General features: G+C 37.3%; 1 protein-coding gene across 1 annotated transcript; it reads right to left on the bottom strand.

Moving 5' to 3' along the window:
- Positions 1-86,160: 86,160 nt before the first annotated feature.
- Positions 86,161-139,345, bottom strand: LOC117407461 (kelch-like protein 1). The gene is made up of 11 exons (XM_034012525.3): positions 138,190-139,345; positions 125,433-125,615; positions 123,423-123,559; positions 117,802-117,998; positions 112,262-112,471; positions 102,840-103,026; positions 96,495-96,719; positions 90,016-90,178; positions 89,404-89,616; positions 88,925-89,096; positions 86,161-88,595 (listed from the first exon to the last, which is right to left on the bottom strand). Exons 1-11 carry the CDS (start codon positions 138,588-138,590, stop codon positions 88,536-88,538), a joined length of 2,148 nt encoding a protein of 715 aa, XP_033868416.1. The 5' UTR covers positions 138,591-139,345; the 3' UTR covers positions 86,161-88,535.
- Positions 139,346-144,179: the final 4,834 nt, after the last annotated feature.

The following is a 144,179-nucleotide window of genomic DNA, read 5'->3' as shown; positions in this document are numbered from 1 at the left end:
GCAATGATTGGTATATATTTGTGTGGTGCCCGCCTTTCTGCATATTCTAGGTAACATTGTTGCTAGGTAATAAACTCCCATTGGCTCTAGCCTATAGCATACACCGCGATAATTAAACGGGTTTTGTTCTCCTTTGTTAGGGTGAAGATAAAAGGCAGGCGGATTTGCTGGAAGTTTTGACAAGTACTTCTCTAGTGATGCTACTGGACACAAGCGATTTCCGGGCTCTTGAAACATGAATCCGCGGTGACATTCTTTGTTCCGTTTGTAGGGATTTTTGTGATTTTTTTGTACTTTCGTTAAAGGTCATGGTGGCATACTTAACACCATTTTCATCTGTTTTTATAACATAATAATCTGCTAGTAATTGTCTGTTTCCTTCTTTTCCCTTGCATCCAAAATGTAACTGGACATCAAACCAAACTTTATTCACAAGACCAACAGCAGTGTCAGGGTTCAGGGCTTCACAATGTTTGATTATTTTAAAATCTCTTTCAGTTTTCAGTTATTGCATGATGATGTTGTGTTTTATCCTGGCCTTCTCGTCGAAGTTTTTTTAATTGTACCCACAAACACGTTGTTTGAACTTGTGAATCCTGTGTCGCTTATTAGACACCAGAATAAACTTAACGGGGGGGGGGGGGGGGGGGGATTTTAAAGTCTGTTCCATATTGCTCGCCTTTACAGTTTCGCACTGTGCTATAAAAATCTCGAAGGATATTATTTAGCTCTTCTTTTGTTAGTTGTGTGAATTCAATAAGTATTTTTTTTCAGACAGCCAGTCATTAAAGCATTTAACAACCAACTGGTTTGTTTGGTGGTATTCATTTCAGGAGACTTGCAAATATGAGCCGATGCAGCTTCTGTTTCTACCCATTTACTGATTGTCATCAGTGCAAACAGCTCAGTGGTATATTCCATTACTGCCAGGTATTTTGACAGGTGTTTTTTTTTTTTTTTAATTACCTTTATTTCAATAGGCGCAGTGATACAATAGTGCCACGGGTGTAGCCCTTTGCGGTCCTATGTCTGACATTGCAATTATTCCTATCCGGTCCAATGTCGGACCATGTCCGACATCATCAAAAAAACGCAAAAAACACAATTAGACACACACGATCACAGGTCCAAAGTGAGTGCTCTCAGTGCTTGTGGTGAAGTACAATATATTACGTGCTATTGGTGAAAAACAAGTGCTGTGGTGATCCGGCTTTGTGCTGGCCCCTGGCGACAGCTCCAGATTTGTTTAGCCATCTAGTGCTATTTAACAAAACAAACACAGACAGTTACTAAACAGAAAATACCAACAAAACACTCACAAACTCTCTATTTCAGTTTGGGGATATCTCCCGGTCCTTCCAGTCTCCTCGTAACACTGAAACCCAAGCGAAGGAAAAGATTTACAATTCTCCAGCCCCTTTTATGCGTTTATGCATGACCCTTTGGTAAACGATTACAGCTGACTCTATTGCTTGCAGCTGCTACCTCGTTTACCTTCCAGGTCAATACGTTCCCGCATCGGAGTCTCGTCTTTTTCCAGGCTGATTGACCTCCCGACCCAGAGAATAAACAGTCAGACCAACCTGTCCAAAGCCTTTCCCTTTTGCTACTTAGTGCCCTCACAGGTCGAGAGGGAGAACTCATTATATTTCCATCACAATTGCTCATTGAAGTGTATTGTTACTCAACCAACAATAGAGCTTTTTATGATTTTGGCAGTACTACACTTCTCCATATAATTACACTTTTTCTGTCATTTAGGTGCAGTAGTGATTGCGGGACACATAAAGCTATTGTATTTTTGACAGCATGATTACCGTAGTTATTACTGTCTTTCTAAAGCAGTCATAGCCAAGGCATAAAATGCATTTTATTAACTCGGATTTGCTTTGCAAACTTGTTCACTGTCTCCCCTTTGGTTGTGCTGAAGAACTTTTGATTTTTCTGTTTTTACTTAAAATCTGCACTTTTTTCAAACAAAACTATATCCTATATATAGATAGATGTGCTTTTTCCCTGTAACTTCATTTGCTGGAGAACAATCTTCAATGGTGGACCAGAGTGCAGTAATAAAAAGTGAGGAAGTGAGGCTAGACCATAGAAGTGATTTGCTGATAAAGCTAATAAAAGCTATATAAATACCATGGTTACCTGTACTTTACTGATAATGTTGATAATAACAATAAAATATATAGCAAATAGTAATACAGCAGATCTGATATTGCATGCAAGCAATTAAGAACAGTTTACCTTTATACTGTATATAGTAGATAGCCAGCTACTGAACCAATTACTTTTAGAAGAGGCCAGGTGGTAATCAGCATATTAGGAAATTGCTTCCATACTATAATTTCAATAGATGTTACATGGCAATTACTTCTGTAACATCAGCATTTAACAGCAGTGATAACTGTCTTTGCCATTTGGCGATGTGCCAAGTTGACTCTCTATAATTTGCATCCAATGAGAATGAGAAGGCAGATTCTTCTACACTCCACAGATCTCTCTTGCTTTAGCAATAATAATAATAACAAAAGATTATCTGATAACATTGTTCTCCATATGGGGGTTGCTAAGCATGCAACGATTCAAAATAATCTGGTAATAATTGCTCTACTGCAAATTAATTATTCCAATATTACATGCATAAGTCATGCCAGTTTTCCTCACGACGTGTTTGCCGTAATTTTCAGGAAACGCGTTGCTATGCAGTTCTGATTTAGGGAAAAAAATTGGCCGTACCAATGCAGATTACTCAATTCATAGTCATTTAGGGGATATTTAAATGCATGTGTCTGCTTACTAAGTAGGAAAAGAACGACTCTGAATATGCGTTGCCATGAAGATAAAAACAGTTCACAAGAGAAATGAGTCCACATGTTGTTGCGCACATTCTGAATTACGCCACACATTAGCTACTTGTTTGTCTAATTACCTTTCAAACACACACACACACACACACACACAAAAATGATATAAAACATAATTTCTACTAAGTACAAGTTTTACTACTTAGAATTTATATTTGTGTGTGTGTGTGTTTTGCGCAACATCTAAAAGTTAAATTTCAGTAACACTAGAACCGCCTTTTACAATACATGTTTTTATTTTGAATATAACCTACAATATTCTATTTCTTATATATATATATATATATATATATATATATATATATATATATATATATATACAGACGTGCTCAAATTTGTTGGTACCCTTACAGCTCATTCAAATAATGCTTAATTCCTCCTGAAAAGTGATGAAATTAAAAGCTATTTTATCATGTATACTTGCATGCCTTTGGTATGTCATAGAATAAAGCAAAGAAGCTGTGAAAAGAGATGAATTATTGCTTATTCTAAAAGACATTCTAAAATGGCCTGGACACATTTGTTGGTACCCCTTAGAAAAGATAATAAATAATTGGATTATAGTGATATTTCAAACTCATTCGTTTCTTTAATTAGTATAACACATGTCTCCAATCTTGTAATCAGTCATTCAGCCTATTTAAATGGAGAAAAGTAGTCACTGTGCTGTTTGGTATCATTGTGTGCACCACACTGAACATGGACCAGAGAAAGCAAAGGAGAGAGTTGTCTGAGGAGATCAGAAAGAAAATAATAGACAAGCATGGTAAAGGTAAAGGCTACAAGACCATCTCCAAGCAGCTTGATGTTCCTGTGACAACAGTTGCAAAATATTATTAAGAAGTTTAAGGTCCATGGAACTGTAGCAAACCTCCTTGGGCGCGGCCGCAAGAGGAAAATCGACCCCAGATTGAACAGAAAGATGGTAGAAAAGATGCAAATGGTAGAAAAAGAACCAAGGATAACTGCCAAAGAGATACAAGCTGAACTACAAGGTGAAGGTACGTCAGTTTCTGATCGCACCATCCGTCGCTTTTTGAGCAAAAGTGGGCTCCATGGAAGAAGACCCAGGAGGACTCCACTTTTGAAAGAAAAACATAAAAAAGCCAGACTGGAATTTGCTAAAATGCATATTGACAAGCCAAAATCCTTCTGGGAGAATGTCCTTTGGACAGATGAGTCAAAACTGGAGCTTTTTGGCAAGTCACATCAGCTCTATGTTCACAGACGAAAAAATGAAGCTTTCAAAGAAAAGAACACCATACCTAAAGTGAAACATGGAGGAGGCTCAGTTATGTTTTGGGGCTGCTTTGCTGCACCTGGCACAGGGTGCCTTGAATCTGTGCAGGGCACAATGAAATCTCAAGACTATCAAGGCATTCTGGAGCGAAACATACTGCCCAGTGTCAGAAAGCTCTGTCTCAGTCGCAGGTCATGGGTCCTCCAACAGGATAATGACCCAAAACACACAGCTAAAAGCACCCAAGAATGGATAAGAACAAAACATTGGACTATTCTGAAGTGGCCTTCTATGAGTCCTGATCTGAATCCTATCGAACATCTATGGAAAGAGCGGAAACTTGCAGTCTGGAGAAGGCACCCATCAAACCTGAGACAACTGGAGCAGTTTGCTCAGGAAGAGTGGGCCAAACTACCTGTTAACAGGTGCAGAAGTCTCATTGAGAGCTACAGAAAACATTTGATTGCAGTGATTGCCTCTAAAGGTTGTGCAACAAAATATTAGGTTAGCGGTCCCATCATTTTTGTCCATGCCATTTTCATTTGTTTTATTATTTACAATATTATGTTGAATAAAAAATCAAAAGCAAAGTCTGATTTCCATTAAATATGGAATAAACAATGGTGGATGCCAATTACTTTTGTCAGTTTCAAGTTATTTCAGAGAAAATTGTGCATTCTTCGTTTTTTGTGGAGGGGTACCAACAAATTTGAGCACGTCTGTATATATACAAGCCTGTTGTTATCTCTACTGGACCTACCAGTCATCAGTTCCTTCGTTTTGTACAAGAAATGCATCGGGAAAATATCAGAAGGAGAGATTTCATCTTGAAGTTAGCCACAGCGTTTCAGCAGAAACATTTCAATCAAAAAACTGCAAAGCTGCAGGCTGCAGCAGCTCAACCTGGATTCTGTGCTGCGAGTGACACACACGCAAGAGAAATCATATGTTTCATTTTGGATTAAAAACTACTTTCAGTTTTGTATGTACATAAACCTGTTTACACACTAGTTTCTTTTGAAATGTTTATGTTATTATAGTTTTTTCATTTTTTGAAGTAGTGCTTGAAGTAGTGCATAAAACCCTTTTATGTTTAATTGTTCATTTAAATACGGCATTTCGGCTGTGCAGATGTTTAATATGATGTGCTTGAATAAAACTTTTGAGTTGTGTCCGATAGTTATTCTTTCATTTTAATATTGACGATGTTTAAAATGTATCGTGATAATGACTGCCGTTGGCGGTTGTAGGTATGAGTATAACCACGGTACCTAGTGCTGTATCTCTGTCTAAATTACAGTCCGACTCTGTGACCTTTGCAACGCTATTGGACAGGCGGCTGATTTTGCTTGGTTGGAAGCAGGCTGACGCATATGCTCACTGGGCCAGGGATCTTATCTGTTTCCTTAAATTGAAGAATATTCTGTTTACACTTAGGGGATCCACTGAGACGTTTTATAAGGCCTAGCAACCCTTCCTAATCGATCAACTTAATCTTCCATCACTTCCATAAACCTCATAAGCTACATAAAGCTCATTAATTAATTACTAAGCACTGTGTTTTTTTTTCTTTCTTTCTAGAGAACCCTTTTGCTTTATATGTTAACCTATAGGTGAGGTTCAGGGGGCGGAGCTAGGCACCAACAACCTATCATCTGCTGTCATCAATTAAACCTACCTTATTTAAACATTAGTCACCTCTACCTCGCTGTCTTGTGTTTTTTCGTTTTTGGCTTAAACCTAAGCGATTTCAAGACCTATCTACATTTGCGTACCTCAATAATGGAGTACTTACAGCAGTTGTCATCGGATTCTGAGGATTCCCAGGATTTTCTGTCATTAACAGATCATTCTCCTTCAGCTTCAATCCAGGGTCCATCCAGTCTCCGTTTTTTCTCCCCTTCTGCTATTTCAGTTACATCTGATCAGGCTCCTGATCAGGCTCTCGACCAGGTTCCAGTACAAATGTTGCCTACCGTTCCTGCCACCCAAACATCGAATCTGCGGCGATCCAAGCGTCTTCGGCCTCAGGACGCCCCTCCAGGCAGTCTATTCCGGATCTAACCACCCCCACAACTAGCACCGCTAACCAGCAGCCAGCCATTGAAATCCAATACTCGCAAATATTAAACAAGATAAAATCATTTATGCAGCCTTTTTCCGATACTCTATCTTCGGTCAGTTCTCAACTGCCGGATTTAGAAAAAAGGGTGTCTGTTATGGAACAGGGAAAACAATCTACAGCGCAGTCATTAATTTCAGCATCAAATGCTGCAGCGCCGCCTACAGCTTTTTCCGGTCCAGCCCTAATTTCAGCCAGCGAAGCAGATCCTCCAATATACAACCTTGCTACTGCATCTACATACGGATCCTCCTCTCCAACTGCAGCGAGACGTCACACTATATCTCCACAAATCAGACGTGTTATTCTCAAAGGTAAGGACATTAATCTTGTTTCACTATTAATGACGACTTCAGAATTCTTGGACCATAGAGTAGTCGATTGTGGAGAATTGGCGGTAACTCTAAAATCCAGAGATCCCAGACTGCTTAAAAATCTTACATTAGGGGAGTGTGTCCTTGCTTTCTCCATATTCAGAGATGTGTTATGCTTGGTATATCCTAACCGCAGAGCTGAATTGGAATCTTACGAATATTACATCATGGAGCTGTCTGTCAGATACGGGGGGACTATGTTTTATGAGTATCATAAAGTATTCTCTGCAAAAGCAGCAGCGATATTGGCAGCAGATAATCACATCATCAATTGGGCAAAACCTGATCCAGATCTATTTAATAGAATTTTTGGTGGTTTAAGGGCTAATGCATGTAGGGTCTGCGCTTCAACAGCTCATTCAACAGCCCTCTGCCCTAAAGCTGCAATTGCATCAACTTCTAAAGCACCCGGTTTCGCCGCTAATTCATACAGATCTTCAGTAACTAATCCTATACATTCTTCAGCTCCCCTCGATCAATCTACAAGGAAAGACAAATACGGGCGCAGTATCAGATTTTCAGGAGGAAGACAAATCTGCAACAATTTCAATACTGGCTTTTGTTCGAATAGGCAATGCAATTTTATCCACATGTGCAGCAATTGCGGTGACGCTCACGCTAATACAATCTGCCCTTTAAAACGCAAGTGACTTTCCCCGATGCTCACCGTCTTTACTCCTATAAACATCCTGGCGTTATCAAGTAAATTACAGAATCATCCCGACAGTAACTTAATTAATTACCTGATCGACGGATTAAAAAATGGTTTTTCAACCGGTCTTACTCAAATTCCTTCTTCCTCGTTCCAAAGCAAAAATCTTTATTCAGCGACTCAAGATCCACAATCAGTGCAGTCTCTCATCGAAAAAGAAATTAAGAAAGGATTTATAGTCTGTCCATTTTTAGCTCCTCCTTTTCCAATATATAGAATTAATCCTATCGGCATTGCCACGAGGAAAATGTCAGGAAAAAAGCGTCTCATTATTGATTTATCAGCACCACGGGGGTCAAGCACCAGCAGCATTAACTGCCTGAGTCTAAACTTAACCATATTCGTTTGCTCATTCAGGATTTTCAGATCAGTAAAACAATAAAAAAATGGGCACTGCTTTCATTGCTGGGTTACTTTAATTTTGCAATACTTATCATTCCACAGGGGAGGACATTTATATCTCGGCTGCTAGCACTGGCATCAACAGCAAAAAATCTGGACTCCTATTTAAATATCTCTTCAGAAGCTAGGAAAGATATTAAAATGTGGTCTGCGCTTATTCAGCACTGGAACAGTCTCTCTATGTTTTATGATGATTTCGTTTCAGCTCCTCACGATATGGCTTTATTTACTGATGCCTCATCTCTGGGATTCGGAGGTCTATTTAATAATCAATGGTTTTGCAGTACATGGCCTGAGGAAATCGAGAACATATCTCCTCATCTAAAATCCACAGCTCTGCTAGAGATATACCTAATAGTAGCAGCTGCCCAGCTATGGGGTCATCTCTGGTCTAAGAAATCAATACTATTTTACTGTGATAATTCAACTACAGTGCATATTATAAATAAAGGACGTTCCTCCTCTGCTGTTATAATGCAATTGCTGCGGCGGCTAGTATGGATTTCAGTCTCTAATAACTTCCTAATACAAACTCGCCACCTACCGGGCATTTTTAATAATGCAGCTGATGCTCTTTCCCGTTTACAGATTTCCAAATTCCACAGTTTGCTGCCCTCAGCTCTGCAATATCCAGCAGCAACGCCACAGTTCAATCAGCTGATTTTCAACTAAATCCAACTATTAATAAACTTCTTAATTCAGCTCAAGATTACATGGCATCAGCACTTGCCCCATCTACCAGATCCTCGTACTCTACAGGTTAGGCATGTTATGTAACTTTTTGTTTACAAAGCAGGATTAATCCTACTCCATTCAACCAGGACTGGATCATGGCGTTCATAGTGCATGCAAAGGACTCTCTACATCTGGCACCAGCTACAATCAGACTATATTTGTCAGGAATTCAGCATCAATTTCGCTTGATGTCCATCAATTCCCCAACTCTATTATCAATTCCAGCGGTTCGTCTCCTTTTACGAGGAATTTCCAAGTGCTCTCCGGCTCCTTCTTCTGCTCGCCTGCCTATTTCTATAGACATTCTCAGTAAATTGATTTCAATTCTCCGCCACAGCTGTTTTTCTCCATTTGATGATTTAACTATGGAAGTGTCACAAAGACGGCCAGAGTGGGTGGCGTCAGACCAGAAAAGGAATACACAGAGACGGTGGTTGTGATGATGAGCCGAGTGCAATGGCTGCACTCAGCGTTTATTAACAAATAAAAGGGTTGAAAACAGCACAAAACACGGGACACGGCACTATACGCCAAAGTAAAAAGACAAACAAAACGCACTAAACACAAACGGTGCTCGGAGACAAACAAACACGGTGAGTACACACACTTATCTTCACTTTTACGATCTTTAACTTAACTCTCCTCTCTCTCTCTCTCCCGTTCTCCTCTTCCGAACACCTAACCACGACTGAGTGAAACTGTGCATCTATATATACTGTTGTGCTGGGATTCAATTACTAATTAATTACTCACTTGAATCCCAGCACGTGAATTCATTACGTGCAACCCCGTGCCACACATTATACACATTTTATCTGCACGTGAAGTGATGTGCCATCCTCGTGCCTAAATATAATTATACACTTTAAACACACGTGAAACACAGACCCGTTTATATCCCGTGTACCAATCTATACACCAACATTAACACACACACAACATACAACACAGATCACACAAATGCACACAGGGGCGGGGCACTTTGCCACATATACCCCCCCTTGTGCGCAGCACACATGGCCTCAACGGCCACCTCCCCCCTTAAAAACCCAGCAGTCCAGAACAAAGTCTCGGGCTGGGAAGGGAGGCTTCAGTGGGCCCTTGGCTGGCAATGCTGTCAGCACCCCTGCCGGTAGTGGCACGGCTGACAGCCTGTTGGTCCCATCCTGCAGCGAAAAAGCTGCGGGGGCAGGTGGTCCCCCGACCTCCCCCTTCTTCGTAGCCGGCAGCTCCCTCCTGTGGGGCTCCGGCCACAAGAACTCCTGCAGCGAAACTGCTGCTGGGGAAAGTGGTCTCCAGACCTCATCCCCCTTCTTCGTGGCCGGCAGCTCCCCTTTCTGGGGCTCCGGCCACCGTACTCCCTGCGGAGGTACGGGCAGCAGAGGCAGCTCCAGCTCCTCTGCTCCGGGCGGTGGCGGAGGCAGAGGCAGCTCCAGCTCCTCTGCTCCTGGCGGTGGTGGAGGCAGAGGCAGCTCCAGCTCCTCTGCTCCTGGAGGTGGTGGAGGCAGAGGCAGCTCCAGCTCCTCTGCTCCTGGCGGTGGTGGAGGCAGAGGCAGCTCCAGCTCCTCTGCTCCTGGAGGTGGTGGAGGCAGAGGCAGCTCCTGCTCCTCTGCTCCTGGAGGTGGTGGAGGCAGAGGCAGCTCCTGCTCCTCTGCTCCTGGAGGTGGTGGAGGCAGAGGCAGCTCCTGCTCCTCTGCTCCTGGAAGTGGTGGAGGCAGAGGCAGCTCCTGCTCCTCTGCTCCTGGAAGTGGTGGAGGCAGAGGCAGCTCCTGCTCCTCTGCTCCTGGCGGTGGTGGAGGCAGAGGCAGCTCCTGCTCCTCTGCTCCTAGTGGAGGAAGCGGTGGAGGTGGCGGAGGCAGAGGCAGCTCCTGCTCCTCTGCTCCTGGTGGTGGTGGAGGCAGAGGCAGCTCCTGCTCCTCTGCTCCTAGTGGAGGAAGCGGTGGAGGTGGCGGAGGCAGAGGCAGCTCCTCTGCTCCTGGCGGCGCTGGCTCCCTCCGCTGTGGCGGCTGGGCTGGTGCGCGCCGTGCTGCCTTCAGCAGCATGAATAGAGGCTGCTGGGGGACACCAGCCTCCTGCCCCTCTCCCCCCCAAAAATTTCCAGGGGGTTGGGCCTGTAACTCCTCCCCTTCCGGCCCTTGGGGCTGAACCAGCAGGCATTTTCCCTCTGCTGGTGGCTTGGGTCCCAGGGCTGTGGAAGCCCCGACTTGCCTCCCTTTGGGCTGTGGACGCACCGACTCCTCCCTTTTGGGCTGTGGACGCACCGACTCCTCCCTTTTGGGCTGTGGACACACCGACTCCTCCCTTTTGGGCTGTGGACGCACCGACTCCTCCCTTTTGGGCTGTGGACGCACCGACTCCCCCCTCTTGGGCTGTGGACGTTCGGGCTCCCCCCACTCAGGCGTAGGACGTTCGGGCTCCTCCCACTCAGGCGTAGGACGTTCGGGCTCCTCCCACTCAGGCGTAGGACGTTCGGGCTCCTCCCACTCAGGCGTAGGATGTTCGGGCTCCTTCCACTCAGGCGTAGGACGTTCAGGCTCCTCCCATTTGGGCTGTGGGCGCTCAGGCTCCTCCCGCTTGGTCTGTGGACCCTCAGGCTCCTCCCCTTTGGGCTGTGGACGCTCAGGCTCCTCCCATTTGGGCTGTGGACGCTCAGGCTCCTCCCGCTTGGGCTGTGGAGGCAAAACCAGCAGGCATTCACCCTCTGCTGGTGGAGATGGGGACAGCAGGTACTCACCCTCTGCTGGTGGAGATGGGGACAGCAGGTACTCCTCTGCTGGTGGTCCTGCTACCTGGGCTGCTGTTCCATTTATGGTTGCCTCCAGGTAGCTGAGGACAAACTCCACACCTTCCTCCAAGGTGTTTGGGGTGTGTTCCTCCTGATATGCCTCCCATCTCTCACAGTCCATCATCCACAGAGCCCGGACGACCATGGGCAGAGACTGGGCCTCCAGCCCAGCATTCTCCAGGAACCAGCCCCGCAGTTTGATGGCGTCTTCTGCCATTGCCTCTTTTTTTTTTTTTTTTTTTTTTTTTTTCTCTAAACAAAACCCCTCCTGGTCTGACGCTTGGAGGCGCGGTTATCCCACGATGACACCACGTGTCACAAAGACGGCCAGAGTGGGTGGCGTCAGACCAGAAAAGGAATACACAGAGACGGTGGTTGTGATGATGAGCCGAGTGCAATGGCTGCACTCAGCGTTTATTAACAAATAAAAGGGTTGAAAACAGCACAAAACACGGGACACGGCACTATACGCCAAAGTAAAAAGACAAACAAAACGCACTAAACACAAACGGTGCTCGGAGACAAACAAACACGGTGAGTACACACACTTATCTTCACTTTTACGATCTTTAACTTAACTCTCCTCTCTCTCTCTCTCCCGTTCTCCTCTTCCGAACACCTAACCACGACTGAGTGAAACTGTGCATCTATATATACTGTTGTGCTGGGATTCAATTACTAATTAATTACTCACTTGAATCCCAGCACGTGAATTCATTACGTGCAACCCCGTGCCACACATTATACACATTTTATCTGCACGTGAAGTGATGTGCCATCCTCGTGCCTAAATATAATTATACACTTTAAACACACGTGAAACACAGACCCGTTTATATCCCGTGTACCAATCTATACACCAACATTAACACACACACAACATACAACACAGATCACACAAATGCACACAGGGGCGGGGCACTTTGCCACAGGAAGTCATATGTCTAGCTGCATTTTTTGGATTTTTGAGATGTTCTGAATATACAGTTCCTTCTATTGCCAGCTTTCCTACCCTAGGTATCCGCTGCAGTGACCTCAAGCTCATCCCAGATTCTCATTTCATCTTATTTATTCGCATTTCAAAAACAGATCAACTGCGGCAAGGACAATGTATTCAGCTTTCTAAGATCAACTCTCCTCTGTGTCCCTTCACTTCCATGTTGAAGTACATTGCAGAACGCAAAGCCATTTCATCCTCAGACCCTTTGTTTATCAATTCAAGCCGGTCCATTGTATCAAGGCATTGGTTTTCAACACACCTTTCCACTGTGGTATCCAGAGCAGGTCTTCCTTCGCAATTCTGCACTCCTCATTCTTTTAGAATAGGGGCAGCCACTTCAGCCGCAAAAGCCAACATTAACCAGCATTTAATTAAAAATATGGGGCGCTGGACTTCATCAGCAGTTGAAAGTTATATTCGTTCTTCATCATCTGAAATATCCTCCACACATCAGTCCATTGCTAGTATGTCCGGAGTGGGGACGACCTTTCTGCCTGAGCCACCAAAGATTTCCCCCTAAGAAATAAAATTAAAGAAAGGGTTTTTTTTTCTTTCCACTGTGCAGAGGGTCTTCACATAGTCATTAGGGTACAGTCTACTAACCCCTTTGTCACGTTAAGTGTTTGTTTTCTTTCGTCTAAATGTTTTCTCTTTTTCTTCTTTCTTATGCATTGGCGGTTCTCTCTTTTTCTTCATGTTGCGTCAGCGGGGAGCCGGGGGTCCATTTTTGGGGGGTTAGTGATTCCACTTTCTCCAACCCTTTGTTAAGCTCCGCTTCATTTACCTCATAGAGGAGGGTTCTCCAACAGTCAGAGGGGACCCCTGGCAAAACCCTTCCATCTGCATGTATGTTTCTTTTGGGATTCGTCTTTCAGGTCTGATGCCTCTATGTGAGGGTCCCCAAGCGGTGGCATCCCTCGTGTTTGTCGGGTCTCCTCAAAGACGGTGGCCCCTCTCCTGTTTGTCGGGTCTCCTCAGCGACGGAACCCCCCTTCTATTATGTTGGGCTTTGAAGAGGTGGAACACCACGCATTATATGTTTTAACAAATACTAACTTTATGTTTTCTTTCCGGTTCGCGAGCCTCTTCATATGTCGGGTAACCTCAGAGACGGAGCCCCTCTTGGTATGTCGGGTCACCTCAAAGACAGTGGCCCCCCTCCTGTTTGTCGGGTCTCCTCAGCGACGGAACCCCCCTACTGTATATGTTGGGTCAGGAAGAGCCGGAACCTCTTTTGTGTTATCAATACTAATTCATGTTTTCTTTCCGGTTCGCGAGCCTCTTCGTATGTCGGGTAACCTCAGAGACGGTGCCCCTCTCGTATGTCGGGTCACCTCAAAGACGGTGGCCCCCCTCCTGTTTATTGTGTCTATCGATCAAGTAAATGTTGGGCCTGGAAGAGGCGGAGCCCCTCTCTCCATGTGTATATGTTTACTAACTCTGTCAATAAACACTATCAGGTGGCATAGCTCCGCCCCGTGAAGTATTGTTTGATTTGTATTGAAAAACAATAAACAGAGTTCAATAAAATAAATGAATACTGTATATCCCCAGAGGGCTGATCTGGTGTCAGTTTTCCCCTTGTTGCCTAGCAGCAAACACACTTGCTTGCAGTCCCAAATGTTGCAGGTTTGCATCCTGCTGCCTTTTACAAGTGTTTAATATATATATATATATATATATATATATATATATATATATATATTTATATATATATATATATACAGTGGCTCTCAAAAGTATTCACCCCCCTTGGACTTTTCCACATTGTATTGTGTTACAACATGGAATCAAAATGGATTTAATTAGGCGTTTTTGCCACTGATCAACACAAAAAAGTCCATAATGTCAAAGTGAACAATAAAATCTACAAATTGTTCTAAATTAATTACAAATACAAAACAGAAAATAATTGATTGCATAAGTATTCACCCCCTTGAGTCAATATTTGGTAGAGGCACCTTTGGCAGCAATTACAGCCATGAGTCTATTTGGATAAGCCTCTACCAGCTTTGCACATCTGGACACTGCAATTTTTGCCCATTCTTCTTGGCAAAATTGCTCAAGCTCCGTCAAGTTGGACGGGGACCTTTGGTGAACAGCAATTTTCAACTCTTTCCACATATTCTCAATTGGGTTGAGGTCCGAGCTTTGACCTTTTTGTTTTTAAGCCACTCCAGTGTGGCTTTGGCTGTATGTTTGGGGTCATTGTCCTGCTGGAAGGTGAATCTTCTTCCAAGTCCCAGGTCTTTTGCAGACTTCAGCAGGTTTTCCTCTGTACTTTGCTGCATCCATTTTGCCCTCTATCTTCACGAGCTTTCCAGGCCCTGACGCAGAGAAGCATCCCCATAGCATGATGCTGCCACCACCATGCTTCACGGTAGGGATGGTGTTCTCAGGATGATGTTCGGTGTTAGGCTTGCGCCAAACATAGCGCTTAGCGTTGAGGCCAAAAAGCTCTATTTTGGTCTCATCAGACCATAGAATCTTCTTCCACTTGGTCTCAGAGTCTCCCACATGCCTTCTGGCAAACTCTAGCCGAGATCTGATGTGAGTTTTTTTCAACAATGGCTTTCTTTTTGCCACTCTCCCATAAAGACCAGTTTTGTGAAGCACCTGGGCTATTGTTGCCGTATGCACAGTGTCTCCCAGCTCAGCCGTGGAAGACTGTAACTCCTGTAGAGTTGCCATAGGCCTCTAACTGACCTCCCTGACTAGTGCCCTTCTCACCCAGATACTCAGTTTTTGAGGACAGCCTGTTCTAGACAGATTCTAGACAGATTCACATCTCTCCATTTCTTAATAATGGACTTTACTGTGCTCCGGGGGATATTCAATGCCTTGGAAATGTTTTTATATCCTACCCCTGATTGGTGCTTTTGAAGAACCTTATTCCAGATTTGCTTTGAATGGTCCTTTGTCTTCATGATGTAGTTTTTGTTAGGAAATGTACTAACCAACTGTGGGACCTCCCAGAGACAGGTGTATTTAACCTGAAATCATGTGAAACACCTCAATTGCACACAGGTGGACTCCATTCAACCAATTATATGACTTCTAAAGACAATTGGTTGCACCAGAGCTTATTTAGGTGTGTCATATCAATTATTTTCTGTATAATTAATTTAGAACAATTTGTAGATTTTATTTTTCACTTTGACATTATGGACTTTTTTGTGTTGATCAGTGGCAAAAACTCCTAATTAAATCAATTTTGATTCCATGTTGTAACACAATAAAATGTGGAAAAGTCCAAGGGGGTGAATACTTTTGAGAGCCACTGTACATGATTTCAGTTCTTTGAACTTATATTTGGGGACACTTAAAACATTTTTAGCATTATATAGTGAGGCACCTTGGCTGGGTAGCTCCAAATCATTAAATGAAATGTATGTATATATATATATATATATATATATATATATATATTTCAAAATTACAATCTCTGAACAGGGAAATTAATGGTAAATGTGTGAACAGAAAAGTAATTTGACTTTACAAAGAAGAATTTAAGTGGCCTGAGCAAAAGAACAGCAAATGCCAATATCTTTCAATATCATTTGCTTCTCAGCTTCAAAGTCAAGGTAGAGGTTTAATAAATTATTGTCCAGCTTTTAGTTCACTTGGCTCAAAAAATTACTTGTGTGGCTCATGAGAATGAAGTTATCCCAATGCAGGCATATAAACCAAATTGCCATGTAGAAAATTATTCAAAAAAGTTCATGGACCCTATTGCTCTTTTAGATTGCACACATTTCATCTATAGAAATGAAATAATACTGGAATTCATTTATATAAAAGATGACCTTATTGCTCTGGGTATTATTAACTACACCAAATTCAAGAAAATCATAAAGTCTGCCATTATTTTGATGTCATTCTGTGCCCAAGATGGTTCATGGTGATAAAAACAAGCTGCAGCAGTTCTGACTTAGGCCATTTTTACCTGCCAAGCCAAGTAAAAGAAGTAGATTAGCAGTTTATAGTGATTTAACAAAGAGCATAGAACTCTGTATGACCGATCATAGCTATAAATGCAATTAGACTGTCTGAAAACATCAATGTTTTTTTTTTTTTTTCTGCTGGGGAGAAATCACATTAAGACATGTTAAAATGATTTAAAAAAAAAAGCATTATAGCAGCAACAACTGCATAGCATCTTAATAATGAAATTCTCAGAAACTGAATTGTAACAAAAAATAATGTTAAGAAATGTAAAGTAGTGCATATTGGGTGCAAATCAGGATACAAGAACAAAATGAACAAGATTGAAATATACACCGTATCAGCCTCTATGTATTGGGGGAAAAACAATTCTATATATTTACCCACATATTGTTTTAGTTCTATTTCTGTCATTTTAACTTAATTGCTTACATCCCAACGACTTCAAAACCTTTTTATCAAGGGGGAAACTAAAATAAGACAATTACATTATGAGACTGCTTTCAAAAACAATTTTGAATAGAGACCCCCAACTGAAAACTGAGCAAACTGCTAATCACAAACAAGAAAGGAAATCCGTCTGCAGTGAAAGTCATATTTTGCAGATGCAAACAGAGAACGACAGCAATATAACACCCTGTACTTTATCACAAATTTTACCCCCACCATAACAATGGAAACGGTAAACTGTGGGATTATTAACGTTTTTTATCATTTATAACCATGTCTGAAGGTCATGAAACATCTGTTCTAATTTAAAATATATTCATTACAAAAAATGTTGTTAAAAATAGTTTAACCTTGAATCCACAAAAGTCTGGAAATGTAGTTTTAGTAAAACTAAATTGATGTACCGTTGTACTAAAATAACTGTACATTAAAACGCCCAAAGGATCTTATTTATGATGAATCACAACTGATGGGATTGTGACACATAATTCATTGTATGTACTGTTAACAGATTTTCACAAACATGTGTGTATGTGCTGTATTTTATTGTTACTCTCTAATAAGGGCATTTGTATTTTACAATCTGATTGGATAGACATCTTAAAAAACAGGCTACCATTTATATATTGTATATTTTTATATACTTCAACCACTAGTAAATATTTGTTAGTATAACTTTTTTTTTTAATCAGTTGGTATTTAATTTAATAAAACATAACATTCAGTGACGGTTAACGGTTGTACCATTATTTTATTTATAACAGAAATTGACCACTTCAATACAAAATAATTCCAGAGACTGGAGTTGAGCTGACATAAACTGCAGCTATAAAATAAATTTCCTGACACTGGTAATTAGGGTTGGTGGAAGATGATGCATAGCCACGTTTAGCATGTTCTGATGACCGCTGATATTACTGAGAAAAAAACAAATCAAACACCAACTGTTCATTATAAAGTTCAGCCCGTGCATAAGAACACTGAACAAGAACCTGGTGGATAGATTGCTGTAGCACAATGAAATGTTCCAGTACCTTTCCCCTGCTTAGGCAGCGTACCAATCATGTACCAAAAAACTATACACATGTTTTTTTTTCTATTTCCATTTAACAGTGGGTGCTTCTTTATGTGATTACTCTGTTTCCAAAGAAACAAGTAGCTTTGGGAGAAAGATGTCTGAAGGCAAATCAGTTGGTATGACCCTGAAAAACTCACAGCAGTATGAAAAATGGTAGTGTAATTAGATGCTAAATTAGTCCACCTGGGCCAATTAGCCCAGCAAAGCCACAAGGGCTCAGAAATGCTATGTCAACAGAAATAAAATCAGTAAGGAGAAAAAGGTTGAACTGAAGCTCTTAAAAGAAATGAGAACTGAACAAGCACTGATTACACGAGAGGCTTAAATCAGAGAGATTTTATTAGACCTGCTAGTGAAGACTAAACCTTTAAACTACCCCCCCCCCCCCCCCAAAAAAAAAGGCTCCTAATCTAATACTTCCTTTTGAATATGTTTTTTTTGTTGTTTTTGTTTTTTTTAGAAAACTTTGATTCACATAGTTCAGTGATTTATGGAAGTTTGCAGGGCTGGCATTTCTAGGACATTGTGTGATTTTATCAAGAAGGCCACACTTTATTTTAAAGGGAACTGTTTTGTTTATTAACTGTTCACAAATAGAGTGATTTAAACAAGGTATGCTTTCAGTACTTTTGCAGAATTATAAAGAGCGTTGTGTGACTACTGATTTTCCTAGCAGTGTGGTGCCTGTGTTAACATTTTGAACGCAGTCCTGGAATTAGTGATATATTCTCTTTCTATCAAGTAGCAACAACATGCACCAAACAAATTTAGTGGATCCACTTTTTTTTTTTTTTTTTACTCAAGACTCCATTCAATTTCCCCAGAGCGAGCTGCAATCATCTGCAGCAGCAAGCAAAACAAACCCCTACATATGTCATAGGCTGTGTGGTCCAGTGGTTAAAGAAGAGGGCTTGTAACCAGGAGGTCCCTGGTTCAAATCCCACCTCAGCCACACTAACTCATTGTGTGACCCTAAGCAAGTCACTTAATCTCCTTGTGCTCCGTCTTTCAGGTGAGACGTAGTTGTAAGTGACTCTGCACCTGATGCATAGTTCACACACCCTAGTCTCTGTAAGTCGCCTTGGATAAAGGCGTCTCCTAAATAAACAAATAATAATAATGTAAACAGCAATAAAGTTGCTGTTTCAATTGTAATAGTGCACACTTATTTGAGTAAATACATGTTTTTAATCAGTAGGCTCTAACCATTAAAATATTTGCTTTGGTTTTGTAAAATACCTACTGTACATATGTAGACTAACATTTTTAATATTGATACATTGACAAAACGAATTTAATCAATAACTAGAACGCATCTAATAAACAATTTGCACATGTGTATTACAAAGAAACAGTATTAATTACTATAGGAAATGGAGTGTCATTCTCCTCCACTGTCAAGGTGGTGATATTTAACGTATAAGTTACATTTTTTCTTAGCCTTGCGGGAGGCAGATCTCTCAGATAATGAAACTGAAATCTGTTTTGCTAAACTCCTTTTAAGTGGCATTTCGGTTCAGTGCTCATTTCAACTAAAAATGATGTGACAGGTCATCACCACGCTTGCTTGTATTTTTTTTTTGTAATTCATGTTGTTGTTTTAGGTCGGCGCCTCCGACTTACCCTTCCCACCCACCAATTCAGTCCCTGTGCCCTAGGAGGCGCTACAGCTTTGCATATTCCAGCAGGACGTACCATGAGCAGTAGGGGCTGCAAAGTATTACTACTAATTTAATGGGTAGAAGAAATGACTCTTCGGGAATGGCTAGTTCAGTAATTTTGTGAGACCAGGGGGTAGCGACTGACCAAAATAAGTAAAGGTTAGCATTTGGTTATATGGCTATTTAGCTTCAGCTGCAGCTGTCTGAGTTTAATGAACCCCTAAGGGAAGTGACCGTAAAACATACTGTTGAAAAATGTGCATAAAGTTTATATATGACTGAAACTGTAGTTTAGATAAATAGAGGGTTTGGGTTATTTTAGTTTTTGTCATAGGATGTACCCGTAATTTCGTCTTATGTTATTGTCTGTACTGTGTTTAGTTTATTTAGTTGCACTCTGTTACCCTTGGGGGGGGGGGGGGGGGGGGGGGTTGCTGTGTAACTAATTACCTTTGTTTTGTGTTTCTCTGCATCCTGTACTGGTATAGCTAATTCCAATATTCTTATCTCTAAATTAAGAGATTATCTCAAAATGATCATCTGGCTTGCCATATTACAAAATTTGCGCTGTGCACATTGTGGTTTATTGGGTTCCTAGATTATTTGATTGTTGTGATTTGTTTTGCTATTCTTAGATATGCGTTAGAATTGACTGTTTATTATTTGTATCCTGGTATTGTATCACAGGGATTTTTAACTATCAATAATAACAAAAGCATACACCTTAAACAAGTAACAAACATTATAAAAAGAGAAAGTGATTGAATTTCCTTACAATTCTTGCAGTGCCAAAGAGTGCTGTCTTCTGAAGGTCACTAACTGTACCATCTTGCACTCCCAGTGTGTTCTTGAGCTGCTCATTCGTGTTCTCAGGGATCGCTCCAAGTGCACCAATACTCACTGGGACTGTTTTATGGTTTTCCATAACTGTTCAACTTCACAGTAGAGCTCTTGATACTTTGCTGTTTCCTCTTGATGTTTCTGCCTGTTGAAATGGCAATTCAATCAGCAGAATCGTTTTTGTCTTCTTTTCTGCAACAATGATGCCTGGTCTGTTTGCCTGCATTGTGACAATCCACATATTATTATTATTTTGTTTTCATATTGTTTTGTTGTTTTTTTTTTTTCATTTGTATAATTAGTATTTTCTCTTCTGCTGTTTTGACAGTTCGCTTTTATAATGTTTGACCTTAACTATCCAGGACAACACACGACTGCACTGGTGAAATGACTGTATTTCTTGAAGCTGCTGCTGATTATTTGTAGTAATTAGCTGCTTATACAAATAATATCCTACTTCAGCCTCCATCGCAGCTGCTCCCCAGCCTTCCTCAGTATCATTTGAAACTCTGCCCAGACCAACCACATCATCAGCTGGTACTCAGTCCTCTAGTTTCAAAATTCACAATAAACAGACACGTGCAGTTTATTTTTAATAAGTGAACAATAAATTTAATTAAACTTGAGACTATATTACACTGGCAGGGCAGCAGTGTGGAGTAGTGGTTAGGGCTCTGGACTCTTGACCAGAGGGTTGTGGGTTCAATCCCCAGTGGGGGACACTGCTGTTGTACCCTTGAGCAAGGTACTTTACCTAGATTGCTCCAGTAAAAACCCAACTGTATAAATGGGTAATTGTATGTAAAAATAATGTGACATCTGTATAATGTGATATCTTGTAACAATTGTAAGTCGCCCTGGCTAAGGGCGTCTGCTAAGAAATAAATAATAACTGTGGGTGTATACACAATACATTTTCTGGTTTTGTTTTAATTTAAAATGTATTTTAATTATTTTTCTTCCTCCAAATGACAGCTAGCCTTGTTATAAGCAGCATTATCCACTTCGTGTGGTTAAAGGCCCTTGGCTTACACCTCGGGCCTTTTCACCACCCCAGGCGTGGTATATATCATGCACAGCCCATCGTGGTTTATACCTTACATACATAGATAAACACATATACATACATTATATATATATACATATATATTCACACACACACACACACTATATATATATATATATATATATATATATATATATATATATATATACACACATACACATACATACACCACACACACACTATATATATATATATATATATATATATATATATATATATATATATATACACACACACATACATACACCACACACACACTATATATATAGTAAAAGAACTGCTACCACTCAGGTTCTTTGCCCCTTTAAAAACAGACCCAGGACACAGGAAATGGAGGTTTAATGCACTTCTGTGCTTTTTTAATAATAATCACCAAAACAAAATAAACAAAACAAACACCTTGCTCTTTCTTGAGCACTAACTAAACACAACATGGGAACCTAACTATAAAACAGGACAGCTAAGCTGTTTACCTGTAACACAAAAACAAATGATTCAAACAAGACCAGACTGGTTTACACTACCTTTTCTTGGCATTCTCTTGTGCACACTAACAAGCAGGCTCTCCACACAGCAGCCCAACACAGACTAGCTGCTTTCCTTTTATACCCTGCACCTGGCTCTAATTTACAATAATCACCAGGTGCAGGGGATAATCACTAATAAAACAATTAACAAAACAATTAAATTCAACTCATGTGCATTTGCACATGGTTTTCATGCAGGGAGGATATTAACCACCTCCCTGCTATCTTACTATATATATATATATATATATATATATATATATATATATATATATATATATACACACACACACACACACAAGCAGTTGTCATCATTCAAAGAAAACCAATGCAAACTATCACTAATCAGTTCTTTTGTGAACTTCAGTATTTCATCAAGAGAAATTTAGCATGGAAATATGATCCATACAAAATACAATGTCATAGTATTTTCTTAACTCCAGTCTGGCATTAGTGGAGACACAATCATTGAAGTAAGATGATGGATAACAAACTTGTTCTGAAAAGCAAAACTGATTAGAGCCAATCACAAGCTTAATCTCTCGTTCGTTGCTGCTGCTGCTTGATTAACTGGCATTTTCAATCCAGCTCTTTCCAATCTGCCACATAGGTGCTGCTGTAGAAGCATGCAGTGAAAATTTCATGACTCGCTGCACTGTGACAGGACCATCTGCAGAGACAACATGGTTCAGAAGCACAGAGGAGGAATGCCCACATCACACCTGGGACCTTGGGATGAACAGTTCCCAGCAGTTTTGGGGGGTGGGGGGTGGGGGGGGTTTATGAAATGATTGTGTACATATTAAAGGGTGAACTTTCAACCACACAACAACGTTATTGTCTAGTATAAGACAGAGTGCCAGTTATTCATGGCACAGTACCAGAAGTCAATAGGGGTCAGAATGCAGGTAAGATAAATACGATCTGAATGAGACTTCACCTCTAAGATGTAACTGCTGTATTATGTAAAGGAAATTGCCATATCCAATGTGTTCTGCTCGCTCATTGATACTGGTCAAATTAACCCAGAGTACATTGTTTCTGTTCATTTTTATTTATTTATTTTTTACAAATTCCCAATATGTCAGCTCAACAGTGCCAGATTGCCCTCGACACTTCAATTTACTTTTATCTTGTCAGTCACAGCACACAAGGAACAGAAGGCTGACCTGAATATGCAGTACATGCATTCACCGAAATAGAAAAAATCTCATATACCTCTTTATTCATAATAAAAATAATCATTACATATTCTATATATGGTTCTTATTAATTATCAAAAACATACTTTTCTTCCTTTCTTTAAAATACTAACATTGTGTTGTTTAAAGATAAATCATGTGCAACACTTCTTTAATTACACTCACTGAGGGTATGTAATATTTTCATACATTATTATTATTATTATTTATTTCTTAGCAGACGCCCTTATCCAGGGCGACTTACAATCGCAAGCAAATACAAATACATTCAAGTGTTACAATACAAGTCATACAATAAGAGCAAGAAATACAATAATTTTTTCAAGTGTGACAAACCACAATTCAATAATACAGCAGATAATAGTGAAAGTTACATCAGGATATGATTAAACAGTGAAAGTTACATCAGGATATGATTAAACAGTGATAGTTACATCAGGATATGATTAAGTACAAAATACTACAGGTTAAACACTTGGCAGATTACAATATTCTGAAGTACAGGATTAAATGCAGTAAAATAGGGGGCAGATAAGAGCAAAATAAAGCATATTTAAATGAAGGGTGATAGTGTCCCAGGATACAACAGAGGAGTTCTACAGGTGCTGTTTGAAGAGGTGAGTCTTAAGGAGGCGCCGGAATGTGGTCGGACTGGGCAGTCCTGACATCTGTAGGAAGGTCGTTCCACCACTGCGGAGCAAGGGTGGAGAAGGAGCGGGCTCGGGAGGCAGGGGAGCGTAGCGGAGGCAGAGCCAGTCTTCTAGTGCAGGCGGAGCGGAGAGGTCGAGTGGGGGTGTAGGGAGAGATGAGGGTCTGGAGGTAGCTGGGTGCAGTCTGGTCAAGGCATCTGTAGGCTGCATGGGGTGACACAAGACTACATTAGTTTATTCTAGTTATGCACCTCAGGTACATACAAAAATAAAACTTGTAATAGCCTATAGAACTGATTCAAATGAAGCTCAGTTTACAGATCTTTTAGTTGGATGAATCTTGGCAACCTGTGGAGAAACGTATCATACATACATCTATCGATCTATCTATCACATAGACCCCAGTAAGTAACCATGGAACACTTCATCAAAACACTGATGAGTTTGGGAATATGGCCCGATTCCACCAAAATCTGTGTGCTTTTATTTTCTATTATTATCTTGGCTTTGAACACTGATGGTATCAGTGTTTTTTCCAAGTAGCAAACAAATCAAGAGAGAAAATGGAGACTAGCAGTTTAGCAGGGCTTAGTCCTGTTGCCTGTCCTTTTCCCCATGATTTGCTGCCAACTCTGCAGAATGGTTTGTGCATAACTTCACAGGTGACCTTGGCATTTCCGTTATACCAGCTGTAGTCCTACTTGACTCCTGCCTCTTAATTGTACATGGTGACAGGAAACACCTGCTGTTCACAAGTGTTCCATGATCCATGACCACCAAGCATAATGGCGAATAATACATTTTACATTTCATGCAATTATCTCTTCAAAACAGTAAGAGGAACAAACTGTTTGACATCAGAAACAATACGGTGATTTTCACACTACTGTATAACATCTACATTATTCTGTATAACATCTCCCTCCTTACTCTTTTCTGTCCCCTCTGATCTCACCTCCCTCTCTGTCACTACCTTTGAATTTCATGCAGTCCAACTAACCTCTCCCTGTCAACTCCTGCTCATTGTTTTGTACCGCCCCCCTGGGCCTCTCACTCACTTTCTGGATGAACTCGACTATCTACTCTCCTCCCTCCCCTCTCTGTCTACCCCGACTGTCCTGTTGGGTGACTTCAACATCCATCTCTCCAACCCCAGCCACTCTGCTGGATTCCTCCCTCTCCTTCACTCCTTCGACTTCTGTCTCTCTCCGTCCCCTCCTACCCACAAAGCTGTGGGTAGGAGCTGTTGATCAAGGGGTTTACTAATTGGCTTCAAGACCCACAATACGCTGATTCAAGAGTCGCTATACACTGGGAAAGATATCTCTGTGCATGGAACTACAGCCTATAGGGACATATTTACCAAGATGTTTATAGTAATGCAATTAGCACCATCTTTATCAAGATTTTTACAACAATTTAATTAGCACCATGTTTTGTAAAAGTTAAATAATACTGGTAATGATAAAAAAAAAAGTTTTTATTATTATTTATTTCTTAGCTGACGCCCTTATCCAGGGCGACTTACAATTGTTACAAGATATCACATTATTTTTACATACAATTACCCATTTATACAGTTGGGTTTTTACTGGAGCAATCTAGGTAAAGTACCTTGCTCAAGGGTACAGCAGCAGTGTCCCCACCAGGGATTAAACCCACGACCCTCCGGTCAAGAGTCCAGAGCCCTAACCACTACTCCACACTGCTGCCTCTTAAATAAATCACTAACAATGTATGTATATGTTCCTTAAATTTAACTTCCAGGTTGTTGATTACTTGTTTTAAGAACATAAGAACATAAGAAAGTTTACAAACGAGAGGAGGCCATTCAGCCCATCTTGCTCGTTTGGTTGTTAGTAGCTTATTGATCCCAGAATCTCATCAAGCAGCTTCTTGAAGGATCCCAGGGTGTCAGCTTCAACAACATTACTGGGGAGTTGGTTCCATACTCTCACAATTCTCTGTGTAAAAAAGTGCCTCCTATTTTCTGTTCTGAATGCCCCTTTATCTAATCTCCATTTGTGACCCCTGGTCCTTGTTTCTTTTTTTCAGGTCAAAAAAGTCCCCTGGGTCGACATTGTCTATACCTTTTAGGATTTTGAATGCTTGAATCAGATCGCCACGTAGTCGTCTTTGTTCAAGACTGAATAGATTCAGTTCTTTTAGCCTGTCTGCATACGACATGCCTTTTAAACCCGGGATAATTCTGGTCGCTTTGCATCTAGAGCAGCAATATCCTTATTGTAACGAGGTGACCAGAACTGAACACAATATTCTAGGTGAGGTCTTACTAATGCATTATAAAGTTTTAACATTACTTCCCTTAATTTAAATTCAACACTTCTCACAATATAGCCGAGCATCTTGTTGGCCTTTTTTATAGCTTCCCCACATTGTCTAGAGGAAGACATTTCTGAGTCAACATAAACTCCTAGGTCTTTTTCATAGATCCCTTCTTCAATTTCAGTATCTCCCATATGATATTTATAATGCACATTTTTATTGCCTGCATGCAATACTTTACACTTTTCTCTATTAAATGTCATTTGCCATGTGTCTGCCCAGTTCTGAATGCTGTCTAGATCATTTTGAATGACCTTTGCTGCTGCAACAGTGTTTGCCACTCCTCCTATTTTTGTTATCATATAGTTAATTTTCCATTTTAGATCTTATTATAGTTTCCATAAGTTTACGTATAATAGAAGTCAGGCTTATTGGTCTGTAGTTACCTGGTTCGGTTTTGTCTCCCTTTTTGTGGATTGGTATTACGTTTGCAATTTTCCAGTCTGTCGGTACAACCCCTGTGTCAAGAGACTGTTGCATGATCTTGGTTAGCGGTTTGTAAATAACTTCTTTCATTTCTTTGAGTACTATTGGGAGGATTTCATCTGGCCCAGGGGATTTGTTTATTTTAAGAGCTCCTAGTCCCTTTAACGCTTCTGCCTCTGTTATGCTAAAGTTATTTAAAACTGGATAGGAACAGGTCGACATGTGGGGCATGTTGTCCGTATCCTCCTTTGTAAAAACCTTGACCTTCATAAATTTGTCCCATAGTGTGCTTTTTGTCTATTTCAATGGGTTGTCAAGAAAAGTATTTGGTTGCTATGGTTTTTTATTTTTAAAACATTTTTTTTTTTTTTTTAAATAAGTTAAATCATATGGGTATTTTGAGAAATAGCTGCCTCACAATTATGCAGCATCTCAAATTAGTTAGAAGCCTAATGCAATCAGCAATATACAGTACAGCCTATTATTATTATTTATTTCTTAGCAGACGCCCTTATCCAGGGCGACTTACAACTGTTACAAGATATCACATTATTTTAACATACAATTACATTATTTTTTACACATTATTTTACATACAATTACCCATTTATACAGTTGGGTTTTTCTACTGGAGCAATCTAGGTAAAGTACCTTGCTCAAGGGTACAGCAGCAGTATTTTCCATGCACCTGCGATTGAACCCACGACCCTCCGGTCAAGAATCCAGAGCCCTAACCACTACTCCACACTGCTGCTATTACTACCCTTCCTCAAATCAGAAGCTTCCACAAACATTGTTATGTATATGAGTGATTATATAATTACTTAAATACATTAACATAAAAACATATCATTTTTTTAACAACATATCACTGAATTCTGCTGGTGATTCCAATGCATGGTTTCACATGGAGACAATACAATCCAAGGTTTCAATTCCTTAAGGCAAGTAAATTAATTGTGAAAATTGTCATTTATGTAAAATGTTTCATATAGTAACAAAAATGTAATATGTACGTACAACAGTTTCAAGCTAATTTACTGTAGAATATATAATGCTGTCCTATCATAAATTATACTAAAATTAGCCCAGCAGTGTCCTATTATCTTCCTCTGCTGGAATTTTTTTTAATATATCGGGGTGACCTTCTTTCATTATTGTTCCCCTATGCCTATTTAATATTCCTCTTTCACATTTCTGTTTTAATTGTTATCCGTATACTTCCTTACATAGTCATATGGTTCCAGATGTATGTATTCAGTTTACCATCTGTTGAACATTTGTATTCAATTTCTATTGGCAACCTCCAAGATGTTCAACCAGTTGTTTTGAAACTACATTGCTTAAACTAGATGTTTGTTCAAGTTAATTTAACGATGGATGAATAAATGTATTTTTTAAGTAATGCTTTGTGCATACATGTATTGTATGCTTTGTATGGGTGTGCAAAAACATGTTACTTGTACTCGGAATTGTCTTTAAGAAGTATTTAAATCGTCAGGTATTCAATAAATCCATTCATTAACGTGTTGATTTCACAACAAGAAAAGCGGTCCTCCCTCACGTTTACCACTGAGTACCAATCAATGGCAATTAAGTTCCGCAGTGAGTGTTTTAAAAGCTGATTGGACGAATATTTTCCTCTCATCAGCTTGGTACGGCAGTACACATGTCAGCACCCTGGAAGAGAGGAAATGGATTTATTGAATACCTGCGATATATACTTCTTAAAGATAATTCTGAGTAACACGTTTTTGCACACCTCTAATGCTTTATTATACAAATATGTATTTTATGTGTCAATAATGTTTCCAGAATATATCAAAATGAGTCATGTAAGAATACATTACACGAGTATCAAACCTAATATATAAAATACCATTACACATATTTAACAATAACTTGATTCTGTGTGCTTGGGAACACCAAAGTAGGGAGCAAAAAAACATTACTGAATATGTTAAATTATATAAACTTTAAGGACTGTTTTAAGAAAATAACTTTTAAACCCAGTTTTGCTAATTAAGTCAAGATTGCCACTGATAATACCTTTTTTTGTAATTGTTTTAGACAGGGTTTATAAGTTTAGTCAATTTAGTCAAAGAACTGTTTGAAGCTCTTTAAAAACAATTGAAGTCCTATATTCCTTAACAAAGGAATAATTTCTCTGAAGTATCCCTTTCATGCTAACTGATGCAGATGAGATTTAGCTTTAAAATGACACTAAAGTATTAGAAAGCATGTGGCTTCTCTATTTGCAATACCATCCTTTAGGACCCCGAAATATAGAACATAAAAAATATATTATTTCATACAGGTTTATTTCTCTCTTGGATTATATCATTTGTACCATGATACATTTAGAGTTCTATTTAGCATGGCAGTAAAAGGGTTAAGGTTCTGTACTTCTACATTGATCAGTGAACACACCTAAGGTGCAATTTGCAGCTGTCTTTGCTGGTGATTTAAAAACACACAGTACTGAATTTTCTAGTTGAATGAAAGCCAGGTTAGTCATTTCTAAAATATGACTAAGCACATTGCTTTTCAGAAAGAGTGTCATTATGCATATGCATTTTGTCCTATTTGCATATAGCATATCTATGCATTCAGTAGCATTTTGTAACAAAGATACTTGGATGGCTGTAGTTGGCAAATATACAAGTTAGTATTGGCGTTACAGACAGGAGATTTTTTTTTTTTTATATCAACCATTTGATTTTCAGCCTAAACATTTGACGCTTTATTTTTCTAATTAAAGAGTATTTTACATGTTTAATAAGTACAGCCATGTCTCTGGTGTTTTACGATGTATGCTGATTAACTTTTTAAATGCCCCAGAGATGTATGAAGTAGCCCAGTTATTATGGAATACAAAAGTATTGTGGGTTTTTAAAATCAATGTATAGTAAAGATGTACCAGGCTAGTATGTTATGCAAGTATGCTAGCCTAGCCAGCACTATAGGTACTGAATTTGCACTGAGCTTGTGTGGCGGAGTGTCCCGCCCCTATTTATTATTATTTGTATTTTTGTTTGCGGCGCGGGTAAAAGCGCCGCGTCTTTTATTGTTATATTTAAAAACCTCGTGAGGATGCATGGCTGATCAGCTACTGATTATTTAACTAGCTGACAGTCATGCATCCTTACCAAACGCGTGCAGACTCTGGCCGGGGGATAATAAGATAATTACCAACTAGTTAAATCCCTCGGCCAGAGTATATAAACCAGCAGCACTCTGCACTCGGGGTGTGGAGTGTTCGAGAGTGGAGAACGAGGGAGAAGTGGAGCTCCCGCTGCCGCCTCCATGGCCAGGGGCTCCCCTCCCGAGTTCACCTCCCGAGGGTCCGCTGCCGCTGCAGTCGCCTGGGGTCGCCAGGGATCCTGCTTCGCCTGGGGTCACTACACTGTGGTCAGAGCCCCACGGAGGGGAACTGCTGGCCGTGAAGAGGAGGGGGGAGGTCAGGAGACCAGCTCCCCCAGCCGCACTTTCGCGGCAGGAGTTTGGGTGGTCAGAGCCCCACGGAGGGGAACTGCTGGCCATGAAGAGGAAGGGGAAGGTCAGGAGACCAGCTCCCCCAGCCGCACTTTCGCGGCCGGAGATCATGTGGTCAGAGCCCCACGGAGGGGAACTGCTGGCCGTGAAGAGGAGGGGGGAGGTCAGGAGACCAGCTCCCCCAGCCGCACTTTCGCGGCAGGAAATACTGTGGCTGGAGCCCCATGAAGGGCAGCTGCCAGCCATGAAGAAGGGGGGGGAGGTCAGGAGACCAGCTTCCCCCGCAGCAATTTCGCTGCAGGAGAAAGGGTGGCCGGCCATGAAGAAGGGGGGGCAGGTCTGGAGACCACCCCCAAAATTTTTTTGGCCAGAGGAGCCGGCCAGTGCGCGGGCCATTGGAACGCTACGGCTGTTTGGGTGGGAGGAGGACATCCCACCGTGGCCGCCACCTTTGGTCCGCTGCTGCCCCTGTTCCTGCGCCGGGACTGCTAACCGGGACTTTGGGGACTAAGGGGGGAGGTGGCCGAAAAGGCCATGTGTGCTGCGCACAAGGGGGGGCATGTGTGGCGGAGTGTCCCGCCCCTATTTATTATTATTTGTATTTTTGTTTGCGGCGCGGGTAAAAGCGCCGCGTCTTTTATTGTTATATTTAAAAACCTCGTGAGGATGCATGGCTGATCAGCTACTGATTATTTAACTAGCTGACAGTCATGCATCCTTACCAAACGCGTGCAGACTCTGGCCGGGGGATAATAAGATAATTACCAACTAGTTAAATCCCTCGGCCAGAGTATATAAACCAGCAGCACTCTGCACTCGGGGTGTGGAGTGTTCGAGAGTGGAGAACGGGAGAGAGAGAGAGAGAGAGGAAGAAAACAATTGCTAAAACGTGCTGGAGTATCCAGCACGAAACTTACTTGTTTGTTTATTCGTTCGGCCCTCGTGCCCTTTTGTTTGGTGTTTTGTTAAATCTTTTGTTTTTGTTTTGTCTATTAAATACGCTGAGTGCACCAGCACTCAGCTTCAACCGCCCATCCACTGTTTTGGTTTGAGTTACTTCCTGGTCCGTGACGTCATCCACATCACCACTGCGAGCCAGACTGCCACAGCTTGTTTATCAAATTTAGAAATAAACTACTGTTTAACAATATGAAATAAACCCATTATTATCCTCAGAGGAAAATAGAAAACACATTTAAAATGCTTAACGCAAATCTCCAGAACAGCTAAAACTTGTTTATTCTTGCTTTTATACATTGTTGGTTTACCACAAATGATTCATTTTCATCTTTTGATCTTTTGCTAAGGATTTTACAGTATTTATAGTGTGTATCACCTGCTATCTGTACTGTAATCCTTTTAACTGATAAAAGCACAAAATAATTCCGTCACATGTTTGTATTTATATAATTCCTGCAAATTATACATCTGGGAAAGCGAGTCAATAAACAAGCCCAGATAAATAGTCCAGGCAAACCATTTTTGAGTAATCAGTGCAGTCTCACTATGTAACAGGGGGCAGTGTTACGTGTATGTGTCATCACTGAATAATAATGAAGTCACTGGTCCTGCTGAGTCAAGTTAGGATAGGCACCAAACAGTTGGCTGCCAGGATGCACAGGCAGAACCGCCACTGGAAGAGCTGCTGAAGGAGCAACAGAGACGTGGGTGAAAAGCCAGAGGGGGAGGAGCTGGAGCCCTGAAACAGCCTGAGTAGGAGCTGCTGTCCGACAGCCTGAGGAGGAGGAACTGCCGTCTCCGAAAGCGAGGAAGGAGAGAAGCAACGGGTTTCCATGGCAGAGGAGTCAAGGAGACCAGCTCCACCACAGCCCGACCACAACCCCTGCACTCTAACCCGGCGCCTATGGGTCAGCTCCCTCGGCCCATGCTTCCAGACACCCCACATTCGTGCCTGGACCTCCCATCACCTGCTGACCCCCCAAACAGAAGAGGAACCAGCTGAAGAAAATCGAATGTACCGGTGGTACCATTCTGAGGGGGGAGGTATGTGACAGGGGAGAACCCTGTATCTGGTTCTTGCACGGATGTGTGTTCATGGGACGTGTAACAAGAGACACGTTGCTAGGCAACCAATTGAGCAGGTAGGCTCGCCCGACGCTGGGTTGATCGGGAGGTCCGGATTGACTGGGGGGCGTGCCCCCCAAATCTGTGCACCTGTATGGCGTGTCAACACCCAGTGCTCTGTGTCTGACTTATTACACTATGTAACACAATTTTTGTTCTTGGGTAGTAAGTGTTATTTCCTAATTGCTTATGCCTCAAAAGTATAGAAAATGGCTATTATTCCCCACAAACTTTGCTTTTGTGACCAGGACAGTGATATTTTGAAATTTACCTATTTCCAATGAGAAAACGGGCGAATTTGTGTCTTTTCGTTCACATAAAGTCAGAAAAAACAACATATGAATCCAAATTAACATGTATTTATACTAAAGTAATACAAAAATGACTACAAAAGATTTAGAAGTGAGTAGTTTTTCGAGATTTACGATTATACTGTAAATCACTTTCACGAATCAGCCCCCAAATGTAGTCTCCCATCATGTTCTCGTTATACTGTCCTTGGTAGCGGCGTTCAAAGTCCAGTATATCCTTGTGGAAGTGCTTGCCTTGCTCCTCCGAGTACGCTCCCATGTTCTCCTTGAATTTATCAAGATGAGCATCAAGGATATGGACTTTGAGGGACATCCTACAGCCCATTGTGCCGTAGTTCTTCACCAGAGTCTCAACCAGCTCCATATAGTTTTCGGCCTTGTGATTGCCCAGGAAGCCCCGAACCACTGCGACAAAGCTGTTCCAAGCCACTTTCTCCTTACTAGTGAGCTTCTTGGGGAATTCATTGCACTCCAGGATCTTCTTCATCTGTGGTCTGACGAAGACATCGGCTTTGACCTTTGCCTCAGACAGCTTAGGGAAGAAGTCTTGAAGGTACTTGAAGGCTGCCGACTCCTTATCTAGAGCTCTGACAAATTGTTTCATAAGGCCCAATTTGATGTGCAGTAGTAGCATCAGCACCTTCCGGGGGTCCACCAGTGGCTCCCACTTGACGTTGTTCCTCCCCACAGAGAACTCGGTCCGCTGTGGCCAGTCCCGCCTGTGGTAGTGCGCCTTGGTGTCCCTGCTGTCCCAAAGGCAAAGATAGCAGGGAAACTTGGTAAAACCGCCTTGGAGACCCATCAGGAATGCCACCATTTTGAAGTCTCCTATGACCTTGATGCCATCTCAGAAAAATGCAGATATGTATCCACTTAGGCAGCTGGAACTAAACTGAACTGCTGGGCTTAAGGCCCCTGTATTTATACTACTATTTATATTACTGGAAAGTTCTAGAAAGTTCTAGAAGTTACTCCAAGTTTACTCAGCACTGAATCTATCTGGAATGTTCTGGAAAATAGGTAAATTTCAAAATATCACTGTCCTGGTCACAAAAGCAAAGTTTGTGGGGAATAATAGCCATTTTCTATACTTTTGAGGCATAAGCAATTAGGAAATAACACTTGCTACCCAGGAACCAAAAAAAAAAAAAAGAAATTGTTACACGGTGTTATTATTCAGTGACAACCCACACATGTAACACTTCCCCCTGTTACACCCTAATATTGTAGCGCACCTGATACTGGTGGCTTTCACCCAGGTCCACCACAGGCGCGGGACAGAGACTGTGTTGATTGGCTCTCGAGGCCGCCCAAACTATTCCCTTGTTGGATAGACTGGGGGATCGAGGGCTGTGCTGGCTGCCTGTGAGCCGCAGGGGTGTTGTTCATGCATCTCTTTCTTTCCTTTTTTTGTGTGTTAAATAAAATAGCTGTTTCCAGCCTCCTCCTTCACCTACTGTACGCTCAGAAGCTGCTTGCTACAGTATCTTTATAGCATTCCAGTCCATAGATACATAAATACCATATTTCTTCACACCAACATGTTCTTTCAATATACAGGGAAACATATATTGTTATTTTATTAGTTACAAAATTGTGAAATAGTGAAGCTAGTGAATCAATAAAATAACTTTACACATTTAAAAATACAACAGAGCCTATCATATCTGATCCAGTAAGATATTATCCCCTCTATTAACAGGTGGACCTCTGGCACATGTCATTTACACATGCTGCTACCAACTGAACGGCACAGATGGAAACTTGTCAATGCAGATTTTATTTTGGCTCTAATCCGTAAATTTAGCTCTTAGCAGGGCAAAAAACACGAATTTAGTTATTCAATTTCACTTTTTACATGCTGTCACTTCACATAAAACAAACTGAGCAGTTTAACCATGTTCACTAATTTCTAATGTAACTGCAATGTAGTATAATGACTCCCTCTAAAATACTGTATTATCACATATCTGATGCACCCCTGGAATCAATTATATCAGATATGACAGGTTCTACTGTAGCGTAGATTACTGTGTACTGTACTTATATATATATATATATATATATATATATATATATATATATATATATATATATATATATAAAAATGTAAAAAAATCCACACAATTGACATTCACAGAATTGACATTCAATGGATAATGTGCAGGCAGACTGTTGCACAAACTTGATTCAACATGACAGGTAGAAAAAAATGACAGATTTGTTTGTTTCTGTCACCATCATCTCTCATAAGGCCTACTCTGATAGACATAATTGGTTAAGTGTCACAGTACATCACTTTTCATTTTAGTGTGACATTTCATTAAATTCAATAAACTAACCTTAATTGGTAATTCAGAGTGCACTGCTGGGCATATTTAACTATAGTTTCCTTTAATCAGATCAGCTGATGTGCATGTGCATATCTATTTTTTATATTTGATTGAATTATATTAATACGACAAACCAACAATGGTTTATATAGGCCCACTGCTTTTCTTTTCGCTTTGGAGCGGGGATGAGACAGCTCGGTAAGCTACACAGTGGTAATTGTTGTAGCTTGGCTCTTTCTGCTGCTTCAGAGAACCTTGTCTTTGTACACACTGGTGCCTAGCATGAATAAACATATGAGAAGTAAAAACACAGTACAACCCACAATGTGTCAACCAACACTGACTTATCCAGATATCCCCAAAAACGACCCCCCCCCATGGCCTGTAAGCACTGTCCACTATACCATGTCCCTTTATAACTGGCTAAATGACTGTCGGTTTGTCATATTTCAATCTTAGAGGTGGAATCAATCTAACTTTTTTTGCACCTCAACATGGAGAAAGATAGTTTGTAATGCATAAAAGAATGTTTTTTTTTCACTTTCAATCCCTACTTTCCTACACGAAAATGCCAGTTTGGAATACAGAGCCCTACTTTTCACAAAGATAATGAATGTCTTTTTTCCATTTCTTGTGCTGTTAAGTTGGGTTCTCAAGTCATACAATATACTGTAGAAATATTTGCTTGGTTAATATACTGTGATTTTGTACTTTTATTAATATACTGTATTACCAATTGATATTCAGATTACATAATAATGTATGTGAATATTGAGGTTGTAAATGTAATAATTAATACATTACTATATTTAAGCAATAAAACCAAGTGTGCAGCAGCACTAGCTTTCGAGGCGATTGCAACGTCATAGCTACACAGGTGGGCGCTGAGCGAAAGCTTGCTTGTTGACATCGAGAAGGAGAGCTTCGCTCCATGGAGAGAACTACTACATGAAACCCTTCCACTCCAAGACGGTGCTTGTGAAGGCATTCCCCATTTGAGGCCATCTGATGAGGTTTGTACCCTACCGTCAGGGCCTGTGTTGTAATTAAATCTGCACGTCTGTGCGGTGTGTCAACACCCACTGCTCAGTGTCTGCCTTATTATTATTCAGTGACGACCCACGTAGGTAACATCTCCCTGTTACACCCTGTTTGTTTGTTTCGTACATCATTTTATTAGTTGCAAATGAATGCAAACATTGTCCTCAATATTCCTTGAGTAATGCGGTTTGTTCAAAATTCCATATGTGGTCTGGTAGCTTTCAGGCTTCAATATCCCAGTTAGAAAGTGTTTAGTTTATTCAGTGTACCACAATGTCCAATTGAAATGTATAGTAAATAATTGAAATACTGTGTGCCAATAAGTTTCATATTGAGTTAAACCTTTTAGGGTCTGGCCAATGTTAAATATCCCACCAGCCCTGCTGACCATATTAGGAAAATGCAAGTGTTTCGGAATGTTGATGCTGCGCTGAAGACATTTAACTATTTAACTGTGTTTTGTATGGAAGCCTAGTGTGTGCACATTAATTTCATGTATGACATGTACCTGTAACCTTTATAGTTAAAGAGTTATGGCTATAAATCTAACAGTAAAAAAAAAACAGGCACCATCTAGTGGTATCCTGAAATATAGCACCACTTAAATGTTACCAAATTAATTCAGTATTGTCGTACAGTATTATCTTCTAGTGGGTTGGAAAACCTACGTGTCTGTGTTATTAATTAATACCTGGACCAATTTTCTTTTTCCGCGTGACTATAAACCAATGGTATTCGCTCGATTTGTCGGTTATTAATTATATTTTCCTCTTAGGTCAACGCCTAACAACACAATGTTCTCCTTAGAAGTAACATGTCCTTGTTTAAACTTTACATACTTGGTACCGTATATTGGTACACACTTTAGATTAGTGCTGGGACAAATATCCAAACAAATATTTTTTTACATGTATTCGGACACAAAAATCTGATTCACTCGAAATGACAAAAATACATTGCACTTATTTACCACCGCACCAGAAGTTGCGCGACAGTTTAAAAATGGCAAATGAAAAACAGCGCAGTGTGACGCGAGATTAATTTATATAAAAAAATAATAATTAAAAAAACACAGCAGCTCTTGATATTTAAAGGTTTTAGACAGCAAAAAATAAACACACCAAATTATGCGCTAGCACACCCATAGCGATCTCTAGGCTATCTGGGTAAAAATCTCATGGGACAAAGAAAAAAGTAAGCATGTCATTCTGAAATGCCTCGCTAAACAGGGCCCAACTTGCTCGAAATGTTGTGTAGTGATTTTTATATAGATTTTATATAGTATATATTTATTGTTGTGACTTTGTTATGTGGAATGTAATAAACGTGAACCAAAACGGTGAGTTCAACCCCCCCCCCACCCACCCCTTCACTTTACAATGCCATTTCCACGTTTGTTATTTGAAGTGCTTAAAGTTAAATTTCAGTTTTCGTTTGCTTGTTCAGCTACAAAAAGGCACAAATAAACCTCATGTTATTACTTTATGAAAACGTGTCTATGGCCACTGTTTACTGTGAAGAAACGGCAATGGCAAGGAATGAAAAAAAGTTAAAAACAAATAAAATGCGGTGTCAACTTTATGTACTATTTATTTTGGGAATAAACAAAACAACGTTTAACTTGAACTGCTATTTAGCATCCTTTGTTTTGTAGTTAATTCACTGGGATAAAGTAAGGCCTACACAACGTATTATTCTTCACCCCTGGGATATTTAATTTTTACTTTAACATGTAAAATAAAGGCACGCACACCACGCCCCTCTGCTATGCTGTCTCTGCCTGCGTTTTGAGCAATATAATGGCTTTTGTTACTTTTTGAAAATGAACGAATATCAGAACGAATATTCAAACATGAAAATCCTGTGTTCGTCCCAGCAATACTTTACACCTAGTTCCTTCAGTATCGTTAGTGAGGTTTTTTTGTCCAGACCTGGTTCTTTAAAAGCATCTAAACTTTTAATAACATCATTGTCTTATTTTTGCAATCAATTATAGTTGGTTCATGTGAATGTTTCCTTCATTTATGTTAAATCTCTTGTCCGGAAAGGTACTGTACAACTTTTTTTATTTTATTCCATGTCTAAGCTATAAGATATAAGGAACAAATATATTTCATTACATTTGTTTAATATTGTGTCTGATCTTTTTTTTTTTTTTTAACATAATTGGTTAAAACTGTGTGCACTCCATTTTTGTCTTTAAGAAATTATAAATGTCAATGATTAAGGTTTTTGAACACACTTTCCCGTTACCGTTACTAGCCTTTAACACCATTCGACTGCCTGCTGCTGTTGCAAACATTATAAAATATATTTATTATATATTGTTTCTGCATCCTAAATAAAATACACTAATTTTCAAGAGTGCTTCCTCTGCCTGCAGCGTATGCCTCTCTTGAGGGGTGTTTAGAGATGGAAAGAGAATTCTAATGTTTAAATATTTATACAAACTATTCAAAAGTAACTGCTTCCTCAGCTTTTCATGCCAAATATGTTCTGTCAGTACTGGACCCCTGTCATCTCCAAAAACCCTTTTAAAACAAACCGAAGCCAAATGTCAGGATCAATCCTTGCATTACTGGATAATCTTCTGGAAAGTATCATAACACACAGATACCTTTTACTGGAATCCATATACTTAGGGGTGTCATTCATAGTGGAGGATAAAGTCATAATGTAACACTATTCAATTATTAACGATTAAATAGCTTGAAATTACATTGCCTTATTTATTTTTTTAACACTGTTTGAGACCATTATGTATTACAATTACTCAAATGTTTTTTTTTATATTTACTTTTTTGCCTGCAATACAAACGGAAACAAGATTTAAATCGGCTTTTCATTAAATGACATTTTACTTTTACTGGTCTAGTCTGGATTACATATTTCTATGGTGAATAAGAAAATAACAACTAGAGCTGAAGAGCAGCTCCTAAACACAGGTCTAAGCACCTTAACACAGAATACACAGAATACTAAACAAAGCTTGAAGAGATTTACTTTTTTAGTAGCATGTGGCATGTTAAAGGCTAACATTTCAACAGACTTTGTGCCAGGGGTCTGTGATCTAATCTAGGTGGAAAAGCAAGAGTCTTTAAAATAATTTTTAAAGCTATATGTAAGGTATAACCCCTGACAGGCTGTGCGGTTCCCATGATATATACCATGCCTGGGGTGGTGATAAGCAGTGTGGCAGTGTTCAATGGCAGTGTTCAATTTAACATCTATAAATAGTTTTTTTTATTATTATTATTTGTTTATTTAGCAAACGCCTTTATCCAAGGCAACTTACAGAGACTAGGGTGTGTGAACTATGCATCAGCTGCAGAGTCACTTACAATTACGTCTCACCCGAAAGACAGAGCACAAGGAGGTTAAGTGACTTGCTCGGGGTCACACAATGAGTCAGTAGCTGAAGTGGGATTTGAACCGGGGACCTCCTGGTTACAAGCCCTTTTCTTTAACCACTGGACCACACAGCCTCCTAATAGTTCTTGTTTCAGTCAGATCTTCCTTCTACCATCTTCGAAACATCTCCAAAGTCTGTCCCTACCTTTCCCTCCCAGATGCGGAGATACTTTGTCATGCATTTGTCTCCTCTCGACTCGACTACTGCAACTCTCTATAAGATGGTCTCCCGACACCTGTAGCACTGCTACTGATAATTTAATAAGATTATTTCTGGCACTTTTAGTTGCTGGGTATTGTAAGGAAGAATTACACTTTTATAGGAGACTAATTTAACATTGCCCACAGCAGTTGAAATACATGACTCACTTTGACAAGGTGAACGGTCCCCCTTTTTATATTACAGTGGTTTGCGGTTGCAGTGCTGCAGGTTAAATTTGAATGCACAGTATGTGGCAAAGTGATGACTTCTACACAATTAAACAAGTTAACACAAACAGGAGAGAGGACACACCTCTCCTCTGCAAATGTAATCTTAAGAAACAATAGGGTATGACTGTAGAAGATCAGGGAGGCTATTCACAAAGGCTTGTCCGATGGTCTAATGTGCAGGTATCACCATTTATTTTGAGAAAGTCTGTTAGACTACTTTAGTTTGCACCTGTGCTGAAACTTATCTCCTTTGTTTTGTAAGATTCCTACTTGCCTGGTAAAGGCTCAGCTGTTCTACTATATTAAGTCAAAGTTGTCCACGAGCACAGAAGTGAAACAGCAAGTGCACACATTCTCAATTCTCAAATCATTGTGCGACTTTTAAATAAAAAGACGAAATCAAGTGAACAAACCATACTGATAACAAACTGTAAACAAGCAGGATGCTACCTTTAATATATGATTTAAAGGAGGGTAACGACTGAATTGTGGCAGCAGCATTCAATCAAATATCTCATCAATAAACATAAATAAATTAAACATGAAAGGCAACTCCAAATTGATTGATTTTGATTGGGGAAGATGGATGGCTGTGGAAAACCTTTACGTAGTCTCACACAAACCTTGCCACAAAACATTCCAATCTTCTGTAAGAATAAAATCATGCAAAGCAATCTCTTGCACCTTACATTTTGATTGTCAGATATAACTATGAATTGGATCTTTTAAATGATTTAAACCTCCAATCAATAAATGACGTTCATGTTGGTTTTACCTTGGAATGGGTTAGCTCGTCTTTTATTTAATAGTAGAAAGAAAAGATTGGAAAACTGTCAGAGTTTTGCTTTATCTTTGTCATCCCAGGAGTAATTTGAGAGCATTGTTTTACAGTAATCAATTAAAAGTCTCCACATAGACTCAATTTAACCCTTTTGCTCCAGCAAACATTCGACCTGTTTGAGGTCTGACTGACATAACATGACTTTCGGCTTGTGTGTCAGGACAAATATCCACCGAAAGTATATGTATTATACCTTTCTAAACAGCTGAGATTCTGAAGATTATCAAGAGAATAACATTTTCACTCTATGATGAAATCTATCCTATGATTACCTAGTTTCAAATGTAAAAAATAAGTTTATTTTTTGCTGTCTAAAACTTTTAAATAGAGGCTCAAGAGCTGCTGTGTTGATCCTGTGTTTATATATATATATATATATATATATATATATATATATATATATATATATATATATATATATATATATATATAAATCTTGCATATCACACAGAGCTCTTTTTCATTTGCCACGTTTGAAACTGTAGGGCAACTTTTGGCGAGGCAGTAAATAAGTGCAAGGCATTTTTGTAATTTCTAGTGAATGCAAACATCTGAATTTTGTATCCCAATACAATATTAAAAAATATTTGTTCGGATATTTTTCCCAGTACTATAATTGAGTGGTTTAAGCTATTGTTTTATGTGATTTTTGGAACAAGGGAGGCTAGAGGAAGTTTTTGATTGGCTATCCCATTTCAACATTCACACTTCCCTGAAGTGAAGGTCTTAATGCTTATCATGCTAAGTGTGGTCTTAGTCTGGTTCCGAATGAGTTACCTTGATCAAGGAAAACTCTTGTAGTTTTGATCTAATCATTTAGATTACTTAGTGTTTAAGTCTGATCATTATCTGGTTTGCCAAACGATCTTCCTTTGAAGCAAACGTGACAAGGCTTACTGCTTACACCATGCTGCTTAGAGCATGAATAAATTACCTTGACTAAGGAACCTTGTTGGAAAACTATGCAGAGTGTCTCTGAATTTGCAGTCTTAAAGTAATTACTAGTCAGTATGACTTGCAATTACTTCTCATACACATTGGGGGTACACACACTTGCTGACACATTTTATTTATTTTAGTTTGAGTTTTTTTAATATATCTGAGTTTAAGGTGGTTTTGAATCAGTTCAGAAGCTGTTCAGTTCTAGTCATAGTCATGTATTACATAGGCTACATCACCAAAGTCTCTTTCTCTTAGTGCCAGTAGCATCTAGTAAACATCAATGACTAAAAGATCATCAAACTGGAACAGCTGTGACAGTCCCTCGATTGTTGACAGAAAATCTAGCATCAAATGCAGGGTCCTCACAAAGTTTACACTGTGTAGATGCTTTATGTAGATTTGGCAGTATCGACTCCTGTGGGACTTGTTGTTCGGTACTCTACGTGATCTGTCACTACAGATACATTCTTCTAAACTGCTGTCAGGGCCCTTTCTTTGCAAGCAAGCCACCTCACTTGTTTTACTCCTGAGGAATTAGCCAGTTTCAAACATCTATAAACTGCCAAGGCTATAGTAAAAGTTGTAAATCCCTTTGATTGTGTCGCTTAAAAGGTTTTCAGGTAAGGGACACCCTTCACAGCTTCACAAACTCCTAGCTCGCAGTTACGATCAATGCACTGAACTCCAGTTGACTGTGGCACTTTGGCACAGATCCTGGTATTCACATCTTATTTGAAAGGTGAGTTTACGGCTGCTCTGTCAAAATTGATACAAACTAGTTTTGGGCCTGGTTGTTCGGTTGAACCCATGTTTTCTAAGGTCAAATTAACAAAATTCTTCAGTTGCCTCTTCAATTGTCTGTAGTACACGCTCTTACTGTGAATGTTGCAAAGCCTCTGAGAATTACACTCTTGATCTCTAGTTTCAAGGACTTGGATAAACGAAGAGTAAAGTCTCTGCACCATTTTTTCTTGGACTTCACATAGACATTTTATAGTGGTGATTTTCTTTGGTAATAGGCAGTGTTCATGAGCAGTTTCATTCTTGTATGTTGCTCAACTGGCAGTCGTAACAATAATCTGCAGGTTTGAAGCAACACTTGTAGACTCATGCAGATTCTTGTTTATGTTCTTATCAGATCTGGTAGAAACAAGAAACGTTACACAATAACTTAAAGTCATAACTTATCTTTTTCGTAATACAAGATCCATGTCCAACAACCTTTCCAATTAGACTGGTACTTACAAAAAGTGTACATTTTCTCCTGATCATATGTTTTATTATGGTTACCAAGGGCTTTGTTGCCACTATCGTTATGTTCTTATGAAAAACGCAAAGCACAAGAACAAAAAAAAGTTTACAAACGAGAGGAGGCCATTCAGCCCATCTTGCTTGTTTGGTTGTTAGTAGTTTATTGATCCCAGAATCTCATCAAGCAGCTTCTTGAAGGATCCCAGGGTGTCAGCTTCAACAACATTACTGGGGAGTTGGTTCCAGACCCTCACAATTCTGTGTAAAAAAGTGCCTCCTATTTTCTGTTCTGAATGCCCCTTTATCTAATCTCCATTTGTGACCCCTGGTCCTTGTTTCTTTTTTCAGGTCGAAAAAGTCTCCTGGGTTGATGTTGTAAATACCATGTAGAATTCTGAATGCTTGAATCAGATCACCGCGTAGTCTTCTTTGTTCAAGACTGAATAGATTCAGATTTTCCCTAGTTACCAACATTTCTCTCACCATCTGCTTCTCTGTCCTTTTCTCTCGTGTTTTTGCTTTTTTTTATTTTTGAGAACCTTTAACCAACTTCGGATGTCCATTTTCAAAGGCAGTAGTTTTCTGATTAGTGTGGATTATTACAAGGTCTGCAGTCGTCTCAATAATGTAAATAGTGCGCAAATGCAAAAGAAAAACTATGGCTTCTCATGTTCAGTGATCTCATATGTGTCAAAATGTATCACAACACGCAAACTATAAATTAACACATTGTGTCTGATTGTGCCTTGGTTTAGCTTGTAAAAACCTTAGCATGAGGAACCTTGGGGTCACTGAAATATCACATCATTTCTATTTCCCAATATTGCTTACTTAAATTTAGATCACTACCTTTATTGACGAATACTAGAACTCTGCCAGAAAAAAAAGAATAGTAATCACAATGAAAAATGTAAAGATATTGCTTAATCTAAACAGAAATCACAGTACACTGTACAAGGATTTATATTATTACTAAACAAGCAAATTAACATTTTCTTTGTTTACATATGTAAGCTAAACACAACAAGAGAGAATGTGTTTTGAATTCGTTTCACGTTACACTAAACATTTGGCAGAACATACAAAACGGGTTTTTAAAAGTTTAAGTTCACTGTATGTATCATGAAGCCATAATGTATGACCCAAATACATCATATAATATATTGGACAGCTGAGTGCTACCCACACAATTAGCCTGCAAGTTTACCAATGAAATGCCATTTATGGTAAGTAAATGCTGTTTTTACTCTTTATGGATCTGTGGAATTATTAGACTAGGTAATATAAACATGACTTTTTGGCAAGGACAATTTGTGGTGAAAGCCTTATTCAGAAGAGAGTGATCTTTAACTCTGTGGATGGGTTGGAAAACAATAGTGAGTACATACTTTTACTAAATAATAATAATGTATGCATTTCCCAAACTGCCAGCAAGTTAACTGTGACAACAAACAATATGCTTTGTGCTAATAATAGATGAACTCGGGACTAGCATATTTTTGAAAAAACGGTATTGCAACATGGCAATGTTAGTTTATGACAAAGAATTCCAGCAAAGCAAATTGCAGCTGTACTGTTCTTAAGATGCATTTCCTGGATGAGTAAGTCTATTTTATTATTTATAAAGGGATATTAGAGGAAAGCATGAGAAGACACACAAGAGAGCTATAACTTCACAAGCTTTCTGTTCTCTGAAGAAAGTTGTATGAATTGTGGTTTTACAGTTATAGTATACTACTGGCATTTTCCAGCCAGTCAACTTTTTAAGTGACATTTGTATTGGCAAGCTTCTAATCCAATCAAACAGCATATAACAAAAAATACTATTATTGATTTTTTTAGTGATGAAGTATTAAAAAAGGGAAAATGGTTATTGATAACATTCACCTCCCAATAGACCACAGCACTGAGATATATAGTCAATTTTGACTCCAGTGGTAACTGTAGCTTTCGAAGAATTATATGCTTTGTAACCAGAAATTAATAGTGTAATTTATTAGGGTGAGCTTGGAAAGCTCCACTTCTTGAGACAACAGGCACTTATGCTTGGAGACAAGATCATGGATTTGTAATAAAGACCATGCAGAATAATTATTTACTTTTTAATTTTAACAGAGAGCCTGTTTCACTGTGTGACAAGGTCAAATATGGAATTTATTGTAAAACAGTTTAAAGCACTTTCATGACACATCTTTGAGTATTTTCCTTCTAGTATTTTCAGCTCTGCTGGTTAAATAAAAAGCACCTGGTACTTCCATTTTTCAGGAAACACAAAAAGATACAATGTCAAAAATACATAGCTGAAAGGACTGTTTCACAATAAGTAGGCTTCCATTTAGATGTACTGTAGTTGGTTTTGTTGGTACAGTACTATATTTAACAGTAGTATTTTAATGCAGAACGATATGATTCTGAAAATATCACTTGCCAAAAGAGACGACTGTGGACACGTGGACTGTACTACGTGACATACTTTTAAATCCAGTACTTATTGTAACAGTATGTAAAATTCCCCATTAACTACCCAACATCAAAATGAAGTCAAAATGTTACCCATGCACAGAACTGCGTAAAATGCAATTGCAATTTAGCAAAAGAGGAAGAAAAAAAAAACACACACAACACGGTTTCCAGAATTAAAACAGTATCAAAAATTGCAGAATACAATGTTCGATAAGGCCCTAATGTCACAGTTCATTTCCAAATGAAAATGCACAAATGCAAGTAAAGACCACAGATTTAAAAAAAATGCATTTTGAAACTGCAGGAAGCACAAACAGAGTGTCTCTACAGACATGAGGCTCCAGCCTTGTAGCTCCAGCCCTGTAGTCGTGCATGCGTAGCTCCTAACGACATCATCCATCATCCAAATAAATTGTAATATTGAAGACATGGGCTTTGTATCAGAAAACTGGTGACTGAGTCATTGATTTGTTTCTTAATTCAAGGACGGTAAAACGTGACTGACGTGCATCTGAGTGATGTATATCCAAGTGCTGAGTGCAGTATAAAATGTAATATCTATTCAAATAATACCCCCCCCCCCATATATATATATATATGTGTGTGTGTGTATATATATATATATATATATATATATATATATATATATATATATATATATATATATATATATATATATATATATAATGTCAAAGATGGTCAGTCAAACACTGTTTTATTTTGCTTTGTTTTCCATTTTGTTGGTTTAGAGCAGCAGAATGCATTAATGTAGCCGCAGAGCATCAAGTAGTTTTGAGCAGATCAGAACATATCCGTGAACACTCAATAATATGAATTCATTGTTTTTGTAAAATGACTCAATTGTGGATAACTTATTATCAAATAGCATTTAACAAAATATGTTTTTTCAATATCACAACCAAATTTGCAGCATTTAAGTTGAGAGAATTATTTAAAAAGGCTAATGAAACAAATGAAGTGCCAAATTGTAGCATATGTTACCCAGCAGGATCACAGAGTCCTATTCTTCTCATGTGAGGAGTATTTTCAAATCATAAGCTAATATTTAACTTGCCTTATATGAAATATTTGTTTTTAATTATAACAAATATATTTGCATTATTATCTGCTTAGCTGTATATCATGTTTGATGCAAAATATACATCATGGTTTTTGGTGTGCTTTTGTATACAGCAAGTCAAGATATCAGCTTTTTCAGAGAATATAATTTCCATATAAAAAAGGAATTTGAGTAACATTGTCAGTTTTAAAGATTTAAGTATTAAGACTTTATATCAATAAATAATAAGACTTTATATTCATTACAGTTCTATTGACGGTTTACAATATGAAACCCTGTTTTTTAAACATTAAAGTTTAATGACCAATCTCTCCACTTTACGTCCAGGATCTTGAGAGTGGACATCAGCGAGCTACCAGCCTTTGGAGGACAAAGGTATACTCACAACCAGGGAGCCAAAAGCAGCTTTAGAGAATTCAATATTGGAGCGACAGAACCTATAACCAATTGGATTGCAAACATCATAAAATAATAAGGGACAGGGGGAAAAAACTATATTAAAATGACATTTAATTACTCTTTCAGCAATAAATCCTGACCCAGAGAACATCACTAGGTATTTAGATTCATTTGAAAGGTAATTGCTTTCCCATCAACTTAATCGTCATTTTTCAGACCCATATAGCAAACAAATCAGTATTTACTTTCCTGGCAAAAATACTTCAACCACCAGTTTGTATTTAGTGTGCACAGTTTAATTTCCCCAAATGTTGTATTTATCATCTGCAATGCTCAAATTAAAAACATGGGACATGTGGGGCTTATTGCATTCACATGCTACATAAACAGATATTCAGTATTTCTTATATTCTTCAAAATCTTCAGAAAGGGGAAATTACGCCAATTTCGCTTATTTGTGAGTTAAAAAAAGAGACAATTTGTTAGAACAAGATGAGTACTAAACTAGCCATTATTAAATCAGAGCCACCTTTGTCTGATACTTTCATCAGGACATAGGAAGGATATATTACTATTTCATTTACAGAGATTTGTTTGTAAATTTAACACAGGAATGTATTTAAAACACATGAGAGTATGATCACCTAGACACAGACAGTCACAGCATTATCAGACCAGCAGAAATATATATTAGTGTATATGCATTTGTAATATTTCAACATGATCACATGACCATTGTGACAGGGAGCGCTACAGGCTGCCTCACTGCCTAAAGGGCTGGACAACCATGTGAAAATCCCAGGAATGTGGGGGTCTAAATTGGCTGCCCAGCCCCTAAAGGTGTCTGTTCATTTCAAGTAGAGCTGTTGAACCAGGAGGACGCCGGAGGTGCTGTCCGTAAAATAGAAGAGTGCTGAAATTGCTGTGGAGCTGTCCAGGTGCTGAAGACTGTTGCCAGTTTCCACAGCAAGAAAGACAACGCGAAAAACATCCAGTAAACTGGAAGGACAAGAAGAACAGGGAAGAGTCTCTCTTGAATGTTGAACTTTGATTTATTTTATTTTCATTTGTGGACATTATAATTGTGCAGCACTTCTGACTGTTGGTTTTGAAAAAGAAAAACAATAAATCTCCAGTTGTTATTGCATATTCACCTTGGTCGACTTGGTTACTCCCACACCACACTGTGACAACCATCTTGTCAGAATTGTCTTACTGTATGGCTAGAGGATAATCCCCTCAAAGCACACATGGGTCAACAGCAAATAAGACTTCAGGTCCCTTAGATATTCAACATTGTTATCATTTTTACAACAAAATGAAATAGAATCATATGAAATTAAAATGATAATCTATTTTCTTGCATTTCTACTCTTTAAAATCTCAGTCTCTTCAGCCACAGCTTGTGTTGGATCTTAATAACAAAGGGACCATGTATGGAAAACACAAAACTTAGGTTTAGATTTTCAAGAATGTGGTAAACAAGTGAAACACATTACGGTAATTGCAGACTGCAGTGTGTAATGTAATGCAGTGTGTAGTTTTGTTCAGGTCGACTCACATCATTGACTTTCTGCATGACCTTCTTGGTTTTTAAGCAGTGAGAAATGAAGAATTTAGACTAATAATGCCCCCCCCCCCTGTTGTGGGTTATTGCTTACATGAAAAAATATTAGTATTACAAAAGTCAGGAAATTAATTACAAAAAAAAAAAAAAACGTTGTTAAAAATATGTATGGTTTAAGCTTGAAGTAAAAAAAAAAGTCTGGATATTGCTTACAAAAAATGGCAATTAAATTAACTTCAATGGTGTAACTTGAAGCCACAAAAGTCAGGAAATACCAACCATAACTCAGCTGCATCCAGATTTAGTCTTTTACAATAGAATCTGAGATGTGATGGACAGGTAGCATTTAGGCTCTTGAAGTTCATTGGACACTGGCGTTGAATATAAGTCTCTGAAAATAAAGAATTATTGGCACTCTAAAACAGACATGTAGCATTATAGGGGAAGTGGATTATACATCAAAAGGATGAAAGAAAGACAGATCTCTGATCATTTGTGGTAAATCCATGACAGGCTATAAGATTTGTTTATTAAAAATCTCAGTCAGAAGATGCAGATTTTCTTTTTTTCTGATAACAGATAGGCATAGTGTGGAAATATTACATGCAAATAACAATTATTATGGAAATATATGTTTGGTTTATCCACTGAATACAAACACATACAGCCCCTACTCCCCTGCCCCTGCCCCCACCCAAACACACACAGAAACACTATACCTTATTAATGATTGCTGTAACATAAAGGGCATATTCTAAAATCTCAAGGAAATATTCTTAGGAACAGATGATTAGAATTTGCCATGTGGATACAGTCATACTTTCAACCGTCTACCATATGCCCTTGAAGCCATGTAGCAGTAATCTAATTATCCCATCTTTAACCTTTTCCACTTCCACTGAAGTTAGTTGTTGTATGGATGTGTAAAGTCCCCCAAGGGATCTTGCAAATAGAATTTGAGCAAATCTGGTCACAGCTTGCCAAGTCACAACACATAGCACTGTTAATTTAATAAGAGTGTACGTTTTAAGCACAATTAACTGATTAAGTATTGTACAGCATTGTGCACAAACATATGCTAGACTCCTTTCTGTTGCACCTGTTACAACTCATTTAAAACAATGGACAAATGCTTAACAGACATCTACAGCATAAACTGATCTGGGACCTAATGCAGCCATAGGTAAGGCAGTGCAAGACCACCCAGGCTGCAGTTTGTAGCACATTTACTACGGTGGCTCATTAAGAACAGGGGAAACAAATCTGTTAAGTCAATGTGTCAAGATAAATGATCTCAGGATCTTGACATTTCAACCCGTTTTGTAGGGATCACATATACCGTATAGCCTGGTTTTGACATTTTTAAACCGCTATGTCGAAATTCACAAGATCATTTCTTTTTTTCCCCCCAGGACCTCAATGAGCCCCATACTTTAAGTCTCAATACAGAATACAAAAGCACAGTAGTACGTTAGCACTGTAACAATAATTCTTTCCTTGCTTCATGTGCTTTGCTTTTCTCCTGCTTAATGTGTTCTTCTGTTCTAGTTGACTACATATAAGTATGCAATAAGGCCTAACAGGGTGTCTGTATACGTCGAATATATGGACGCCTCTGGGCATTGTGCGGCAAGAGACAAAGTCTTTATTGCATTTATGATCCAGGTTAAAAAAAAAAAGCAGAAGTCATGTTTAGGGCAAAAAATGATTTGTTTATTAAATATCCTTACGCTAATAAAGTAGTCCCATTTATAACTTTGAAATACACACCAAGTTAAGCTGAGTAAATTAATTTAATTGATGCATACATGAGTACTTTATTTTTATACTGTGTACATTGCCATTGACAGGATACTCCAGGGGGCGGAGTTGAGACAGCACAGAGTTATTTTTTTGTTCCTCTCAGTGCACATGGTTTGAGCAGAACAGATGGCAGGGATAAGAATAAAATTAACGACATCTCGGATGTCAGTCATTTTTCACTGCTGTGCACTATATGGGGAAGACATTCACTTCTATAAAGACACTTTGGCTAATTTAGCCTATGAAACTATCTACAAAAAGATTCCATCCCTGGTTTAATGATACAACATGTATATGTGCAAACTAGAATGCAAATGTAGAACTACTGGAGTTCAGGTACATTATCTAACTTGGAAAGATAATCTTTCAAAATACAGGGCTGCGTTTTCTCTAGCTAGATCGGTCTATTCTGATCGTATCGACATAAATAATAATAACCCAAGATTTCTCTTTCAGTCCATAACAAAATGAACAAATGCACAATTGAATTACACAACTATAGGTATAGGTATATAAACCCATTTATTTTCAATTTTGTGTTACTTATTTACAGAGTTTCGGTTGTATAGTATATAATATGCCTGCATATACAGTCATAAACTGTTTTCTGTTAAAATGCCCATTTATTTATATTATTTCGGTTGTGCGGATGCTTTATGTGACATGGCTGGATAAAACTACAACTTAAATCTTATTGTTTGCCCTTTCATTATAACAATATGTTGTTTTTAATAAGACTGTCAAAATGACGTCTCATGGCGGTTCTAGGTATGCCTATAACTCTGGCGGTTCTAGTGTTAAAGATCTTTTAACACCATACGTCCCCAATCAGTCCCTCCGATCTGAGGATGCCAGGTTACTTTCTATACTCATTACTCAGGAGGTAGATATTTCATTCCACCAAAATTCTGGAATGACCTACCCAGTACTATAAGGGAAGCTCATTTGGTTGATGTTTTTAAATCTCGATTAAAAACACATTTTTTCTAGCATGACATATCCAGTTATCTAAAATGATATTCTTTCATCTCTACTTTGCACATTTTACTATTTGTATTATTTAGCATTATTCTCCTGTTTTATTTATTTAAAATAGTTTTAACTGTTTTATGGGTAATGTTCTTGCTATCACTACCATTATTGTTATGATTTTGAATTCAAATAAGGTACTATATGATTACAACTTAAACTAGTCCAAATACAAATATACCATGCACACTACAGTTGAAATGGAAACCCCTGCCCCACTTTGAATATCTTTGGCAGTCATCTCGAATTATAAACCTTCCTCACATTTCTTTTTTCTTTTTTTCTCTTCGTGTGAAGCGCTTTGTGGCGGCCCTTATTAAAGGTGCTATACACAAATAAAAACTGATTGATTGATATGTCTACATATTCAACTAGAACTGAAGAGAAGCTCCTGGACCAGATGAAAGCATTTTAACACAGATGTATCAGAAATAGTTGAGCAATTACAAGAAGAGCGATTGTAAAAGGAAAACCTAAGAAAATGCAATTTAAAGTTACTTACTCTTTAAAGATGCTACGTCTAACGTGTGCCAGAGGGTAAACGACTGCTCTACTCAGATGCTCAGAAGCTAATTGGTTGAGGCAATCCCTGAGGTTTAAAGAATTACTTTAAGGATATGTAATTCATTTTATGTTGGGTTTAAAATGGAAAAAAGTACAATGTTACTGGCTTTGCCTTCTCCTGTATTGTGTTACAGCATCAGATTTTCTTAAATAGGTAACTAATATAAAATAAGCCCCTTTTGCTTTTTTAAAATAATAATAATAAAAAAAAACAACTCTGAATGCACTATTAAGATAGACTAGTATTAAATATTTGTCACCAGTTTGCTAAATGGAAACATTTTTACTAATATATAATCTAGTATGTAATTTAAATATAATTCAACTTTAGTTTTGTGTCTCAAAATACCTATGTTTGATTCTCAAGAGCTTTGAAAGGGCAGTGGCCAACTTACAGAGATAAGTTTTGGAGGGATTGGAAATTCATAATAGTCTCCAGGTATTTTCATTAAAAAGGAATGCATCTTTTACCCAGTAATGTATTTTTAACACACTAAGTAATGATCCAGTCTGCACAGCAATCTGTGTGTGTGTGAATGCATGGCCAAAAACACTCAGTTGTTTTTAATGGAAACAGATTATAATTACAATTCTACAGTCCTCTTGGCAAGGAAACATCAGCTCAGAACAAAAAAAAAGTCTCCTTGAAGGAAGGGAATTCACTAATTGGATTAGTGTTTCTCAGACTTCAAGCAGTAAATAAAAGTGTGTTGTCTTACATATGCCCTTCAGCACCATTGTCTATTTGCAAATTTGCTCAAATTTGTTGGTACCCCTCCACAAAAAACGAAGAATGCACAATTTTCTCTGAAATAACTTGAAACTGACAAAAGTAATTGGCATCCACCATTGTTTATTCCATATTTAATAGAAATCAGACTTTGCTTTTGATTTTTTATTCAACATAATATTGTAAATAATAAAACAAATGAAAATGGCATGGACAAAAATGATGGGACCGCTAACCTAATATTTTGTTGCACAACATTTAGAGGCAATCACTGCAATCAAACGTTTTCTGTAGCTCTCAATGAGACTTCTGCACCTGTTAACAGGTAGTTTGGCCCCCTCTTCCTGAGCAAACTGCTCCAGCTGTCTCAGGTTTGATGGGTACCTTCTCCAGACTGCAAGTTTCAGCTCTTTCCATAGATGTTCGATAGGATTCAAATCAGGACTCATAGAAGGCCACTTCAGAATAGTCCAATGTTTTGTTCTTATCCATTCTTGGGTGCTTTTAGCTGTGTGTTTTGGGTCATTATCTTGTTGGAGTACCCATGACCTGCGACTGAGACAGAGCTTTCTGACACTGGGCAGTACGTTTCGCTCCAGAATGCCTTGATAGTCTTGAGATTTCATTGTGCCCTGCACAGATTCAAGGCACCCTGTGCCAGGCGCAGCAAAGCAGCCCCAAAACATAACCGAGCCTCCTCCATGTTTCACTGTAGGTATGGTGTTCTTTTCTTTGAAAGCTTCATTTTTTCGTCTGTGAACATAGAGCTGATGTGACTTGCCAAAAAGTTCCAGTTTTGACTCATCTGTCCAAAGGACATTCTCCCAGAAGGATTGTGGCTTGTCAATATGCATTTTAGCAAATTCCAGTCTGGCTTTTTTATGTTTTTCTTTCAAAAGTGGAGTCCTCCTGGGTCTTCTTCCATGGAGCCCACTGCTTGTATCTCTTTGGCAGTTATCCTTGGTTCTTTTTCTACCATTCGCACTATCCTTCTGTTCAATCTGGGGTCGATTTTCCTCTTGCGGACGCGCCCAAGGAGGTTGGCTACAGTTCCATGGACCTTAAACTTCTTAATAATATTTGCAACTGTTGTCATAGGAACATCAAGCTGCTTGGAGATGGTCTTGTAGCCTTTACCTTTACCATGCTTGTCTATTATTTTCTTTCTGATCTCCTCAGACAACTCTCTCCTTTGCTTTCTCTGGTCCATGTTCAGTGTGGTGCACACTATGATACCAAACAGCACAGTGACTACTTTTCTCCATTTAAATAGGCTGAATGACTGATTACAAGATTGGAGACATGTGTGATACTAATTAAAGAAACTAATTAGTTTGAAATATCACTATAATCCAATTATTTATTATCTTTTCTAAGGGGTACCAACAAATGTGTCCAGGCCATTTTAGAATATCTTTGTAGAATAAGCAATAATTCATCTCTTTTCACAGCTTCTTTGCTTTATTCTATGACATACCAAAGGCATGCAAGTATACATGATAAAATAGCTTTTAATTTCATCACTTTTCAGGAGGAATGAAGCATTATTTCAATGAGCTGTAAGGGTACCAACAAATTTGAGCACGTCTGTATATATATATATATATATGTGTGTGTGTGTGTGTGTGTGTGTGTGTGTGTGTGTGTGTGTGTGTGCTGTACTACCATAAATAAGCAGAAAGGCATCATTGTAGATTTTTCCAAATTCGAGTAAATTGAACCTAATGTAAAATACATAGATCAGACATTTAAACAATGACTAAAAGGCTATTTATAAGAAAAGCCTAATAATAATAATAATAATAATATATTGACTATTTTTAGATCACGGGAGGGATTAATGAAACTAAATGGGATAAAAATAAGGCAAAATACCATCATGCATAAGTCATTGAGTAAAATAGAATTCGCCCCAGGAACCTAATCTAAGCTAAGATTCAGAATACATGTTCTTTAAGATTATGTAACCTGTGTTGACAAGCACGTACATTTAAATTAAATGGGATGTCACACGGAAATACATGATGTAGTTTTTTTTGGACATGCAATCTGAGGTCAGAATTTAAGTAAAGCCTACCAATCAAGACGTGTTATTATTTGTATATTATCTATGGCAGGGGTTCTCAAACCTTTTTTTGCAGTGCCCAGCCAGCTGACAGAAATAAAAAGGCAGCAGTCAGTCTAGTCGTGACTGCTGAGTAGAAGGACATGGGAAGTGGTACACTGTGTCCGAGCAGTCATTTTGTATAAGTACTGTTTAGTTTGTGCTCGAACAGGGCTAGGTTTTTGTTTGTTTATTTTGTTTTGTAAATAAAAGTGTGCAACAGCACTGAACTTTCATTTCTTGTGTTGGGTCAGTGTTTTAAAGGGGCAACAAACCTTTTAAAGCGTGTTGGCAAGTGAAGGGAGTGTATATCCTTCACAAGAAGCATATACATTCAAGGAATAAGTGTTTACTTATTCTGCAGTGGTGTGTACGTGAACTGTTATCTCACACTGATTTTTCCTTTCTGTACCATTTGGATTATTATCTAATAAACTGCTATGATATTTTAAACTACCTTTTTGTGGTTGAGGGTGTTTTGTGTGTTCATTGTAATTCCTCAATCTTATACACGGCAGCAGTGTGGAGTAGTGGTTAGGGCTCTGGACTCTTGACCGAAGGGTTGTGGGTTCAATCCCGGGTCGGGGGACACTGCTGCTGTACCCTTGAGCAAGGTACTTTACCTAGATTGCTCCAGTAAAAATCCAACTGTATAAATGGGTAATTGTATGTAAAAATAATGTGATATCTTGTAACAATTGTAAGACGCCCTGGATAAGGGCGTCTGCTAAGAAATAAATAATAATAATAAATAAAATGATTATGATGATGTCTTAATTAACGTAAATGAATATTCAGATTATTTAACAGATAACTAATAGATTGTCTATGTTTAGTGTAGTATTCATATAAGCTCATTAACGCACATGAATTTGAACTATTGTAATTATTCAAATTAATTGATTGTTTAAATTTATTTAAAGGGCATTTAGTGTGACTGTGTAACTACGGTTAAACAGTTAACCAATAGAAATCAAATAGTTTAAACAGATTTTTTTATTAAATGATCTAGACACGTTATAAGGAACATGTCCTTTGTCATCATTACAGTTGTGTATGGAAACTGAATTTATAAAATCTGAATTTAATGATGAAGCATCACAGCTGTTGATTAACATTTGTAGAAGGACACTTCAAAGTACATTTAATGGTCACTTGTAATGGTGTTTTTTTTCTTCAAATTAATCTTTTGCAGCTGGTGTAAACAGTATTTAATGCCTAAGCAGCAACCACTGTGTTGTAAAAAAGGCAACTACTGTATTATAAAGAAGACATTATATACACCTGGTCTTCCTTTGCCCTATAGGTGAACCAACTATAAATATTTATAAGTTATTCTTTTACTACATAAGGGTAAGAAATGTGTTGATGGAAATGGGCTTTGAAGCCAGACTAAGGCATCAAACCGAATGCATTGGACTTTCAATAATACATTACATGTTACATTTATTTAATTGGTAGTTTCAGGAGAATTAAACCAAGATTCTTCAACCATACATTGGCCAAATTATCCTACCTGTATCTGCAGAACTTCCTCAGGTCAGTGTTTTCAAATCATCCCATTCCGATGAGGCTGTTTTGTTATAATGTAACAAAAAAATAAGAAAATATCCAATATAAATAACTTTTGTGCAATAAGAAAATAAATACCAAACTAAATGTAATATAATGCAAAACATAGTTTTTGGCTGATGGTAGGAGTGAATTTGGATATAAAATTGAGGAAACTAGACTGAGAAAGGGAAAGGCAACTTGCCAGCCTTCTATAGCAGTTAAAACATAAACAAAAACATAAAACAAAAACATAAGCCTTGCCCCGTCAGGTTGTAAAACTGCTGTTCTCTCAGAGATATCCACCACCATGGTTAAGCACTCATCAACTGTATATCTGTATGAACCATAAGGGTTTGATACAATCTACTTGTTTAATAATGATTGTTGATATTGTTATGGGTCTCCTCTTAGTGTTGTCCTCAGAGCAGAGCTTGCTCTTCAGTTGAATGGTAAGATGTTTGTGTACTTTTTTCTTTAAATATCCCTAAAACAGGGGTGTTCTGTTACTGGGTGGGTATCCGCTGAGAGAATGAGAGAGCCACAGAGGGTTTGTAGCTGAAACGCCGCTCAGGCATCCAGGTTTTATTACAAAGCAGACAGTTGCGGTGGTTGGTGGCCGCCACTAGGGTACCAAAAATGGTAGCCCTAGTGTGGAAGAATATATACACACATGTACATAATACAAGAACACAAGACACTGCTCAAAAATAATTAAGAAACAAAAGCTGGCCAAGCGCAGGCTGTGTGCTACTCCCACTAAAAGGTAGGTCCTGCACCAGAAATCTTTGCCCTGCAAAAACTAAAGAAATTTGGGAGGGATTAAAATCCCCTAAATTAATCCATAACCCAAAGTTCTAACAATTATCCTAGTTACACAGGGATAATCCTTCACTCACCCTAGTTCTACATGTCATCATGAGGGTTCTTCTTCTTCTTCTTCTTCTTCTCCAGGCTTGCAAAAGACAAAACAAACAAATTAGTCAATTAAAACCTGGCCACCTGCTGTGCATTAGGATTCAATTAGGCTCGGAAGGACGTCTAACCTCCCAGCCCTGCCATGTCCACCACACACTTATTTTGTACAAAATTTAACACATTTTTTTTTTACAATCAAAACAAAACCATATTTTATTTAGAAACCCAACCACAACCCCATATTATGTTGTATTGCTTATTTGATAAACCCAGTGCTTTTCTAGCAACAATTTAACACGAATAAAGCAGATTTTAGGGGAAGCTCTCAAAAACCTATTTACTTTGATTACAGTGTCCTTGTCTCAAAGGTCATTTTCATTCACTTCCAGACTGGATACTTCCTGAGTAAGTAGGCTGCACATTTACAGATCACACACTCATTTGTCACATTATCAGTTCTTGTCAAATTTGAAGGAAGGTGCCTGTTTGAAGAATGTGCTACTACAGGAAGGTTGAATTTGCATGATGAACTTTGATGTATATTTTTTCTTTTTTTCCTGCTGATCTATTGTGTGGGCTGCTGTATCCAAGCACAATGAACAGAGCTGCTCAAGGGAACATCTGTCAACACTGTCGTCTGTCACACCTGTAAATATAGAATGCCTAAAGGGAGATTTAGCAGTTTCACGTATGTTATAGAATCTATTTCTAAAGCCTCCACCATTCTCATATTAGGGAATAATAAGTTTAATGGAGGAATACACTAGTATGGAAATAAGAAAAAGAAGTACTTCAGAATTATTTTTCCTTGAGCACATACTTGGAAGCAAAGGGTAATCTAAGTTTCTTCTTTGTCACTTTTCCAGAAACAAAAACAGCTGCTTTGAGCTGTTTGTGCTCAGTTTTAGACTGACGTTCACACCATAACCCTGCATACTAACAGAACCTTCCCTCGTTTACATACACAGATTTGTATTCACCATGGTAACAATATTTTCATCATAGGTCTCTGAGGTAGCCTGTGGATGGTCAGAACTGTGTGTTTCTTCAGAGCTATTGCTGTTTTCAGGACATTTCTTCACAAGATATCAAACTGTGGAGGGTAATACTGTACACCTAGGCAATGTCCTTAATAGTATCCTTATTATTGAGGTTTTCAAGGAATTCAGATTTATTTTTTCCTGTTATTGTACAGCGATCTTGAGTTTGATTTGAGTCTAAATTATTGGCATGCTATCAAAACCATTTCACATGAAACCTACCTGTCTTGTCACTTTGGCCCTGTGCCCACTATGCCTTTAAACCATATTAGTTGCATTTAAACCAGCTTAAATGTGCTAAATACAGTTAGTGTCTTCACTACGCAGTGTTTAATACCGCATTCGAGAACCAGACTCGAGACCACCTCAGGAGTACCGTATACAATTTCTGAGGCTTGTTGAAAAATGTTGGATTATGGAGCGACATGATCAGATGCCGAAATCAAAGCACAGTGATATCTGGAGCGATGAAATCGGTCAAGGAGAATTTCAGAGAAACAAAGCTTTAGGTTATTGTGCATTTTTATCAAAATGTTCAATATGGTAAAAAGACACTACACTTGTGACACTGATTACTGTTTACATGCAAAATGTATAGCAAAAGAAGGGTGACCAATCATTCACTGCTTTATACATATTTGACATTACATCTTTGGCCTCTGGCCTCGCACTTCATGGTACCCCTGCCCATGATTTGATAGTGGAGAGGCTGACTATAGGGAAGCCATGGGCAGGGGTGTTTGACAGCTGCCCTCCCCTTAGACGAAGCCAAAAAACAGGTGGCCCACACAACCTGGAATCACTGCTTTAGAGCCTGTTTAACTAGATCATTTGAATATACTTTCTTTTTTTATTGTTCCCTTCGTCCCTGGAATTCTTTTATTTTGAGTTACTGATTATTTGAGTTACTGGTTAAGTCCTGCCTGAATATATATCTCTTTGATAATACTTTTGAGGTCTCTAAACCGAAGATAATGTTTATAAAACCACCTTCATAAAACATTCCTTAAAACAGTCATTAACGTTTTTTTCTTAATTTCGGGCGCTAATGTTGTGTTATTTAATTGCCAATTGTAAAATGTTTTAGTCTGTTAAAAAGATCATCAACAACTTAGAGCAGGCACACTGCAATCATTTATCTGTTGCTTCCCTTAAGACTCCCCTTTTAATACCCTTCTCATCTTCCATTGCTGGACTGGACATGGATAAATTCCACCTTTTGAATTGCTACATAATGTTTTTTTTTTGTATAACTTATTTACTTGATATAACACTTTGTATGCGTCTTTTAATGTGATTGAACGATGTTATAGAAGAAAAATAATAAACTATTTTTTGATTGCATCAACCCCTTTGTAAGAAAGCAATAAACAGGTAGCTTTTCTTTGAAAGGGAACTGTACTCAAAATAACAAGGCTCTCTAAATGCTCTGTATACATAACAAATGTGTCTTGCTGCTCCAGTTTTGATAAAAAGTCAAGTGTTTGGCCAGTATTTCAATTGTTTTGCCAGCTTTCTGGGTCAGCTGGAAATGCAGGCCGCCGCCATATTGGAACCTTTCTGGCGCCGCTGTTCCGTCATATCGTTGACAGCCCCCCACACCAGTGAACGCCGACAGGGAGCATTATGTCAGAATGCAAAGTGTTCGGGTGTAAAAATAACAAAAGGAAAAACAGAAACAAAAAATATTTTTGTATGCCTAAGTCTTTAAACCAACAAACAGCGGCCATAACAAAACAATGACTACATAATATAGGAACGGGACATCCGCTCAATAGAATATGATGTGTGACTATAGAGCGAGTCACCGACAGAACGTCACACAAAGAGAGCAATAATACATTCAATGTTAATTTGTTTTAAAGGTTTGTATATATGATATACTGCTCAAGGAGAGGCTGAAAGTGTGTCAAAAGATATCACATTATACATTATTTCAAATACAATTACCCATTTATACAGTTGGGTTTTTACTGGAGCAATCTAGATAAAGTACCTTGCTCAATGGTACAACAGCAGTGTCCCCCACTGGGGATTGAACCCACAACCCTCCGGTCAAGAGTCCAGAGCCCTAACCACTACTCCAGACTGCTGCCCACTGATATGTTCTATTGAAATGGTTATATATTCATTTGCATTACAGTTCATTTGCATTACAAGCCTTGAAAACAAATTTCTGGTTTTCCCGGTGTGTTGGGAGCAATAGACTGCACACATGTGCCACTAACCCCTCCAGCTCATTCTCAGCATCTGTATAGGACCATGATCTATTGTGTGTTAATTATCTAGGCTACTAAGTAGATCAAGTTAAAAACAATAATTAAAATTAAATAAAAAAACACCTAAAAGCCTTTGCTGAAAATAAACAATATCAAATCCCATTTGGATTTTGCCAAAAGGCATGTGGGAGACACAGCAAACATGTGGAAAAAGGTTCTCTGGTCTGATGAGACCAAAATTGAACTTTTTGGCCTTTGCGCAAAATGCTATGTGTGGCACAAAGCCAACACTGCTCATCACCCTGAGAACACCACCCCCACGGTGAAGCATGGTGGTGGCAGCATCATGTTATGGGGATGCTTTTCATCGGCATGGACTAGGAAACTGGTCAGGATTGAGGGCAAGATGGATGGAGCCAAATACAGGGAAATTCTAGAGGAAAACCTGTTTCAGTCTGCAAGAGACCTGGGACTGGGGCGGAGGTTCACCTTCCAGCAGGACAATGACCCTAAACACACAGCCAAAGCTACACTGGAGTGGTTTAAAAACAAGAACCTGAATGTCTTAGAATGGCCCAGTCAAAGCCCAGACCTCAATCCAATTTTTGGCAGGATTTTTAAAAACATCTGTGTAAGATACATGCAATTTGTTTACAGTCGATTTGCATTACATATTCATCTTTTCTTTGTGACATATCATTGAAAGTTCCTTTTACTACAAGTTTCTTCAGCCTTTAATCCTGCTGAGCTAATACATCTATTTAGCCTCCCCACTGCTTCATAGTGCAAGACTCTGTGGGTTTTCTCTGCAGTAAATTATTATTTTGTACCACTCACAGCCAGTTTAACTGCTCATAATGCTCCAAACCAGGTAGTAATTCTAGTCAGTGATCAATGAATAAGCTGCTTCAGAGAACACTTAAGGAGTTCAGACTATTGCACCCATTAACCCATTACCATTATTACCATGTTAATGCAGCATCTTTTCCAGATTTTTCTTGGTTTCCAGCTGGTGCATTTCTCAAGAATCCCCTGACTGTGCAGATTCTTTTTTAAGATATTGTATTGATTGTCCTTTTTCTGGCACCTAATTAAGTACCCTTTGACCTCTATAACTAAATATGAATGAAAGCATCATTCACTCACCTCACTACCTCACCACTTAACTCCAATAAACTATGGTTGATTTCAAGTTTGCTGAGGCTGTTTCTTCTGGGTGTGTCCACCCCTCAGTCCTCTCAAAACAGGTATTGAGTTTATACAGGTTTGGCACAGGCCATGGAAGCACACTGTTGAACGTGGTTGTGGTTTCTTTGCAAATGTAATTGTCATGTTTTACAACATCACACCAGTTCCACTGGAAGTATTATTGCACAAACCCACTTGATTGCTTGATTGAAGACTACAGGCATCGATTTTCCTTAAAACGCATTGTAAGAAAGTGTCCTTGTGTCAGTTTCAAAATACAGTATAATTTCTTGTTTAATAATTGGATGCAGCAACGATGCTGCAAATACAATACATTATGATGTCACCATGTTGCACACCCTTATCCAATCATTTTTCTATACTGGGGGTCTCTAACCCTGATCTTAGAGAGGGTTTCCATTCTAACCAATTTCTCAATTACTTAATTGAACCAATTGTTGGCTTAATTAGTCAGGATTAATGTGTCCTAGATCTTTAGCCATTTATAATGTAAAAACACCTCTAAAACCTGCAGGATTGGGGCTCTCCAGACCAGGTTTGGAGACCCCTCCTCTATACAAACACATCCTGGTATTTTTATAGTCTGGGATCAGTTCAGCTGCAGTCAGCTAAAAGATTAATTGGACACTGAAAAGTTCACATACCTCAAGGCTACTCATTGTGCACTTATCAATAATTTAAAAATGTATTGCATTCTCTTAGATATATTTTAATCAATGTATTCAAATAATTGATTTAGCTTTCAGTTTAAACAGGAAATTGTACTGCTAAGACTTTATGAACTTATGCTTGATAAAAGTATAAAATCCCAAATGGTTGTGTTCCTGCAATACATAACTTGTTGAAACTTACGATATTCTTTTAAGATATTGGAGAACTAAGGATTTGTGGGACAAGGTTGTGTGCCATACTTGCTTTTTCAAATCTGTGTTTATTGCATCTAATGAAGGGGTTTAGTAATATATTTAAGATAATAAGTTACCAAATTTCCCCCAAAGAAATGTTTACCATCCCATTTGTCTTCCATAAATGGCTGAATCTGACCCCCCCTGCCACCCACAGAACCATAATACTGTTGGTAACTGTACATACAGTATGGCCATTTTACTTTATAACTTTTGTATCACCATTTCACTCATTATAATAACCTCCTCAGTCCCTATGTCACTATTAAATAGATGATGGGATTTTCATTTATGATCAAACACGGTTTGGTTTTGTAGGCTGGGATATAGAATGCATGATGATCCCATTTAAATCCATTCAAGGCCCCAGCATTTGAAAACTCGCTGCGTAACAATACGAACTTGGAAGCTAAGTTGTGCTTCAATGCGAAAATGGTCATGTGTCAGTCACGTACCTCAATTTGACCTCACATAATATATGCTATTGAATCAAGCTGGTGTACAGTATAATGAACCTCCATATTGTTGTTTAGTATTCCTTCTTACAGTGGCCGCTACTGAAACAAGGCAGGTTTATATATCACAGGTAAGTTATATACTAAATAAGTGTTAAGATTTTGATCCCAAACCCCATGATAAGAACAACCTTGATACATACAGCCCTATATCTGTCAAAAAATATTTCACATTTACAAAAGCAGCCAAGTTAGAATAAAGGGTCCAGCCATATAACGATGTGATTCTGTGGTTTTGACATGGAAGGAAATCAAGCAGGAACAATACTTTAAACCTAGTGAAGAACTTTGAAAGCAAAAATAATTAAAAAAAAAATTGTTTGAAGGTATGGGGGGGGGGGGGCAGTATGTTTTGTTTTATTTCAGGGCCAAATATTTTACCCTCAAAACCCCTTAAGAATTCTGTGACTATAAAAAGTTTAGGCGGCATCATATTCAATAAAAAATTCTACAGCTGTACAAAAACAAACTACTGTAATTTAAAACTTACTAAAACATTTAAAAAATCTGTAAAATAAATATAACAATTGCTCTTATTTGAAACCATTCTTATCTATTTATTGTACTTACTACTTGCTCTTAACTACTTTACTTTATAACCACATATTTTTAAGATTAACTGCTCTTAGTTGTAATTGCTGTAAAACATAATTATTTATTGTATTTTTTTTCTCTCATTTGAATTTGCTCTCACTACTGATTTTATTGTATTCTATAACTGCTATTATCTGTAATATGATGCTTTGTAATGTGATACTTTGTAACAACTGTAAGTTGCCCTGGATGAGAACATCTGCTAAGAAATTAATAATAATAATAATAATAATTATTATTATTTAGCCGACGCCCTTATCCAGGGCGACTTACAATTGTTACAAGATATCACATTATTTTTACATACAATTACCCATTTATACAGTTGGGTTTTTACTGGAGCAATCTAGGTAAAGTACCTTGCTCAAGGGTACAGCAGCAGTGTCCCCCACCGGGGATTGAACCCACAACCCTCCGGTCAAGAGTCCAGAGCCCTAACTACTACTCCACACTGCTGCCCTATTATAATAATAATAATAATAATAATCAGGAATACATTGTACTATGATTGGTTGACTGACAAACAGTTAATAAATGACATAACATCATATGACGTTCACAGGGACTGACTGGGGAAAACAATATTATGACGTCAAGTGCCGCTACAGAGCTGAATGAGTTAAACCACTGGCCACGTCCATGATGCACATCTTCATCACATCCTCATTTTACTGCATGCTTACAAACAGCTCCACCACAGATGAAACACCCAGAGTATGTTTTATCACTACAATCAAAGTATTTGGTGCGTGTTTATTGTTAATTCAACCTCTAAATAAGTTGTCCAACTTGGACACAGGAAGACGTGTCTGCCCAGGTATGGAACTGGACAAGTGTGAACAATGTATTTAAAATCTGCAGAGATTCGGAGTAATGCTTGCACCTACAATGCAGAACCTATACAGCTTTACATTTTTTTAGATTGTTGTAGCTGTCTGTTGTCTGAATGAATGCCTGAAAATGATGTATCTACAGTTGCTGTTTTGCCAAGGTGCCAATACAGAACAGGTTTAAATAAGATTTATAAGCTTGTTCTCATGAATAGATCATAGATACTCACATCATGTGTAAAATGAGTAAGTACCTACACTGATAACTTAGCACTTTTACAATACTGCATCAAGCTGGAATATCATTTTATTTTTTAACAGCCAGAGGTCTATAACCCCAATACATCATCAGTTTCACTCGGGTTTTATTACAAGTACAAGCACTTTTTCAGATTTGGTTATGACTTTCCAATGTCTTTTGTATGTATGGTCTTAACCTGTAAGAAAATGCTAGCTTCTTTGAGCAATAAACTATATCAACACATTGAGAAATCTTAAATATACTTAAAATGCATTCTCTTTGTCCTGCTGTATAAGCTTCATAGGATTGAATTAACTCTGTTTGTCATTGAATCTAAAAAGGCTTGGAAATCATACGGAATGTATAGTGATTTTTTTTTTTTTGGGGGGGGGGGGGGGGGGGGGGTATTCTACTATTACATTCTTACTGTAACATTTCTTTTGATGAAACACTTTATCAACATAAAACTCCAACTTTAAAATTGAGGATGTCAAATACTGTAGGAGTTTTAATGACTTATACATTTACAAAGAGCTGGGATTAAAAAGTACAGGGTTTTTGTCTCTATAATTACCCGATTACTGCCATTTCACTGATGTAAGGTATACCATTTCCACATGGTAGCCACATTTAATGAATCTCCTGTGCACCCCTCTTATTTGTAATTGTAATGTGCATTCAGTATTAGGGGCTATGGTAAAGTACAGTGTAAGAGTGCCATCTGTGGAATTAATGTTGCATGTTCAGTTATGTGGGTATTGTTAAAGATTTAAATGTACAGTATTTTCTGTTACCACTTATTCTGCTTGTAGTAAAGATTACACTTTAATACATATTCTGTTTAATATGTTTAAACTACAACATCAAATTTAATTAAATATCATGTTGTTAGGTTCCAGGTATATCACAGGGCCACATAACTAAAGGTTCAGACCCCCCATCAGTCAGTCTATAGTATGTGTACTGGTATCGTGCTGCTGTATAGAGAGCTTTATCTAAGATGTGTTTTTATGCCTGCAGTGCTGGAATACATGTGAGACAGCAGGAAGTATCAGCACTTCCTGCTCTTTTAAAAGCAGTACAGTGCCTGTGTGAGGTTGCCAATGGGGGGGTTGCCAACTACAATACCTAAAAATCCCACAATAACACTGAAATAATAAATAGTATGTCTTGCAGCTTTGTTGTCTTCTCTGATTGATCTACTTTACTATGTACTGTACACAAGCCCCAACCCCATCACAATAATCCCCAAAATGACTAGTAAATATATTATAATAAATAAATACATCTTGAAGATTCGCAATCTCCACTTCAAATGTGTACATTAATCAGCACCCCGTCCCAGACATCCAATATAATTTGATAATAACTACGAAACAATTAAACCCCTTGTTAAATAAACAATAAACCTCTTTCTGGATGAAAATAATGGCCAAAGATACATTTCAACAGCACTTCCAGTTTTAGCCCCATCAACTTGTGGATTTGTGGGGCTGTAAATTTAAAAAATAAATAAAATAGAAGCTTACTCCAATGTACAGCAGGCCAAATGGTAATTACTATGAAGGAACTTAAACCTGCCCTATTCTTCTGTTTTATCACCACACCATTGTAGCTTTTATATGAATGTGTGTATAATGGACAAAAAAGTGTCTCTCCCGTGATAGCTTGTGTCTTGTCAGCATGATAAAGTTAATTTTGAACATAACCATTTCAAACTTGCCACATGGAACAAGAAGATTGCGTTCGAACCGAGAGAGCAAAGGAGAGGTTGGGATGTGTACATATTCAGGAAGCTTCCAACTGCTTCAGATTGAACTGCAATTTGATCATATTAATACAGATTACATTATATAAACATCAGACATGATCATTCATCATGTGTTCAGTTGCTGTTTTTTTTAGAACAATTGCCAGCATTATGATATATGGGCATTATCTAAACAATATAGTTATCATTTACTCAAAATGCTTTATCTTGTGAACAATAATAACAATACATTACAATTACAGGGAGTATTCATTTAAGTGAAATTGCATGTAAATAAAAAACACGGGAAAATCCACACCCAGTTTCGCATGGAAACCTGCATTTCACGTGTAAATGTTACTGAGCTTGTTTATCCTTATGTGACATCACTATGAATACTGTAAGGGAGCAGGTCAGTTGTTACTGTGGATTCCAAGACATCAGAAAGTGGCTGATGGAAAGTTTTATAGTTAGCAGTGGTGTAGTTCACCTTAATGATAATGCAGGCAGCATTTTTTATTATTGTTTTTTGCTGTGTCTGGCCTGTCATGTTGTATATCTCTTGTGGGTTTACAGTTCTGTATAAAACCACTTACCATTAACTGCGGTGTACACTTGTTATAGCAGCTGTTTGAGAATACCCTTGCTGTAAAAACTACACTAAAATTAAACACGAAGAGCAAGTGAGCTGCTTACAGATGTCTGTAACTGAATTCCCTTGCTTTTGATCCCAGCTATGTCCAAAGACACAGCTGTGTCCGTCCTCCACTCAAAATCGCTGGAGCGAGGAGGAAACCCGGGCATTAATAAGTATAGTTAGTGACTTGGATGAGTTGGGCCAGCTTGATCGCCCGAAACAGCGTAACAAGCATGTGTACCAACAAGTGGTTAATGCCCTCTCAGAAAGAGGAATAGAACACACAGCCCCACAAGCTAGGGATAAATTAAAAAAATTGAAACAGTCCTACCTGCAGGAACGAGCAAGGAGGTGCTATTCGGGAGAAGGACGATGCATGCATTTTGCTTCAGTTACATCTGGCATAGCTATGTACGTGTTGCAGTGCCACAAGGGAGTTGACAAACTTGTAAGCACTGCGATGAACTGTGGTTTTATGCACCCCAAACACACTGCCAACTACCCTGTACACAGCTGAGGATGCCAGCCTATACAGAACAATCTATTTTTTCCACTGGTACAGGAGGCCATATGTAATTCCTTTTTGGCTGCATATTTTCCTTTACCAGTTCCACTATAATGCTGAATGTTGCCCTGGTGATGCGAAATGACTCTATCCACTGCAGATCTGTGAAAGAGTGATGCAGCACAACCCCTTCTCACCAGCAAGACGGACGAGTATGTGTCCAAACCGTCCTTTCGCTAGCCATTGGCATTAGATAACAAGGCATAAGGATTTGCTGGTAGAGGATGTTTGGAGGTTCAAGCTCCCGAAACAACAGGAAAACATCCACTGTTCCCAATCCAGACAGCCTTGGGAGCGTGTGTGGAAGATGTGTGGCACAGAGCTTTAGAATCCTATGTCTCCACTGGTTTTCATCCATGGTGATCTGCAATACCTGTGTTGGTCAGTTTCATTTTATACCACCCAGTTAATTTTTAATGAATGAGTCATAAGATAAATTAGTTGAAACCGGATTCAATACTAGCGACATGCCACCACGTCAATGACATTTAAAAAACATTGTGGGCAAGAGCAGTAATAACACCTTATTAACCAACCAGACACAAGGTATTTTGCTTTATTACAGCAGACATTTTTCTTGAGCAAATGTCTCGAGCTAATAAAAAACCCGCATGGAAACTCCACCATAGTGAGGCTGCTGAAGTCAGTCTAAGTGACAACAAGCTAAATGTCTGTATTGGACAGGTTTTGAACCATTGTGTTCTATGTTAGTGTTTTTTTATGTAACTATTTTATATAATTATTTATGTCCGTGTGTCTCGATGGACACATTTAATATTGTGGATATGCAAGTGATAGTTTCTCTGGGCATTAAAGCTACGACAGAAACATGTTTGAAAACGTTACCTATTGTGTTGCTTTCCCTGGCAAATTATTAAAAGTTGCTGTGCAGATTATAAACAGAAGTTGGAGGGTGATTAATGTAAGGGGCTACTATTTAAACACACAACTTGGCAACTGGGGATCTCTATACATTGTATAAGTGGTGGCTATATCCACTACATAGCCACAATATTTCATCCACACAGCTTTGGAATTACCCAGAAATTCTGAGTAACTGCATGCACCTATAATTTAGATATCAAAATTACAGTTTTATGAAGAGATAAATTAAGACAGTCTTGTGTTCAGCATGAAACAGAAATGTATTTTACATAAAAAGCTCCTTCTTAAATGGTAAAAATCTTGAAGTATCTGACACAGCAAAAGGACACTATAAACCTGCAAAGTAATCTCTGCTTGATCTGCCCAGTTTGTCAAGGAAAAATCTATAAATTATGTATTTGAATTCTGATTTTGTTCAAACAACTTGGGTAGTTAGAAAGCTTTTTAAATTGGGGCCCAACCTATCTGCTCTATAAATGTTGCATTTCACTTCATCTTCCTCAACATGGTCAGCATATAAATGAAAGTGCTTCAACTTTAAAATACCTGTATCTTCCTTGATTAAGTTTTGTCTTTCTTTTCAAGTTAGAACTTCTCATTGTTTATTAATAGGCCTAAAAGTAACAAGCCCTCCATGTATAACTTTTTTTTTTTACCAGTTTTATTATATATTACTTTATAATATATATAAAGACGTAGCTTTACAGTAAACAATGGTATTTACTGCGTGCTCACATGGTTCAATAATATACAGCAAATGTATATTTAAAAATGCTTCTTATTACCAGTGCAAAAAGTGGGCTTTAATGTTTTTTAATTGGCTACACATACATATATTATGGATGTCAGCCAACCTCCTATGCACAGTAATATCAGCTACAAAGGTCTTTTTTGTCTTGTATATTGCTTGTATATGTGACTTGAAGGAATAAGAAATAAAAAAAAAACAACACAAAATCAATACTATTTATTTTATTAATAATTGTACTGTGATTTTGACATATCAACTACATCATGTACAAGGTTCAGACAGAAAGTTCCCATCACTTGTTCTATAACCTTGAATAAATAATAGCAATCCATATCCCATCCACAGAATTCCACACCAATCCTTTTTTTCACAGTACAGAGTAGATTACATCGACTATTAGACAGACTATCAATTAAACATCGCATTTGTTAAAGATCTATTTTATTTTTTAATGTGTTCAACATTAATTTGTGAAGGCTACAAGGTTCATAACTGCCACTGTTGTGCTTTAAAAGCATGCAAATCTAGGCACAAAGTTTTTGTTTTTAGTTGTCTCAATTATTCAGAAAATTAGGTAACCAAACTGCTTGACCTCAGATGAAAACAAAAAAGAATCACTATGTGTATACATAGAAACAGTAAAACATGTGCCGCAGTGCATGGTACAATAAGGAAGTACAATAATAAAATAATAAAAATATTGTTAATTTATAGGATTGTTAGAAGTCACAATATTGTATATAATTATTGTTTTGCTGTATTTAAATAAATCATTCATGTATAAAGAAGTTACTGTTATGTTAATTATCTTACTTTGTTATTAAAGTTTTTAAGATTTAAAGTTTTCTTATTCTTATTCTTACAATCAAATAAAGCCTCAGATGATGATCTGTTGCAGAATGAGATTCCACTGACTCCTGCCAATGTCATCCAGGCCTCATCATTGCTTCAGTTTGGGTTTAATTGTTGCACCGGGGTATTGCCCTTTGTATGTGTAGCTCATTTTCCAGCATTTTCCAGTCTCTAGCAGCTTCCAGTTGTCCTGGGCAAGACTTGGTTTTAACACCTTTTCTTGGTAGTTGCTCTCCTGGATGGAGGAATATTGTCTTTTGTGTGTAATGTTTTGATGGAACTGGTGGCAACTTATTGGTCATCTTATGCTTGTCTTCCAATGCTAAGGCCAAACATCGCAGCACCTGGTCATGGCGCCAAGTAAACCGTCCTTGGCTAAGACCCACCTTACATCCTGTCAAAATGTTCCTTAATGTTGCAGGTGTTGAACACAAAGGACATGACGGATCCTCACCCACCCAGAAGTTTGGGTTCTGTGGTGATGGGAGAACATCATATGTTGATCTGATGAGGAAACTGATCCTGCTCTGTTCCATTCTCCATAGGTCTTGCCAACTGATCTTGCGTTCTTCCACACACTCATCTCATCCATTCTCCTTGCTTGGCTTTTGCACCTTGTTGACTACCAGCTTCCTCCGTTGAGCTGGGGTTGCCTTGTGCCATGTAGGAGGAGCTGAACTGAGACCAAGACCCCCTCTTCCATGCTGAACTTGCCCCATAATATCACCGATTCGAAGGGCAACCTTTGCATCTTCCACGGCTTTCAACACAGGTGCTGCCTCCCTTACACATTTGTCGCGTGAATCTACTAATGTAATTTCCAGTCGGACCTTGGTGCACTTAAACTCCTTGGTTAGAGCAGAGACTGGTAGCTGCAGTATCCCTTTACCATAAAGTCCCACTCTGCTGTCTATGCCCTTCAACCCTTCAGCTGCTTGTTGTCTAACTTCTCCCACACAAACTGTGTCCTTTAGATCCCCGTCATACCATCTCCCAAGACTTTTCACTGGCTTCTCAAACACTGTTGGTATTGCCTCACCATTAATGTAGAACCTTTTATCTAATACTTTACCTTTAATTATAGAGATGCTCCTTGATTTAGTGGGCTTGAATTGCATTTGTGCCCATTCGATGTTATTGGTTACTTTGCCCAATAACCGATTAGTGCAGGCTACTGTTGTAGTCATGGTTGTCATGTCATCCATGTATGCTTGAATTGGTGGTAGTCGCATTCCAGAAGCCAAGCGCTCTCCTCCCACTACCCATTTTGATGCCCTAATGATTACTTCCATTGCCATGGTAAAAGCCAATGAAGAAATGGTGCATCCTGCCATTATTCCAACTTCTAGGCATTGCCATGTAATGCTGAATTCTGAAGTTGAAAAACTACATTGCAAATCTCCAAAGTAGGCTTTCACTAAATTTGTTATTGTCATCGGTACACTGAAAAAATCAAATGCTGCCCAAAGAAGTTCATGTGGCACTGAACCATATGCATTAGCCAAATCCAGGAATGTCACATGGAGCTCCTTCCTCTCCGTTTTAGCTGATTGAATTTGTTGCCAGATCAAGCTGGTGTGGTCTAAGCATCCTGGGAAACCTGGAATGCCCGCTTTTTGTACTGAAGTGTTAATGAAGCAGTTCTTTAATAGGTAAGTTGACAATCTCTGAGTAATAATGCTGAAGAAAATCTTGCCTTCTACATTTAATAGGGAAATAGGGCGTAACTGACTGATGCTTGTAGAATCTTTTTCTTTTGGTATAAAGACTTCACCTGCTCAGTGCCATGCTCTTGGTACAACCTGTTTTTCCCATGCCACTTTCATCAATTTCCACAAGATTTGGAGAACTCCAGAAGCACTCTTGTATACTCCATTAGGCCCTGGAGATGATAACACCCTTGCTTTTTTCACAGTGTGCTCTACTTCTTTCCACTTAGGTGCACAGTCCTCCATTTGGTATTCTGGTGGACTGATAGGTGGGATGTCTGAAGGAATTTACATAGGCTCCTGCCTTTTTTAATCTGTATGTGTTTCCTCCAAATATCTCTCCAGCTCAAACATAGATGATTTTTGTGTGCCATTTTTCTCAATGGTGAATAACTTCCACTTAACCTTTCCAACGCAAAACAGAGATCCATGTTTATTGTGTCCCACAGTTTTCTCACAAGCTCTTGGCCATTTAACTCCAGGCTTGTGCCCATTGAGGTTCTTTTCTCTCTTACGCTGGTTCATCTGACCGGGTTTGCAAGGATCAAGTAATTGTTTATATATTTCCCCATCAGAGGTATATTGAACTTTCTTCTATGTCTTGAAGAGGATTTTTCATTGTAACATTTTATTGCATTTTCATTAGAAAAAATTATAATTTTTTTTTTTACTGCATGAAGTGTGGTGTATGTTATTCTTGCAAATGATCCCCAGAACCCCCTGCTAATGGGATGTGACACATTGTTTAATCTAAACATTGCAATATTAGCTGCATATATTATTGGGAGTAATGGGGAGTACCATCTGAGAAATGTTATATTCTAGGACCAGAGAATACTGTATGAAATGCATCTATTTTGGGATCATATAAATTACAAGGGCAGGCAGAAATAAGTCATAATTTAAATTGCTAAATAAATTAGCCCTGGTTACAGTAAAGTCATAGAATGGAAAGACCCCTTACGGACCCTAGTTGAGAATGAGTAGAGCCCTGTGTTTTTCGCAAATATGAAATAGCTTATATCTTTTATTTGTATGCTAATTCCTTGTTTTATTTCAAGTGGTGCAAGCTTTGCACTGGAACAAATGCTGTTTTGGTTTTGAATGAATTTGAATGATTGGATCTGCTTTTCTTAGTGTTTAAATACTGAGAAACCCCAAGCTTGTTGTATACTGGAGCCCTGCTTGTGCAATGGGATTGAAATACAATTCCTTTCATTTTTTTAATGGGTAGATTGCTGTATGTGCAATTATGACAGCCCCACAATAATAGGGCAGTGTAAATATATATTTTGTTTTATTTTATCTTATTGTATTTTAATAGAGGGCATGGGCAGTATTTACTGTAAATAAGCAGTTAATTAAAAGGAGTGAGGGACTGTACATTACCGTTACTGCCGCTAATGAGTAATTATTGTTACTAAATCTTTTTTTCTGTGCAAGGTTTGTTTGTCAAAATGCTAAAAAAAAGGCAGATAATGTTCAATAAAAAAAATATGTATGATGTATACTATACTATTATTGATATACATCTATTTGAGTTGTTTTATTAATGTGTATCTGTAATAAAACTAAATTTGTGAAAAATAAAACAAAATATTTTAAAAAGTAAAAATAATTTCACTTGTCTCTAAGAATGAGTGATCTATTGTCAATGCTTTTTTTCGCCTATGAGTCATGTTCATTAGTTTTCCACCATGTAGCAAAACTAGTGTAAATGAGCAGCATGACCCTTAAAGTTTGCCATGGCAATGTTGCACAGTAATTATACAGTTTGCTCATGGTTCTACAGTGCATTTTCCATAGATTTTTTTTTTTATTAATATATATATATATATATATATATATATATATATATATATATATATGTTTTTCCATACCTCTCTGTGTTTTATAATGCTTACCTATGCTTTTTTTTGAGATTTTCAAAAAAAAAAAAAAAGCTACATTGTGTTCTGATTGTATTTATCTCTATAGTTATTTTAAACACACAAAGCCATCATTTCAGCTGGAAGAAAATACTGTCAGATTGTGATCATGTTGCTTTGCCACAGGAATAGAGATACTGATGGTCACAAGCCATTTATTTCAGATGGCAATGGGATGGCTTGGGTCCAACATGCAAGGTGGACTACATGGACCATCGATGACTGCCAGAAGGTAGCATGGTATGACTCCCGTCGCAATCACTAGCCAAGCGAGCAGCCGTTTCCCTGTCTTATTTTAACAGTATAAAATGCACAAAACAAAAAGAAATAGCTTATTAATCTATCTATCTATCTATCTATCTATCTATCTATCTATCTATATAGCTAAATGACTAATTAATAATAATAATAATAATAATAATATAAAATATGTTGTTTCTCAACTAGTCACTGGTTTCAGTATTGCATTGTACTCATTTAAATTAATATTAATACCTGTATTATTAAGATTTTCCAGAATAAAATTTGAAATGATAAAGAAATAAGTTGAAGTTAATTATAACATAACTGTTTTTGAGTGTTGTAGACTGTATTGCCCCATCGGCCCAAGAATTACACATCAGTGACAGTAAGCATTAAAATCTATCATAATCCAGTGGCCACCATCTTTCTTTTTGCAGATGACTAAGTGTTCTTGACAAAGATATTTCACCATTGTTGTATTTCCTTTTAATGCATGTATTGCTCCCGTTGCTGTTAATAGACACACTGAGCCATATCCTTGAATTATAATGCTATGAACTCTGTACCTATATTCAAAGAATGTCTTTAAGAAAAAATAAATACAAATCTACTTTTCATGAACATGTATTGGTTGCAGAAAAGGCTTTTTATTTGCTCAGACATTCCTTTCTCATGGTCCTCCTAGTTTTTGGTTCTTTTCCAACCACAGTTATGTTCAGTGAAAGTAGAACGGATCTCAAGGATTTGCTTTAGAAATGCTGCACACTGCATCCACTCACTCTCACAGCAAAGCCTGCTTTGCTGCCTTGGTTTCTCAACCACTTCCATTCCAGATTTAAAATTTTACTGCTGAAATAGCTATACAATACTAAAATGAAACCTGTAAGCCCTGTCTGCCAGTTAAACATAGTAAAATAAGTAAAAGACACACATTTTATTATTTGTTTATTTAGCAGACGCCTTTATCCAAGGCGACTTACATAGACTAGGGTGTGTGAACTATGCATCAGCTGTAGAGTCACTTACAATTACATCTCACCTGAAAGACGGAGCTCAAGGAGGTGAAGTGACTTGTTCAGGGTCACACAATGAGTTAGTGGCTGAGGTGGGATTTGAACCGGAGACCTCCTGGTTATAAGCCCTTTTCTTTAACCACTGTACATATTTTACTGAAGCACTACAACCGCTATTGGTAAGCTCAAAGCAATCAGCCTTCAGATGACCAAACATGAAGATAACAAAAGTGTAAAGGATGAAAAAAATATTTTTGTGCTTTGCAAAGGGATTCGTTATTTATTTATTGCAAAGGGATGCATTTTTTAAAATTTGTAGTCGAGTCAGTATTTCTTTTGTAAAGAAAAACAAACAACTGAAACAACTAAACTATAAATCGCTATCATTTCATGAATCATAATTTGAAATTGTTTCGGATAATAAAAATACTAAATGAAGAGATCGCTTAACCCCTCATTCTGTATGCTTATTTTTTTTCCTATTTGGTCAAAGAATCTTTCCATGGCTACGTTCAGCATATCTCAGTTGTTAATAAAGACTTGCTTGGTACAGCCTTTAGTTATAGTAGGAAGTTGCGTGAGGTTACGTCACAAACAGGATCTTCACTGCTGAAGTCCTGTGAACATAAGGTATGACTTTCAGACATGTTTCCACGGCCAATTTGCGCAGCTTTTTAGCACGAGGCGATTTACCCACACGTCTAAGTCGTACCATGTTTTGGTCGCACACTTCCTATAGCGTGAGAAACGTACGTGATTTGTGCTATGTCACATTCTCACAACAATGGAAAGAGAATTTGGAGTTTCTAAACTGCATTGCATTGTCACTTGGTTTAAATAGAACGAGGTCTGTCCAGTGTTATAATTCTCCAGACAAGGCTAAATTAAACAAGTTCACAGCTAGGTAAAGACAAACACAGAACAAGATATCAGAGCATCAGCACCCACGACCACTCTCAACGACTGCTAATATCACAAAAAGACAACAGAATGGTGGAACCAACAAATACAATTACATCTGAATCTTCTTGCTCTTTAACATTAGAACTGCCGTGGTTACACTCATACCTAAAACCACCGCCGGCAGTCATTATGACGGTTACATTTTAAACAACATCAACATTAAAATGAAAGACAAACTATCGGATAAAACACAAAAGTTTTATTCAAGCACATCATATCAAACATCAGCAAAGCAGAAACACTGTATTTAAATGAACAATTAAACATGAAAGGGTTTATTTTCTAACTTACTTAGTTTCTAACACATATAAAGCACTACTTCAAAAAATGAAAAACTACAATAAAATAAACATTGCAAAATAAACTAGTGTGTAAACAGGTATATGTACATATAAAACTGTAAAAACAAAAGTAGTTTTTAATTTAAAACGAAAGTAACGTATGTTTTCTCGCTGAGCTGCTGCAGCCTGCTGCTTTGCAGTTTTCTGATGAAAATGTTTCTGCCGAAGTGCTGTCGCTAGCTTCAAGATGAAATCTCTCCTACTGATATTTTCCCTGGTGCATTCCTTGTACAAAACAAAGGAATTGATGGCTACCAGGTTCAGTACAGATAACAACAAGCTTGTATATAAAAATAAAATAGAATATTGTAGGTTATATTCAAAATAAAGACATGTATTGTAAAAGGCAGTTAAAATGACTGCTCTAGGTAGAGGGGATTATAACTTTGCGATGCTGCCTTTCAAACAACATCAGAGTATTTAATACATGTATTTAGGAAAAGTCAAGAACGGACAACCGCGTATCTTTCACACACACAGAGTAATTTCAATTTTAAAAGTGAAAAACGTCAAAATGACTGCCGTCGTGTTTCTAGTGTTAAGGTAGCCTGAATAGGGTATTCGATTTTTGTCAGGATTTTAGGGTCTGTAACAGCATACAAGTTGCTGAGAAAACCAGAATATATATTTAATGTAAAATACTGACATAAAACTAATATAGTGTGCTATGTAGTCCTGTTATACCAGTGGTTTAGTCATTAGTGCCCCTTCTGCTCATAACTCAGATCACACGTGGAGGGTCATCTCTAATGTTGTAAAAAAAAAAAAAAAAGGTACATACAAGCAGACTTTGAAGTATATTAAAGCCATGAAAATCTGTCAAGTATGTATATTTAGTAGCTGTACATTATTTTTGTTAATAGCTAATAGTTAAACCGGGTATATCTTTGAAGAATTTAAAACAGGTTTATAAATTGCAGTTGTGCTCATTGGAAAGCACTTACTGTACCAATGTGATAAAAATGCCTGTTTATACTATCCATGCTAGACTACATGCAAGTACATCAGCAAATAAGTGCAATGATACTGTCTTCTTATTATTATTAGCCTTAGAATCATATAAGTGTTGAACAAGCTTCTATCAATTTAATCAAAAGATGAGGATACACACTTTAATCTGAAATGTATTGATTGATATATCAACCCTGTGGCTTCCATTTCCTTTAACAGCTGTGCTCTCCAATAAACTGAGCTGTCAGTGAGTATCACATGTATCAAGAGCATTCTACAGTGCTCTGAACAAACAACACAGTGCAACATTTTAATTACTGCAGTGCCATCTACAGGAACATTGTTGCATTCTATTTTATGATTGTATTAACAAAATGTGGATTTAATTCTGATATCTGATACTTCACCCAGTTCTGAGATTTATTTTTGGTCATTTTGAAAAAAAAAAACAAAAAACAAAAAACAAAAAACAAAAAGGACTTTCCTTTATAACTTTTGATTGAGTATTTCTGAACTTATCAATGGACATACTGGTTTGACCCTTTCAGCCCAGCCATTGGTCTTAACTGTTGATGTATGCTGGACTCTGTGATGTACATGAAGTGATGTCAAAAGCCTAAGATTGTATTCTAGAGAAGCTGATGAAGATCGAGTAGAGAGGTTTTCCTTGACAGCTGCCAAATTAAAGCAATGGATGATCTGCAAATTAAAACATGCCTACTTCAGTATATTTATAGAAATAACATTACAAAATCAGATCCATGTTTTTCAACAATTTATCATAAAAAAAAATGAATTTCTGCTGTAAAGTATGTCTGCTCGTTATACTATGTACTATATTTATATTCAATGTTTACCATCTAAATAATTCAGGTTGAAAACAAGTTAATTGCATAAAAGAATTGGTTGAGGAATGCCTTTGGTTTTAACTCCGACAAAAATATTCTCACAGCTCATCATCGTGGCAGTTTATTTGCAATAGAGATTTAAAACAAAGCTTTTGTTCTGAAGTTCTATGAAGTAATTACTCAGAGCCCTGGCTTTTGCCAAGGAAAGTAAGTTGATTTTTGTTTATAGGTGACCATGTTCCCCACAAAACGAAGGAAAAAAAGAAACCAGCTGACAACACTTTGAAAAGTGGCCAACCATCTGGACTTTCTGTCTATAACATGTGCTTCTGGGATTTGAAGGATATTTTTGGCTCACAGTACGTTCTGTATGGGTTACTCTGTCGCTGTGTGCAATTGAGCATTGCATTAATTGAGGAGGATATAAAAGGGCAGGTAATTAGTCAGTTGTCCATGCAGAAAACAGGCTAGTGGCCTGTTGCCCTGGACTGTTGAATGCACAGATGCACAGTAAAGTTTTTCTCTCTGTGCCATTGTGATAATCAGTGACAGGTAATAGTAAGGTGTATGGCAGGACAAATTGTCATCCATATGGTACAAGCTAAACAAATCTGATAACCATTAGGGAGGTTCACTATAGGGGATGTGTGGCCCAAATCATGCCAAGTCAGCAAAAACTAGGTCATGAAGGGAGAACACCAGCTGAATATATATATATATATATATATATATATATGAAAAATGTACTTACAACCATTGTGGTGAAATGATATGATAAACCACACGAGGCACATTTAAGTTAGCCTTGATCGTTTACTAGTCTTGTAGCATTAAATACAATTTGTTATGTTTCTGTAATTACACATATTAGACTTCTGGACCAATAGCCTAAGCATTATGATTCAGTGCAAAAAAAAACATGTTCAGATAATGTTAAGTTTGTGACGATAACCCCAAAAACTAGGTAAATTGGGGTTAAGGGTTTACATTACAGCAGTCTTAACAGACATGTTTTACCTATCCCTCAGGGTACTAAGCCACGGCCATTGCACTCTGCACCACGAGACTACAGGTCTTTGCACAAATGAACGTGGTTGTCACAGAGCAGCAATTTACTTAATTTTACACAGTACTAATCGGGGTGAGCCAAAGTACAAGTACAAAAAGGTATTCGTAATGAGTAATACAAAAGTAATTATGGTTTACTTGTTATTCAGAGATTTTAAAAAAAGCCATCGAATCAGATACTGACTCCCAATAGGAAGTGACAACTGTTAGTCTCAAGACTAGAGATTCCAGGGGGGAAGGAGGAGAAACCAGTGTGACACAGTGGAGCTAAGCGTCATTCATTCTGTGTTGTGTGAGTGAGGAGGTCAGACAGACAGAACGCTCAGCTCAGAATCAAATCTTTTCAGAGATATATATTACTTCCACTTTGAAAAAGGGATTTCCTAACAGCTTTTCTAACAGAATATAATTTATTAATATATATATATCAGAAATTGATGTTTTTATGCTGTTGCTCACACTGTTTGCACAAAATAGTTTGCAATATGTCATCAGCTGGGTTTTTCTTTTTAATTCATATAATTGAATCCTTGGTATACAATTATGGTTGGGGTTAAGGTTAGTGTTAGGGTTAGGGTTAGTGTTAGTGTTAGAGTTAGGGTTAGGGTTAGGGTTAGGGTTAGGGTTAGGGTTAGTGTTAGGGTTAGGGTTGGGTCAGCATTTGATTTGCACTACTAAGACCCTTTAACATTGTTATTAACCCTTTCAAGGCCAAGCTCGGGCCCTGGAACATTTACCTCAGGGCTAAGTCCGAATATTTTGGGCCCCGCCGTTTCACAGAGCTGCCTGTTTTGACGCAGAGATGTGATCAGTGTGTACTGATAGGCTTAAAACAGTCACATGGACTTAATGGAAGGCTCGATGAACTTTGAACCAGAATGAGATTGTAGTTAGGAGTGAAAACAGAGAGCGTTCATTTTTTTTTATTGGAATTTGGCGAGTGATCTCACAAGGTAGTTGCACAGGCTGCAGTGTAGTTAGTTTTGGAGAATGGGAGTAATTGTGATTACTCCAGTGGGGTCGAGGATCTTGATTTAGAGCTTTTGGATTTTGTTTTCGCTGTAGACACGGAAGGTAAGGTGATTCATTATTTGATTTTGTATCTTTTCTTTTGTTTATGTCTTGCTCATATATGCTGTACTAATAGGAAATTACATATTACATTAGTAATATATTTTGGGCACGTTATCGTGTTTGCCAGTGGGTTTATTTACTGTTTTTATATATAAATTACCTGTCAGCTTGATAGCTTATCGATTAGTTATTTAGGTAGATGATTTACTTTATAAAGTCACATTCTAAGTCAGTCTTTTTTTGTCAGCCATTTTATGTCTGCGTGGGTTTGTATTTTTATTTGTAATTTACCCTCTGAAGGGTACATTTTTTAAACGGGTTTTTAGTAATAATCCTTGTATAACAGACATCTCAGGTACAAGGTTGCTGTTTATAGTCGAGTTATAATGTTTGAGCAATAGATATATTTTATTTGCAGCTTATTTATAGTATGTTGTTGTTTTGTTTTACTAAGAAGCAAATAACGCTATCCTTTTAAAAGTTGATCACAAAGTTGATATAGTTGCACTGTAATTTTGTAGTTTACCATCCTTCTCCTATGCATTTACTGTGCTTTACTTTTTTATTTACCAGTCGAGAATGTGGCTTTACCATACTTTCTGATTTACCCTGCCTGACAGTGCAGGTGATCAGGGAGACAGGCCCATTTTTTATATTGTATATATTTATTTAAGTATGTATGTGTTTATTTGCTATTTTATTTTTTTTATTTTACCTCAAGAGGTCAAAGCTCATTCCGTTTATGGTCTTATTATTGGAAAACTCTTTATTTCTCCTCAGATTTTGACTTTTACATTGACACCACCCCCCTTGGTGTTATTACATTTTGGTCAACAGTAACTTAAAGACACCTCATGGTGAAGTGAATTATTATTTATTATTTCTTAGCAGACGCCCTTATCCAGAGTGACTTACAATTGTTACAAGATATCACATTATTTTTACATACAATTACCCATTTAAACAGTTGGGTTTTTAGTGGAGCATTCTATGTAATGTACAGTGTCTCCCACCGGGGATTGAACCCACGACCCTCCGGTCAAGAGTCCAGAGCCCTAACCACTACTCCACACTGCTGACCTAAGAATACATACATAGTTATTGAAAAATGTTTGTAATTTTACTTTGTCATTTCTTTGTCATTACTGTGCAATTTTATATTCCAGGATGTTCTGAATTATTTAAATAGTTACTAGAAAAAAGGGTCTTCATATGGAACAAAATTACTACTGTATCTCTTGTGGGTACATTCCTTTACCTGCAGCATCACCATTTCTGACCTGAAACACTGAAATGGGATAGTAGGAGGATACAATGTTATGGGGAACCTTTTTTTTTAAAGAAATTTTAAAAACTTTTTTCTGCCATTTTTGTACCTTTTTTCATTTTACTATGCTCTGAATTATGTAAACAGTTTGAAAATAATATTGTTCAAGTTCTAAGCTTTTAAATTATATATATATAGTTTCATGGTGATTAGTTAAAATTTGAATGACAAAAAACCCTTGCTTAGAATTCCAGCATAGTGTTCTAAACCCGGCTTTGAAAGGGTTAACTAGTTTTCTGCTTGTATTCTGCTAGTTGTGCTAAACAATGTGGTCATTTTAGAATGTATGCACTTCTTTTAACATTCAAATAAGAGAGATTAAATGACTGGTTGTGCTCCAGCAGACCCAGATATCTTTCAGACACACATACATAAGAACATGAAATGGAAATAGCAGTTTTATTATTGCAACAAGCAGCCACTGGGTGTCACTGGTGTCATCAAACCTAAAATGTCTTCCCGGGGACGAGAAAACTGGATAATTCTTACAGTAACAAGGTATATGTTGCATAATGTATTGATTTGAAACACCTTTATTATTAGGTATTTAAGAATGTATTCGATTACTTGGTGCTCAGTGATTTGTGCTTCAAGGCAGTATAGGAAATAAAGCACACACTTGATCTGCAGCTGTCTTTAGAAACATAACAGCAAAAAAAAAAAAAAAAACCAGACAGCACATAGAGTAGAGAAGAGCCTTCCATAGGCTGATGTTAGTGAGTGCTCAATACAGAGAACACAGGAGAACTAACAGCATTAAAACCATATTCACCCTAAGACATTCACCCAGTCCCAAGTCAGCTGGCCTACAACCCAGCTAGCTAGGAATTACACTCTTGAGTGCCAACATGAGCATTTAGCACTTTTAGAAGAATATTGCTTTCAACGCATTGGGCCATTACCATAGTGCTTTTCTAGCTAATTGACATACCTGTTGTCACACCACTGGGTCATTACAATAACATTGTTAAATACAGTGATCGCCATAATTACTATCACCTTGTCATTTCTGTTATTTAAAAATAATATATATATATATATATATATATATATATATATATACCCGGCTTGTAAAGTTATTTACTAAAGAAAAGCATTGACAATGTTTTTTGGTGCATGTGCAACATAAGACACAAAAAGTCCTTACTGTTCAGTTTCAGGTTTAAACATTTTTATAAATTAAAAACAGTAAATTACACATTTGTACAATTAAATCAATTAGACAATTATTAACATGACATGCAGTACAACCCCATCTGTACAACGAGGTCACCTGCATACACACAGACAGTACCACACATATGCTGTAGTGTGATCTTTAGTGTCACTTATATGTTAATAATGACTCAAACTATTGGAGGCATATGAACATATGTCCAGCAGGTGGAGCCAAACCATGAGTAATAACTACAATTAGATCTCCCTTTCTGGAATGCGACAAAGGCACTCTACTGTAACTTAAATAAATGCCTTCTATGCATTAGAATATGTTTTTATGCATTTTTAAGATAACTACAGTATGAAGTCCTGTTTCTGTGACCTATTAAAAATTAACTTCAGGTACTTTGACTTAACGTTAAATTATAGATAAAGTGAATATTTGTATAACATTGTTTAACTTTTAATGATAGAAGGAAGGGGGTAGAATGTCCGAATCTTCCACTGAGTGTAAGGGTTATTCTGCCCTGTTGCAAGGACTTTGAGAAACAAATGTTAGTGCTTCTCAAGGTAATTTCGGTACTTCAGAGGCTGTCTCTGTCTGGTGGGGTATCACTTCAGTGAAGTCTGGAGGTTCTATATCACAGGTCTCCAACCCTGGTCCTGGAGAGCTACTGTGGCTGCTGGTTTTCATTTCAACCAATCTCTCAGTTACTTAATTGAACCAATTATTGGCTCAATTAGTTAAGATTAACAGGTGTTCCAGATCTTTAGCCACTGATGATGTAATGACACCTATAAACCTGCTGGATAAGGGCTCTCCAGGACCAGGGTTGGAGACCCCTATTCTATATGGCTCATTTTCTAAATTGTCCTCTGGAATCTCAACCTCTGAATAATCCTCCAGTTGGACTTCTGTAGTTCCTGTACGACATACAGTTCCAGTTCAATTATATTCCTGCCATTGGATAAGGTACATTGTAATCATTGACTGCAGAATCTTATATGCTTTCTTTATTGCATCAAACTTAGCTCCTAAACACAGATTTTCAGGAATAACTGTCACATCAGCTCCTGTGTGTATCTTGAATTCAATGTTAGTGTTTCCCAGATAAATCTTTGCTCTTTTCATCTTTTAATGGCTTTCTGAAGTTCCTTTCTACAGACTGTTGCATGATGGCCCTTCTTTGATCATGTATTGCAATTTGTATCTTTAGCAGGACATTGTTTTCTGCTGTAGGATGGACTTTTCCCACATCCTGTGCAGTTTGTCTGTTTATTAAACCTGAATTGTTTCCATTTATTCCATTGTTGCTTTAGCTTGTTAGTCACATGCTGTTTTGGTTTAATACTGCATGGTTTCTTCTCAGTACTCACTGCAAACTATTTCTCATCATAGCCTGCTGCATTATTACTGATTCACTCTGGCGAGCAAGGTAATACTACTTTATCCAATGTGGATCAGGGTCCGTTAGGAGCCTTGCTGATTGCTTTGTATCCCACAACGATTCTATCACATGTAATTTTGATGTATAATGCTCCATAGCCGCAATGTTTCTAGAAACAATGCAGTGCTGCAATAAAGCTACCTACAGAATCACCTGCTTCTTCCTGTAGCTCCTACATACAGCGAAATGCGTTTCCAGTTCTTTCTTAACTGTATCATCTTAACATGCATCTGTTGAACTGTAAGGTATAAAGAGCACAGTACATTGTCCGTATTACAAAGTCGTTGTAAACACCCCTTTTAATGCGCAACTGTTTAATGTCACGGTTCACTTGATGCGTGACATCCAAAATATTAGCATAGCCCCTCCTTAATTACCATAATATGACACCCACTAAGAAGTTTGTTGTAAAACCATGTCAAATTAAAAAAGTACAGGGTCAAGTGGATTTTTGTTCAGGAATAATAGCTTTACTATCATAGCGTGCTACCTATATTTTTGTTGAAAACATAGCCATTGGAATTTCATTATCTGTACCTGTTCATCATTTATCTTCATAAAGTGTTTTCTCCTGTTTAAGTTAATATGTATTTTAATACAAACTGTTTTTAACTTCAGATGCACAGATAGTAGCCAGACAATGGCTGTGACCAAATCAAAACTTTGACAACCTGCTAATCGCACTTGACAAAACTGTATTTAACAGTGTACGTAATTCCTTGTGGTTGTAAAATAGGAACAAGAGAGATAACCCGAAGAATTAGTAAATTAAGTGTTTCTAACTACACTGTACAATCACACAGTAATGATGTATGGATGTGTGGGTACAATGCACAACATGTCTAATGAAAAATGTTACCCTGTATTTACATGTGTGGTTGTGTATTTACAATATAATTACCATGTAACCACATGTAATGCAATTACATTGTAATTACATTATACTGTACTGTAGTTAGAGACACTTCATTCAAAGTGCTACAGAAGAATGCCCTTAGTAGGGTGAGATAATGAGATTGTTCTCCTCCCACAATTTAATAGCATGGATTGACAGTGAATTTGTGTTTTTTTTTTTCAACAAATAGAATACAATAACAAACAAACAAAAAAAAACTGGTAAATAACCTCTCGTATTGTCAGGTAGGAATCCGAATTAGGATTAAGAAAGTCCAGCTGTCAATGTGTAATGTGAAGAGAAGAGAACAGACATTTATAAACTTGGTATCACTTTTTTTTGGCAGAAATCCACTTTTTTTTGTTTAACTCTTGAGGATCTTGGTTTCTTCAGCATTTAGGTGCATTTTAAAAACTTTATTAGACACATCCACTTTGACTTGCATTGTAAGATTATAGCAATTATTCAACAGAAATACATTCTGAATAATCCCAGAACACCTAAAAGTAGTTGACAAAGTTAAACCTAGTCAATATTTTAACTGCAGCATAGAGACCAGGATCAGAGGACACAGTTGAGAAGAAACATACTTAGGACAGAGGAAGGGAGGCACTTTTTTAGATATAGCGGTGAGTGTTACCAAGCCACATTGGCTTGGATTATATGCAAAAAATGTTTTTCTATTTGGTCAAAGAAGCCTTTTTAAATATATATTTTACACCTTTTTTGGCTTTCGCTTTTTATACTGTAAGAAATTATTGTTTTTGGTTACTTTCCAAAATACTTGGGCATTTTTTTTTCTGTCAGTGTGTATAGTAACTTGACAGTACTTGCACACTTGTATTAAGGTCACAGGCATATTTTTCTGTTTTTGTGTGTGTGTGTTTAGGCATTTGTTTACATTTCGCCACAATTTGCTATTATGTGTTAAATTCCACAGGCATGTAAATGAAACCTATCGAACTGTAATATAGTTTTTAAATCTCACGAGCAAGAACAATGCTCCGAATTAAATTGCAATCTCATTTTAAATCTCGCAAGCGTGTACAATCCTCCAATAGAAATGTAGGAATTTGCTGCCACTCAGTAGTTGGTGTGGGTTTAAAGTATTCAGAATGAATCAATGACAGATACAAGTTAGGAAGGAGGGACAACTGCACTGGCTAAGTATTCTTTTTTTATTTTGTAGGTTATTTTTATTTTATTTTTCACAGGGAAAGGGTTCAAGTCAAGGTGAATTGAGGAACCATTTTCCAGTGTTTATTGGATATACACCGAATACATTTTTTTTGTGTGTCAGGGGTGCTTTATCAGGATTTATCAGTTAAAACTGAAAATCAGAAGGCCTAATTATAATCTAACAAAATATAAACAATAATACTTTGAATCATGAGGGCATAAACAAAGTCAACAGGCAAGTTTATTTTTTTCAACACAATTTGAAACATGCTATCATTTACATCATGGAATTCCACTGAGTCATGGATAGTAGGAGTTTTGAGGTGAAATACATAAATACTTGTGTAAATAAATGAGTGGTTCTGAACCAATGAGCCCTATGTTACAATGTCCATATCTGGAGAAAATACAAGCAAACCATTTGAGGCTTTCATTTTGGTTTCAAATATGAACTGTAGATAATACATAATATGCATTTTAGATAGTTCTATAAAAAATGTGCTATTGTATTAACATAGGACCTTTTAAATAAATAAATACATACATTAATAAATATTACTGAACAACAGTGGCCTACATTCATGATAGTACATTGAAGTTGTTTCTATGTTCAGGTTCAATATACCATTTTGACATAATACATTTTGAAACACTATTTAACTATTAAATTCACATTTCCCTTGTAAAGTTTAATTTTAAAGATGGGGGCTTCCAACTGAATTAAAACCATGGAGACACTTAAAGATGCATATATTGTGCTGAGCAGAGATAATGCATTGACTTTATTTTATACATCAGAAGTGTTATTACATATACTAAAAACAGCTTAAATGTTACTATCACTTTTAAGGTCTCTTTCTACAGTACATAGCTCTTATCAATATTCTTTATTGTTCTGCACATTTGTGGACACTTTTCCTGCTTTTGCAATCAATACACATTTTTTAACAAGCACACCACCAGAAACTGAAACACTTAAAAATGACAATTCCAGCACAATTAGAATTGAGATTCGGGGGAGGGATTACTACTTGCTCCCTCCTTTGATCACTCCCCCTGAACTTGTTTAAACTTCAGGTAAACTTACCTGACTGTTGCAGTAGCAATCACAGTTGAATCACCAGTTCCTCTTTCAGAGGGCATGGCTTCCATCTCCCCTTAAGAGGCGGGAACAGCGGGAACATTGTTTTGTCCAAAACCGAGATTCTGTTCTAACAATTGTTAGTTTATTCCCTATTTCTAAGTAAGACAGGAAACTGTATCTAAGACATCATCTTGTGTATTTAGTAAATGTACCTAAATTATGATTTGAAAAGGCATGAAATAATAATGATATTTTGAAGTTCTGTTAGAAACTCTTTCTGTTAGAAAGCCATTCTTTAGACACAGAACAATGTAACTAATAGTAAGAGAAGACATTTCATAAAATTAAAAAGATAACATTATACTCAGTTTTGTACATGATGCACCATGTTTTATCTGGTCTCATGTTCAAAATGTTGATCTAAAACATGCCTTACAGTGTTGATTCAGTTTATATACAAAGGTAAGGTGCTGAACAGTAATTCTTGGTGCACAATGAAGATTCAGTTAATAACATTTTTATACCACGTTTGGTATTGGTCTTTGCAGATGGGGCAGATGCTTCCATTCTCTTATCAATGGATTGATGTGCATTGCATGATGGAGCACTCTCAACAAAGGAGGGTCAAGTGAGTCCTACAATAAGAATATGAAAGGCGGACAGTGGAGAGGAACTTAGGTTAGGGAATGGATGATTCTTAAGGCTTTGGTGCAAAAGCAAATTTTGTGGGCAAGCATCAACCGTGACCCATTGACATAGCCGATGTGTACTATGATTGGGCAAAATGGAAGTGACGTATGCACTGTAACATTCTTATTTTTGTTTAGATTACTATTATAATGAATTCAATAGGTGGAAATGGAGGCTTTTTTCTTTCCCCACGAGTGAAAAACAGACAGTGGCATCCTGTAGACGGATGCTCAGTCCCTGGCATCTGGAACTAGGAAGTTGGGAAGTTGGCGAGAATAATATAACATAGGAAAAACATTTTGTAAATAAAAGTATGCTATACTTCTTAGACATTTCATAGATGACATCCTTATATCTAAAAACATTAACATGTGTACACCTTTATAAATACAGTGAAAACCGCTTTATCACTGGTTAACTGAATTAACTAAAAAGAAGGGTCCATCAAACGTTTTATTTCTGCTGTAAACATAACCATTGATAGGAACTGAAAGAAAGAAAGGCCAACACTGTCTTTATTTAAGCCATTTTATGATGCATATCCTTTGTGAACTGGTAGATAGAGAAGGAGAAGTACCAAAGACATAAGGAGAAAGCTCTGATGTTTACAGAATTGAAAAGCAAGATGCTTCTATCATAAACTACATACAAATTACCACAAAGTAATTCAAATTTAAATGAACAGTATACAACCAAGATGATCGCTCGTTTTCTGCAGGTTTTAACCCCAATTCCTGCACTCTGGGGTGGTCCTCATCCCCCCTCAACCCCCCTACTCCTGGCTGAGTATTGTGAGTAATTCACATTGTACATTCTGTATAGCCACCTGATAATGAGACTGTTAAGGCTGCTTGATAACAATGACACATGCGCCAGCTCTTCCAATGTTCAGTGATGACATCTGTGTAAAAGAGAATAACAGATTGTAAAACAATACATACAAAGAAAAGGACTACAGTACGTTCACATTATGAAGGGTATTATTGTCATTTGTCAGGTATCAAAACTACAATTGTAATACTAACTGAATGTATAATAAATATCTACTAGCAAATGGAATAACTTCACCTGCATATACTGTAACATGTTGATTGCATATGTAATAACATCATTAACATCCTTCTGGTTTGCTCTTGATACCCTTTTCTTGTAATTCTGGAATGATTTCTACATTGACAACTTGTCTGGATTTGGTGGTGTGATATAGATTAAAGGTACTTTTGTAGTTACCTTTGTCCATTCATTTGTCTCAGGATCATATGATTCCATTGTGTTCAGATATGTTTGTCCATCATATCCACCAACTGCATATAACTTATCTCCAAGAAGGCATACTCCGACAGCATCTCGAGGCAAGTTTAGTGGTGCAACAATTGTCCATGTGTCTGTTTTTGGGTCATATCTAAAAAAATATATAATAAAAACATTATATATATATTCTTCTTAAAATCTTAAAATATATCAATAATTTAATGACATGCGCTTGTCAAAAGCTTCAGTGAAGAAAATTGTAAATGATCATGTTTTTTGGGGCATAGCAGGAACACCAAGAAAAGATTCAATAACTCATAAGTTAAAATAGTTGTGAATATGATTTACTAAAATGTGAATAAATACAGATTAATAACAGCAATGTAAATGTCCTATTGTGTGCTGCACATGATTGGCTGTCCCAGACTCACAAATGAATTGACTTTATATTGAAGTACCTCTCCACGCAGTCTGAAAGCCGTGAGCAATGACTGGAAGCTGGAGCATCATGCCCCCCGACCGCATATAGAAAACCATCACATGCTGCGACTCCTACACCTCCTCTTCTCTTGGACATTGGTGAACACATACTCCATTTATTAGTGTGAGGGTCATAGCACTCCATTGAACTGAGACAGGAACTTCCATCACGGCCACCAACAGCACACAGTCTGTTAAAATGATGTCAGTATAATTTAATTTACGTTTATTACAGACAAAATGGATGTTATGAATCAATTACATATACAATACATTTGAAAACAAATGTTCTATTGCAACCATGAGTAGCTCATTCCAAATTTAGGAGAAGGTGTGCGCCAGATCCCATGGTCATGGATAGGACAGGGCATTAAAGTCAAGCCTTCACTATCTACAGTGCAATATAAAACTAGGTGCATCTAGGTAATCCCTCCCCAGAAGATGCAAGAAAGAAACTCAGTTTTTATATAATAGTGACTGATATCCTCATCTACATAAGATAACATGCTAATTAATTTATCATATACATATGCATAGGCAGCAATGATTAGAAACGTAGCTGTGCCTTGGGTTTTAAGGAATCTACCTACTTTCCATTTAAAGCTGCCACTCCAGCCGTGCTCCTGGCAGTAGACATACTTGCAACAAATGTCCACTGCTGACTTTGTGGATCCCATCTCTCCACTGTGTTCAGGTAACTCCAGCCATCATGGCCTCCAACAGCATAAATAGGGCCTTCTAACAGTGTTACTCCTTGAAACAGAACAGAAATGGTGCAACAGAAACATTAGGCATACATTTTGCCCTTGAAGACATGCCCTCCCATACGCACTTTTATAGTATTTTGTCAAACCTTTTTATTAGTTACAGTATAATTTTCACCACTCCCAATTTAATTGAGACCCTTTTTAATGCACTGTCTTCCGTGTAAAGGTATGACATTATAAGCACCTTCTCCATGTCTTTGTAAGTACCATAAAAAAGACCAAGAAAATAGACTTATACAAAGGTTTTTACAGTAACTACTGATTGAAGTATTATCCAGAAAATTAAATGCTTGATCCAATAATGTTTTCATCAACTTTAGATCTACACTGAATCACTAAAACCAATAGTTACATCCGATATGGAGTACCGTAGATGAGAGAATTAAATACAGAACAGATAATTATTGAAAATACAAAACAGGAAATTTCCACTTGCAAATAAAAAAAAAAAGCTAAAATCAAGGTTCCTGTGGAGACCAAAATTATTCAAACAATTTGCATAAGCATATAGAGACTGAGCATGTTTGGATTCTCCTGTAGAGAAAGATGAAATTTAAAGAAACATTGCAGTGAAAACGAACTGTTATCTACCGCCACAGAAAAACAGATTGCATGGCTTTCCACAGATAGGTATCACATATATATTCTGTAAAGGCATAATAATCAAATTGACTCCTGGAAAGTAGGTACCGGTACAAGAAAAAAATATGCTGCGAATGCTTACATTGAATTCTAACTCTGATATCACCTCCTTTCCATAGCTGTCTCCATGCCTGACAGCCACTCACAAAGACAGTCATTTACAGCTAAAAAGACTGCCCTGATGAGTTGTCACGACAGGATAAAAATGTACCTTCCAGCTCGCTGCTGCCTAGTTTGACTGACTTTCTTAAAGTAATCTGTGAACACCACATTGTACTGATACTAATTGTTAAACACAGATGAAGGATAATATGGTTTATGAATAATTACTTCATAAACCAATGAAAATAACCCCAAATGGCAACACATCCAAATCTTGGAAGTATTGATAGAAATACTGATCACCACATGTTTCTATTCACTTCTACACTTTGTATTACTATTCAACACAGACATACTGTACTGACAACCATGAGCTCTACAGATCTTAACCTTGCCATGGCAACAACATTTATCCCTTCAAAGCAAGCAATTGTGAACTGCTCATTTTGAAATTTACGTTGGGAAAAATAAATAAACAAGGTGATCTAATTTAATAAAGAAAGCGTAAAGTATTGCTGCCCTTTAACTCTGAATTAATTCTTCTTTCCCCAAGTATAGGTGCCTTTTTTCACCTGAAGAAAACAGTGTTGCAAACTCAATGTTAGTAAGGAGTAAAATAACTACTTCTAACAATAACTACTTCATGTGCAATTCTGAACAGATCACATTGCTTGTGTCCAATCCATTCTCTCGATTGCTTACTGTTCAAGATAAAGAGGTGATGATCCTTGCTTGATGTGGGCAAGCATTGTCATGAAATGGTGTTTGTCATCAAATGACTACACCAGCATAAGGACTCACCACTGAATGGAAAATCTCATTTTGGTACTGAACAGCAGTGAGGGATCCATTCCGGAGGACGTGGATGTCTGACTTTACCTGTATGCTGATTCCAGCCCACACCATTACAGATCCTACTTTATATCTATTTTGTTCTGCAACATTGGTCTGGCAGTATAATTAAGACAGAATGTGGATTTATCACTGAAGAGAACTAGTAGCCAATCATTCATTTTGACACTATCCCTAGCCCATTTTTAAATCTTCCTGGATGTGTCTTAGTGTCAGAGGTATGCAGATTAAAGGACCTCATGCTAGGCTCATGTATAGAAATTGTAAGCCCTGTTACATTTTAAAGCTTATTTCTCAATTGGGTAGTGTTTGATGGTAATCAAAGTGTGTGGTTGACTTTGACTTTTTACAAAACTTTGTTTAGAGGGTGTGGAACCTTCACTGTCAGTCTAATTAATGACTTTATTAACATTCTTTTTATTTTGCATCATTATCCATCCATTAACACAGTCATTCAATAAATGTCTCAGTATGAAACTCCCACAGGTATTTGCTGAAAACCTTGATCTCAAGCAAAAGTTCAGTAATATACACAGTATATATATATATACCTGTGGGAGTTTCTTACTGAGACACTTATTAAATGACGACTCTGTTAATGGATGGATTATATATATATATATATATATATATATATATATATATATATATACACACACACACACACACACACACACATACACACACAGTATGTACTGTATATAGACAATTCATCCATTTTATTATAGCAATAAGACACAAAAAGTTTGTGATTTATTGTCAGGGTTTTTAGTCAATTACCAGAAGACCCATTGAAGTTGCATACATGTGTAATTAACAATACTTCTCCATGTTCGTCTTTCTCTACTCCATTTAATATCTATTTTTATGGAAAATATATATTTTTCTTTTCTTTTTCCTACAATTAGAACACTTCCAAGTGTTGTTTACAAAGTTGGTTTGAGGGTGCCAACAATCTTTGAAAATGAACAAAGTTTTCTTTTGAAAGTAATTTATCACAATAATTCAACTTGGCTACACTCTATAAGTACTGCATCCGTGTAAAATGGAATCTAAAGTAAAGATTATATATATATATATATATATATATATTTAAACGTACAGCTTAATCAACTTCACTATTAAACAATTTTTTTAAATGATTTTGAATATTGCTACATCTTAAACAGCACACTAAAGATAAAGCAATGCCTGAGATTTAACTACAACTTCTATTTAATGCAATTTTTCTTTAATTCACAGCATTGATAATGAAAGGACACTTACTTAGCTTTAAACAGTCTTCGAAAAACCAAAATCATTAGTTTGCTGTGTAGTTTGTCTAATACAATGATCTTCTGAAGGCTTAAGGGTAACGAATGTAGCATAAGTGAAGTATACTATATATATATATATATATATATATATATATATATATATATATATATATATATATATATATATATGTCCCTTCTAAACTTATTTAAAATCCAGAAATACCAGTAACAGAAGGGAAACATGGCAAAATGAGGTTTCCCACAGAACAGAAATATTAAATATTTATAACAACATATGTACAATCTGTAACAACCCTGGAAATAGCAGTTCAACAATAAAAAGTCACGACAAGATTACAGAAAAAAAACTTCAATTAGCGTTCAGGATTTAATTAAATTCTTCTTACTACTTATAAGGCCCTTTATGGTTTAGGGCCTTCACACTTGCAGGAACTGTTAGTACCGTATGCCCCTAGTCATACTCTGAGATCAGCAAATGCTGGCCTTCTGGTTGCTCCAGTAAGTTGGCTTAAATCAGGAGGGGCAAAGGCCTTTAGTAGTTCTGCTCCCTGCCTTTGAAACTCTATTCCAAATCATATCAGGAATGCTGACACAGCTGACATTTTAAAATCATTTTTAAAATCATATCTGTTTGAGTTAGCTTATTTTTGAGCTGGATTGCTAGGCCGTTGGCTTCCATTTTATTTTATTGTTTTTACTGTAAAGCACCCTGGGATATGCTTGCATAAAGACAGCTATATAAAAGTAAGTTATATTGTAATGTAACCAGACTGGATATGTCCCCACCTTCCCACTGAGCTGCAAGGACACCATACATTTAGAAACCTGTATATTCAGGGCATCTTGAGAACTGTACACGTCAAGATGCGGCACAATATTGGTTGATACTTGTCTACTAGAATGGGGAGCTGTAAGGTTTTAAGGGGTTCAGTTCAAAAGGCAGGGTTAATCCAATCATAAGGGCATACAAGACTATCCTTTGGGTATGCCATTTCAAGTATGGAGGGTAGTATTTTCCCTAGAGGATAGACCTTGATGTCTACCTTTTATAAAATGTCATTTGTGTCAAATCCCTGAGGGTGCCTTCACTTAAGGTAACATTGGACTTGTGTTACTCCCTTTACTGTGGCAGGACTCATCCTACACAATGCAGAGTTCTTATGATGAAGTGTACTTTCTATATTTAATGAAGAGTACTTGAAAAGAATTCTCCCATATCCAACTTTGGGTTTCAGTCCCAGCCCTACAAGTATGACAAATTATTCAATTTTCAAAACAAAGCCCTAGGAGGAAGACTGTCCCGGCTAAGGTCATCTTTGCTTTCGCTTTAATTACCAGTCTTGCCTTCAGGGAGCCGTTAGTACAAAGTGAAAAGGAAAATTCTAATACATTTAATTGTTTTTTGAGGGCTCTGGTTGTTGAATTATTTATATGATGATATTGGAATGAGATGCTTTTTCTTCATGCTACAGCTGATGTCAGTGAATTCAAGGGATCTATGATGTTCATTTTTTACACATCCCTGATAGCCATATTACTGTCAATTTGAGCTCAAAGAATTACTGCTGTGTGCATCAAAAAGTGATGACAGAAATGGAAACCAATTTTGTTAGTTTTCCTCTCCAATTGTACATTATACAGAGAACCCTACAAATACCACTGCATTACATCTCCTCTAAACCTAAAGGTGGTCATACCAAGACAGGATTTTAGTACAATTTTCTTGATTGAATATTAGAATCTACAGTGTGAATCATTAAGGGCACCACTGGTGTCCTAAAGGGCAATATAAGAAAAGTTGTGTTAAAGTCGCTAAAGAAGAAGCTGTGGATGTACCGGTGTCTACAGTATCCCTTGCCACAATATCTTTGAACCTTGTATGTATTTTTAATGAAATCTAAAGCTGCAGGAACACAAAGTCACTTTTTCACAAACAGTTGCTTGAAACCTGGTTCCAGGAGTCTGGGAGACCTATGTTGAGGCAACTTTGCTGTATCAAACCCTAAGTCTCCCCTGGTGTGCCATGCAGTGACCTGAAACCAAGTCTCCTGAAACCAAGTTCCAAGCCACTAAGTGGCTTTGTGTTCCTTCAGCTTTATACAGAATGTACAGTACATGTTCACCTTGCCAGAGGAAAATATATGATATCAATCAATAACATTTATGAGACATGGTAATTGTCTTTTTGACAAACACTGGAATAATACTAGTCAATGTTTATATGTTTCTGTAATAACATGTCAGGAAGCTTGGACTCAATTGTTTACTGAAGGTCAGTTTAATAACATCATGATGACATTTTTTTTTAGTGGCTACTTCACAAAGACTGTCAAAGAAAGCAATAAAGCATTACAGCTGGAGCAAATATTCAAGTTCTACAATAGATCACTTTGTTCTGGTGTTCCCTCTTTGCCCCTAAGAAAATAATTATGATTTGCACAATTTATACACCTCTTTTTTAATGTTCAATAGAGATAAAGCCCCCACACGTTTAGATCCTAATTATTTCACTTAATGGGTAAAAGACCTGTCTCACAACGAAAAACCTAAACACAGCCCATCCTTGCGAGTACACACAATTGTGCACATCTACCTGTTCCAGGCTCAGGGAGACTCAATGATGGGGCTTGAAGCCACAGCCACTTGTCTGTGCCTCATGCAACTTCGAGGAGAAACACATGTCTTGCAAGGTGTATACATTTAGAAATGACTGGTTATGGAAGTTCATTGGACTTACCTCTGTTTTCACTTATGTCCAAAAAAGCTTAGACCACTTTATCATGCTTTATCATGCTTCTTGATGGTCTTTTTAGCCCACCTGGGTGTTATGTACTATACTTTAAGACACAGAATGTTATTTAAATCTGCAACTGTTTGTACTGGTCTCTCTTGCATGTGCAGTCATTTAATCAACTCTCTCTACCTGTTATGCGAATATGGTACAGTATGCCTTTAATTTAAAATGAGGATAACTTTGAACTTTAGAAAAGCAGCACACGTTTGTTTATGAAACTAGAACACCATGCCAGAGAAGTAAGCTCATTATTCAAATTATTTCACCACATTTAATTGAACAATCTTCTTCTGTTAGGGGTGCCTTTTGATTTCATAATCAAGCATCTTCGTTTGAGTTTATATGCTTGTGGTGTACTAATGCATCAGAACCTCATTGCAGTGATGTAGCTTTTTGTATAAGTAGAGGTCTTTCCCGTGAGTTAATGCAAGTTTAAAGAGTGGTGGTATTTAGATCTTCCTCCGAGTATAACTTTAATAATATGCTACCATCCTGGAAATGTAATTTGTGTTATAAACAATAACAAGTAACACACATTAAAGCAGCTCCACACCACCTGCTATCAGATTAAAAAACAACTGGGCACGTTCTACAAATGTTTATATGAGAATGGATTCCACATATCTTGTACTTACCAAGTCCATGTCTATGAGTTGACATGGGGGATACAATGGTCCAATTCTTTGATTTCAGATTGTAACATTCAACAGTGTTTAAAGTCTTCAAACCATCTCTCCCTCCAATAACATACAGATTTTCCTCAATGACAGCTACTCCAAACTGCAGCCTCCTGCCATTCATCATCCCAGCCTGTGTCCAAGAATTCGTTCTTAGGTCATATGTTTCTATGGTTGATGCACCTGGAAATACAGTCATCAAAGCAAGTCATTTAGGGTGTGACAAAATAACAGATTTGTTGTACATATACACAAAAATATAACTTCTAAGAGAGCAATGTGACCTTTTCTTTCTGTTTCTACAAAATGCTCTTTGTCTAATTTAATGTATGTCTGGGGAGGTGATATTTTTTCCTGTAGGTAACAGTCAGTTCTACGTCATATTTAAAAGCAAAACAAAGCCAACTTTTTTAACTAGTTAAAAAATATGGGGGTTGGAAATCTTTACATTTTATCTTAGCACATATGTAAATTGCATAACCTAATCAAACTAATTAAATAATGTGTTACAACTGTGAACTGGTCTGGATATATTTTATTTTATGATACCGTATGTCCCAAATGTACCAGATTCTACCGAGTCAACGTCCTGGTTTGAACGATCGCCCCACATTAATTTCCACTTTTTAATAACCCTCACAAATAATGCCTAAGGCAATATCGCGGCTTGCGTGAATAGAAAAAAAACTGCCTAGAAGTTGTTGCTCTGTGCACTAATGATTCAGACAATTGCTTGCATCATCAATGATGAAGGTTCAGATGACGAAGACGTGGACTTCGGTGGTTTCAGATCAGATGATACAGACTCCGCAGTCTGATTGACTACGCTTTCAATGCTATAGTGCTACTTTGGATTCTACGTTAATGTTTTATTCCGTGTTGTGTTTTCACACTGGACACTCTGATTTCTTACTTACAGAGATTATATAAAGCCATTTATTTTAGTGGACTGAAAATGTCACGCATTTATATATTTTTTAAACGTAACGACTTTTATTCTAGCGTTTTTCATCTACAGATGTGTTTTTTCATTATGTGCTTTTGAACTGCACACTCTAGGTTTAAAGTGTATTGTTTGTTTTGTGAAAATATTTGAAATGACAAAACAGTGGACATACTGTAGCAACTTTGAATTGTATTTCACCAGTCAATACATATGTTAACTGCACTTCTTGATTCTTTAGTGTGACTGTGTGCGGTGCTCTACCGTTGAATTTTAAGCATGCCTAATTGTAAACGTAATCTATCTACCTAATCATAATAATGCCCACACCCCAACTACAGTTGAACACTTTCATGATCAAAGTCTTTCAATTTGTATTTTATTAATAATAATAATAATAATAATAATAATAATAATAATAATAATAATAATAATAATAATAATAATAAAACATCTTTATATAAGTAACACATGAGTTAAAGTTTTGTGAACAGGACCCACCAGCACTTAACACAAAAAGATCATGGTGTTTAACTCAGCAGTTCACTAAAACTCTAATAAAGTATAACAGTAGAAAGCAAATAAATGAAATTACTTTAACAGAACTATATTGCTTTTATTATCACCCAATTACCAGAAACAGCACATTAAATTAAGTAGTTCCAACAACAGCTTTGTAGGGATATGCTAAATCCCTTGCCAATGTTATTCTAAAAAAAGTTATTTATTTCAATTAAAGTTCAATTTCTTTTTCAATGACTCTAGATTATAAATTAGCCTACACAATAATATATCATGTGTATTTGGAGCATTCAATAATAATAATAATAATAATAATAATAATAATAATTTTTACTTTATTTTGCTATTAGAAACACTATGGAAATAAACATATATTTCATTTCATTGGGCAGCAGTGTGGAGTAGTGGTTAGGGCTCTGGACTCTTGACCGGAGGGTTGTGGGTTCAATCCCAGGTGGAGGACACTGCTGCTATACCCTTGAGCAAGGTACTTTACCTAGATTACTCCAGTAAAAACCCAACTGTATAAATGGGTAATTGTATGTAAAAATAATGTGTAAAAAATAATGTAATTGTATGTAAAAATAATGTGATATCTTGTAACAATTGTAAGTTACCCTAGATAAGGGTGCCTGCTAAGAAATAAATAATAATTTAAAACCTTTGTAAATGCATAATAATTTAGTAACAACCACATAAAAAAATAAAATAAAGTGTCTCAATACTGTGCTGTTGGAAAGTTCAAAGATTAACATGTGTAGAAATAGCTTGTTACTGTATGTTTTTATGGAAATTCACATTTTATAGCAGCTGAGGAAAACTTCCCCTTTCATTATAACCAATCCTTTATATATCGCTACAGTAATCCACTGCCGTGGCTCAGTTGTTGTTATCTGCGATATCATTCTGTTCTCATGAATATATTTTCCTGGAATATGTAATAATATAGCAGGCATGGGCATTTTTGTTGTGATATCTGCCAATTGAGAAAATCAAGGCCGTACTAGCAAGGTCTTGGGTGTATCCGCTTATGAGTCAGTTATTTCCTCCTCATACACTCAGCCTGTGATTCATGCATTAGTGAACATCACAGCAGTTTCTGTTTTTTTTTTTAATACAATAATGGCTGGTTTCAGGGACCCTGCTTAGCTAAACCAGCTGCATAGATACAACTGATTATTTCATGAAGATTCACATTTTCTGTCATTTTGCACTAGATCTGGTCATATAGTATGTAAATCTGTGACTGACTGAACTGAACACAGCAAACTGGTCACATGGGGGTTAGTCATTTTTCATAATGTATACCCAGGTGTTATTTTCTTGCTGTATAATTATCTGAACTTGTTAAAAACCTCACACATCATCACATCTTTTTGTCTTGGAAGTTAGCCTCTGTTGAGTGAGTCTAGAGTTTACATTCAAACCCTGGTGGATCATCAGTTCTAAATAACAAGCAATTGTAGTGTCCGTCAGCTATGCCACTTTTCATGAAAACTATAGAATATAGCACCATGCAGTTTAAACTCTGGAGGGAAATTAGGCTAATGAAATATAATGCAAAGCGCTGACATATACTGTACAGGCAGTGCATTGAAATAAAATACAAAAATAATTAAAATTGATATACAGCAACACTGACATTTAATTGAGTATCTGGCTGTTAATTGCATTTTCTGCCTGACTGTTTTAGTACTGTTGATACTTTACATATCTCTAATCTAGTATATTAATGTTCCCTGCAAAGGCACATTTTACAAAAGTAGCAGTTAAATGATCCATGTACATCACAGAAACCTGACAATATGCTTAACAATAATGCATACTACCATTCCCTGAATGGTAGCTAAGCAGTAATTTATAAGATATAAGAATGAATGAAGTCATTAGTCATTAGAAGGTGTATGCCATTTCACTATGTCTAAGTAATTATCCAGACTCATCTCTACTGTAGTGTTACATCATTAAAGTGTTAATCATATTAAGACATTGTACGGCTGGTTGTTTTATTAGAGGTCTGGCAGAATGATTTGCAAGGGCATTGTTCTGTAAATTGGCATAGTAACAATCCTGCTGTCTTGTAATTCATGTTGCGATTACAGAGCCTATATTTTCCAAATAGGTATTACTAAAAGTCAGTTGAAGAATTTAAGAAAAGGGTCAGAACAAAACACAAAAAGAGACTGAGAAACAGTGTCATGAGGTAGCATGCACTTCTTGTATGACAATGGAAATGCATGACAACATTTGGGTATGTTAAGAAAGCCATATTTCACAATTAATAAGAAAACATGAGGAAAACATTCTATGTACATGGAGGCACAACATTTTGCAGTGTTCCAAATGTGAACCGATCAGTACAAATCTTGCCCATTGAGAAAACTTGAATGAACTTAAGATTCACGCCAGTTTCAGTTCACAATAAATTATGTGCACAACTACCAGAGCACATGCCAAAAAATCAAATTAACAAAAAAAGAGAACGCTAATGATTGAAACTACTTCTGACACATGACACTTGTAAAGTACCACGTACCTATCGTATGTTCTAAAGAATATCATTTGAGCAACTTTCTCACGCAAATGCTGGTTCTGAGCCATCTCAGAAACATCAAAAAAATTCTTAAAAAGACCCATTCACACAGCACAAAATTGCACCATCTATGCCAGTACAATACCATCATAACCCTTTCACACAACCAAAGGGATAATGAGAGTCAAACTTTCAAACATGTCAGTCAACAGATCATTCTTATAGCAACAGAAACCACTTTAACAAAATCACAAAAGAAAATGACACGGTCTTTGGCCAAAGAAGTGGATTTGGCTGTGTTTTGTTTGCTTTTCATTTTCAGTTATATTATACAATATAACAACTTGTTAAGTGCCAAATTGCAGGAGCTTCAGGCACACAATGCAATCAAATTGCTAGGTTCAGCACCCAAAAGCCTGGGCTGTGTAGAAATGCCTAAACATTTTCACTTGCATGTGATTATAGACACTATCTGTATTTAATATCACTGTAACCACTGGAAAGAAGGATCTTGTAGACACGCCACATTAACCTTGACAAAAGTAAAGACTTGTCAAGGCCGAGACCAGGATGCAGGTTCTAGTCAAAGAACATAGCTAACCAAATTATTCCAGTAAATCTTCTCTAATATGTACAGCAGGGGTTGGGAACCTTTTTTCCTATCACGGGCCATTGGCACATGATAAAATCAATCTCGGGCGACACAAGTAAAAAACAACTTAATTTAGTTAAAAACAGCACAGAAATAGAGAATATTTTTAGAAAAAAATATAACTAACTCACCCGTGTTTTGAGCTATGTTAGTGTGATTGTTGAGGTTGCTTTTCCTTGGCAAGCATTGTGATATCAGCTGGCACTGAAGATGTTGCTACTCGCAACTGGTTTTGCAAATTGTCTGTTAATCTGGCGCGCAGGCGATTCTTTGTAAGTGTAAGCTTGGAAAAAAACTGTTCACAAGAGTACGTGTTACCAAATAGCGAAGCAATTTTCTGTGCATGTCTCCTCAAGTTTGGAAATTCATTGGCACCCACATAGAGTTTGTAAAATTCTAGCAGAGGCAAATGGTTTTTATTCAGCTTGAGGTTCACTGTTGCTTTGCAGTTCTATGATTTCAGTTGAAAGTTCTCAGGTACATCAACCGCCTCAACATTTAAAGGAGTTGCAAAAATGTTTAATTCAAGTTCTTTCAATTTTAGGTCTTGAAATCTCGCACTAAATTTCTTGAGTAAATTTGAGCATGCCTTGGCTACACCACTGTTGATGTTGGTTTGTGTCCCTCAGGTGTTGGAAAATGCACCATGTTGTCTTTTTTCAGTTGGATTTCCCACAGCTTTAACTTACTTTCAAATCACTTTATGTTTGAAAGCAGGGAAGAAAGAAGCTGCTTAACGCCTTGTAATGTTAAATTGAACTCTGAAAGGTATTGAGGTATGTCGAGTTATGTTTTTTTTTTTTTTTGGAATCGCCAATTGTATTTTCTCCCTAATTTGAATGCCTGGCTCAGCGCTGCAACCTCCGTGCTGACGCAGGAGAGACGAAGACGAATACACGCATCCTACAAAATGTGTGCCATCAGCTGTCCACTTCTTTTCACTCTGCAGCCCCGCCATACAGCTACCTCAGAGCGCCCAGGATACAACTATAACTTACAACATGGCTGCTCAGTGGTGTGGAATGTGGTGCACATGGCCCGTGAAAGGAAATGACAATGCCTAGCAACCCCACAATGGGCATGTTGTTCTAAAATTAGAAACCCTGTTGCCAAATATCTACCCTACCACCCCATCGCTCACCGCCCTGAATGAGTAACGCTTAGACAGACTGAATGCGATACCTAAGTGCTATAACAAACATAGGCCAGATGAAATTAGGCCACGGGACGCAGCATATGCAATTGATGAATACCTCACTGAAGGTAATTTAGTCTTTGCCTTCATCAAACAATGCATTATTGTCTGCTCGATACTATGCATATCAACTGAAACATGATAACAGGACTTTTTCTTTTATTGTGTAATGTGGCATTTCAGTGGATTAGAAATGCAATAAAAAAACAGCAAATGTATATTGCAATTGCATGTGTAGAGTCAAATACTGAAATTAAAATTCACAAATCCAAAAATGCTGTTTTCAGAATGTAATGAATGGGCATCTGGCAAACAGCAAACTAAATGGTTCAAAGACGAACATCTTACCATTCAACTAAAGAGCAAGCACTGTAGTCGAGAGGTTAGTACGTGTCTTATGCAGATGTCAGTATTATACAACTCATCAGCCGCTAGATCCATTACAAGTTTGTATTCACCTTTGTTGTTGTCCATCCCTCCTACTGCATACAGTGCTCCAACTGTAGACTTCCTCGGTTTGGTCCGTGGACTTTGCATTAGAAGTCTTCTTTCAGGCAGGAGATGATATTTCATTGCTTCCAAGATAAGCTTTTGACATTCCAGGTCATCTTTGAAGAGAATGTTATTCTCCAGATCTGCCAGAAGCTGCAAAGAACACATATATTGTAGGCATTATACACTGTTCAGTAAAGGTTTACTGCTTTTCAGAAGGGTGAAACAATGTCGAATAAAAGGATTAGTTGACGCCTTTTAGAGGACACTTGCTTCCTTTTTAATTCTTCAATGACTGACAAATAACTCATTTATGCTTGTTGTGCCAGGGAAAGTTTTTTTTTTTTATTATTATTATTATTATTATTACAGCAGTTTAACATGAAGGATTTATTAATGATTTGTTAAATCTGTATTAATTCATACCCAAATAAGGTATAAGAGTCAGTTTTTTTTTAAATATACATGATTGGAAATGTATTTACTTTTATTTGAAATAGTCTTTTTATTATAACCTTTTTGATGCTATTTTAATGTTTTATTATGCTGTGTGTTATGTTTTCTGTAAAGCACCCTGGGGTCTATGACATAAGGTGCTATATAAATGAAATAAAATAAATAAAATAAACATGATGTATGCATTGTATACATTTAAAATATGTTTATTCAATGTGTACTATTTAAAACATAGTCTTAATTTCTAGTCTTAAATTACTTGAGAGTACATATTTTACATTCAATAATTGTAACACAAGTGCATGCTAAGTAAGATTATGGTTATGAATGAGTAAAATGATAATTAAAAAAAAAAATCTCCAAGCGATTTACCAGTAGCAAAACACACAGAGATCAAAAGCATTCCAACCCTGCAACTGGAACCAAAAACCAGGATCGTATTACTGATTATTATAAGACATTTGCTGCAGACAGGTTACGTAGGTTACATATTTTTATCTTTTGAAAATAATTTAATCTATTGTCTTATAATGAACCCAGTCTACAATTTATAAAATATGAATCTTGCCAAAGGTGTTGAGAGGGCAACATGCTATATGCTTTATTATCTAATTACGTGTATCTCCAAACCACAATTCTTTATACTGGCAGATCAGAGAAAGCAATTACAGTGAAGTTCAAAGATCAGCATTTTGTTCCAATAGAGAACTCAAATAATTGTCTTTAGTAAATGATACATGAATCGAGTAGAAAATCTGTATTATGTGTTTCTAAGTATTGCTTTTTCAGCATAATGATTCTTGAATGCAAAAACTAAACATACATTTAGATGCAAAATAATTCCCACCCAAAGACCAAGTACATAAATACACCTGAATCAATCAGAAAGAGTCAAGCAGGCTCCCAATATTTACAGCATGATATGCATATGTTAGAAAACAACCAGTTAAAATAAGGTTCACAGGGCGGGAACCAGGGCTGCGAGAGGAAGGGAGTGTTTTATACAACTTCGGATTGGAGGCTCGGCCTCTAGACAAGGGAGAGAGAAAAGAACGGGCCGAACTCCAACCGAGAGAGCCTTCCCTATGGAGTTGAGGCTAGCCCTAATGGCCTCCGGGACCCTGAAAAGACAGAGTCCTCTGACTTCTCGGAGAGTCGTTATAGGCTCATCCCCACGACTGGGTCCCAGTTAGTGACTGGGTTCGACCCTCAGAGGACGGAACGGCTCTGACGAAGCCTTGACGTAAGGAAGAAAAGAGATTACGAAGGGGGCCAACCAAGGCTTTTAAAGTGGGGCGAGTCTGGGACCGCAAGGCAGTGCAGAGCGTATATGTATCTGTGACTGCAGGGTGGTGCAAAGCGTATGTGTGTCTGTGATCGCAAGGCAGTGCAGAGCTTGTGTGCGTCTATGACAGCGGGGCAATGCAGAGATTTTGTGGGTCTATGACCGCGAGGCGGTGCAGAGCATATGTGTGTCTGTGACCGTGGGGCGGTGCAGAGCTGTATGTGTGTCTGTGACCGCAGAACTTGGCTTTCTTCTATTACTTGCCTTCAGATCAACGGTGAGAGGGCGTGATGTCGGATGGTGGCTGCTGATTGGGAGCCTGAAGCAGATGCTGTAACCAGGTTGTACTCTGGAATGCTGATAGATGGGGGCGGGGCCGGAGCTGCCTGGGCTGGGGTGAGCAATGGAGCTGCTGAAATAGAAGATGTAATGAAGGAGGGGGTGGAGATTGGCACGAGAGGCTGAAGGAGGAACTGCAATGGTGCTGGAGCGATTGTCTAAGCCATCTAAACAAGTGTTTATTGTTGACTAGGCATTGCTGGTGCTGCTGAGCGAGCAGGGGTGGGGCAGCGAGTGAAATTCGGCTTTGCCGGAGTAAAATCAAAATTATGAAAATCTCTTTAGTTCTGTAGCAGTGAAAACTGGAAGTCTACAGGATGGGAAAGTCAATTAAAAGAGCAGTGTGAAGCCTGTTTCCTAAAATTAAACTTGACAGAGACAACAACTCAGCCATTTCTTAGTACTTGCAAGCAGTCTAAATCAGAACTTTACTTGAAAATGTTCCCTTTTAGAAAAATAAAATTAGCTTGGAAAATAACCCTTAATATTGCACAACTATCAAAAGAAGAAACCATATGTGTTCACTGGAATTGATTTCTGACTACAGGCACTTGCTGTGGACCATTGAGGGCGGCTGATGTCTACTTGTACGTGGGAACTTCAGTTGTGGGGATCGGAAGTGCTAAACACGAAGACGGCGGCCATGATTGAAGTGGCGAATACTGGGCTTGAAGTAATGGAGATTGCTGCAGTGTTGGAAGCAACCCGTTTGTCCATATCATTGAGCCGTGTATTAATTGAAGCAATTGAGACGGCGATGGGGTGAATGAGGGACTTTACTTCATGTCCTCGAAAATGTTGTTATGAAGTTGAAGGATGGGATCTGTTCGGCTGCGCTGCGCTGGAGAGGAGGGGACGACCATGACTGGAGAGGAGGGAGTAGCAGATTAAAGTACAGTTATTATTGAACAACACCATACATTCGCTTCTAGCCGGGATGTTGATATTGTTGTCGTGCAGGGTTTTTAGAGTTTGTCGAGTGGCCAATCCTTATAAAATAGCTGCTCCGGGTCACAGCATATGCAAAAACAGCCAAACTCAAGAGAAAGAGCTGAGCTGTGGCTGGGTTTAAATAGGGAGTCAATGATGATAGACAGGTGAAATTAGTCAATAATGATAGGGAGGTGAAATTAGGAAGGGGCGAAGCCCTGGTTCATGCCCCCCGAACTCCATTAAAGTTAACATTAATAATTTTAAAGTAAACAAATGATTAGAAGTGCTCGGTATTAGTACATTTACATTTGTGGTCTACATGCTGATCTAAATGCTAAGGTTACAGGCTATTGCTGCAGTTATTCATCTTTCTACTCCACTAAGACTGTATTCTTACTAAATATCTTGGTTAAATGACTAGGCTAAATGTTTTAATAACCAAGAAGTCCCGGTAACACTTTACATTAAGTAGGCAATTTTGAGTGTAAGTACTGAGTAATTACGTATGTACTTAGTGTATTTACAGTGCTTTTACATATAGTTACAACCTGGGTAATGTGTATTTATGTATGCTGTTGTGTAATTATACATGAAGATATGTAATAATTTAACGACATAAGTATTTAAACATTACCTACATTGTAACTATGTGTAACTACACTGGAAATACAATGTAAGTACATAAGTAATTACTCAGTACTTACACTCAAAATTGCCTACAAGGCTGATACCGCATTAAATGTAATACCATTTTTATTTATTGGCAAACATATAATATCCCACCAGTTGTTCTGCATTGGCAGTAAATGGATAACACATGCGATGGGGTAGTTGTGTACTTGTGGAATTCTTAACAAGAGGTCTGTTTGTACTTACATGTTTTTTGGTGGCACTGGGTACATGATAATGAACAGTAAGTCAAAGAAACCAAGCCAAGCAACCCTTGGGGTTTTCTCTCACCTTTTGTATAACAGGGTACATCTTGTGCATACCACACACCATAACACTAAAGATGAGAATGCATGAATAAAGTTACTAAAACGTGTAGTCCTACAGATTATCCAGTCTTTCTTCTTATAACTCAGGGTCCCTTTAATTCTGCAGACAGGTTATTTTTCATACAGTATGTGCCAAATGCTTGCTGCCAAGTAGCTCATTGATTTTATTATTCATCTTATTGTCAATATTATTTCCTACTCCTAAACACATTTTCTTTTCATCCAATCTGAAATTAAAGTGGGTTCTCATATTTAGCTACATTTTATCCTCAGATATTACATTTGCTTGGATTTGCCATGTACTGCATATTTAATTATTAAATGGGTAGAAACCATTGCCAAAGATACTAGATTCTGATTGGCTGAGACCTTCTCCCTAGCCATTAGATATCTGGTGATAACACAACAGTGCAGAACTTCTTTCTCCGAAGTGGCCTCATCATAGTAAACAAAATCAATACGCCAACTGTAACTGTATGCCTGGGTAAACAAAACCACTCGAGTCAGTCAGTATGGCAGCAATCCCTGAGATTAGCTACAAAAGTTTTGCAGCTGAAAACACTGAAAAAGAAAAGAAAATATCAACATCTTGCCATACTGAGGTAAATGAAGCAGATTTCGACACAGAAATTAATACAACTGAGGAAAACACCAAGCGCCAGACAAAATAGGCTATGAAAGTTTTCCGTGACTGGCTAACTGAAAAGAACATTGACATTGATTTAAAAACAAAATGTCACAGCAGCAGCAGCAGCAGCTCTGTCTACTGGACAAAACCCAGACATACATGTTGAAACCATGAATGGCAACACCCACTTCAACAAGAACCATGAATGGCAACACCCACTTCAAAAAGAAACTATTATCGAAGCCACAAAAAAGAACAATATTATACAAAACAGGTTCAAATCAAATGCTTTATTGTTAAGCTAACAATTTGAGTTACGGTGGAACTACTTTTTTCTCTCAGTGGAAGGTTACACAAATAAAAAAAATGAAAGTCTTCTTTATTTACCAACAACACACTCATAGGCCCATTTAATAATAGCACTAATACACTCCAGAGTCTGTGTTATCATGCAATATCACCACTTCTCGGGTAGTTGAAGGTGTGGTGATATCTCATCATAATACACACCCTGTCATGTATTATTGTTTAAATAATACTGTGATGAATTTGACACAGACTTCAGGACTAACTAGCTAAACTCCACTTTAAAAGGTGCCATGTGACCCACATTGAACCTTAGGTTAAATGTGCAATTCTAATTTCTACAGTACCGTGTCATCATGACAGGACTTGGTTAAGTTCTTACTTGGGTACAGTGCCCACAACTGAGCCACTAGTGATTTCCTAGTATCACTTGATATTCATGAGTGGACTCCATTACAATAATGACTGCAGACCCAACTCTGCTTTTCAAAAAGCAAGAATGTAACCAGAATGTAATATTTCATATTGAAACAATAGCCGTTGTTAATCTTGCCAAATAGAATTCTTGGTGGTAAATCTCCCTCCCGACCTGTGAGGGCGCTAAGTACAGGGAACAGCGTACCCTGGACCGGATGGCCTGACAATACATTCCCAGGGTTAAAAGGAATCTGTCATCTGGAAAGGGGGCGGAACTCCGGTGCACTAACTCATCGACCCGGAAGTGAAACGATGTGGCAGCTGCGGATTGGAGGAAAGGCTGCAATCGTTTACCACTGGGTCATGCGTGTTAAAGAAACAACCCGGAAGGACCTGTGTTAAAAGTATTGTACATGTTTTGTTTGTTTTGTCTCGTCCCTAATTGTTACTTGTTGTTATTAGTAGACAGCTAACACGTTCTGGAGCTGTCGCCCTGAGGCCAGCACGAACCCGGACATCACTACACCTGTGTCATGATAATAACTGTATTAGCACCACGAGCACTGCAGCATGCACCCAGGACTGGTGACCGTGTTTGTATATTGTGTGTGTAACTGGACTGTGTTAATTATTTGGGACTGCAAACCCTTTATTTTGAACAGTGTAATACACATTGCTGTGTATTGCCTGGGATTATTGTTTGCGGTCACCAGACCTGGATTACAATATTAAAAGCCTTTCTGATTGGATTATCACTGTCTTGTCTCCTGATTAAGCACTGCAACACTTCTGCACCTGTACACTGTTAACCACTTTGCCACATGCCTCCATAGCATAAGTTCATAATAGTTTTAAAATGCTTTTGAATTCACATCTAACTTTGTTCTGTTAAGTAATGAATGGTTTTGTATCCCTCTAAAAATAAATGGGCAACACAAATAACAAAAAATATACACATTGTAAACAAATATCAAAAACAGTTTACAGAATACATTGCAATTACCACAAAGTAATTCAAAGCATTATTGAGAGCACAAAGCAAGTGGATTGACTTCCTGACCAAACTGTCTGCAAACAGTAAGCAAGGCATAGGAAACAAGCATTAAGAGCCTATTCCTTATTATAATTTGTATTTCTATTTAATATAGTAATCCCCATGTTTTACATCCATCCATAAATGAAGTAACAAATAATCAGCTAGTTAGTTACTTAGGAAAATGTATAGTGTTCTGTCTACAACTGCCATGCTTTTATGAAAATATACTGCCATGCCTTTACCTAGAAAAAAACAACTTGTATATGTGAAATGCATTATTCATACAGAAATGATCCCTTTAAAAGAAGCTATTCACCAGAGTTGATTGATGTTTCTAATGTTAATTTTTTACGAGTCATGCCCTGCACACTTTGTGAGTCACTGCGGACATACTCATTATGGTAATGAAAGAATCGAAACATAAACTAAAACCTTCTAATAACTTGAACAAAAGAAACGGCATATTAAAAGTGACAATTTGATCGACACATATTTTCATTTTTGTTATTGCAATGTCTTACAGTTAATCAACCTGTCTCCATGAAATCCAAAACTGCCAACATGCACATACACATTTTAATATTGCCCTTCAAACCAACAGATAAGTGTCTTATGGCAAGATTGCTGTTCATTGTTCATACATTGAGATGGTGCAGCATATCTCAGACTGATCCCAGAATAAACACTTTTCAAAAGGTCACCAGGGTAAGACTTTACATGCCCCACAGTCACAATCTGCAACAGCAGCAATATTTTATGGATGTTTAAATAAGAGAAAAACTTTTAACTTTTAAGTTTGACATTTCAGGTTTTGTCAAACTGCCATGGCAGACAACACTTGGCAAAGCACAAGTTTGCTTTTATATGCACTTGCTTATTTTTCCTGACACGCACTTGCCTCTTCTTTCTTAGCAACATATACAGAATCTGGCCTTTTCTCACTACTTATTCCAATCAACTCCTGGTCCAAGCTCTTGTACTCTCCAGATTGGACTACTGTAACAACCTCCTAGCAGGTCTCTCTGCTTCGTCTATCCGCCCTTATCAGCTCATTCAAAATTCTGCTGCTCGTTGCGTATTCTCCCAACCTTGCTATTCTCATGCTACCTGTCTGCATTGTACTTTCCACTGGGTACCTATCTCTGCTCGCATTCAATTCAAGACCCTTGTTCTTGCCTACCGCGCTCTTCACCACACTGCCCCCTTCTATCTCCAATCCCTCGGGTCTCTCTACACCCCCTCTTGTTGTCTCTGATCCTCCTCTACTAGTCATGCATTCCCTTCGCTCTCCTTCCTCCCATGCATGTTCCTTCTCTTCTCTAGCCCTCCTGTGGTGGAACCAGCTACTGGAGAACTTCAGGACTGCTCCATCTCTCACTGCCCTCCACTGCCTCCTCAAGACTCACCTGTTTAGACTACACTTGTAGATCTCTCGATCTACTCATCCTACTACGTACTGTACTCGCCTGACCTATGCCCATGTAACTGGATTCTCAGCTGAAGCACTATCCTTGCACAACTGCACTACTTTTGTGTCATTATATACAGTCTAACTTCATTATAACAAACCCTCCTGGGACCTGGAGAAATGTTTGTTATATTAGGGTGTTCACTATAATAGGGTTTGGCAGTTTGCTATATCAGAATAATGAAGAAATGCCCAAATTGAATTGAACATTTTTATACAGTATACAGTAGTTCTTTCAAGACAACTTCACATTGATCAACATTTAAACTGTATATTTAAAAGAAAACAGTAAAGAAATGAAAAAAAATAAAAAGTACACTTACATGCTGAATACAGTAATTACGTGCCCTTTCTCTTGAAAAACATATCCAGCATAGATTGCTTCATATTTTTCGTGCTTTTCTCAATGCACGCTGTTTCAATCTTGTTACTGCCTCATGCCTGTTGGCATGGTTGCAGTTTGTATGAAGCATTCAAAATTCTAAAAGGTATTGACAATGTCGACCCAAGGGACTTTTTCGATGTGAAAAAAGAAACAAGGACCAGGGGCCACATGTGGAGATTAGATAAAGGGGCATTAAAAAGAGAAAATAGGAGGCACTTTTTTACACAGAGAATCGTGGGAATCTGGAACCAACTCCCCAGTAATGTTGTTGAAGTTGACACCCTGGGATCCTTCAAGAAGCTGCTTGATGAGATTCTGGGATCAATAAGCTACAAACGAGCAAGATGGGCTGAATGGCCTCCTCTCGTTTGTAAACTTTCTTATGTTCTTAAGATGGCAACGGTTGCATACGTGACACATGATTCACAGTACAATAGGTTATCTATGAATCAGTCTTATCTTCAAATTAGCCTACCATGGTCTTTGTTTTCACTGAGAGAATAACACATTCACACTGGAGAAAGTTCAGTGTCAGTCACTACCGAGATCGTTTTATCTGGGTAAATTCTGTAAAAGAAATCATTCTAATAGGACTAATTTCCATTGAAAAAAACGGTTCTTGCTGCTTGGATCATTAAAAACAAAGGGTTCCTTATAGTGAAGTTAGAGTGTATATCAATTGTTTTAATCCTAACTTGTTGCATCTTATTTTATACTATATTTGAGTAGTATAATTTGCATTTACTGTAAACTATACTGTATTTAAATATTATTTTGCATTGTAACATTTTGTTGCCCTGTAACACTTGTAAGTCGCCTTGGATAAAGGTGTCTGCCAAATAAATAAAGTCTTTCCTGTTAATTCCTGCCTTTGTGAACAGTTCAAATGACGTTTGAACCAGCCAGACCTGTGTTTGTTACCTATGTGTGTACAATCATTGATTTCGCATGTGACAGTATGCTTGTTTGACAGCTTGTGGATTTGCATTGAATTGATTAGGAGGCGAGTGGCATGCATGTTTTAGAAAACAATTCTAGCAGTGTAAGTAGCTAAGGAAGGATTACATTGATTAAACATGACGCGCACAAGTCTGCTCCAAGAAGCTGTTAAGCAGATACATGTTAAGCACAAATTACCTGAGCGGGAAGAAGTGGCAGTCTGATGTAGGCAAGCAGCATGCTAAGGTCATTACACCTTTGCACATCATGTTTCACCCACATCAGAAGGGCGTGGAATATTGACTCCTCATCAGGAACATTGACATCATCGCAGGAAAGAAGTTTAAGAATTTCATCTGCAGAAAGCAGCAGGAATTCCTGGTTTCTTATAACCTCCATGATGTTTTCCTGCGGAGAACAAAACATGGTAAAGGTTTCCCTGAAATGAAGTCATATTGATGATTTTTGTGGTTAAACACTTTGAGTCATATATATATATATATATATATATAGTTAAATAATGTTTAAGTCATGGTGTATTTTATTACACAATTGTACATCACAGGAATTATGGTGTTGTCATTAAAGATAGACATACAATATCTATCCACAAAATAATTCATTGAGCTGAAAACAAAAATAATGTTCTGCCCTCCCATCACCCTTCCTCCACCACATCCTGTGAATTTTAGTTGGCATTTGTGTTGCCCACTGTTTTCTGTGATAAGGCTTATGTTTAGAAACTGTGCCACAGAATTCTAAATGATGGAGCGACCCATCATTGATATTACTGTAGTTTCTGCCAGAACTGTAACTGTTTTTCTTGTGCTTCCCTTTTTTGATGGTCTGCTTAGTGGGTCCCTTATTTTCCACTTTGTAATTTTTAGATTACATGATATACAGTTAAAAGGGGAACAGCATTTGTTTGGATACTTGACTCGGACTTCAGTCAACTTCCAATTCCCCATCAATTATCTGCTCCTACTGAATGTTCATTAGTTCTGTTGAACCTGCTCTGTCACATAGCATTTCTCTTTACGAGGAAATATAAGGTATTATAATCACTTTAGTTGCAGTTAATTCTCAGAATACAAAAAGCACAGTTTCTTAATGGCAATATGATCATATTTTCCATGGGTGATGGCTCACTAATTGACAGTTTGCATCACTTTAGAGCAGAAGAAACCTGCTGTGTTAACAACATGGGACCTAGGGGGAAAGAATCTAATTTTCAGTTCTTTACGTTATATATTCCAGCGGTGAAAGACTTCTGACATTCTTTTTTAATATTATTATTATGGAGACTGCAAGATCTTCATTAAATACAATGCACTGTAAAATTGTATTCTGCCAGCTCAACCATGAAACCCTAACAATTACTGTGACTAAATTGGTGATTGACTTTACTGTAGATGAAAACTGAACCTTCATAAGTGTTGATTAATATATTCAAAAATGTATTTTTACAAATATAGATAGAAATTATAATGAGATTATGGAGTAAGATGTGATGTGCGCTTGTTTGGTACGTGTCATGTAATAGGGACTCTATACATTAGAAATAATGTTTTATTTAAATTCAATACAGTACCTACAACTTCAATACATATTCCATAAATTCGGCTTCACATCATGCAGGAACACTCATAAAAGCTGTTCTGTATACAGTGTTCTGTATTTTATAAAAGTATTTCCTTCTACATAGCCCTTCATTCTTGCTATCCAGAAAAACAACTCTTCATTATGGCATGTTAGTGTTAATAACAACATACTGATAACAGAAATGAACACTTTAGTTTTCAGCATTCCCCTCCAAACAAATCTGTTGTCTCTCCAAACTAATTTCAGTTATAAATATGATTTGTACTGTCTCATACCATTCAACGTTTAAAACATGCACACGGCAAGCATACATAATCAGCAATCGGTGGTTAGCAACTGTACTGTTTTTAACAGGTGGTTGCTTCGTATATGCTTCAAAGAACATTAAAACAATTTTGCTGGCGTGTCTCCTGATCATCCCCAATGTAATTTACAGACCTATCATGCGGGCAGTGATTATAACTGTGTATCCCTGTGAACTGTTAAGTTTCCCTAATTGAGCTTCTTTCACTGGTTAGCTCCCTGTCTGTAATGGGCTCTGTTATTAATGTCAGCCGAGCACAGCACTGCACCTTGGGAGCGATATAAAAATGTGATAGGTTTACTGTATGTTGGTTTGCAGCTCACTGTGGTGATCTATCACAAGGAATTGTGCTCTGCATTATTTAACATCCATAGGTGTGGACACTGAGATACTGAATCAGGATATTTTTTCCCCATCAACATTTGTTATTTTTCTGTAAGTTTTTTTTTTTTTTTTTTTTAAACATTAAGAGATGGAGCAGTCCTGAAGTTCTTATCCATTAGATTTTATCCAATGCTCAGAAGAGTCAAAATACTTATATTAGAGGTTCTAGATTATTAGACACTAATTTTGCACAACTGCAAAATTAAAGCATCATAATAACATGAACATAAATCACAAACCAAACCATGAATCAAACATTCAACCATACAATCTGAATAAAACAAAAGAATTAGACTGATTATAAACGTGTAGGTCGATTGGAACAAAACATCACCAGTATTTGGAAAGGGAGAAACTAGCTGCTAGCAATACAGAAAGAGTTATGAAATTACAAGCTGCAGTTTGATCTATCAAGTGCTGTATGGTCAACCCTGTTTAAAGTCTTTGAGAGGTTCAAACATTGCATCTTCACTCAGCCTTGATCCTCAGTCCTGAGCAGATCTATGTTTCAAAAGTGCAGTTGTGGTAGTGATTTGAGTGAAAGTCTGGTCAAAGAAGGAAGGTTTTTTTTTTTAGATATCTTGATAAATTAACAGTTTTTTGACAGATTAGATAGAAAACAGTGGAATTGTAGTTGAACAAGCGTGGCCTCTCACCCTATGGTATTGGAACTTCTGGAGAATGTAATCTGGGACTACAATTACCTTTGCTTGAAATGATGTACTGTGTAGTAAATCAAGAACATAAAGAAAGGATTTAGAACAATGTAATACATAAAATAACTAAAATAATAATAATAAATACATGCACAGAAAGTAATTATGTTTCTCACTAAAATGTGAAAATTCTAGTATCTTAAAATATTTCAAACAAAAACTGGGTTTGTCACTGGCAGGACGGCTGACACAGATGCAGGCACTACGAGTGCCAATAATAAATAAGAGGGTAGAAAAAAAAAACAACGTTCATAGACCACAAATAAAAGTTCAAACGACAAAACAAATCTTGAACACTGACACCAAACAAATACCATGTTGGTGTTCCCAGCGCAAATAGCAATTGCTTTCTTTTTATTTTACTTGTGTTTTCTCTCGACTCGCACTCCCTCACATTCTTTCTCCTTCCAAACACTCCCACTGCGATCAGCAAATGCTGCAGGTTTTTATACATTTGACCATCTCCAGATAGTAATACATTAATCAATCTGGAGATGGTCGCATTCTGCACCAGTTTTTAAAATCTGCGTGGTTCACAGCAACTCTCAATTAATTCGCTGCTGACCACACATTCTCACGAGATGTCTGTCAGAGACGAGCTGCTACCATCGCCTCTGCCAGACCACATCCAAACCAAACAATAACAAAGAAAATCACTTGTTTTAAATAAACACAAAATACATTCAAATCATACCACCACAACAACACACGTTCCCAAACAATACATTACACTATCTACAATACGATTTACACACAATACATGTATTTACAAGCATGGCTTTGCCCTGCCCCACTAACTATGTGCAGGACTCTGTCCTACCCTGCCACAGTCACATACAGCAAACATGTCATGGTTTCAATTCTGTTCCAAAATCAATCTTTTCAACAGAAATTACAATCTTAATGTTACTCTGGTGTATCCAGAAGTAAACTGCCCCCACTCAGGAAAACAAAACTGATGAATTCCTAATATCACATTCTGTTCCACACACATTCAATTAATGAGGCACTTTATAATTGGAATGACTTTTCACAGCATATACTCAGGAACCAGTGACTATCCATTTACTGTAGAAAATACATTTAACAATATTAATGACTTATAGAGGACACATTAGTCCATAATTCATACTTCTGTGGTTTTGTTAAGCAATGTGCTTTAAATGCAGTTTACTTTTGCTCCTCATAATATCAAATAAATCATCAGATGAATTTCCTCTATGGTAGTGTTTGTGAGGTAGAGAGGGCAGACTGGGGCGAGTTGTAAAACTGCAATTACTGTTTCTGAGAGTCCAAATAGAATGTAGAGTCCATATTGACTTCCAAATGACTTCAGTCCCCCACGTGTGAGCAAAGTTCCAAAGAACATGTTCTTAGAATTTAAAGCAACCAGAAGGCATTAGAGGTTTTATTGATAAAATATGCTATTGTGGGACAGGGACTTCTCAAAAGCTGTATTGCAGATATGCCTGTGAACAGATTATTTTGTCAGTTTTTTGTGTTAATGCAGTTATATTGTATTAATGTCCAATTTTCAGAAAGTGTATGCATATTAAAACAGATATAAATTGGATAGGTGGCAGTTACTCAAATAGTCGTATAGGACTGAGCCCTTTCAAATGGCAGCTGTGTCGTCCCCCCCCCCCCAAGACTATTCAAGTTTGTAGAACTTCCCCAATAACATTCCCCAATGAAACATTTGTATTATTTCCCACGCTGCACTGTTAATCAGTACACACTTTGCCATACTAGTTTCTTAATTTCATATTGACATTTATCATTTTTATGTATTTATTTTAACAATTTCCAACTCTCTTAACTAAAGGCCAACACATGTTTTGTAAAGTATAACATGAAAATACAGTCTAGAGAATTTGTGCCCGGTACTGGGTGACAGCCCATCAAACTTGATAAATAAACGATATATACCCTCGAATTCTGCAATTTGATGCCAGTTACACGATGGCAAATGCTGGATAAAGGCATATTAAAAACTGAACAGAGAAAAAAAAACAGAGAGGGTATCTCTTTTTCTATTTAATAAAGTATGTAATATTCAATGGGTTTTCAGCAAAATTTACAGAAAACCACCAGGGGGTGCTTTCCGTGTGTGTAATATAACTTTAATGCTACAAGTAGGCTACAAAAGACGCATTCAAATGTACGCTTTCATAAATATTTCCAGGTACATAAAACCTTTTAAAATCAACATATAACATATCTGTATGTATCTGTGTTAAATAACTCAGAAGGGTACAAACAGACGCTGTAATGTAAATCTGTAAAGCACATGTGTGTGTTGTATCTGAAATATATTGCAGTTATATATATATATATAGTTTTAACCTATGTTAATTGTTACTTGTCTCTATACTGTCTAGTTAATTGTATCCTTCACAAGCTGCTTATTGATTGTGTGTTCAGTAGCTTCCCTGCATTCCCTGCATTCCCGGCTTTGAGGATGTTTGTTTGGACCTTTGCTCCGGCTTCAAAAACGCTTAGCTGAAAAATGATGATATGAATCACATGTAACTTCATGATTCAACACTTTTTATTGACCTTTTGCAGACTTTTCACCAAAAATATTCATACAATTGTGAAGAATGCAGTATATACCATTTTTTAAAGATCACGCTACTATAAAGATACTGTGCTGGAGGTAAAAACAGTTAACTAAAACAAAGAACTGACCAAAGTGTATAAACTGTATAGCCTACTGTGCAAAAACTTACCGTGCTGTAGTTATGAGCCACCTTCATGAGTTCAATACAGCCCTGAGCATCAGCAAATGCACGAATTCCAAGGCAGTTTGATGGGTGCAGAAGTTTAATTAGGAAGCGACAGCATACATCAACTACCTTTGAGAGCTGGAGCAGGCATGCCGCTGCCAACAGATTCTCAATAGTTTCTTCTTTCAGTTCCAGACAACCTGCCATAAACCCATAAATACACATTTAAAAGACTAGAACTGAGGTCTGTGCAGTCAGACACATAAAAGTTAATTTAAAAAACTAAAAAAATGCAGTTAATACAAATTATGTCTTCAAATTACACACCCATATATTTTAACAAGCCCTAACAAATGCTGTTCAGCATATACATAAAAGCAAAAATCTATAATCTACCTGCATGTGACATTCAAACAGGAGATTTCATGGCAGAATGCACCAGTCGAAATGAATGTTTCTGTTCAAAAATTCAAATTTTAGGTTTGTAAATGGCAGAAGTCACTTTGGCAGTTGCCCACATGGCAGACGGCTACTCTGTCACAAGCATTAATACCCTGTATCTTTCTAAACAAGGGATTTAGGGGAGCTCCCTAATAAAAGCTTTATCTCAAAACAATAATTGTAAGACTACAGTAATTGTTACAGCTGTGTATAATGGTATTTAAAACAGGATTAATGTATCCGACTTTTTACATATCCGCCCTTACTCTGGTCCCACCGCAGTCTGATACGCGATGGATTACTGTACCTTTTAACCGACTTGTGCTATGTCAGACTTATGTTGCCACTCTTTGGCCCAAGTATTCAACTCACTCTTCCAAGACTCCCTACTGGTCCTTGTTGTCTGAATTTATACCCTATATAAACTAGACCGTTGGTATTCACCTCGACCTTTGGGAAAGTTTTCCAATCTTGAAAACTCTGTGAATGAAAGTGCCCAGCATTTGTCTCAGCAGTACAGTATGATAGAGTAGCTACTGTAGTACAACAATACAGTGTTTAGACCCACCTCTGTTTAGATCCATTGAATAGACCCCAAGGACAGTATGTGCAATGAGTTATATTAATAAACTATAATAATAAAGAATGCTCACTAAGGGTTAGAGTCACACATTACTAGCATGGTTTTATAGTGCTGCTTAAATTATTATTTAGTCATTTAGCAGACCAAAGCGACTTACAGAGACTTGGTGGTGAACTATGCATCGCAACTGCTTCTGCAGTCACTTACAATAGGACTTCGGCTTTACGTCTCATCCGAAGGACGGAGCATAAGGAGGATGTGACTTGTTCAGCGTCACACACAGTGAGTCAGTGGCTGATTATGCAGTAGTAGAATATATTACTTTGTTAGTTGCCTGTCTGTCCGGTCTCACCAATCCTAGACATGCATGCACCCCCAGAATGCTGGCTGGAGATTGGGGTGCAAATGGCATGCCTGGTATTGGTGAAGGCGGATGGAGGGTGTGGTTTAGAAAAATAGATAAATAGGAGTGCATGCCTGAGCACGCGGAGAGAGTTGGAGAGTGAATGACAGACAGACAGACAGACAGAGCGAGAGACAAAATGTCCTTTATATAACATACTCAAATTATATTTAGCATGGCAATCAATATTATTCAATGGGCATATACTGACTTATGCTCCGTTCAAAGCATCCATTTTTTAATACAGTAGAACCCTTTTTATCCAAGCCTCGATAATCTGGCTCTCCTTATAAACTGAATCACCCCTTTCCACCTAGCAGTGAAAATTGTGCACATGCAGAAATGGTGTCTTCATGTCTAAAATGTGATATAATGCAGGTGGCAAAGCAAAAAATCCACATGCCCCTAAGAATTCAAACATGAACAGTAGCCTACTCTGTTTTGTGATTTTTTTTCATACATTTTTACCAAATGTAATCATCTGATGTAAACAACATCACACCAAAAGCTCTTGTTCACCTGCTCACCCTGATGGCACTGCTTACCTCACAAGATGACACGTTCTTGTTTTCTTCTCTCTCCAAATGTAACATTTGTTTTTTAATGTCTCTTGTATAGCACATGGAGCCATGAGTGCTATAAAGTCTAAATGGTGCTATTACCCTATTTTTTTTAACTGAGAACCGATGTCAAATCCACCCTACCACTGCTTACAGTACTTGGAGGAGCAGTCCGATACTGACCCGAACTGTTGTTAATGAAGAAGCGGCCATGTGATTGTGTAAAAAGTGATTGAGACACACGAATGGCTTAACAGGTATCAACTGAATTCTGAAAGGAGAGTAGAAAAGTCAGGGTAAAGCACAGAAAATCAAAAGCCCTAAGGGATTGAGAGAGAGCTGATTGCATGTGTTCTGTGCATTACTTATTTAAGTAATACAACAACATGACTGTCAGGGAAGTGGTAGCCTTTAAAAAAGCTGCTGGGATTTAAGCATTTTAACTCCAATGCTTCAACCAACCAACATCGGCAATCACTTGGAATGATGAAGAGGTTTGCTAATATTGTAATTAATGTCCACAACAGAGCAGTTTCCTAATTAAAACATAAACATGTTAATTGTGAAATGTGTTTGAATGTTTTCGCTAGATAAAATGATGATTCAGTTTAATTAATTCCACCTTTAAAAAAGTGTATGCTTGTTTACATTCATCTACGCTAAGTGCAACCCTCCCTGAGGGCTTCAACTACCCAGTAACTGTGTCCCTTTGGTGGCAGAACTGGTAAAATCACTACAATTAAACACAATAGCGTTTGTGTACCTTATAGGAGGTTTTGAGTTAAGTGCATGTGTGGCAGTCTGGCTAGCAGTGGTGACGTCACGGACCAGGAAGTAGAAACCAAAACAAGGGATGGGCGGGTGAAGCTGAGTGCAGTAGCACTCAGCGTATTTATTAACAAACAAAATATTTAAACAAACCAACAAAACACAAAACAAAAGGGCACGAGGGCCAAACGAATAAACAAACAAACAAAGAAGTAAGTGTCGTGCTGGACAATCCAGCACGTTTTAGCAATTGTTTTTCGAATGTTGCTCGCTCTCTCCGCTCCCCGTACTCTCCTCTGTACACCCAACAACCTCGAGTGCAGAGAGCTGCAGGTTTATATACTCTGGCTGAGGGATTAACTAGTTGGTAATTATCTTATTATCCCTCGGCCAGAGTCTGCACGCGTTTGGTAAGGATGCATGACTGTCAGCTAGTTAAATAATCAGTAGCTGATCAGCCATGCATCCTCACAGGGTTTTTAAATATAATAATAAAAGACGCGGCGCTTTTACCCGCGCCGTAAACAAAAATACAAATAATAATACATAGGGGCGGGACACTCCGCCACAGCATGGCAGAAATTATGAAGATTTTAGAACCATTTAGCTTCACAGATGGGAAAAAATGTTGTGCTTTTCACTGGCCACCCCCTCATGTTTTTATAAAGAAAATAGGGGGTTAAATCATACAGAGGATTCCTGTATAGAACTAGTTTATGCTTAATTATAGTGATTTTTCTCCTAAATGCTAAGCTATCAGCGTTATACAAGAAGAGAAAATAAAGAGAAGCATCGAATTATACCTTTTGCTATTCTTATTTTTGGAAGACATATTATGATTGAATGTAGTTGGTTGTTTATTCAAATGCACAAGAACTAATAATGTGCATTAGTTATTTTAAATCAGTACATTTATTTGGTTTTTTTGTATTTTGCTCTGGTGTGCATTGGCCCTAATGTGAAATGTACTGAAAAGTTGCAATTTGAGGAAACAATAGACTGAACAACAGACATGTGACTCCTTAAACTCATTATGTCAGTGTATACCTGCACTGGTAATACAGTTAACATATTTTAAATCTATATTATAAAAACAATTACAGCATTTAAATGTGAAGCCTGCGTGTGAGGCTTGTCTGAACTGCTGGACAAAGTGTTTAACTTTAGGAATTACATTGTGGAGGTCAGAATTCAACCACTGTAAAAGATGCAAGTGAATAATTTGACAAATACTGTATTCAGGTCGTGTTGGCTGCTGTGCGATCCTTCAAATGTATTTACAATGTTATTCTTTTTATCATTAAACTTGGGTGGAAACCTACTGTTTTTGCTCATGAATAAGGGTGAGTTTTGTGGGCAGTACCATTGATCTTGTAAGCATCACGGGTGTAGATATAACCCACATACAGATACTCATCATCCTATATACTACTTTATTGTTTTTTTGTCATGTATCATGGCAGACAGCAGATGAAGTGACGAGGCTCCAGGTGGTGGTCTGCATTGTTACAGATGTTTTATACAATACAATGTATTACCTGTTTTATTAATCTAGATAACATGCAAACTATCAATAAGTGGTCCACTGTGCAAGTTAGGCAAGTTTCCACCATGTTAGGTCTTATCATTTTAGAACCCTTTCTAAAGCTGATAAAAGTATTGAGGGGATTATTTTGTGGGAATGGGAGTTAGACGGATAAAGATCCAGCCAGCCCATCTCTCTGCAGTATCTTTATAGTCCTGTTAAGGTTTCTATCGTCTTCTAGTTTCTGAAACAAGTTATCTGTATTTACATTCAAGTAAACTGAGAGAAACCAAGAGACTGTAATGATTATGCAGAACTTAATTAAAAAAGCTCTGTGGTCACAGAGCATAGTTGTTTTACTGTTGCATTGCGAAAATAACAGTAATTTGTATGCAGTAAAGCAGGACTTGTGTTTAAATACCGGAAAAGGCTGCAGTCCCTAGACTGGGTGAATTGCAACTTGAATTTGTGTGCAAAATTGCATCCATTGTCTACACGAGATCAATGTTATCATGCCATAGGATTATTCGAAAGCTCTAGATTGTTTAACACCAATGATCCATTCAAAGCAGCTACACTGGGATACAGATGCTATTGGGAAAAGAAAAAAAACAGCAGGAAGGATACTAATAATGCATCATGAACTGTGAGCCTTCATGTCAGAAGTAAAGAGGACAGGGTAAAGAAGATCTGTGAAGATCCATGAGGAAAAGAAAAATTGTCTGGCATGACAAGAAGATTGTTAAACTGTAAAAGGATCACAGTTTACCTATAGAAAGATGGATTGGATGGCCATGGATTTTGGAATGAATCAGTCCCAATTCAATCCCTAGGACCTCAGTGAGCACCATGGTTTTATTGGCTCACAGCAGGGAGGGCCCACAGGAAGCGCTACATAGGCCTTTGTGCTCCTGTTGGTTGGGGAAGAAAATCAGATAGGGATAGTTCACCTCATTGATCTTCGTCGTTCCCTACTGATCAGGTGCCCCACAGGTTCAGCCAGATGCTTCCCAGGCTTTGTCTTTGTTGCCAGGGTTCAGTAGCAACATCTATTTCTTTGGTTTAATCGGCGGTTGGATTGCAAGATAGTTGCTACTTTCAACCCAATGAAATGGTAATTCTAGTAATTGAATAGTTATCCTATTTTTGTTCTTATTGGTCATAAGTATGATTTACTGGATTTACATAATAATTTCAGCTTTATTGTCTGTCAATAAATGAACTATGCTAATAAGCCATGTCAGAAAGTAAACAAAAAAAAAATACCCAGAAAACTCCAGCTTGTGTTAACAACTTAAGTGAAAATGAATGCTTGAGCAATTTAAATAGACATTTAAATAATACCTGTGTATGCAAACTGCACCAAATCCCAGAGTGCATTAGGGTCAATCCCCTCCATTTTGATTTCTTCTTGTTTGGCTTCACACACGTCATTTTTGAACATGGCAGCAAAGTAGTCTGACACAGCACTTAGAACGAGCCTGCAAATGAAACATTAATGAGTGTCTTTTTAATTAATTGCCTAATTCCATAAAAAAAACACAGAGGTACAAATGCATTTATTATTTTTTCTTATGTAAACAGAAATAAATCTTATAATCTCATCTTTGCAATTTAATGTTTATCAAATTTGAAAACTGGGTTTTTGTTCTTTTGGTCCAACATGGGAGCAGATGAAATATATAATTGTTTCCAGTAAGTGCACAATCTAATGGGTTGTTTAATATAAAAGACAATCTTGCCCTTCAAAGTTAACTGCAGTCACCATTTTCCTTTATAATGATTTGATTGGGTAATGAAAATATAATAATAAAACCATCATCTGTATTTAAAGAAAACAAAATCTGTATATTTTTTGGCAGTAGTTCTCAAATTGAAAATACATATCGAAGGGAATGAAATGTTCAGCAATTTCTAGGACTACTTTAACAATTTTAAAGTAAAAAAAACAAAAAACACAGTTGTAATTATTACTGTGCCACTATGTATATATAAACCTGGAGAAAAAACTGTAATGGCTAGAGCTACAGTACTCAGCGCCAAGGTAGCGGTCCCTGCTTGCTTGATTACCTATGGTGGCTAGAATTTGATTGCTTTTTGTGGCTTGTACACTTGAGTGTTTGAGGAAATAGTAAGACAGTCACATGGAAGAATGTTATTTTGTTCTGATTGGTTGTTTTGGAAACAGGATTTTCAGAACGCTAGGCTTAAATTCTCTGAACACCAGCTGTCTGCAGCCGACATTTTGCAGCTCATTCAAGGCCACAGACCACAGGCCTCCTGGCACGGACTTCCGTCCACATTCATTTCCTATGGCTGTGGATTTTCCAAACCTATTTGTTGTTATTTTAATAAAACAGTACATCAGTTGCTACAATTATATGGAATGTGTCTGCTACTGACAATACAAATCTGATTTGCGTAATGATTAATACATTTTTTAACAGTCAAATTGAAATATTTTGTATTTGTGTTGCTGTTTGATGTTTGTGTCATTGTTTGTAAAGAGTATTCAATTCAAATGATGAGTTTGGAACATTAAAAATGAAAGTTAAATTACATTAAGAAAAATTTAGAATTGTAGAGTATAACATTATGGACTTAAATAACTGCATACATATCAAAGGGTAGGTTATTTAAAAAAAAAGTGAATTTAGCTGCCATTAAAAGGTGGAACTACAGTCCTCTTAGATATTTAGTTTTTTCCCTAATTGTACATTAGTCTAACAGTGTCAAAAAGTAAATAAAATCATATAAATTAAAAATGTCCTCTCAATTTAGATCTGATCTGCTCGGCTTCGGCAAGAGTGCCTGTAAGTGCCCCGGTCTTTAGAACCAAATGCAGCCAATCAGCAGTTGCTATAGCTGGGATAGAGTGTGGTTGAATTGGACTTTAACAACGAAGAGATCAAACAAGTCGGTTCAGATTTTAAAGTTGGTGCAAGAAGTAATAAAGTAAACAAAAGTCAACGATTTTCCGGTGCTATAGTTTGATCCATAAAAAACTACATTATACAGTCCGGAAATATATACTGCTGTTGAACTGTTAATTTCGAGCAATAAAATATTGATACATAAGTACTGACTTCAGTTATAACATCAGTTCATGATAGAATATTAATTATTGACGGTGTGTCACTATTTTAGTTACAAGGTGCAAGCAGATTTATACAGTATATTACCCATCTCATATAATATTTGAATAAATAACCATTATTGCAGACATCACTGAAACGCAGACTCGAAAGAAAAAAATAAGCCAGTTTGTTTTGTATCATTGTGGACTTTTGTCAACTACAAAATTATTTAAGTATAAAATAGTTAAAGAATTTTAAGAAAACAAAACAAAATCACCTATGAGCCGGTATTTTGCGATTTCCAGCAATCAGAATCACATCACACAGCTGCTGCTGCTTTAAGTAGTTTTCCATCTTTCTGAATGTTTGCTCAGCATGCTGCACAGATTGGAAAAACTCCTCAGGATTGCTAGAGTCCATATCAGTTTGAGGTGTCAAGGGCCAACTGGCCACAGACAATCTGGAAAACACAAAAGAAAGAGTACAGTTGATGCAAGTGGTATTAATTCTGTAGTCTTAGTTACTGTTTGTAGCAGGCCTCTGAAGAGCTGATAATGAAAATCAATACCCCTCTGACAACCACCACAGAAAGAACTACAATACAACATAATCATTTGAGCTTTCTTTACTGCCTGTAACAAATGCCTTATACTGTGCTACTAGCTCATTTTCTGTTTAAACCTTATTGGCTAAGCACTATTTTGGTGACTTTATACAAATATTTTTTGTTGAACAAACAAAGCTAAGCAATAAAGAGAGTTCCCAATGCTTTAATTTAATCTTTTCAAAATTAGTGGCTCCTACAGCAAGCTTATGAAAGATGTCTAAAGTATGTGCGCCTCCTAAATATTGGTACAGTATTAAAACAAATTTAATTTGACAGCTTCTCTGTTTTAATACAGTAGTCCCTGGCTAAGAGAACACCTCTCGGGAAGCAAGCAAAGTGTTCTTATAGCCGAAGTGTTCTCTCAGATGGAGATAGCCACCAAACACAATATGAATAAATAAATAAATAAATAAATTTGTATTGTCATGACACACATGCATCAACATATGAAATAAACCGAATAAGTAAAAGAAAAGCAATAGGCAAGTGTCTGTTAATAAACTATAATAATAAAGTAACAGACAAATTAATGTTAATAAACTGTCAAATTAATTTAACACAGCACCCCTACACATGTTAAAAATGCAGCAGTAATAGTCAAGACATGCACATTATTTAACAGAATGGTGAAGCAACTCACCAGAACAGGAAACACAAAATTGTTCAGCAACTTGCGTCTGATTCAGGATTTTTTCAAGAGGTCAAACAATTTCCAACTTTTTGTAGCAAGAGAAACAACGGCACATTTTGCCGTTTGTTTACATGCCATTTTGTAACAATGAGGTGCACATGTGGAAATCAGAATACAAACTGAGTCAATGATATGACGGCAGTTCTGGAAAGATTTGATAAACCAATCAGTGTGCCTCAAGACTCTCGCGATGACAAGTCGCTTTTGAAAAGACTGAATAAACAATTTTAATTTAAGTTTGATGATGATGAATTATCAAGTTACAAAACAGTAAATGTATCCGCTGTGAATGAATCGCTATCGGTGCCATGGTGGTGTTCTTTTAAGCTATGTTCCTGTTCCTTTAGCCAGAGCATTTACAATGGGAACAATCTGTTACACCACAAGGGTGTTCCCTTAAGCAAAGGAGGTGTTCCTATACGCGGAAACTACTATACTAAGCAATTGGCCGACATTATGAATTTGTGTTTTAATACCAACATTTATCCCTTGCTTCTAAATGTGTTGTTTCTTTGCTCCTAATGCTGGTGTTTATGCGATTTCAGCCTCTTTTATTTCAGTTGGTCTGATTTGTTGAAATGCTAAATTCAGTTCCCTCCCAAAAGGGAAAACATACCCAGGATATATCTCTCCTTCCATTTTGCGGCATCTTAAATTTCAGGAATTTTTTGTTGCTGCGTAAGAGAAACCCCAACTGTAAAGGTCACAAAATTTTGCAGCTTCTCAGAATGCACATCCACTTTAGTTTTAGATTTAGTCTACCCTCCATGTTAGATTTCTTACACTTAAGTTATAATCCCCAGGAAATCATCTGCATGCATCCCTCCAAATTGAATTACAAAAACCTTGTCCACGTACATAATCAGAACCTCATTTGTCCAATACATTTTTTAGTTTCTTGTGAACATCCTCATCAAATGTATTTCAATTCACAACAAGAAAAAACTTGTACTTTTTTGCTTCAAAGTCTGCAGGGCGAGTCACCCACCAAAATAAAGCGATTCATTGCTACAGTGAAGAAAGAAAGGTAAGCAACTGAAGATAGAATGAGAATGGAAGTCATAGAGGTAGACAGAGCCAACAGGGAGCAAGGAAGAGAAAACAGCAGATCAATGGGGTGATGGGAAGTAAAACAGATTCAATTATGCCAGCATGTTACATGTTTCAGTGGACAACAGGGCATACATGTTTTTTTTTGTAGATGTATGGAAATTTCATAACGTTCCTTATTTAATGAACATGTGACAATGGTGCATTAGGATGGGATCAATGGGTAATTGAAAAATCTAAGAAAGTCCCAATAAAGGAGATGAAAAAATTCAGGCAACCTGGAACACTGCAATACATATGGATAAGAGAGACAAGGTCCTGTATACCTTTGGTTCAAGGGTCTATCCCAAACAGAACAAAATAAATACAAAAAATATTTAGTTTCTGCTGCTAATGCAGAAGTTTTTTTTCAGGCATTGGTGAAATTTCCCTGGTTTCCAATTGCTGTGAAAATCTTTTCAATAAAATGTGTCTTCAAACTGCCTCGAGGGCTGCCTAGGAGGCAGAATAGATTTACTAAAAAAACTGCAGTTTTCTTGCCCCCCAGCCTGCATGTCCACTGGTGTTTTCTGTAATATCCTAATGCCTGGTTCTTTGCTATTTATCCTTTTTTAAAATCTATATTCTTGAGACAGTAGTATATACCTTTATAAATAAAACATCAAAGTTATACCCTCACAGGCACTACTGTCGGTTAGCTCTTACAAGGAATATCTATTAATGCTGTGAACTGCCCTATATCTATGAAAAATGTGTTGGATAAAAAAAAAAAATACTACGTGCATTGAAAAAGAAAATTGTAAGATTTTTTTTTTATCTAAATAGATTAACATATTTGTAAGGATAAATACTACATCTTAAAACAACTGAGATTGTTTGATGCTTTTATGTTGAAGCGAAACTTGTTTCACCTCCACTTCAAAGCTTAGAGATTATCGGTTTGAACCATCAACATGGAAGACCACATTTAGCTTGCTTATAAGAACATTGGTTTAAATGGTTGGTTACAAACAATGAGTTTCTATCCTAACTGCAGTATTGTTTTGCTATTGAAATTCCCCAGCATACAGTTCAGAATTTTCTGTACAAGACAAAAATGCAATGCATTTAATTTCAGGGTTAAAAGGTAAATACACAAAACTTGACAATGATTACATTCAGTGGGTTAACTGTTATGGCTACCATTATTCTGGCTGTCATAAAGCTTACTTTCCAGCTTTACAGATGTAACATGATTTGTTAAAGGAGGGCAGGGGGTACACCTCTGGTACCCTTGTCTAATGATGTTACTCATTTTATTTTTAGGACGATTAAGAAAAAAATCCAGAACAGCATACTGTACCGTATATCTGCTTCAAGCAATATTTTGATTTTCCAGACTCCAAATTGCCATGATTTATTACAAAGATGAAATGTACCACACTAGCAAAGCAAGAAAACACTTGTGTGAGAACGGAATATGTACTTGTCTTCTGCCACACACCATAGTGACTATTGGCTGCAGACTATAAATGCACGTTTCCTGTAGTTCTGCATAATTAAATTGATTTTGTATCAGGTTCCTTCATCAGGAGAAAATGGAGTAATACACATTTTATATGCATTAATTATATATTTCATTTACTTCAGATCTCTGACAAATCCATCAAAATTACATCCAGCCAAATGCATTGTATTCATTTATTTAATTTAACTATAACTTGAGTAATTGATATGTTACAATGTTACTTGTATAACTCATCTGAAGCACATCATTATTTGTATGTTGAGCTTCTATTTGCTATTTAAATATTTTTTTTCCCATCTTTACTGTATTCTGGATATCATATTATAACATATTTTGAATTGGAGATCCATACAGAAAATCCTGCAGTGCACATGATCTTATCTAACAAAATGTCAACCATCATACCACCTGCCAATCATCATATCATAGCTTGGCTGTCAGGTCAGATGTCAGAGTCAGTTGTTAATTAAATCTAATTACACAGTCAAATTCCACTGTGTTGCGGTAAAGCAGAAGATTACTTTGCATTTTACTCACACTGGAAACCCCTGATGGGCTTCAAAAGGCCACATGGACAATGCAAGCTTCAAAGCTAAAGCTAAGCGTGTTTCTATTTGCGCTAAAGTTGTGACATTTACAAATCTGCGTTAGTTTGGATTTTATAAGCCTCCTTATAATCCATTGAATACTGTGCTGTGGCTTCAAAGTTCAGTACTGATTTAAAGTCAGTGACGAGAGAAATTCTGCATGAGCCATGGCTACATATTTCTCTATTATAACAACAACAAAATTACCACTTTTGTTTGTAAAATTATATTGAAAATGTTTGTTTAATATAACAAATCATTATTATTATTATTATTTATTTATTTAGCAGACACCTTTATCCAAGGCGATTTACAGAGACCAGGGTGTGTGAGCTATGCATCAGCTGCAGAGTCACTTACAATTACGTCTCACCCGAAAGACGGAGCACAGGGAGGTTAAGTGACTTGCTCAAGGTCACACAATGAGTCAGTGACTGAGATGGGATTTGAACCGGGGAGCTCCTGGTTACAAGCCCTTTTCTTTAACCACTGGACCACATAGCCTCTTGTAGCACAAATCGTGCTACAAGACACTGAGCTCATTTTTACTGTTCCAAATACCACTGACGTAAATAATATAGTGCTGCCCATGCATTTTACTAACTATTAAAGATTCATATATATTGGTATGTTGATTTCTATAGTCTGGGAGATTGCTTTACTCCTTATGGCATGAATTATATTTATTTGTATGGTGCTATTCAATCAAACCTCCACATGTAGGAAGAGTTAACGGGTTATGTATACTGTCTTTTGATTAAACCTGACTCCTATTTACAACACAGTTGGTCCAATTTAATTCTTTACAGCAAGAAGATTTAGATCAGGTACAATTTAAATCATTACATAGAGCCCAGTACATTTTCATAATAAGAAAAAATGACTGCTCCAGAAAAGAGCCTTATCTAATTAGACTGTCAACGCAGCAAGGTTAGACCAAAAGAAAAGCAGTTTAGTTTAAAGCCCTCTTCAAAAATAAGTACAAAAAAATATATATATACTTGACAGTCTGGCATTTTCTTGCCTGTAGCATTGACACTTAAAAGGACAGGAATTACAACTGTTGTAAGAATATATCAACTATACGGTACTGCACAAAACAGCCTAGACAGTTTGTGGTAGTCTAACTTTTTGGTTAGTTGTTGTGCAGGGTATTTTAATCAGGAAAGTCTTTATTTATTTATTTTTGTACACTTGAACATTTTGTTATTACAAGGCTAACCTGTTCTATTTCTCTGCCACATTATATTAGTGACTCGGTAGAGTAGTTGACTTCAACACAGGACTCCACACAGAACCGCAACAAAAAATAGCAAGGTGGTAGTGCAGAAAGTGATCTAGTTTACCAACAACATATGTTAAATATGCTGGAGTGGATTTAGTAAGTCAGGAAGGAGGGACACTGTCCAACTGCACTGGGAATTTTTTTTTTTTTATCCCCCCCCCCCCCCTGTTTTTCTGTAATGTTCCGGTGTTTATTGGCTATACACTGATTTCATTTTTTTGTATCAGGGTATTTCATCAGTTTTTATCGGTTGAAACCAATAATCAGAAGCCCTAATTTATATATGACTACATTTCCAGTTTATGTTGCTGATTTTGTTACTTCATGATTATTGTATTACAGCCTGCACCTAATGTCTCAAAAAATGCCTGTCATGTTGGATTACTAACTGTATTAATGCCACTTATAATGCAAATAAAGTCTTTGAAAATAAAATAGATTTTTTAAATAGGTTATTCTCTGGAATGCTTAAATATGCTATCTATAGATAATAATGTACTGCAGGTAACTTACAGATTTATTTTCTTCACTTTAAAGTTTTTAATGTCAAATCAAACAAGCTGGGTAAATCATGGCAGAATTTGAATGGGATTATTTATTTGGGATAAAAAGTGCCTTAAAGGTTGTTGAAGTCTAAAGGCCCTTTCACGCTGGGTCACTTGTAAATGTACTGAGTACAGTACACTTATCAAGTGTAGCTCTTTCCAGGGGAAATGTACTCGGATCATTTCACACTTGTAAAGTGTACTGAGCACACTTCCATTTTTTCAAGTGTACTGAGACCATTTCCCTTTCACACTACACATCAGCAAGAGTACTGAGAACATAAAAAACACATCACCTCCGTGAAGTGCATGCTGAGAACTTAAAATGTCTATAGCCATGGGGAATATCCTGTTTTTTTGTGTTTTAATACTTTAGTATTTGACACATTTCAGGGACAAAATAAATGGCATTGGCACTGGCATTAAAAACACTGGCAAAGGTGACTTACCCTCGGGTGGCGACATGACTGGAATTATAGAATATGTCTACAGTAGCAGAAGAAGCAATGGAACACTTTTATTCATGCACACGAAATGATGCTGATATCTTCAAACCCATCTCAAGTTTCAGGGTAAGTAATAATTAATTAACATAATGCATTTCTTTATTTTTACCAGAGTACTCCATCAACTCCAAGCCTAGAATATTTCCCACTCATGGATTTACCGCTTACGTAGCATCATCTTCAGGGAGTTCGACCCTGTTTGGTGCACTTGCTCGTTTGCAACTGAACCGAGCAACATTTTTTTTTCACACTGAAGCAAAAATAAGCGAACCGTACTGAGGACGGAGGCAACCGTACCGAGACCACCTCCCTCAGATTGACAGAGTGACTTAATTAATATTTATTTAAAATACTCTTGCAGTTTTAATAGTTTTTTTTTTTTTTTGTTTTTTTTTTAAGAATCACTGTTCCTTGACATTACAAGGTACAGACTTTCTTTAAATAAGTAAACAAGGTAAATATGTAGTGATCTAGAGTTATATTTATTGTTCTCCATAATATGTGAATACAATAAGTAGCTTAGCTGGGCATTTGTATCCTAATATAAAGTAATTATCATTTAAATGCATAGAAATATACCAGTAAGGTGTTGCCAGATACATTTTTGTTTTCTTGTGTAACTTACACTTAAGAACAAGAATCAACCAGCGTCTTGAAATGTAATTGCCCAAACACAAAGCCCTAATTTATAAACTTAAAATTCTTGTAATGTCTTACATTTATATTTCTTGAAGAAAGCGTTAACAGTGGGATCGTTCAATAATGTACCCTAAAATATAAATGAAAACTAGAAAGCCCATACAGACCAGTAGGGTGTTGGCTTTTGTAATAAGTAGAATTCAGTATATTCTTAAAAAAAGCAACAGATGGTAGAGCGAAAAAATAGCCACTTTATAAACCCCTTGCTGGGGGTCAAATTCCAGCAAAGGCAATGCAAGCTGTAATCTTATATTTCATAGTTATGCAAATTTGTTCTCATTTGATGTACCAGGTTAACATTCTTTGTAAAAGAAAAAAAGAGATACGATTCAAACCACATGCACTGAGGTCGGCTATAGACTACAAAGACAATACATTACCAACAGTGCGGCTTTGCACAATGGGCATAATGCTATCTGTGCAAAGCAGTACATTTCAAAGCAGACTTAAATAGTGAGAAATTATAATAGTCCATCCATCCATCCATTATCATTAACCGCTTACTCCTTTACAGGGTCGCGGTGAATTATAATAGTCTACCTATTTATTTTGGGTTTCGTTATTCACTGTTGGAAGCTGTTGTCTGTCACGTTGCATTCATTTTAATATAAGGCCATTATGTTCAAAAGTCAGAATTCAAGTCATGACTATTAGTGGCTATTAAAAACACCTTTTTATTCATGGCTATTGTATACACACACAGCAGACCATTCCCCCAGGAAATAAAAAGTGTCATAGTTGCAGACATTTTAAACTTATGAACACTGTCAATCCTCGCAGTATAGTCATGTATATCTGATATAACTGATGTGAAATGTACATTAAAGCTCTATTACTCACATGTGTCAGCAAAACATTTAGTGGCATCATATTGAATTATTCATTGCTACTTGCTACTTTAATATACTCTTTAAAATATATAAATTCAGATCTTAGTTTTTTTTGATACATTGCAAAGTGGGGGGGACATCATTCTATCTGAAATAATAAAAAAAGTGAGGGGGACATGTCCCCTGTGTAAATTACACCAATGATTTCTAGATTTGCCAATAACAAGGTTTCCTAATGGCAGTGATGTCCTAGGGGGAATAAATAGAAGAAATAAAATGCAACTCTTGATATTGCACACTAATGTTAAAAAATGGATCAAGACTGGTGATACAAATGTGTTGTCAGTTCAATATGAGATTCTCCTAAGCCTGACATTTCATATAGCTATGTACTAGGTCAAAAACAAGGTGGAACATAACTGACAGATTAATGGGACTGATTGAAAAAATGATAAAATGGGTTTGAGTTGAGATGGACTATCGTCAGGTAATCCAATATTCATTTGTTCAGTATTTACCCATCATTGAAAGCAGATTGTAGGATTCAAAGATGCACATATGAAGTTGGTAGACTGTTCACAGCTTGTACATGATATGAATAATGGTTTATTCCTAAGCCTTGGGGGTTTAATATGTATACAAATCTAAAAGTGTACTGCTACATACAGTAGCTTTGGAAAAGGATACATTAACAACAGTCAAGTTATACACATCATACACATGTGAGGGGTCATACGCAAAAAACACTATCATATAATAATAGACGTATCCCCGCAACTCAACACCACACGACCATCATGACAGTAACAATAGACATAATGAAGCGTTCTTACCTTTGTATAAGTTAGTGATCAGCAGATGTGTCAGCCGCATGAAGAGCACAGTGTGTGTTTTTCACTAACTTTACTGTGCAGAATAAATGAATTTTTTTCTATGTGTAAATATTGGGACTTTCATCCTACGCATCGGGACACGGGACATTTGCTAGGAAATCAGGACTGTCCCGATCATATAGGGACTGTTGGCATGTATGTAAGCCATATTACTTTCTTATTGAGCATACCAGACCTTATTTCCTTTCTTCAAAGTAAATAATAATCCATAAAGAAAGTCAAGTGGATTGAGACAGTATACAAATAAACACTTATCAATACCTCGGAGACTTCAATAAATCCATTGAAATTGGATTTAAGGGAAATAACTTCCTGGGTTCTTTTATAAGGGGAAACAAATGAAGCTGGGGACATCTCAGTCACAGAGCTTATTATTTCAGTACATTGTAATCTTGTCAGGTGATGAATCCTTTAATTCTAATCATTTCCAGGCCAAACAATGTTTTCCCTAAAGATAAATCCACAAACTTTTAAGTTAATACTGGCATATGTTTAATGATTATTGAATTTTAAAATATTGAGGGCTCTTTAATTGATCTTAATTTTGACGAATCTAAATACCATCATCTTTTAAATCACTAAATTAGATCCTCTCTGGCATTCTATACTTTCTTGAAGACAGAAATGCACTAAACTCTCTTCATGAACTGTGATGTTTAAGTACCCTTATAAAAAGTTTTACAGTAACAGCATGATGAAGTGTAATAAAGCATAGTACAGCATAGGCAAGCATTATAAGACCCATGGTAAAGCATATTGTAAAAGACGCAAAAAAAAAAAAACATGACAAAACTATTTCATTGCCCTTCTTATTGTTTAGTTCATCTTTTAAATTTCAATACATTTGTCTAGTATTTATGGTTTTTTTGTATTCATTACAATAGGGCATTAGAATGCCTTATATCATGTAATGATTTCATCAAACCATTGTCTTAACGTTCTCAAATATATATATTTTTTTAAATCAACTTTTTTTTAAATTAATTTCCAAACAACAGATCTAGTTATGAAGCAGTAACCACAACAAAGAAGAGTAAGTGGACTGGATTTAAATAGGGAGTCAATGATGATAGACAGGTGAAATTAGGAAATAGCAAAATCCTGGTTCAGACCCCTTGAATTTCACCAAAGTTAACATTAATACATCAAAATGCAACATGTGAAGGAAACATGTACAGTGTGAAAGATGTCTACTACACAAAACGAAAGCAGATACAAGTTCCTTCCTTATGGAAAATTAGACAGGCCATATTTGTCACACAGACTAGTGTGTTTCCACACAGAGGTAATGTAGCTAATACAGCGCTTCATTGGGCATGCGCTGGTACGTTCAGAGTACATGTGAGGGTGCATGCGGAAGTCATGTTTTCTCGCTCAGACTGATGCTCAAGAACAGTAATTTTGGACAAGCAGTGTGGCATTATGCAGATGTTTGGGCGCATACAGATTATTATACAATGACCAAATACATTCGGAACAGCAAGGTGGGATAGTTCATGTTTTATCTTTCATGTAGTGCTGATGTACCCTTTAAGCATGCAAGACATTGCATAAGAATATATTATTCATTAATATGTATATGTAACCTTTTATTTCAAATGTGGATTTTGCAATCTGCTAAAGGACATCTTGATAAATGTCCTTTCTTATTCAAGAAGGGGTTTTTTATCTTCTGATATTGTCCACTATGTATATATGACAGCATTACTTTTAATTAATTTATATGAAATTTAACATTTCAGTGTTATTTCCATCTCAAATGTCAGTTCAAGTTTTCAGATTTACGTTGCTTAATTAAATGATTACTATGGTCAATTTAGGCCAAAATTATTTTAATCCACATACTTTTATCTGTCTCAGTGGCAACAAAAATCAATTGACCAAAATCCATACAAATACAACCAATAATTGTTATAAAAATCATAAATGACTCATCATTACTTTCAAAGCATATCCAGAAAACATTCTTGTAAAGTAGGCGACTATATTATATGAGGGCCTCTAGTGGCTTGAAACAGTTATTACATTGTTTTCTTACCAATCTGCAGTAATTCATTCAGAAAGTGATTACATTTTGGCAAATTTGGGAATTAAGATCCACCCCCAACCAACATCAACCCAATAAAAATATTAAGTTCACACAATGAACTCCTGTCAATATATGTGAATCCTGAACAGAGCCACCCAGAGCCCGCATCTGCCATCGTCTGATCAAGACCATGGGGCATTGGTCCTCTTCAGCAGTCAACTCCTACATCAGATCGCTGCCATCCGATATCACTGCATATATATTAGTACAGAGAATTCATAAACACCAAACAGCTCTATATCCAAGGAAAATCAGGATCCAACAGGATACTCATCAATCACTAAAAATAATGAAGAAGAAAAGTCATTTATTAACTGAAAACTCACTATTTTAATAATTAGCTACAATGTTTCAGCTTCTTCAGATAGCATGGTAGAAATAGCTAGATAGATTGAAAGTTGCACAGTGACTTACAGATGAATGTTCTAAGAACACTGACAAACTGTTCTGAGGTGGAGTTCCAATCTTAAAATGATACATTGTCTTCCATGTTCAGTCCATGGGGAAGTCTTAAGTCTGTGAATCCAGAAGTTTTCCCTTTCATCCAACATGTTAGAACTGTATACGTTTTTCTATTGCATGAATTATTTAAAATAAATAATTCCTCATTCGGACCTGTTATATTATTATGCAAGTTGAAACTACTGTAACCTGGCTGTAACTTGGTAAATTTATTATACCATTTTCAGCAGTCTTTTAACCACTTTTTGTGGCACAGTAATGAGGAAGGATGGGTGATCTGGAATATGGTATTCCTGTTGGCAGGCCACTTGGTTGTCCCTTGCGGGCCGGACATGTGCTACACATTGCGGTGAGAATGTTATGCATTTTAGGCTAAGTACAATGTCAGAGGGATTGTAACTTCTTAGGTAAGCAAAACTGTGTATGCATTCTGTTGCATATTTCATGAAGCTTCTATGAAGCCTTTTGTGTTTTGACAGCAGTAAAGCACAAAAAGACAAGCTCTTTAGCAAGTACATGTTCGGAAAGTCTGCCGACTTTAGTTTTCTGATCTCTTTTTTTTATTTTACTTCACAAGCAATAAAGTCAGAATGAATTGATACTGCTGGGCTTTTCAAAAGGTTCATTTTAAGGACAAGCTAACAAATATATTTAAGGTCGCTCTGAGGACATGTAGAAATGATTCCCATTCCTGTAATATACTATGTAGTGATTGCAGCTTTCATTAATATATATATATATAGTAAATACCATAAACAAATCAAGAACTCCCCTTTTCATCTTTGAACTGTAAAGTTCTGGTAACAAACTTTAACATCTCCATGTTGTGATTTGTGATCATTCTCAGAATCACAATTTCAAGTCTCATTGGTGCAGTAGTATCTTCTGTTAATTTCAATGAAAGACATCAGATGTTATAATTGATGTTGCTTGTATGTAAACAAATGCCCAATGGTATATGTGATCAAATAGAAAGTCATAGTGATACACAATGCACCTAAAGAACATGTTTCAAATTTTAAAACACTGCAATACCTTAGCTATCTACTATGTAAATATGGATACAAATCACATTTTAATCATATCTGAGTGAAACCCTAACATAATAAGCATAATAGTAGTACAGTATTTCATGTTAAATTTTGCGGTATGTAATTAAATATGTTAACCTAACATTATTCAGCAGGTTTCAATCGACTTTGTGAAGCAATTCTATAGGGTGATGCTAAACCATTGGCCATTGCTGTACAGGTATTTAGCTTTTAAAAATAGAAGTTCTTTACCGTTGCCCACAACCCTCTCCAGTCTCTTCACAGTCCGAGTCAGCTTCTTCTTCTTTGACTTCTTGTACAAAGGGCTTGACCTCCCGTGTAAATTCCATTCTAGACATCTCCCCAACTGCTTCCACATAAAACGTAGTCCGCTGCTGGTCATTATCACAGTTCCCATCTCTACCATTTCTGGGAGAGGAAAATAGCGAACCATTTACATCACCAGACTTTTTCCGAAAAACACTTCTCTCATGACCATGGCTCTTTTGCCGAGTCTGGCTTGGCCCCCAGTGCTCAAAACTGTCCTGAGGAAGGCAGCTACTGGCTGAGGTTTGCGATGGATGGCTGAAACGTTTCCATCGCAAGCGCAGGATGTGTTTTACATCAAATTCTTTTCTTCCCGAAGCTGACATTTCCAAAATTAATGTTTGGTTATGATATACATACAGAATGTTTCATTCTTCTTTCAAGGCATAGCTTGATTTTTAGTCAGTTAGACACACGTGGCTACAGACAAATGTTAATAATCAAAGGAACTGATCAATAAGCTTCCTTAAATGCTTTCCATCTATATATAATTTAGAAAACCAAGTCCACACTGCTTGAATTGATAAAAAGGCATCCAAGGCAATAGCTTATAAGCATTTACTGAATACAGTTCGAGAGAAATCAATATGAATAAAAATAACTGCAAACTTCTTTAAAAGCTTTGCTTAAGGCAGATTGTTTTAAAAAAAGAAGTCCAAAATGACATATACTGATGAGTTGGTTCACCAAGGCAGATTGCTTTAAAAAAAAATCAGAGGAAAATAATAAAAACAATATAACACCTTTGCCAGGCTTTACCTTTTCCAGTCTGCACTACACAGATGCACATGCTGAAGCCGAAGTAACCACGCAGAGATATAAGAAGGATGGCTCATAAGCAGTAATCAGATTACTGGAAGATACAGCCTCTCTGCATCACTAGAGCAGGTGGCTAAGTCCCCCTCTGAGCGCAGGCAGAAGAGAGCAGTCACCTATAAGCCTTCCTACACCACAACCCCTCCCAGCAGTCTCCAGGGAGCTCCTGCTCACCGCGGCAGAACCAGCAGATATCCTGACAATCTTCAGGCAGACTCATTTTAAATACAATGACAGCGCTGGTAGGGCCCTCTTCTGTTACTGTTTCTCCTCCTCCTCCCCTCACCATCCTAAAGAGAGTGACGCATCTGTGCTTTGAAAGAAATGCTGAAGGGGGTGGGGGGTGGGGGGTAAGTTCACATCCAGCTTTTATTTTGAAGCTTTGACAGATTCTTTGTAGGATTTTAAACACTGAGATTTTAACTTTGATGCCAAAAGATGAAAGCAGCTGCACAGCAAGTATGAGTCTAGATAAAGGTGTTTTAGACTTCGTGCTTAACACGGTTTTGACACTCAGAAGCTCTGTGTTATAAACTATAAAACACCAGTAAAGCGGTTCCACATGTGAAAATAGATTGCTGTCAATACTGTTGTTATAGGAGGCTGCAATTACTGTATTGTCATGCATCAAAGCACACCATTGGTCCCTGCACCAGTATTACTGTAATAAAGCAAAATATACCAACACCCTCTAAGATCATAAAAATCCCAGTGCCTCGTATAAAAACGCATAAAGACTGCTGGCTGTATAGTTACTAATGATGTTAGTAAATCAGTTAGTGATTAAAAAACACAACTATAAATCTGGGGGAGGGAATTATTTTTCAGTATTAATGAACGATATTTAGGCTAGTTAAACCTAATTATAGACTGAATGCAATCCTAGAGTGAAATGAATAGAAAGTACACCCTAACGTTCAGTATGTGTACAGATACATGATGTGTATTTTAATTATCTTAAAAGTGGCATTTCCCAAAAACATGTTATATCGATTTAGATAATTAAAATAGAGATGTGCATCTGTGGGTTTGCTATACATATCATCCCCTGGACTACATGTTTCTTCTCTCCTCCCCTACTCTACCACTATATATATATATATATATATATATATATATATATATATATATATATATATATATATATATGAATTTTCCCTGATAACACAGTCCTGCTTTCTTGAGGTCTTCCTTGGTTGCCCTGACTTTGCAAGTGGGGTTAAATTGTAATGTTCCCCATGACACTGCCATGTCTGTCGCACTGCACCCCTAGTCATTTAGAATTGTTATGCAATATTCCTTTGCCTCCTGCTTTATTTGCAAAGCTCTTATTTCACTGATAAGTTAACAGCTCTTTTTTCTTGTGGTTGTGTAGGCATTATTTTCAAAGTTAATTGGAAATAAGCAGGCAAATGGGTGTAGTCCCAATTTCTACATACAAATACAAATGAAGAAATATAATCCCATTGATAACTAAATTATGAACAATAAAGTACTCACAGCTCAGAAGAGCTAAAAAAAATAATACTCTGCTTGATTTGGCAATTTCAGGCTTAAATCTTGCCAATACCTTAGTTTCGAATTATAAAGATAAAAAATTCAAGATTTTTTCATAATTTGGAATAGCTCTAATTTGTAATTTATAGCCATGGCAGGGGATGACTTTCTTGTTTACTTGATTGTTTGTTTGCCATAATACTAAACAAAGAGATGAACAAACAAGCTCTATTACACTAGCGCCCCAAAGAGGACGCAATGGCTCAGGATGAAGTGAAAGCAGCATATTTATTTCCATGAGGTGACCATGGAAGCAGCAGCTGGGTAACTAATGGAATCGTGTCAATGGAATAGTGTCAGTGGCTGATAGAGCTGGTGCAGCCAATAGTATTAAAAAAGGATGGGATTTCTTCACTATAGAGCAGGGCAGCTTTTATTCAGGAGACAGAATTGTACACTGTTTTATTTTTTGTCCAGAGAGATTCATTGCTGTTTAAAGTCTTTCAGGCTGCAGTGGCAGACTGAAAGGTTGAATTACCGATTCTACATTTAAGTTTTATTGAACTCATCAGTTAGAGCCAGTTTTTAAGATGGTGTTTTTTTGTAGATACAGCAAAGATTAATTTTGAACAGATGAATCACATCTCCTGACAGGTATTATTGGCTGGTGTGAGGGTCCTTCTCGTGAATAGTGCTTTTAAAGAGGTAGAAAATTACCCTATTGCTCTAGTGAAGGTGAAATGGTGTCAGGGAAAATGCTGCTTCACCTTGCGATATTAATGGGAAGTTGAATTGTTAAAGTAGAATATAATCTGATCTGAAATCCATAATATAAATCGATATGATGTTTCAGGCAGGAAACTACAACTGCCTGTATGGTTACTGTCTGCCTAATGGTTATTAACAAGCTTGATAAGCAGGCAATTTCCACATTCCCCACATTCCCATCAATGATTGAGACAGGAATAAATTCCCAATCAGTAAAAATCAAACCATGTACACTAAATATAACCCTACCTCTCAGTGGATCAAATCAGAGCATTCACAACATATTGTTACTGTTGGGATATTTTCCTAATTTAATACAGTGTTACATATAATGGATTTGATTACCGTTTGCAAATTATAGAATATTCAAATACTTGTCTGAATTTTAAACAATACCCAAACATGACAATTCCTTGTTTATCCTAGCACTAACAATCGACGTACAGGTAATCAAACTGAAGCCACAGGTGAATGGAGGGAATGCAGGGTGTTTATTAACACTGAAAATGCAGGGTGTTTATTAACACTGAACTAAAGGGCCCTATTGTTGAACACATTGTGACCATATATCTAATGGAACCACTCCTATCTGCAATAGCATGGTGACCAGTTCATACACCATATCAGCACCATGTAACCAAGGGACTAGAATCACCCCAGAATGTAAGTGATAAGGCTTGGGGATCGATTCTGGAAGGCTTGATAATAAAAAGAAAATGGACTTTAGTTCATCTAATAATTGCTGTCAAAAAGGTTGATTCATTTTAACCGCACTATTAATAGGTTTTACAGTTTTTCTCAAAATGGGTTTTCTGCTGTTTTTACCCAGCTATGACAGCCTACAGCGTCAAAAGTTGATGGGTGAAATGTTCAGACGTGCCTCAGTTACTGTTCTGTAAGCTCCATGCTGAGTATAAATGTAGTTAGAAGCTGCTATTGCTCTGTGTAAACCAAGGTTGTACTGCAGATGTACCATATCCACAGCACATGTGTGTGTTTATGCAACATACTTGATTATAAATTAAAAAAATAAATCACAAAAAATTCTTAGGAGGCAAGACTTACAAATCATACCGGTTTCCAGAATAGATAGGGTTCAGTAGGGATTTGGTTGGGACCCCAAAGTAATGCCAATTTACAATATACCATTTACCCCTTACAAAGCTCTATGTTAGAGAAACTGCAAAATACCCTTTTCCGGTGCTTTGAAATTTTTGTTTTAATACCAAGCAATTGGGAGGCATTCGACATTTTTCTTTTAATACCAACTCCTATTAGCTTATGCGGCACATAGTCTGAGAGAAATGAGTTACAATGTCAATACATTGCATAGTTGTGTCCTATCAGAACATTACATGTCTATAGAATACTAAATGAAAACAAATCATTTTAAACATACACACCAGGAAAATCGTATTAAATTAGCACATCCAGCTTGTTTTCAAAAGGGACCCAAGAAACAAAGTAGACAAATATACATTTAACATGATCTATTCTCTCACACATTTTTCTTTAATCAGTGATTGCATATACTTTTGGCAAGAAAGTAATTGTCTATTTAACACAGTGTCCAAGCGATTTAAATGCATGTGTTACATTTATTTACTGAACATGTTTGCATTCATGTGCCATGTATTAATTCTGTCATTAAGATGTAATGCTGTGCCAGTAAATTCCAATGCTGTTTTTCTCCATCCTGCTTGTTCTGTCCCTCCTTGTTTGCAGTTGTCAATGAATTGCTTTCATTACCTGTCTCTGCCACCTTAGACTACCTATTATTATTATTATTATTATTATTTATTTCTTAACAGACGCCCTTATCCAGGGCGACTTACAATTGTTATAAGATATCACATTATTTTTACATACAATTACCCATGTATACAGTTGGGTTTTTACTGTAGCAATCTAGGTAAAGTACCTTGCTCAAGGGTACAGCAGCAGTGTCCCCCACCTGGGATTGAACCCACGACCTTCCAGTCAAGAGTCCAGAGCCCAAAGCCCTAACCACTACTCCACACTCCTATGATTAGAACATTCAAAACTGCTTTTTGTTTTAATTAAACTTTCACACCACATACCATCTAATAATGCATCATGTAAACGTAAGTTTAGAACGGAAGGCAGGTAACACTTTTTAACAGAGAGAGCTATAAATGCATGGAGTAGCGTACCAGGTGAAGGAGTAGGATCTGAAACACCGGGCATATTTAAAAAATGACTAGATTCTGTCCTATCAAATTAGATCAACCTAACAGGAGGAATGGTGGGCTATCAATAGGCCAAGCCTTGATGGGCCGAACGGCCACTTCTTGTTCCCAAAGTTTTCTTATCATCTTATTAGATGTAACGCATGCTGACTGCCCAGCTGATTTTTGTCAAATGCTGATATTGTGTGCTTATCTCATCTTCGAAATGCTTTGGGCACTTTAATTCTCTTGAAAAAAGCTAATCAGCATTTGTGTTGTGTTTTACAGCTCAGGCATCATGCAGTACTGTTTTCAATAACTCGGCAAGATAAGCATCTCAGCACTCCCAGGCTGTTCAGACTTTAAGAAGGGTTTCAGGAATGGAAATTTACAAGCACACGATAATCTCAAAACTGGCACAATGACTTGTGACAAGTTGCAGAATGCATGGCATTCCCTAATAAAAGTTTGCACTTGGGTGTAGTACAGTAAAGTAAAAACAAGGTTAAAGAATAATGCACTGAAAGTAGGGCAAATAATAGTTATCTTTCGTTAAAGTTGCTTAGTGCTACAAAAATGACACCCTGGGTAATTGAGATTCTCCATGAACACATTATAGAGAAACTTAGTAATGTTATACGATGA

This window comes from Acipenser ruthenus, chromosome 8, assembly GCF_902713425.1.
Source record: "Acipenser ruthenus chromosome 8, fAciRut3.2 maternal haplotype, whole genome shotgun sequence".
Classification (NCBI taxonomy): Eukaryota; Metazoa; Chordata; class Actinopteri; order Acipenseriformes; family Acipenseridae; genus Acipenser; species Acipenser ruthenus.
Note: the sequence above shows the minus strand (reverse complement) of the source record. Positions and strands in the feature narration are given on the sequence as shown.

Excerpts from the sequence above, each read along its gene's own strand:
- LOC117407461 (XM_034012525.3), bottom strand. The coding sequence starts at position 138,590 with ATGTCAGCTTCGGGAAGAAAAGAATTTGATGTAAAACACATCCTGCGC. Across the intron at positions 89,097-89,403 it reads CTTTCAGACTGCGTGGAGAG|ATATGACCCAAAAACAGACA; the intron begins GTACTTCAATAT and ends ATATTTTTTTAG. Across the intron at positions 88,596-88,924 it reads AGACAAATGAATGGACAAAG|ATGTCATCACTGAACATTGG; the intron begins GTAACTACAAAA and ends TCTTTTACACAG.